The following is a 144179-nucleotide window of genomic DNA, read 5'->3' as shown; positions in this document are numbered from 1 at the left end:
AAATTGTCCGAAAAAAATTGAGTACGATTCGAATTTTTTCTAGATTTTTCGGTGTTTGTCCCCGATCCGATAAAATCGTGATTTTTTTAATAATAAATAAGCTACAATCGCGGATTCCAGTTCGGTCTGGCTTGTTACATTAAAATAGTCAAATAAATTTCGGCCTGTGGAGGCCCATTTATCAAAGTCCGAATTTATCTCAATATTTCTGATAACGTCTCCGACCAAATCTGCACTGGTTTTTTCCCCTTATTTATCAATACACCTTGCCGAAATATTTATGTGCAGGAAAAAACCCGAAGATTTTTTTCAGGTTTTTAGCATTCAGAGTTTAATAAATAACCCCATAGTGTTATCTCCAGAACTATGGCAACTGCCTGATTATCCATATGTTTTTCAACACAAAGTAAAAAAAAGGTGGAATGAAGGATCTTGGTCCCTGAAGGCCACTCTCATATACATGTACTTTGATGTCTATAAGTTTATCCTATACTGCCACACATTAGACCCATGAAAGTGTCATTGGCCCCGTAGTCTTAGGTATGTTTTCCACTCACACTATCACAGTGACACAGAAGGAACCATAGATCATGTAGTCTATCAGTGTCGCCACTAGATGACACAATGACACAGGGAGCAGGAGGTGCCAGATTAATCGTCTGTAATTCCAACACAACTGAACTGCACATGAAGGTTATTATGGACAGTTTCAGTTCAGCCCACAAGAGAATACCAGTGTTTTATAGACGTTGCATAGGGGAATATGTGTTTTAATGTTGTGTGAGTCTGCATAGTGCACCAGCCAATAATGTCCCTCACCTTGAGACTCAGTTTGCAGAAGAATGACGGATGTTATCAGGTGCTTCACTTGCTTTTGACCCCACTGAAATGATGCCAGCGATCTCATAAATGTGATGGGCAGTCTCTCTGCAGGTTACTTTGCACTCCTCTTTGGTTCCAAGTTAATGTGCTTCTGTAACTGGGCCAAAGTAGGATGGGGTGAACATCTTGAGCGTTTTAGGAGCCCCTTGTTATTGTCACAAAATACCAAAATAGACAAGGGTCTTGCTTTCAAAAAGGCAGTATTATTATATTGTGCTATCCTTATTGTTCTAACCCATCCCAAACTAGGAAAATAACAACATATTCATGAAAATAATATTGTGTTACAGACACCTAGCCCATGTGCTGTTGGCCTGCTGCAAAGGGACAATAGAAGGCCGTGCTGGACTGACATCTTCTAGCCAAATAAATGGCACATATTAGATAAATACTGTATCTGTAAGGTGCTTTATTAAAGATGGGAAAGGCTATATCAATGTCTAATGCTGATTTTCCATTTGGGCACTTTACAAGTGGTGTCACATTTGGAGGCCTATTAAAGGTCGAATTTTAGAGATTTTTGAAACAACAATTAAACTCTATTCCTCTAAAACTATAAATGCCTTGGAATTTCTTAAAGGAACAGTAGCACCAAAAAAAAAAAAAAAAAAGGAATAGGTAAGCATGGGGACTAGAGGGGGGTTGCTGCTGGGGTGGGGGAGCTATAGTGGGGGGACAGAGGGTGCTTTGTAGATGGAGGGCCCAGGGGGGGTGTGGGGACCTCTGAGCCCCCCAGTCCGATGCTGGGCAAATTAATTTTCCTAAAACTGTAACTGATACCTAATTGTCCTAGACATTCTTAATAACTAGAATATATATCTATATTGCTATTTTAAAGGACATGTAAACCCCCTGCACAAAAATGTAATCAGTGAACAGCCTCTTTGAAATCTTTAGATAACTGCGACTCTGGTTGTTAAAAGGCTTACAGTAAAGCTGCAGGGGACATGATTACACTTTACAAGTACATTAGAGAACATTATAGACAAATAGCAGGGGACCTTTTTACCCATAAAGTGGATCACCGTACCAGAGGCCCCCCTTTAGACTAGAAGAAAAGAACTTTCATTTGAAGCAACGTAGGGGGTTCTTCACAGTCAGGACAGTGAGGTTGTGGAATGCACTGCCGGGTGATGTTGTGATGGCTGATTCAGTTAATGCCTTTAAGAGTGGCTTGGATGATTTTTTGGCAGACATAATATCAAAGGTTATTGTGATACTAAGCTCTATAGTTAGTATAGGTATGGGTATATAGAATTTAATTAAAAGTAGGGAGGGGTGTGTGTATGGATGCTGGGTTTTCATTTGGAGGGGTTGAACTTGATGGACTTTGTCTTTTTTCAACCCAATTTAACTATGTAACTATCCCCTTAATCACTTAGAAATCCTTCTCCTCCTCAAACCCACTCTGCCCCTCCCTCAGGAATTTGCTTTGGCTGTTGGCTACTGAACATGCACAGTTCATCCCAGCTCAGATTACTAAACACACTTTCAAGTCTAATAACGTCATAGAAACTCTGCTCCAGCTGTCTGATTTTTTTCTCCTAACCACCTCTCCTGAGCTCAGCTTAACCATTGAAGTGCTCAACCCCAGCAGAACTTTTTCTCAAAGTATGTTGTGCCTGTGTAACCCTGCATTCTGAATTGCATGAACTTTACAGCATACATGTTACTGATGATGTCTCAAAGGGAAAATGGCTGCCGGGTGAACGCTGCTATTTGTTTTAGGAATATGTGACTGCACAGTACACATGATGTGGCATGGGTGGGGAAGATATGCCCAATTTATATACATGGTACGAAAATGAAGGTTTTACATGTCTTTTAAATATAAAAAATGTACTTTCCAGATACACACATCCACCTCTTTCCTGCTAATCGTCTAAAGAAGGAGAAAGAAGAAAGAGGCTGTACTGTTCTTTGGACACTGCTATGCTATACAATGTCCCTTGCCTATGGGAAGTGGCCCTGGAGACCCCCCAGTTCATTAACTGTCTGATTAGTGAAGTTATGTCCCTTGCATGCTCTGCACAGGGTGTGTGATTAGCTTGGTGCTGGGTAGGTCCCTGAGCATAGTGACACAATGGCAACACAATGTCACTCACCGTGACATTTAGGTCACCTACATGCCTTCTCTGTAGCCAGAGAGCACAGTGACTTAACCCCTGGGCTTCTGGCCAAGGGCAAGGGCAAGTTACTCAATAAATATATACAAGGGATTCTTATTAGTATTATTGCACAGATATACTGTATAAACAGGCAACATATTCAACTGTGCTGTACAATTGGAGGTTGTATACACCAAAGGCACATAATACATGCAAATACTGACGGAGACAGGAGGTAAAGAAGGATTCCCTCCTTAGAACTACAAAGGATGCACTAAATGTGTAACATTTGTATTCAGTCAAATCTATCTATCTATCTATCTATCTATCTATCTATCTATCTATCTATCGATAGATGATAGATAGATAGAGGTCTTTCGAGCTGACGCAAGGTCACTCATTCGGATTAGAAGAAAGGAGGTTCTTTATAAATATTCAGAAGGGGTTTTTCACAGTGAGAGCTGAGAAGATGTGGAATTCTCTCCATGAATCAGTCTAGATGGCTGAAACATTAGATAGCTTAAGAAGGGGGTGGATGGCTTTTTAGCAAGTGAGGGAATACAGGGTTATGCAAGATAGCTCATAGTACAAGCTGATCCAGGGACTAGTCTGTCTAATCTATCTATCTATCTATCTATCTATCTATCTATCTATCTATCTATCTATCTATCTATCTATCTATCATCTATCTATCTATCTATCTATCTATCTATCTATCTATCTATCTATCTATCTGTCTATCTATCTAAATGTATATAAAGACAGCAAATGATCTCACTAAAACTGGCCTAAAAGCTGCCCCTGTTCTACAAAATTTGTGCCCCAAAGCGTGGGCACCAAACTTAATAAAGTATGCACAGGAGTATGTGGAATTCTGACATATGATGCAGTCTCATGGTACCTAAATATTTATTATGTGCTCACAGCCTGAAACCAATTCAGTGCAATTTATATGCCAGACACCCTCTTGGCACAGACTTTGGAGCTGATTGCCACAGGCCACTCAAATGATGATGTAGGCAGGAAACATATGAAAGTGCAGAAGGCATGAATGCTTATTATTATGTAGAGAATACTGCCAAATCCATAGCCAGATACACAGTATTCTGCACCTAAATAATAAGTTACCTGTATCAGCAACATTAATATGGAACTCTAACTGATACTTACATCAGGGGTGTTTAACCTGCAGCCCTCCATCTTGAACTGCAACTCCCAGCATCTTACTGAAAGCCAGACATTAAACAGTTGAATATCTGTGATAAATTTTATTCCTCATATGGGGCCTATAGCTTTTCTCTTACCCTGCCACATTAAAGCCAGACCAACCGCACCATATCAAAACGGAGGAGACTGACATAGATAAGAGAGCCAGCCATAACCCAACCTGGCACTGCTAACATTGTTTTAAGAGCTACCCGATTATACTTCCATCAGAAATGGGCACATTAGTGTTTTATGTGAGGTATTTTAAGGGCAGATGTCCCCCTGCCCCCTGGGATTCTCCTCCTCTGCAAACACTCCAGGTGTGTTCTACTTGCCATCTGTCCACATTTATCATACTGCACTTTCTAGCACTAAAAGAAAAATCACTGTAGGCAGTGGGACATCAGTCAGCTACTAGAACAAGGCAAATCAAATGTCACCTCACTCAAGATTCTTGCAATATATTACTTGCCCTTTAACCCTACAATGTGGCGATTTGTTGTAAGTGTCTGTGTACAAGGACCCACACAGTATTTCATAGCAGACTGGAGCAACCTGTTGGGAGAAGTGGTTCAGTATCCACTAATGCTTCCCCCCACCACTAAATCTTATCTTACAATCATGTTTTATTTGTTAGTTTCTCAACCTAACATTTTTTTGTTGCTGCAAAAGCAATCACTCATGCTATGAGTCGCAGACTGATTTCCCTGAGTTGCAAAGCCTTGCAGCATGTCAGCTATTTTGAAAGTGTATCTGGTAAACAGTAATACTTAATTGTTTGCAGCAGGGAAAAAAACATTTATGTCTGCAAAAGCAGTGGGCAACTTTCATTTATCCCCACAGTGAATTGTGTCTAAAATCACTTTCATTAAAGGTACCCAGTGTCAGACTAGGGGGCCGGGGCCCACTGGGGCTGCTGCCAGATGACCCACACCAAACGTAAAGCTTCCTCTTGCCCTCCTCCCGCATCCTCCCCAGCCCCCGCACCTACCTTCTTTTCCGTTCAGCCAGCTTCCATGCAAGGACCAGGACTGGGCCGGCTGTATCCTGGTATCCTGGTTTCCCACTGGCCCTGTCCGACACTGAAGGTACATACGTCTAATTGCACGCTTTGAACGACTGTTTAGTTGCGTCCTCAGACAAAGAAGTGCATACACTCCTTCCAGATAGTGCCATGGCTTAAACCTAGACTCCAGTGCAGTGGCATGGCATAACTACCAGGGGAGCAGGGGGTGCAATTGCAGCAGGGTCCACTCCTCCTCGGGCCCACCGGAGAACGAGCGGCGCTAAGTAAACCGCGTGTGAATCGCATCAAGGGGTGAGGGGCCCTGGTGCACATCCTGTGCCCGGCCCCGGAAGCCGCAAGTTATGTTACTGCTCCAGTGCTGCTATGTACCAAATTCACTGGGGTTTTTTGTACAGGTACGGTATCCGTTCTACGGAAACCCATTATCCAGAAAGTTTCAAATTATGGAAAGACCTCCCATAGTCTCTATTTTTACCCAAATAAACCACATTTAAAAAAAATATTTTCTTTTTCTTGTTAAATGTAAAACAGTACCTTGTACCTGAACCCAACTTAGATATAATTTTTCTTATTGGAAGCAAAACCAGTCTATTGGGTTTATTTAATGTTTACATAATCTTCTAGTAGACTTAAGGTATGAAGATCCAAATTACGGAAAGATCCGTTAATTAAAAAACCCCAGGTCCCAAGAATTCTGGATAACAGGTCCCATACCAGTAATAACTAATAATAAAGATTCTAGGGAAAATATGTGCATATTCCACTTTTCCCTTACCTTTGTCTGGTTAGGGTTTACCGGTGGTTTCTTTTTCCGTATATACCACTGACCCTGTATGTAGTTTAGATCACATCCCACGTAGCAGTAGGTCAGACTAGAACACTGATGACAGTTAATAAAGTGACAGGCAGGAAATCTTTTACAGTCAGTAATTCAAAACAGAGCTGTTCTCAAACAGGGGGAAAATAAGGTTCCCAAATATAGAAAAAATAGTATTAGTTCTCCTTTAGGTGATTAAAGTTTAGACAAAGTCTACATCGGACTACCATTTAAAAAAACAGTCTTGGGGACCTGTGAAGGCTGTAGTATTCTGTATTATGCCCCATATTAATGCATATAACACACATAGGAGTAAACTATCCCATGTATTATTAATATCACTAATCACAGAAGTGAACAATGCATATTTGTTTTGCGGCTCAGCATGAGTGCAAATTAAGGGTTACATCTTCCACTTTAATAAAATATTTACGTCCTTGTAAAGACAAAGTCCTATATATGTCAAGTTGTGATGAAAAACCATATATCACTAAAAAAAAATCTCTCCAGAGATCAGTTGCTGAGACAAACACATCAAATCTACAGAAATTCCACAAAGTTAATGCATCCAGCCGAGAGCGTTTTGTTTTCATGATCTGCGAGAGGTGCCTAATGTGATGTTTGAACTGTATTTTTGTTAACTGCATTGAATTTTCCTTGATTGGCAAGCATTTTACTTAACCAAATTGATTTTATTTTTGTAACTGAATTGTATTTTCTTTAATCAAATGAAATTCTCTTTAAGTGAACAGAGTTCTCCTTGGTTTACATGTAGAGTTGCGACATTTTCCTAAAATTTTCACTGGCTGGTGGGGGGCAGGAACAAAAGGGGGCGGACCGTGATGTAAAAGGGGCATGTTTTCATGTAAAAGGGGGCATGGCCGAATCGCGGCGAAAGTCAGAAGGAGGACAAAAGTTACGTTTCCAGCGGATTGGGGGCGGCCATGGGGTTTTGTTAACGATATAACAAATTTACCGGTAGATTTGTAATACCGGCCAGGTGGCAACCCTACTTGCATGTAATTTCTTTAAATGAGCTAAATTTACAAACAAATTGTATTTTTCTTAATTCTGTAAGTGAACTGATTTTTCCCTTTCATTCACATTTTTTTCCTCAACTGCACTGCATATTTTATATTTTAGTTATATTTTCCAAAATTGAACATTTTTTTGTAACTGCTCCCCCGGTAGTTCCGCCACTGATTGTCTGTAACTGAACTGTATTTTCAAATACTTTGTATTTTTCTTAATTCTGTAAATTAACTATATTTTCCTTTCATTGGCATGTATTTTACTCAACTGCATTGAATATTTAATAACTGAGCTGTATTTTCCTTAACCAAATTGTATTTTCATTAATTGAACTAAAGTTTTGTTAACTGAACTACATTTTCCTTAATTGATGAGCATTTTACTAAACAAAACTGATGTTTTTTGTAACTAAACTGTATTTTCAGATTTTCAAATTAAAATATCTGCAATTGAACAGAGTTTTCCTTGGTTTGCATGTCATTTCTCTAAATGAACTGAATTGTCTGTAACTGAACTGTATTTTCAAACAAATTTTATTTTTCTTAATTCTTTCAGTGAACTGAATTTTCCTTTTATTGGTTCAATTTTACTTAACTAAATTGTATTTTCCTTAACTGAACTAAATTTCTGTAACTGAATGGAATTTTCCATGATTGGCATGTATTTTGTTATCCAAACTGATTTATTTGTAACTGAACGGTATTTTCCTGAATTGAATTTTCACTGACATTTATTCCATAAACAAACAGAACTTTCTGTAACTGGACTGTATTTTCCTTAATCAAACTGTATTTTCTTTAAATGAACTACATTTTCTGCAACTGAACTTCATAACCAAGCTGTATCTTCCTTGCATGAACTTTAATTTCCTTAAAGTTTAAACACTTTTTAGGGCTGGAACAATGCCAAAGAGATCTACAATATGGCATAATGAACAAAAAATGTACATATTGATGCCACATAACTGCTAAGAAAAAAAAATTAAACACAGTTATTTAGCCATCCACCCTAGGAAAAAGTAGATAAAAATAAAGCAATCAAATCCATTTCAATTGTATTAATGTTTGACATATGATTCTCTTTAACCCACACAACTCTGTTTAAGTTATTGTGGATGGATTCACTTGTCTTAGATCAATAGGTTTCGCTCTGAATTAAGCATCAGACACACTGATGAGCTCATTTCTAATTATACCCCTGCCACCTGCTTGTTTAGATCCCAGCCAGTGTCCCTGTAGTAGCCTCTTTATGACATGCTCCATTGCAACAATATAAGTCAACAATATAAGTCATGGTTTCATAACCTTTTCCTTCTGGGACCCATTTTAAGTCTGGGAGAATTTGTTTAGAATTAAGGGGAACCAAACGACCCTCTGTGAATATTTAACCCTGTCCCCTCCACTACATCAACTGGAGAGGGCAAACGTGAACAGTCCCCCTATTATTTAGTCTCCAAACGCTGTTTGACTTCCATCATGTTTGGCAATGGGCAGCATTGGGTGTTAGGGAAACATTTTGATTTGGGTGCATGTGTACTGTACCTTTTTATGACACTGGGGTACACAACCACGTTAGCTTTGTCTACTGCATTTAAATTCTCTATTGACATGAATGCAGAAGTCTAAATTTATGTGCCAGCCATGCCATAATAATGTCACAGATGGACCATTGATTGATGTTTTTTATTGCAGTGTGGGACTTCCTGGAAGCCATGGGGGTGTCACCAAGAAGGTTGTTGTGTAAATGATAGGAACTGTGGCCCTGTGGAGACAAGTTATTCGACTGGTCTGGAGTGTACTAACTTCTATATCAGGACAGGGACAGACAAGCTAGGGACTCTATGTAACCACCTGAATGAACTTTATAGGACAGGCTCAAGCTATCTTGGGTACTATGTTTCTAATTTTGTACAATATTGTGTACTCAATTGACTTTAAGTTATCAGGATTGGCTCAGACTGGGTCCCTATGGATCCTTATGTAGTGTGTGGTATCAGGCCAGGCTTAGACATTGAGGAACATAATGTAGGGTGCCAAAATGAGGCTAGATATTTGTTTAATACAGGGTGCCTTCTTAGCACAATTGATAGGTGGTCACAGCGCTATAAAAAGTGACCTTCCAGAGAGATATATACAAAACTGCGAACCAGTTCATGATTGCTAATATATACATATGTCTGAAGTATACAGCATTGTAACATGTATGCAATGTATGTTCCAGTGTACATTCATAATTAGATAGCATTTTTATGCATAGAATATGGTTGAGCTGGGTGAGTTGGGCACATTCTGTCCCCCTCCCATGTTTGATGTCACAATGATTAATAGCAGTCCAGCCGGGGGTCAATTAGTGAGGGTCAGGTGGCACCAGAGGGTTAGGCTCATCTCTTTATTGAGCACAATATTGTAGCACACACTGTCACCCCTCAGCATGATTTATGGCTGCCCAGCCTCACATTACACCTCCAGCACCTCACACCACCAAGGTCTATCGCTCTCAGCTGATTATACACACAGGCGTAGGGGAGAGTAAGCACTGAAAAGAAAGGCAAACAGAAGGGGCAGAAAGGGATTTTTGTTAGGAAAAGGAGAATAAGTGAGTGGAAGAGAGGGGTGATGAGTTCAGGAAAAATGGGAACAAAGGTGAGTGAGTGGAAAGTGTAGACTGCAGAATATGGACAAACATGTCAAGACTGATAAGGGGTATGGAAGTCTAAGTCAAGGCTAGAACAAGTAGAGGCTTAGTGGAAATTAAACCAATAAAAAGGGAATATGGTCAGTCAACTTTTAGTATGATGTAGAGAGTGATATTCTGAGGCAATTTGCAGTTGGTTTTCATTTTTTATTATGTTTGGTTGTTGAGTTATTTATCTTTGTATTCAGCAGATCTCTCATTTGCAGTTTCAGCAATCTGGTCGCTAGGATCCAAATTACCCTAGCAACCATGCACTGATTTGAATAAGAGACTGGACTATGAATAGGAGAGGGACTAAATGGAAAGATGAGTAATAAAAAGTAACAATAACTTTGTAGCCTTACAGAGCATTTGTTTTTAAGACCCCCATTTGAAACCTGAAAAGAGTTAGAAGAATAAAGACAAATAATTAAAAACCGATATTAAATAAAAAAATTAAGACCAATTGAAAGGTTGCACAGAATGATCAATTCTATAACATACTAAAAAATTTACTTAAAAAGTGAACCCCCCCACCCTCTTTAATATATTATACCAGAGACAAACAAGGGCTGGACCAGGCCTCCTACAGGGGACCAAAACATGTAACATCAAGGGCACACTTTCACAACAATTCAGTGCAGATAGTGTTTCAGGGTGAAAAGTAGGAAAGGATTAATGTGAATTTTCCACCAAGATATCATCTGCTACTCTTGGGGGCCAAGCCTACCATTGACAAAATGAACTAGGTCTTACAAGTAAAATTCTAAAGAATACTTTCCAAGACAGAGTCATAAAGACCCAGACAAGACCATAAAAATGTGGTTGTGACACTGAGGGGCAGATTCATTAAGGTTTGAATTGTAAATTCAAATTCGAATTTTCGAGTTGGATCTTTGATCAAAACTCACAAATTCGAGTTGGGAATAATCTAAAATTTGAATTTGAATTCGAGATTTATCAAACCTTGACCCTGGGAACAACTTAAATCCGATAGTACTCCACCTAAAACCTGCCAAGTTCAAGTAGAATTCAATATGGTCCAGTGGCCCATTTGAAGATGTTAATAGCCTTTCTGACATTCAAGTTTTTTTTGGAGAAAAAACTTGATTCAAGTTAAGTGAAATTCGATTCCAATTAAATTCAAGTTTTTGGGTTGGTAATATTTGTTCGAGTTTTAGAAGCTTGAGTTTTTTCTTAAATAAGATACAATTCGAGTTTCAAGGTCATTCGAGGTAAAAAAAAACTCTGTAACTCAACTTTTGAAAAATATTCCCCTGAGTCTAAGGGGCACATTTACCTAGGGTCGAATATCGAGGGTTGATTAACCCTCGATATTCGACCGTCGAAGTAAAATCCTTCGACTTCGAATATCGAAGTCAAAGGATTTACCGCCATTCCTACGATCGAACGATCTCAAGAAGGCTATTAACATTTCCAAATGGCTCAACGGACCTCTGCCATTGACTTGTACATGAACTCGCCCGGTTCATGAATTTTCGGGTCGGAACCATTCCGAATAAATGTTTCTATGGTCAAGGTGTGATAAATCTCACATTCGAATATGGGGATTAATATTTGAACGTGTGAATTTTGAAACTAGAAAATTCTAATTCTAATTTATTATTAGAGCCTTGATAAAGCTGCCTCTATCTAATATGTGCTCTTCATTTTGTAAATGATGGTACTTGGGGGCCAATTTACTAACCTCCGAAAATTCGCCAGCAACGGCTTCGCTCACAGCGCAACACTTCGCCAGGCATAGATTCGCCAGGACAAAGCTAATTCACTAAAATCCAAAGTTGCATCCAGGGCGGCGAACGCTGGACGAAGTTGCGCCAGCGTTACTGCGCCAAGCAAAGCGAAGCTAGCGTTGCCTAATTTGCGTTAGTCACTTCGCCCTTTAGTAAATTTGCCCCTTGGTTTCTATGTATTGCTATGAACTTTTGATTATAATTGATTTGTTTGGAAAACGAATTTATGGCCTGTAACTTGAAGAGACACTGTATATGAAGCTTAGGCATACTAGATTTCTATCATTTTCTGTATGTAGAGCAATAATGAGTAATGAGTAGCCATAAACAAAAAAACCTCTGACATGTAGTGGAAACAAAGGTCTGGGTTTCTTTGGCAGTGTATATACAAATCTTTCAATCAACCAGCAAAAGTCACAATTGCTAATAAGAGATATAATTGCAGGAAACCATGCAATCCGTTTATTTCTTTCAAATGACCAATGCATTGGTATAAAACTGTCAACTGCAACTGCCACAATGACCAGAAGTCAAAGATTCTGTTTAATAAGGATGCAACCCTTGCTGAGCAATAGGTTAGCCAGCTCACCAGATGCTGTTAAATTACAGCTGTCAGATAGCACGGGGATGCCCAACCTTTTACGTGTAGCGAGCTGATCATATGAGATTCCACATGATTATATTCAAATAGGGCTGTCATACAAAGTTGTTTATGAATCCTGTGGGCAGTCAGAGGGCCACAAATTTGCTTGGATGGACATGTCTGGCTATTGGGGGTCCAGATGGTTACCCCTTGAACTAGCAGAATATTATATACAATTATTACAATTTATAGTTTAGGATAACAGATTACCTAAATTCAAAATTTGTTGCCGAAAAATATTACGTTGTTTACGTTGGGCTACAATCAGCAGCATATCTCATGTTTCATCTTGTCAAAACTCAATTGAAGTTTATAGTGGATTCTATAGATAATCTGGGAGAGAAGTTCTTCTCATGCAAGTGAATAAAGCCTCTTGTGTATCACAAGGGATAATACATGGTCTCATACATTTCTGTATGCTAAGAACCCTTGTTTTCTGACTTCCATTGTATCTCCAAAGACAGGGGATCCCCATGGTATCACTAGTAACATTTGTTTTTGTTTTTTAAAGGAAATCTCAAATCTGTTTAGCACATTTGCCATTTCATCACCTTTCGTTCCCAGTACAAGGTATATAATTCAAATAGGGAAAGGTGCCAGTTCATATGTTTCTTAACATTCATCAGAGAATCTAAAATGTTGTGTTTATAACTAGCACTTAAAGGGGACCTGTCATCCAGACATAAAAAGCTGTATAATAAAAGTCCTTTGCAAAATAAACATGAAACCCTTATTCTTTTTTTTTATTAAAACATTCATCCCTATTATAAAGGTAATTAAATATCGCAACCTATATTAAAGGTAATTAAATATCGCAACTGTCAAACATATATTGCCTGCCCTGCCTCTATGTCTCAGGCATAGAGGCGGGGCAGGCAATTACTTTCACTTTCCATTCTGCACTTCCTAGATGTCTGTGTGCTTCTTGCATTCCCTTTCCCTCCTCATCATCTAATCATGGAGCCAGTGCATGGAAATGGGTTCCACGTTCTGGAGCATAAACAACATTTTGGGATACAAAGCTTTTCTTGACCAAAAAAGGCACCTGTCTCCTTGATAGGATTGTGAATTCCAAGCCTGAAGGAAACAAGATTTGAATAATAAATATAGTGTAAGTAAAGTTGATTTATCTTGACAAAACCAATGGAAAATAATTTAGATTTATTTAGTAGGGTTATAGGTCCCCTTTAAAATCTGTATAAACTTTACTTGGTGGGTAAAATGTGCATCTGCACATGTGTTATCCACAGAAAATATCTAATAAGTGTGCATGCTGTTATATACTGTGTGCATACTATATACTAGTGGGCAAGCTGTTATATACTACTTTCCTTAGCAGCTAATGAAGTGGAATATTAATTCTAATAAAAAGTGTGCCGTTAAAATGTATTACCCAGTAACATAGATAGGGCAGCTCCGCTGTAAGAAACTTCTCTCCATTGAAGCAAAAATTGGTAGTTACAAAAAAAGGTAATTTGGATGAAGTGACACACATGAAATACCCTATTTGTTCAAACAAATTACTGTCTGATAAATTCTGATGGGACCCTAATAATGAATGTTCTTCAGGAAAATATAGGTAAGCAGCTGCACACAAGCCTAGCATCACCGTGTGCAAGGCCATGTTTGGACTGGAGCAGAGTATAGGTTGCCATCATGGGAGGTGTGGAAATATATTCTCTGGGGTGATAAATTGTACTCCAGTATCTGGCTGTTTGGTGGTCAAGTCTGGGATTGGTGGATGCCAGGAGAACTCTGCAAGTCGGAATGGGTAATGCCTACTGTAAAATATAGGAATGCACTGAATCCACTATTTTGGATTCTGCAAAATCCCTGAATCCTTTGTGAAAGACTTGGCCAAATACCAAACCAAATCCGAACCCAAATTTGCATATGCAAATTAAAAGGAAAATGTGGAAAAAATGTTTTTACTTCCTTGTTTTGCTACAAAAAGTCATGTGATTTCCAATTAGTATTCATTGGCCAGGCACAAGGATTCGGCCGAATCCTGCTGAAAAAGGCTGTATCCCGGCCGAATCCCGAATCGAATCCCGGATTCGGTGCATCCCTAATAAAGTATGGATGTTTGGTGGGTGAAGAAATAATGATCTTGTTTTTCTTGCTCTGGACCAGAGGTTCCAGTTAAAGGGCATGTAAAGGCAAACAAATAAAATCCCATTTTTACTTTCTTTAATGAAAAAGAAACCTATCTCCAATATACTTTAATTAAAAAATGTGTAACGTTTTTATAAGAAAACAGACTGTATGCAGTGAAATTCTCCCTTCATTTACTGCTTTGGATAGGAATTGTCAGACGGTCCCTAACTGCTGAGCAGGGAAACAATCATACTTATGAACAGCAGGGGAAGCCCCCGCCTTACTTCCCAGCCATGCAGAACTCAAGCAGCTTTGTTTATGACGATCCCTAAGCAGCCCAGACCATACTGAGCATGTGCACAGTCTTAGTCTTGCAAAGATGTTTAACAAAGTTACAAGATGGTGACCCCCTGTAGCCAACTTTGAAAGCATAAATTATTTGTTTGATTAGGCTTGTGGTGCAGTAGCGTCATGTTTATATTTAGTATACAAAATACAGCATTTCTAGCCTTATTCTACTTAAGACTTTACATGCCCTTTAAGGCAAACTGGGACTTTTGAGTTTACGATGACTTGCTTAATTGTTTTGTTTCTAGATTGTAGCAGCAATTTGAGGGAGGTCATTTCTGCTGTGAAGCAAGGTGGCAAAAATCCACCCCGGCAATATTAAGAAATAACTTTACATTTTATTTTTTCAACTGGAATTACACCTCAAGTTGAGCTCATTACACCAGGGTTGCATTTCCTTTTCTACACTCTCAAGGTAAACAGGCAAGGAATAGGGGCCCCTTTTTGTCTGCCCTGACAGCACACTTATGCCTATATGAATAAAGCAAGGTCTTTATGGAATAGATGTTTGGCAGAGATGGGGTTGTAGACTTTATTTCTGTATTATTAAGCACAGTTTTGCCAATTTTTCAGATATCCCAGCTTTTAATGAAATCCATTGTGCCTACAACTAATTTCATCATTTTTCCATTTTCCTACTGAAATACCATCCTGTCCCTTTTATTGTTCATAACTTTAGATTGTATCAATAACCCAAGTTCAGTGCTTTGGGGTTATCATTGTGATCTCTGCTTGACAGTTCCCATTACTCCTTAAAGGAACAGTAACACCAAAAAATGAAAATGTTTTAAAGTAATGAAAATATCATGTAGTGTTGCCTTGCACTGGTAAAACTGGAGTGTTTGCTTCAGAAACACTACTATAGTTCATATAAACAAGCTGCTGTGTAGCAATGGCGGAAATTGAAAAAAGGCTATATGTCACAGGTTAAATAGATGATAACAGATAACACCATTATGTTATACAGAGCTTATCTGCTGTGTAACTTGAGGCTTTTCTCCTTTGAATGGCTGCCCCCATTGTTACATGGCAGCTTATTTATTCAAACAATAGTAGTGTTTCTGAAGCAAACACAGCAGTTTTACCAGTGCAGGGCAACACTACATTATATTTTTATTATTTTAAAACACTTTCATTTTTTTATGTTATTGTTCCTTTAAGTAATCTTTGGGTGCTTCACCCTACACAGTGTCTCTAGCAAACTAAAAATTTCTTATAATTGCCTCCTAAATCCTACTCTACTTTCTTTTCATTTCCCACCTTAACTACAGCCCCTTTGTAATTGATCGGTCTTGACTAACCACTGAGCAGTTTGTTTATGTGACTGCAACTGCAAGCGATCCCCTTCCTCTCCATATCGATCTTTGCTTGCCTCATATTCACATACATCTGTCAGTAACAGTTATTTCTTGAATGATACAGGACAGCAAGTCAGGTAGAGAGGGGGGAAGAAGGTAGTAGAAGGAACAGAGGTCATGTAAGAACAATCGGCTTGCAGGAAGGGAATTTTTTAGGACAGGCATGAAGATGTCATGGTGAATATTTGAACATACTTTTACATAGAGGTACTTTTATGTGTTTTGTGCTCTTCTGCTTGAATATTCTTACAGAGCGAGTGGCCACAGATTTGTTTGACCTTCTGAATGTCCTTATATTCTCATTGGTTATAGACTGGTCTTTGCCTTGCCCACTTCATAGATGATAAACCACAAACTTTTTTAAATAGGCCTTCCCACCCTAGTAAAAGCTTACGTAAAAATGTCCTTCCGTTGGGTGCACCTCCTGACATTTATTTAGCAAATGGCGGTCTAGCAAGCTGTATGTGGCAGCCCATTCCTTGGTTTCCTCAAGCCCTCCCCTCACCTGGTTTAAAAGAGTAGATGACATGGTGCAACACTGGCCACTAAGTTGTACTATGTGGCAATTGCCTAATGGTGGCCATACACGGGCAGATAAAGCTGCCGATATCGGTTGTTTGGACCGATTTGACAGCTTATCTGCCCGTGTATGGGGGCTTCCGACGGGTCTTCCCGATCGATATCTGGCCACGATATCGATCGGGAAGGTTGGAATTTTACCCGACCGACCCGTCGGAGCCGCTTGGCACATCGTAATTCGATCGTTCGGCCATACTGCCGAACATTCGAATTACCCCCGATATAGCCATGCAGTTTAGTGGCGTATCAGGGAAAGATCCGCTCGTTTGGCGATGTCGCCAAACGAGCAGATCTTTGAGTCTATGGCCACCTTAAGACTCACCTCAGTCATGTCTGTCTTGTGGCAGTGGCCAAATGGCTAAAAGGAAAACTATACCCCCCAAAATGAAAACTTAAGCAACAGATAGTTTATATCAAATTAAGTGGCATATGAAAGAATCTTACCAAACTGGAATATAAATTTATATGGAAAAACTGCGCTTTTACATCTCTTGCCTTGAACCCCCATTTCGTGCTGGTCTGTGTGCTGCCTCAGAGATCACCTGACCAGAAATGCTACAACTCGAACAGGAAGAAGTGTGGAAGCAAAAGACAGAATTCTGTCTGTTAATTGGCTCATGTGACCTAACATGTATGGTTTGTTGGTATGTTTGTGTGCACAGTGAATCCTACGATCCCAGGGGGTTGTCCTTATTTTTTAAAATGGCAATTTCCTATTTAGGATTATCCAATGGCACATACTACTAAAAAAGTATAATATTATGAAAATGATTTATTAACATGAGCAGAGTTTTACATATGAGCTGTTTTATGCAATTACTTTTTATAGAGACCTACATTGTTTGGGGGGGGGTATAGTTTTCCTTTAATGAAGAGTTTCATTACTTCTATAAGTCTGCACACAAGGGGAAAAGCCTTGAATGCTTGCCTGTCAACTGCATAGTTGCAGATGATTTCATAAAATGCATTGGGTACAGATTCAACCACACCAGAAGCCACGTGATGAAGACTTTGCTCAACATAAATACATACACCCCAATAAAATGCATGTTAGAAAAACGTACCAGAGGATCTAATGGTTGGTCTAATCAGTCCTTTCTTATTGCTGCCATAAGCCTGTATAATACCAATCAGCATCCTCTTCATCTAATTGTTGTGAGAGCCCTAGGTGGCAGGTTCTCCGGTGGGCCCTAGAAGACCCAGTTCACTACTTAAGTGTGGTGACTTCTGCTTCCCATGTGAACAGATAAAAATATGCCATGGAAATATCTAAAAAATATTCTGACTCTACAGTGTATCTGCTAGTTGGTTGAGTGTACTGAGAGTTAAAGTCACAACTGGAAGCAAGCAAGAATCTTGAATAAACCAAGGATAAATTACTACAGTGGTAGGCACCACGTGGAAGCAGTGTACTGTGTCTCAGAGGCACTAAGTGGTAAATAACAGGTCATTTTTTGCCAGAGAGGAACATTTTTATTTGGCAGTCCCAGTTCCCACTGACTACTGAAACTGGAGTCTTGCAGCAAACTGCAGCTGACTTGGTCCCAATGTAATAGTCCATAAGCCTGTTTCTTTTTTTCTTGGTAAAAAGGAAGCATCCTTCATTGTAAATGGGGCCTGCAGCACATCACACTGAAGAGCTGGGTAGCAGAATGGGGTTGTCTCACCTGGATAGCCTCATGTTTGTTCTTGGGCTGCAATGTTGTGGCAAAGGCTGGAATGTAAATGTGCCTGACAGACAGCAGGACATGTCATCGGCTCAGCTCCCCCTGGTCTAACATAACTGCTGACAAACAATAGGCAGACCCTGTCTATAGTGACTTTATACAGACCACCAGCCTTAGTGCAATCAGATTCACACACAGACACTACTAGAGAAGAACTAGTCAACTCACAATGTCACCCTGCTTTTCCTTTCATATGTCACGAGGAGAAACAAAAATGAATTTTCTTCTCTGTCACCCCATTGTACTTTATTAGGGCAATCATTTTCCACTCCTTCCACCCAACAGCAGTAGGAGCAGACAATCAATTGTCATCTCTGACCCTCTGCAGAATGAGAGGCAGGCATTCTTCACTTCTGTCGCCCTTCAGTGGGAGAGATTTTGCTTTTCTGTCACCCTGCTATCATACAAGGGCAGGCAAGGCATTTTACATGTCCGTTATCCTGCAATGCGGGGAGTAGACAAATATTTCTTTAGGTCACCCTGTTGTGGGAAGGGCAGACTGCATTTTATTTCACCCTGCAGTGGGAGTGGCAGACAGCGACCCTGTTACAAATGAGACCCAACTCAATGCTAAGAATACTTTTGGAATGGCAGACTGATCTGTTATGGGTGTGTCACTGTGGACAGAAATGAGTATTTTTCTGTGTCACTGTGCAAGAGAAATACATATTCCCCCTTTCTGTGTCACCGGATAACCTTCCATTATGAAGGTGAGTCACTTTATCACCCTGCAGTCATGATCTCTCTGTTGTCGTGCTGGTGCAAGGACGCCCCGAGTACATGTCACCCTGTGGTAGGACAGGCAGTGCCTGATCTTACTGTCCTTATGTCACCCTGTGAGGAGGAGGAGATGTGGGTCTGTCTGTGGAACTCGGTAGAAGAGCTCACGTGCCTCCCAGACCCTCCCTGTCTGTGTTATTGTGTCACCCTGAACTTGAACAGAATCTGCATGTCACCCTTCTCCTTGAGTTCACCTGTGCAAGGGCACTGGCTAGATTTATGGCCTGTCTCTTCATGAGAAGACACTCCCAGTGTGTGTGTGTGTCTGTGTATATATATATATATATATATATATATATATATATACACACACACACACATACATATATATATATATATATATATATATATATATATATATATATATATATATATATATATGTATATATTTTATTATTCTCCCTGGTAATGTTTTTGTGGGATGTTAGGGCCCCATGATGCTTACCAAATAGCAGACAAGTGTAGGAACTGCTGTAAATGCCCATTTTTCTTATACACAGCAAGCAGCTGTAACAAGGAGAGAGAAGGGGGAGCTAGTACCCCCACACAGGGCCTAATGTGTGCCAAGGTGCAGGGGGGCAATAACAAGATCCTCTCGCATTATTGTATCATTTAGACCGTGGAGCCTGGAGGCCCTGCGAGCGGCCATGTAATTACACACACACTGCTCTGATAATTAGGCCTGAGCGCTGGAGGATCCTCCAGCCAAAATGTGGGAAGTACAATAAGCGCAGAGCTCTCCTTGGAGACACACACACAGAATGAAGGATCTGCAGCTAAGCTCCCAAGCAATAAGCACTACCTCTGCCAGGACGCAGATCGATAACTCCCAAACCCTGCACTCCCAGGCTGCTTAACCCCTATAAGGACTCACACAGGGACCAACACTCTCCACGCTAGCGCAACAAAGGGATCATTTACTATGAACAGCACTGCTGCACTTTTTACTGTATCGCCACACACGCAGTATGTACAGAAACATGGAATTCTGGGTCAAGAATTCCTGAGATAAAACACGAAAAAAAAACCATGGCTATCACCACCCATTGGGTATTTTTTCTAAACAACATCGGCAAACTCTTAAATGACTAACTAGCTACAATAGCTAGTTTGGGTTTGCATCCCAAATATGGGCCAAAGTGACATCTTCATCTGTGTCCTATCAGCTAACATAGGTAACATTTGGCACAGTCCAGTAGCAACATAAAGCTAATAACTATTGTGACTGCATTGGGTTAAGTAATTGCAATTGATGATTGGTTGCTTTGGATAGCTGAGCTTGGATATATTTTAGGAAATCAGAGCCTTGTCATATACGTAGCACAAGACTGCTGAAACATGCAAAAAATGGGTGCACCAGGTCTGGCCCAACATATCATAGGAGTTATAGGTGCAAAGACTGGAAAATGGCCAATGAAAGTATGAAAGTTTGAGTTGAGCTGAAGTTACAAGTTCCCGTCCCATCATATTTAAGATTGTAATTGGCACTTTAGAAGTTACGCAGCCACCAGAATGTAATGTCTGCGGGGGCCTTTTAGGGTTAAGCTGGGACCCCAACGTGTGGGACTTCAAACAGAAGTGGTGAGAGGATCTGTCGCTCAGCTGCCTTGTTTATGGGCCCCATACACATGCTGTTTGATCTGAATCAGTCACATTTCGTGGTCTGAGAGCTCAGACTCCCTTGGCACCTCCAATCCTTTCACTCGTCAGTTCAGCAGGGTCTGATTGAATGGTGCCACTAACGAGGGGGGGGGGTTCCAGGGCAGACCCAGGGGCAAGGAAAACATTCCGGGTGGAAATGTAGAACTCTGAATGGATTCATTTGATGGGAGCAGCCATTCTCTAGGCCTCCTTATGCCTCCACATACTCAAATATGCTTCGGGCTAAATAATCTTGGAGCCTTGGACTCATGGAGGTTATTTTCCCTTAGCACCTACTGCTTTTAGCGCTGTACAGAATCCTGTAGCACCACGTGGCTCATCTAGCAGCAGATAAAGACATTTTATATGTGCGGGTACCTATTACTAGCAGAAATAAATATAGCTGGAATATGTGGCACAGTAACAAGGGGGAGAGAAGAAAAACTGCCTCAGGCGTATGAGTGCAACATCTTGGTATAGTGTATGAATATATTTCCTACGTGCCCAGCGATCCCTCCTCCATCTGACAACTGTGCAATGGGCCAGTTTGTGCTTAAATAAAGGCACGAGGCACGACAAGGCAGTCAATGGTGCCCCAGCTGATGCACAAGAGCTGAACTGTAAGGTTCCCTGTTCATATAGTAATGTGCGTAAAACAGACAGATTGGTTAGTGACATGTATATCTTTATTTATTTATTTCATCCAAGGTACATGGAAAAATTATTTAAACATGAAATAAAACTGTTCACAATAGTAGGGTACAGACTCACCCTAACTCCTCTTCCAATATCCTCCGGAGGGACTAATGAGGACCAGGTGTCATGCAGGAATCCTCAGCAGCAGCAAACAATATATGAGAAAAAGGATGGCACATCCTCTCTTGAAGTAAAAGTAACTGTTTATTCAACCATTAAAAATTTGTTAAGGTCGCTGGAGTGCATAAGACGCTTAATGCGTTCCCCTTAATCATAGGCTAGATTAATGGGGTGATCCCGAAAGGCGTTAGGCGTCTTATGCACTCTAGCGACCTTAACACCTTAACAAATTTTTAATGGATGGTTGAATAAACAGTTACTTTTACTTCAAGAGGCGATGTGCCATCCTTTTTCTCAAACATGGTTAAACCCAAGTAGGATTGTTTTGCTTCCAATAAGAATTAATTCTTTTTTAATTTTGTATCAAGTACAAGGTCCAATTTTTAAAGGAAATCATTTACAAAAGTGTGAATTATTTGGACAAAATGTAGTCCATGGGAGTTTTCTTCATGTTGGGTTTCTGGATAACGGATCCCATACTGTACAACTTTTCCTTATCCACAGCATGACTATTAGGATAGAGACAGAGGGGCAAATTCACTAAGCGCCGAAGCGCCGAACGCTAGCGTTACTTCGCTAGCGTTTGTCATTTTCGATACTGCGCAAATTCACTAACGAACGCTGGCGTAGTTTCGCTAGTGTTACTTCGCACCCTTAGCGAAGCAACGTAACTACGCAAATTCACTAACGCGCGCAGTGTACTGAACGCTAGCTTTTACGCTAGACTTCCTTCGCCACCTCAGACCTGGCGAAGCGCAATAGAGTAGATAGGGATTGTTTCAAAAAAAGTCAAAAATTTTTCTAAGTCCCAAAAAACGCTGGCGTGTTTTCTACATTATGGGTGATAGGCTGAAAAAGATCGAAAACATTTTTGGGGCTCCCCTCCTTCCCCCCAACATTTCCTGACTCATGGCAACTTACCTAGACAGTGGGCACATGTGTAGGGCAAAATAAAATTTTTCTTTGATGATTTGAAGGTTTTCTAGCCATTTGTAGTGCTGATACGTATTCCTCCATTGAAATTTGAATTTCGCGCCGTATGCAAATTAGCCTTCGCTAGCGTAACTTCGCTTTACTTAGCGAATCAACGCTAGCGCAACTTCGCAACCTTACGCTACCCCTGAGCGCAACTTCGGATTTTAGTGAATTTGCGAAGCGCTGGCGAAACTACGCCTGGCGAAGTGCGGCGAAGTGCGGCGAAGTTACGCCTGGCGCAACTACGAATCTTAGTGAATTTGCCCCAGAGAGAGAGAGAGGCTGCATTTTAGCATCTTGACTGATGTTGGCAGTGTTGACAATGTTTATGTTTTTACCCATAATTCCATGCATTCCATAATTCCAAGTATTGAATGTTAAAGGGGAAGTAAACCCCCAAAATAAAACATTGCTCAATGAAAGAAAAAAGTAATTCTAAGTCATCTTCTAATAATTTAGTATCAGTTTAAAAAAAAAAGATTTTGTTAATGGAAGGCATCAATATGCAGAATATTTCCCTCCATATAAGCGCAGCCGTACTTGTGGCGGACAATATTGAGTATTGTGTAGGATATTTCATTCTATGAAAACAGGTTCATTTCCCGTTAAAGGAGAAATCAACCCTAAACTTAAAAAAACCCAACCCCCTACCCTACATAGACCCCCCTCCCTCCTCCCCAGCCTTAGGGGCAGATTTATCAAGGGTCGAAGTGAATTTTAGAAGTAATGAAATTCGAAATTCTAAGTAATTTTTTGAATACTTCGACCATCTATTAGGATACTACGACTTCGAATTTACTTCAACTTCGATTCAAAGTAAAAATCGTTCGAATATTCGACCATTCAATAATCAAAGTACTGTCTCTTTAAAAAGACTTCGACTTCAATACTTCACCAACTTAAACCTGCCGAAGTGCTATGTTAGCCTATGGGGACCTTCCAGAGCAATTTTCTAAGTGTTTTGTATTCGAAGGAAAATCGTACGATACAATCGTTCGAATCGTACGATTCGAAGTATGATCGGAGCACGATCGTAGGATGAATAAAATCCTCCGAGTTCGAATTCGAATGTCGGAGGATTCTTTTTGATGGTCGAATTTCGAAGTATTTTCCACTTCGAAATTCGACCCTTGATAAATCTGCCCCTATGTGTTACCGCGGGCAAATGCCCCTAAAGTTTTATTTACCCCCTCGGTATAGATTCAGGCATCGGAGTTCACGGGCGCCATCTTGGGCGGTTCGGAAATCTTCAGAATGAGAAGATTGTAGGGTGTGAGGTAGGGGTTTTTCAACTTTAGGGTTGAATTCTCCTTTAAAGCATGCTGGGGAGTTGCTGTCGAGAGGGGATTTCCAATCTCCAGTTTAAATGGACCTGCAACCCGTGTGGCTTAGTCTGCTGAATTACATCTCCCAGCATTCCCTGGCTATGGGTTGTTTAGGCATAGGTGAAGACCCGATATTTGTTCATCTAGATTCTAAGTTCTTATGAGCAAGGCCTGGTGACAGTCACTTTCTGCATATTTCTGGTGTACTGTATGTGCATTCATTTGTATCTCCCATGTGCCTAATTATCTTTTATTTATAAAGCATTAGAATAATCAGCACAGGGGCATCAGGCATATTTAAGTTTAAAGAACAAAAACATGTCCAGCATGCAAAACGATGCCTTCATATACATGTTGGGATGGTTGGGACCCCATTAGTTCATGCCACAGGCTGAGAACCCCCCTGATCTGGCCTTGAGCCTCCCTTGGCTCTCTCCCTTGGACGAAGCTCTGGCTCAGAGCATTGGAAATGTGACTCTAAAGTGACAAACACACAGTGGGACATCAAAGCTCCTTGTGTGAGAAGCCGATGTGTTTGTGAGCGAGCAGCTCCCCAGAGGAGCCTTCTCTAATTGTATCACATCTCCAGTGCCTTTCAAAACAGTTTGCCGAAAACTAATCAGCGGAGGTAAAGTGCTTCCCGGGGGGCCTGTTTGACTATCCCCTGAAGCTGCATTATTCCTGTAACTTCTCACTGTAGTGTGGAAAGACTGTATTAACTCATTCACTGCCTCTTCAGCCTGCGGCACTCAGCGCACTGGCCCAAATGTGATAAGTGCTTGTCCAAGGGAATTCTGCTCTTTACAATGAACACCATAGGAAGCTGGATGTTGTGTTTGTGAGCACAGCTGGTCATACTGTAGGGCAGACACTTTAGCCCTTGCTACTCTGATGTCCTACTGACATATACAATGTGCCTACAGCTGCCTCCTGGTGTCATTAATCCCTGTATTGTGCTTAGGGGTAAGGGGAAAACATATTCCAAATGAGGGACATATTCAATTATGTACGTACATGTGGCTTTATGAAGTAAAGAAAAACACCGAAATACCTCTAAAAAAACAAATCAAGAAAAGATCTTCCAGTTGTAAAAAGACATCTTCCATTGACTTCTACATGATTTTGACGGGTTTCAGTGGGAGTATTTTCGGATTCGGAATTATCTCAGCCTTGTCACATGATAAATCCCAAAAAAGTTGTGCAACCCCCCCCCCGTCACTTTTTTTTATTTTTGGCGTCCAAAAGCCTGACCTGAAAAATTGTGGCTTAATAAATCGTCCTCTTGGAGTATTCATGAAAACATTTTACCCTGCAGCCAAGGTTTTTTTTAGATCAACTTGAGCTGATAAAAGCAGTTGAGTGGCGAAATGCTTTCAAATTAAGTTGCCTTAAACTTGTTACTACAGGTATGGGATCCGTTATCCGGAAAGCCATTACTTGACTTTCTGGATAATTGACTGGTTTTGCTTCCAATAAGGATGAATTATATCTTAGTTTGGATCAAGTACAAGCTACTGTTTTATTATTACAAAGAAAAAGGAATCATTTTTAAAAAATTTGGGTTATTTGGATAAAATGGAGTCTATGGGAGACGGCCTTTCAATAATTTGGATCTTTCTGGATAACGGGTTTTTAGATAACAGATCCCATAGCTGTATATGGAAAGTTTAGTTACTACAAACAGGGCCATGGGAAAGAAGTGAGAAAAACACAAGAATAATATCAATGTATAATTATAAATGCTAGTAATTCTGTATAGAGCATTTGTGGTTAAACCCCGGATGCTTTGTGCAGCCACATAGGCAAAGAATAAAAACTGGTTTCCATGGACAGAGGACAGATAATTACTTCACTTACATGGAAACAATGACACATTAGGTTGACATGGAAAATGGGTTTGTAACTAATAGCGCAGCACTTGTCAGAATGACGTTGGTTATTATCAGCTGGTTTGAGAGATGCTCTAGACTTATTATATGTCTTTGATCATAATAATAATACAAGACCCCTTCCAGCTCTCAGTAACGTATCAGATCTCATATCAGATTATCTGGCCCGAAATCGGCCGATGCGGCTGGAAATCGGCAGTGAGCGAGCTGCCGGGGGGCCCTGAGGGGGTGTGGGCCCTGGTCCATTGCACCCCCTGCTCCCCCAGTAGTTCCGCCACTGCCAGCTCTGTTGTAACTCATGTAGGGGTCTTCCATAAACATTGCATGTCAAATGAAGCATCTATGGGGTGGATTTACTAACGGGCGAAGTGGCCATCGCTAGTGAAAATTTGCAAGAAATCCAATCTTCAGGGACATTTCCAATTTACTAACAGATGTAGATAGGGTTGCCACCAGGGCCGCCATTAGAAATCATGGGGCTCCGTACAACAATATTGCCCACCCTGGTGCCCAAGCCCTGCCCCAGACCCCGCCCACTCCACATCACAGTTAAAAGAACACACAGACAAACATTGGTGCCAGGGCCCCCCTTTCACGTTAAAAAAATTGGGGCTCCCAAAAAATGTTTTTTAAAAAAACATTGGTGGCAGGGGCCTATAGAATATTAAAATAATACATTGGTGGCCAAGGGATTAAAAAACAACACAAATTGGTGTTCAGTAGAATTGAACTCATGGCTTCAGGACTTCGTGACTTTGGGTCTTTTCGCCGCTTCAGGACTTCAATTTCGCCAGTTTTCGGGAATTCGGGTCTTTCCGCCGCTTTGGGACTTCGGCTATTTTCGTGACTTCGGGTCTTTTCGCTGCTTCGGGACTTCGCCTACGGCTATTTCGAGGCTTCAGATCTTTTCACAGCTTCGGGAGTTTGGCTTTTCGGCACTTCTGCATTTCGGCTGTTCACCTGGCCGGAGGCTTCAGCACTCGCAAGGGGGGCCTGGCTCTTTCTAAACTGCAGCACTGCCAGGCCCCCCTTCATGTCTGGGCCTGGGACACTTGTCCCCCCTTGATGGCGGCCCTGATTGCCACCTGCCCAGTTCTGACCTGGACAGGTTTTTTGAAGGGCTGCCCGGGTCAAAACTGCCTGTCCGGTTATCCAAATTAGAAAAACTGGGCACAATTTCCTTTAATTAAAGTGGTGACTGGCCGACCGCTGCATCATAGACACACATCATAACCCCTGATGTCACGGCCCACGCCCGTTGTGTCACTGTCCCGCCCCTGCTGCATCACAACCCTGCCCCCTACCCAGATTCCACAGGGCAAAAAGGTGGCAAACCCTAGGCATAGAGGACCATTTGCTATCCGAAGACCCTGTTGCTAAGAAAGTTTTGTGCCCGTTCGCCAGGCAAATTTTCACTCAGGTAAACAATCGTTACTCCGGAAATTCACTAAAGTGCGAATTTTCCACTACCTTACCTAGGGTTGCTAGGGTTGCCATCTTTTCTGGAAAAAAATACCGGCCTTCCTATATTTCTGTAGATTTCTCTATAAATAACATTTGCGTCAAGCAACATTTTTACCGGCCAGGCCTGTAAAATACTGGCCAGATGGCAACCCTAACCATACCCCTTTCGCCAGAGTCATAAAAAAAAGATCAAAATGCTGGCATCTTTAGATTTTTAAAAGTGGGATATGTTTAAAAGTTCTACCGGCCGAACTCCGAATCCGAATCCTAATTTGCATATGCAAATTAGGGGTGGGAAGGGAAAACATTTTTTACTTCCTTGTTTTGTGACAATAAGTCATGAGATTTCCCTCCGCGCCCCTAATTTGCATATGCACATTAGGATCCGGATTCGGTTCGGCCGGGCAGAAGGATTCGAAGGAAGGAATCCCGAACCGAATCCTGGATTCGGTGCATCCCTAATTTGAAGCATATTCCACATTTGTTTTAGGGTGAGCTCATGTCTAGGGCATTAGAGGATCTCTTTTGTGTTTAATTTGCGTCCTTGGACATGAGTAATCAGTGGCCATTTCAAGCATTTGCACCAACATCACTAATAAAGACATCTATACGACCTATATGTACCCACCCTATTCAAATTTACCTAAGCGTAAGTGTATTAACAAAGTTTCGCTAGGCACAAAGGAATAGTAGTGAAAGGTTGCTGTGAAAAGCTCGCACCAGTTTTGCTGGCCGAGACGTAACTTTGCATTTTGATGAATTAGTGTATGTGCTGCGAATTAACGTCTGACGAAGTGGCGTGAAGTGTGGCGGAGCCTTCTGAGGCAAAAATTCTGAGGCAAAAATTTGCCCTTTAGGGAATTTCCCCCTATGTATCATAAGCCACTACGTAAGGTAAGCTAGGGCACCATGCACAAATTATTATTGTATGTTGTATAATTTTGTGTTACCTTGCCATGAGGATTATTCTCTATAAGCTCTCTCACAAGACCCATATGTGAAAACTGATAACAACCACAGTTTGCTCCATATAGAACTTTTTTCCTTTTTCTTCTTTATTGAGGTTAGTAACAGTATAGCAAGAGCAGCCCTCCTCCTTGCATCCATGAAGATACTAATTTTAACCAACAATCTGTGCAATAGAACCAAATATTTCCAATGAACAATTCACGCAGTGTATACAAAAGCATATATATCACATATACGTTATATCTTCTGTTTTGGGATTCAACTGGAAGATATTGCTTGAAACGGTTGTTTCAATTGATAAACAAATCGTACTTTGAAACAATTGTTTTACGATTAACTCGGTTGTATGGTAATGAAAAAAATCTACTGTAAATCGACATGTCTCTGGGCACATTAAGCCAAAGGTTTGCGCGCCACTCTAGATCTGGTGTAACCTGCTGAATTTAGGTGGAAATAATTTGTCTAGTAAAAAGTGGCATAAAACTAAGAATTTATTTCAGTTGCTGGTTTGGTAAAATGCCGTGCGCACTCGTCATCAATGTTGCAATGTAATTGTCATGTAACACTGCACCTTTTTTTCTAACACCATTTTATAAACATCCTTGTATGTGTCATAGGAGGAAAACAAAGCCGTCCATGTATGTGGTCTTTGAGCATATTGACAGACTAGGCATTAACAAGAGGCCAGCTACTGTGAAATATTTATAGAGCGTTGGAAGCAAGGGCTTTAAAGACCTGCAGGCAGATACCTAATTGTAAGAGTAACACAAGAAATCCTGATGCCCTCTGCGCTCACAATCAATCCATCACCCACAGTCCTAGCGTCTAGCTCCTAATAACCCGATTCCCTATACACACATCACACACGAGTGGATCGGGTAATTGCTCCATGGCATGCCGACTAATGCTTAGTGATAGGGCACTGCTTGTTTAATTGACCAGAAATGAGTGCACCAAATAAAATATATATATTCCATGAGATAAATGTGATAATCTACAGGTTGCTTTTATAGTTGGTTACTTAAGTTATGCCCTATACACAATATAATAATGTCTCACTTTTTATCCCCAACTCTGTGGCATATGTATAGGGATAAACACTTGGGTTTATGTGATGCCTTGCTGAGCTATATATTCATGCACACGCTCATTTTAGGATTTTTGTTCCGCTTTACTTATTCTAAGGTTCATGTGAGAACTGACATAGGCAGACCACACACTTTTCTGTACAAATCCATGTTCATACACAACAGGGTCACATCCACACAAGACATTTGCTATACCAAGCCCCTACCACACACACACACACACAATGCATGCTCTCATTTACCATGAATATTTCAGCAAACACTCTCAGATCGATACAGCCTCTCTCACACAATATTGATTTGGCCGCCTGGTCCTTATGCAGGTGATGAAATATTTGTGGAGTTTGGAGCAGAGTGTCCCATGACACCTCTACATGAGCTGCTCCCCCATCATTTCAAGGAGCTTATAGATATTATGGGCCATGTCATCACTCCAGTGCTACTGTGTAACCCTTCACCCGCTGGGGGGCTGCAGATATATAATTTCTCCCAGCAGTGACAGAATGGACGAAGCAGAAGAAACTTCCCACTCGCTGTTGGATAAATGAAAAAAGATCCATTGCAACAGTGTTGTGTGTGGCATAATGTGGCCCATTCATTCATACTAGGGTATAATCATCTAAACAGCCTTTGTTTTGCTTGATGGGTGGCCACAACCTTCCTCATACTACCAATAGCCCTCCTATTGTGATTTCCAAATTGAAGGTCTGTTTCTCCTGGGGGTGTTGTTGCAATGGTTGGGGGTCTCAGACTAAGGGCAGAGACACACGGGCAGATTCGGGGAGAATAGTCGCCCGGCGACAAATTTCCTCTTCTCCGGGCCAACTAATCTCCCCGAACTGCCTTCCCTTCCTTACCGCCGGCTAAAATGAAAATCGCTGGCGGGATGGCACTCTGAGTTCTTCGTTTTCCAAAGTCGCCCGAGGTTTAAAAAGAAGCGATCTGAGTGCCATCTCGCCGTCGATTTTCTTTCTAGCTGACGGGAAGGCAGGAAAGGCAGCTTGGGAGATTAGTAGCCCTGAAGAAGAGGAGATTTGTCGCCGGACGACTAATCTCCCTGAATCTGCCCGTGTGTCTCTTAATCTCCCCGAACTGCCTTCCCGCAGGCTAGAAAGAAAATCGCCGGCAGGATGGCACTCGGAGCTGATCATTTCCGAAGTGAGGCTACTTCAGGCGACTTCAGAAAATGAAGCGCTCCAAGTGCCATCCCACAGATGATTTTCATTCTAGCCGGTGGGAAGGCAGGGAAGGCAGTTCGGGGAGATTAGTCGCCCCAAAGAAGAGGAGATTTGTCGCTGGGCGACTAATCTCCCCGAATCTGCCCGTGTGTCTCTACAGAAGATTTGAAGAAAATTCCTATTTACACTGCTAGATACCCCTGAAAGCCTGAATTGAAGGCCAAAATGGATGAGGTTTTGAGTTATGACTAAGGGATAGTCATAAATATTATGAAATAATTCATTCCCCACAATGAAATCATAGAATTAATTCATTAGCTTGGACGGTTATCTACATCAGCTAATTTTCAAATTTTCAAGGTTGACCTTTAAAATATCTTTGATTTGCATATGAATAATATTTGTACCATTTGTACCATATTTCGTACACCCAAAATATAATCCCATACGTTTACAGGAAGAAGTGGAGGACAAAAGGATCAGGGTCATACTGGAATGTTGCTGCTTATTGAAGTCAGTGTTAATTTCACTGACTGGTTGAGGCAGGGGCCTGGGGGGTTTGCAGTGGGGGGCCAAGCCCAACACTGTGCTCGGTACAAGAGTTCTGCATCTTGTTGTTCCCCAGCTCCTTGATTTGATTGACTACAGATGGTGGGAGTTGTAGTTCAGCAATAGCAGGGTAGTTAGGGTTGAATGGCTGTGCTTTGTATTGTTTAGATTATGATTTATTGAATGCGACATGTCAGCATTTAATGTCTGTTTTGATCCATGTAATTAGACATGCAGCAGGGATACATTCTATATAAAATGATATTTAGTGGTCTGGTGGTTTTTTGGATGCCATTCAGGGTTTTATTTATTTTGTGGTCAGACACAAAATCAATTCTGTGCACATTATGACAGTAGTAGCACCACAGTCGCTTCATTTTGTTTTCTTTGGTTTTTAAGCCGACCATAACCAGGCAGTTCTGGTCACTTGGCAGGGCAGTGATTGTATAAGGGGGTTCGTATTGACCCATAGAAGAGGACCTCATCCACCAGCCAATTCAGTCCTCCCATGATGGAGTTTCCTAACTTTGCTCAATATGCTGTGGGTTTAGCTTTATAAATGGGTCAGAAAGCTCAACTTTAGAGTCCGGCAGAGTGTAGATACCTGTGGGATTGCCAAAATGCAGATAGGGTTTTTAGTAACGTGGCAGAGATTGATAATTCCTTGAGTTGGTTCCCTCTGATTGTAAAGGAATTCATCATGACTGGCTCTTCAACAACAGTTAACTTGTCCTCCATCTCAAAGCCTGCAGCCCGTGTTTTGCATCTTGTGTGCCATAGACTTAGAAAACAAAATATACCTTATAGCAGTGATCCACAACCATTAGTTTGTGAGCAACATGTTGCTTCCCAACCCCTTGCATGTTGCTCTCAATGTCCTCAAAGCAGCTGCTTATTTTTAAATTCCTGGCTTGTTTATATAAAAAACAGATGTACTGCCAAACAAAGCCTCCTGTAGGCTGCCAGTCCACATAGGGGCCACCAAATAGCCAATCACAGCCCTTACTTGCCACCACAAGGGATGTTTTCATGGTTGTGTTGCTCCCCAAAACTTTTTACTTTTGAATGTGGCTCTCTGGTGAAAAAGGTTGGGGACCCCTGCCTTATAGATAGGATTTTTATTAATTATTTTTAATATATGTTCAGTAAATCATATGGTCTTCAGTTATTCGGCACAGGGACCCTTGTTAATCTTCGTTGGTACTGTTCAGCTAGTAACTGGCCCTATAAAGCATATTAATGGCCTACACTCCATTGTGGGCTCCATAATAACGTCTTTGCTGACGTCACAATTTTATTTATACATACAGTAAAACAGCACTGGAGGGGGGATTAATTGTCATGATGCATGGAAAACCCTAACCATCACTTGATGGGTTGCTTTTAAAATGTTCATTATTGTTAAGAGATATCATTCTACTCGACACAATATGAAAATCTTTATGAGTTGTCTTCTTTAGATGGGGAGCCCAATGTTCCCCAGGGCCTTCACTTTTTCAGAAAGATAAGCAGCATTTTGCCCAAGGAAAGGGGACATTGAGACTCCTAGCTGGAGATCTCAGAGCCGATGGAACATAGGGTACAGGGATGAAGATCATTGGACGTGACAAGAAGGAATTTAAGCGATGAGATGTGGTTTGATCGGAAGCCAGGAGGGCCAGTTTAGAAGGGTGTGAAAAGGGGATTTTCTTGAAGAGAAGTTGATAATTTTGGCAGCCAAATTAAGGACAGATTGTAGAGGGGAAACATGAGCAGGGGAGGCCAGTATAGAGGGTGTTGCACTATTCCAGATGGGAGAGGATAAAACCTATGCCTGAAATTAATTAGCCCAGATGAATGAAAAAGAGAAAACAAATTGATCCATTTGAATGTTTTTATATTCCCACATAATCTGTCAGTTATAAGAAGTGAGATTCAATAAACAGGTGATGACTTACTTTAAACTCTGAATTCGTAGGCAGAGATGTGGGTCACTGAAAAAGGGGCAAATTGTATCAGGACTAACCAATTACTTTGGCCACAGTTTGCTGTAAAGAGAGGTGGTGATACCATTGAGAAGACTTAGGGTTGCCACTTCACGGGTATCTTACTGGCCTGGACGCTATACATGTTGTTTGATTCCAGTGCTATTAATAGGGAAAAAACATAAAATTCTAGGAAGGTATTATTTCCCAGAAAAGGTGGCAACCCTTGTTATACTGTGATACGGGAGAGCAGGTTGTTACAGTTTTACTAAATTAGCCCAGACAAAAGAGGTGCCTTTTGATTATATAAAAATGGTATAGAATGGAAGTAGATTGTTTATTTATTTATAAATTGGGGAAAAACTAAATCTTGACTATTGATAAATGTTCTCATTTGTATTTAAAGGGTTTGTTCACCTTTGAGTTAACTTTTAGTATGATGTAGATATTAATATTCTGAGACAATTTGCAGCTGGTCTTCATTTTTATTATTGTTTGTGGTCCAAATTCCCCTAGCAACCATACATTGGCTTGAATGAGAGACTGAATTTATTCGCCAGGCGCAAATTTGGGGCGAATTCCCGCGATTCGCTGCCGACTTAATAAATTCGCGAAACCACTGCGAAAATTCGCCAGCATCAAAAACGAGACACCGGCGCCATTTCGCAAATTTGTCGCCATTTTTCAGCGAATCGAAACACCGCAAATTCACCCATCACTATTGAGTATGGTAATAACAGGTAGCAAAAACAATAAATTTGTAATCTCACAGAGCATTTGTTTTTGATGGCGTCAGTTAACCCCAATTCCAAAAGTGGAAACTATATAAAATCAATAATGAAGACCAGCTGAAAAGCTGCTTAGAAATGGCCATTCTATAACATACTATAAAAGTTAACTTAAAGGTGAACTGCCACTTTCAATCTATTTAAAAACAAAGCTATTTCTAAAGAATAGAATGAAAGACAAATTATAAGGAGATGCAAACAATCCCGCCATCGTTTTATCTTGTTTATCTTGGGTGGTCCATAGAGATGTCGCGAACTGTTCGCCGGCGAACTTGTTCGCGCGAACATCGGGTGTTCGCGCGAACATCGGGTGTTCGCGCTCGCCGGAAGTTCGCGAACGTCGCGCGACGTTCGCCATTTTGGGTTCGCCATTGTTGGCGCTTTTTTTTGCCCTCTCACCCCAGACCAGCAGGTACATGGCAGCCAATCAGGAAGCTCTCCCCTGGACCACTCCCCTTCCCTATAAAAACCGAAGCCCTGCAGCGTTTTTTCACTCTGCCTGTGTGTGCTGAAGAGATAGTGTAGGGAGAGAGCTGCTGCCTGTTAGTGATTTCAGGGACAGTTGAAAGTTTGCTGGCTAGTAATCGTTTTGATACTGCTCTGTTATTGGAGGGACAGAAGTCTGCAGGGGTTTGAGGGACATTTAAGCTTAGGTAGCTTTGCTGGCTAGTAATCTACCTTCTACTGCAGTGCTCTGTATGTAGCTGCAGTGTGGGCAGCTGTCCTGCTTCTGATCTCATCTGCTGACTGCTGCAATAACAGTAGTCCTTGTAAGGACTGCTTTTATTTATTTTTTTGTTGTTTTACTACTACTACTACTACTACTATAAGAGCCCAGTGCTATTAGTCTAGCAGTGTTGGGGAGTGGGACTGGTGTGCTAATCTGCTGCTCCTAGTAGTTCAGCAGCACCAACTTTAATTTTTTTTTTAATATTCATTTTTTTTTATTTTACTTTTTTTATTTTACTACCGCTGTAGTAGTGTATAAGTTGACCTTTTAGGCATTATTTGCCCTGTAGGCATTATTTGCACACTGTTTTCTTCAACCCGCCATCTAGCTGTGTGACCTTGTTCACATTCTGTCTAAATATCCATAATATTACCGTCTCCAGAAAAAACACCGGAGTGACTTTTTTCAAGCAGCCATAATATATTTTACGTAATCCGTATCCACCGCTGTAGTAGTGTATACGTTGACCTTGTAGGCATTATTTGCACAGTGTTTTCTTCAACCCGCCATCTAGCTGTGTGAGCTTGTTCACATTTTGTCTAAATATTGATAATATTATCGTCTCTAGAAAAACCACTTGAGTTACTTTTTTCAAGCAGCATTCATATATTTTACGTAATCCGTATCCACCGCTGTAGTAGTGTATACGTTGACCTTGTAGGCATTATTTGCACACTGTTTTCTTCAACCCGCCATCTAGCTGTGTGACCTTGTTCACATTCTGTCTAAATATCCATAATATTACCGTCTCCAGAAAAAACACCGGAGTGACTTTTTCAAGCAGCCATAATATATTTTACGTAATCCGTATCCACCGCTGTAGTAGTGTATACGTTGACCTTGTAGGCATTGTTTGCCCAGTTTTTTGGCCGCAGCCACTGAAGCACAGAGGCCAGAAAAAATATGCCATATAAATGCTGAAAATAGTCATTTTTTGCCATACGTTGACTCAACGTATATGGCAAAAAATTACTATTTTCAGCATTTATATGGCATATTTTTTCTGGCAACTGTGCTTCAGTGGCTGCGACCAAAAAAACTGGGCAAACAATGCCTACAAGGTCAACGTATGGCAAAAAATGACTATTTTCAGCATTTATATGGCATATTTTTTCTGGCAACTGTGCTTCAGTGGCTGCGACCAAAAAGCTGGGCAAACAATGTCTACAAGGTCAACGTATGGTGAAAAATTACTATTTTCAGCATTTATATGGCATATTTTTTATGGCAACTGTGCTTCAGTGGCTGCGTCAAAAAAAACTGGGCAAACAATGCCTACAAGGTCAACGTATGGCAGTTGTTTAAAGAGAACAGTAGATTACTAGCCAGCAAAGCTACCTAAGCTAAAATGTCCCTCAAATCCCTGCAGACTTCTGTCCCTCCAATACAGAGCAGTATCAAGCAGATTACTAGCCAGCAAACTTACTATCATCTGTCCCTGAAATCACTAACAGCTCTCCCCCTACACTATCTCTTCCAAGCACACACAGGCAGATTTTCAGATACATTTTTGCCCTTGATCCCCCTCTGGCATGCCACTGTCCAGGTCGTTGCACCCTTTAAACAACTTTAAAATCATTTTTCTGGCCAGAAATGTCTTTTCTAGATGTTAAAGTTCGCCTTCCCATTGAAGTCTATGGGGTTCGCGAACCGTTCGCGAACCGCTCGCATTTTTGCGCAAGTTCGCGAATATGTTCGCGAACTTTTTTTCCGACGTTCGCTACATCCCTAGTGGTCCATAGGAATTTAATAAAAGTTTACCGTAGAGGGCAGAATTATCACAATTTGAAACCATTTTACAATTTTGCTCAGTGCATGTCGCATGTCGCAATTTTTTGGCAGACATTTTCCAGAAAGTTCCCATAGGTGCTGATGCAAAGCAACTCAAAACAAATCTGGAGAACTGTGGAATTTCCAGCAGTTAGGGTCATTTTGCTTATTTAGAGGAAAGCAGCAAAAAAATATTATCATTTACATATATTATTATTTCCTCCTATTTTCTCTCTATTTTCTATCTTTTTATGTATTTTTTAAGATGCCTTTTCCTTTCCAAACTGATTCCCTGACTAAACTGATGAAAAACATGCAAAAGTGGCTACGGAAAATGACATTTAGTAACAAATCATTTTTGTTTCATATTTTTGCATTTGAACAAACTTCTGTTAGTTGCTACATACTGGAAATAAATTTCACCTGTTTCCAAAACAACTGTTTTTTGAAAACTGAAAGAAAAATATAATTCTAAGCAACTTTCATTATACATTCATTTTTTCAGTGGTTTAAATATTACATGTAAATGTACAGTGAACTCTGGTTTACGTACCCCCATTGGATTTTATTCCCTTCATGTTTTAACTAACTCAGTGGGATTTTTTCCCAGATTTTAAGTAGGTTTTCCCCTATGTCATATAATAATTTTGTCCCGTTTTCTTAAAACCCCTCATTTTCCCCTGTAATTGTGACTTTTCTTGTATTGTTTTGTCGTTTGCCCTATTTTTAAAGAAAACCCAGATTTAACATCCCCCATTTTAATTTTTAAAAACGGCATATTAGGGGGTTGACTGTAATTGCTATTGAAAGCAGTGTTTGTTTATCCCTTTCTGTTGTCTGTATCTGACTTTGGAAACAATGTAGAAGAAATCTGGACTCTTTCAGGTCTGTCAATCAGGCTTCTGCTACATAATTTCAGGGATCAAAACCAGAAGTAGGAGACTATAAACAGCCAAAAAGATACTGCTTTCCACTGCAATAAGTTATATTAACTATACTGGAAAGTTACTATATATACTATATATATATACTATATATATTAGTCCAGAGAGTGTCTGCACTCTTTCTACTTGGTAAATAATTATTCAGCACACCATTGATTGAATAACAGTTCATGCTGATTCATTCTGGAAGAATATATATATATATATATATATATATATATATATATATATATATATATATATAATACAGAAAAGGCATGAGTAGCCTGTAAATTACTGTATATCTTATAAACGGTGAGTAGAGTTATTTTTGTCACACGACTCACTATAATTTGTGTATTATAATAAATAATGTACCCCTTGTTGGAAAATATAAGGGTATTAGAAGTAACCTTGGATTTCTATGACCTGTATAAAAGCACTTTATATGGTCATGGAACTCCTCTGTGACTTATAATATCCTTATACAATAGGGGGTACTTTATTCACTATATATATATATATATATATATATATATATATATATATATATATATATATATATATATATATATATACAGTATATATATATATATATATATATATATATATATATATATATTGTAGTATGATGTAGAGAGAGATATTCTGAGACAGTTTGTTTTAGACTTTTATTATTTGTGGTTTTTGAGTTATTTATCTTTCTCTTCAGCAGTAGGGATGAGTGAATTTGACATGTTTTGCCAAAAATTCACCGCCGGCGAAATGTTGCCGATGCCCATTAAAGTCTATGGGCGTCCAAAGAATTTTGTCTAGCGGCAAAATTGTTTGCGTCTTTTGATTTTAACACACAATGCCAAACAAGTCTATGGGCGTCATTTTTTCGGTGAAAAAATTCGCCCATCCCTATTCAGCAGCTCTCCAGTTTGCAGTTTCAGCAAGCTAGTAGCTAGGGTCCTAATTATCCTAGCAACCATGCATTGATTAATAAGGGAGTGGAATATGAGTAGGGATGGGCACTTTTGACCCATTTAGTTTTGCCAAAAATTTGCCACCGACGAAATGTCGCTGATGCCCAATAAAGTCTATGGGCATCAAAAATGTTTTGACGTGCGGCAAAATTTTTTTGCCACGTGCCTTTTTTTTATTGCTGCACAACGCCATACAAGTCTATGTCCGTCATTTCCACGGGGAAACAAGGCAAAAAAATTCGCCCATCCCTAAATATGAGCCTCATAGAGCATCTACAGAGTCAGAAGAAAAAAAAGGCAAATGAATCAAAAAATTATAAAAAAAAAAGAAGCCTGACTAAAAAGTTGGCCACACATACTAAAAGTTAATTTAAAGGTGAACCACCCCGTAAATTTATTTGAAGGAAAACAACTGTAATATGAATAGAAAGATGAGTGAAAAAGTTGCAATAACTATACATTTATAGCCTTACAGAGCGTTCCTTTTTAGATGGAGTCAGTGACCCTCTATTTGAAAACTGTTAAGAGTCAGAAGAAGAAGTCAAATAAAAAAACTATAAAAAATAAATAATGAAAACCAATTTAAAAGTTGCTTGGCCATTCTATAACATACTAAAAATTAAATTAAAGGTGAACCACTCCTTTAAAGGGCATGTAAAGGCAAAAAAAATAAAATCCCATTTTTACTTTCTTTAATGGAAAAAGAAACCTGTCTCCAATATACTTTAATTAAAAAATGTGTACCGTTTTTATAAGAAACCTGACTGTATGCAGTGAAATTCTCCCTTCATTTACTGCTGTGGATAGGAATTGTCAGACGGTCCCTAACTGCTGAGCAGGGAAACAATCATACTTATGAACAGCAGGGGGAGCCCCCACCTTACTTCACAGCCATGCAGAACTCAAGCAGCTTTGTTTATGATGATCCCTAAGCAGCCCAGACCACACTGAGCATGTGCACAGTCTTAGTCTTGCAAAGATGTTTAACAAAGTTACAAGATGGTGACCCCCTGTAGCCAACTTTGAAAGCATAAATTATTTGTTTGATTAGGCTTGTGGTACAGTGAGTTCACGTTTATATTTAGTATACAAAATACAGCATTTCTAGCCTTATTCTACTTAAGACTTTACATGCCCTTTAAGGCTAATAAAAGTGCTAACTTAATTATAATCAGGAACAAGGGGCTGTCTCATTATTACAGAGAAAACAAATTAAATCAATATGAAGTTTGACTCTATGGGAAATGGTAAGACATTTATCAGGGCTTTCTGTATATGGGGTTTCCAAATCTATCTCTATTTATATTTATATGCCCACAATACATACAGATGAAACTGATATTGTGATTTTGTCAGTGTCTGGCCTGTGTGTCCCTCTGGATTGGTGTTTGTGTGTTCAGTTCCCCTGTCTGTGCCTGGGTGCTGACAGACATCTTTGCCCATGTAATGGGATACGTCTTTGCTCAGAGGAGCTGTGATGAAGGCTCCACTAAGGATCTAAACAGGAGGGATGGGATGAAATGATATTGGGTCATGCATAAATAAATATACAGAACTCGCTATTTACATAGCCATGTCTATAAATATAGATGCATATGGATAGTTGCATATTTTTTCTGCAGGCATTTACCTCCTTTTGCATATGGATACTGACTCTGCATGTTAATATATTATGTTTTGCATTTGCATAGAAATCGCTCCGCAGAGGTGCTTAATGTGCTTAGGAAAGGAGAATTCCGGCACATGTTAGGGTCCATATTCTCAGGGGGGAATGCAAGCGACTCATTAGTTCTATCGCTGATGTTGAGCAAAATCTCCCATCGTTGTCCACCAGCCAAGGGTCACTGAAGATGATGGGAAGTAAAGAAGCAAATGCAGAAGCAATGGTCTCAGCTTGCATAAATTAAGTTGAACAAACAAATATCCACATATATATATATATATATATATATATATATATATATATATATATATATAGTGAATAAAGTACCCCCTCTTGTAAAATATAAGGATATTATAAGTTACCGAGGAGTTTCATGACCATATCAAAACACGGGGCCGAAGTCCGAGTTTTTTTTATACAGGTCATGGAACTCCGAGGTAACTTCTAATATCCTCATGTTTTGCAACTGGGGGTATTTATTTATTTTAATACACAAATTTCAGTGAGTCATGTGACAGAAATGACATCAATACTCACCGTTTATAACTGATGACATCAGAACTCACCGTTTATAAGGATATAATTTACAGGATATTCATGGCTCTTGTGTATTAAATCTATATAATACACAAAAGCCATGAATATCTTATAAATGATATCCTAATAAACGGATGTCATCAGTTATAAACGGTGAGCAGTGATGTAATTTCTGTCACAAGACTCACTGAAACTTGTGTATTATAATAAATAAAGTACCCCCAGTTGCAAAATATAAGGCCTCTTGATTTTATATGGTCATGAAACTCCTCCGTAACTCCTCGGTAACTTATAAAATATCGTTATAATTTACAAGAGGCGGTACTTTATTCAGTGTGTGTGTGTCTGAGTGTCTGTGTGTCTGTGTGTGTGCAGGTATGGGACCTGCTATTCAGAATGCTCGGAATCTGGGGTTTTCCGGATAAAGGATCTTTCTGTATTTTGGATCTTCATACCTGAAGTCTACTAGAAAATCATGTAAATATTAAATAAATATTAAATAAACCCAATAGAGAAAAAGGAAATCATTTTTAAAAATGTGTATTATTTGGATAAAAATTAAGTCTATGGGAGACCACCTTTCTGGATAACGGGTTTCTAGATAACTGATTCCATACCTGTGTGTGTGTGTGTATATATATATATATATATATATATATAATAAATCAGACCAGTAACACCGGGTTTTCTTATTCAAGACAACTATATTAAGAAGTGCATGTACAGCCGTTGTGACGTTTCGGGACCTTTCTCAAGGCCTGATGGGACTGAAACGTCACGTTGGCTGTACATGCACTTTTTAATATAGTTGTCTTGAATAAGAAAACCCGGTGTTGCTGGTCTGATTTATTGCATATAGAATGACTTAACATTGCACCTGGAGATATACACAAAGAAGCTGTGTGCTGCCCTATTGAAAGATATATATATATCTCAAGGATTGAGAAAGGTCCCCGTGTGGGTCTGAAACGTCGGATAAAGATGTATTTCACATGAAATGAGCACTTTTCTTCACTATATAAGAGTGAGTGCTGATCCTTCATCTACATATATTAACACTATTGATCGTGCACCACTGGCTCCATTGGTCTGAGTGCGGGCACTGTGGAAGTGGAACATTATTATTGGTTCAATATTTTGTTATGAGAAAAGCTCAAACTGCAGAATTAGATTTTGGCAGCACTATATTGTATTCTGCATGATTACAGGCCTTGTGTTGTGCTATTAGGATACACTCCCCAATGTAATATCCTCTGAGATCAGCAAGACACAGCTGTGGCAAAACAGCTACACATACTACATTGCGTGGAAGGATCAGATATATGTAGTGAATAGTGTTTCTGTACAGCTTCCCATTCTTTTGTTTTCAAAAATGAGGGTCACTGACCCTAGCTACCAAAAACAGTTGCTCTGTGAAGCTATAATTTTTATATTTATAGCTATTATTTTTATACTTACTTTTTATTTAGTCCCTTAACTGTTTATATTTCAGTCTCATTTATGCCCTTGCTTGGTTGCTAGGGTGAATTGTACCCTAGCAACCAGACAGCTGATGAAATTCCAAACTCGACAGTTTGGAGTATAGAAGTAATGAGCCAGGCCTTCAAAGCCAGGCCTTAGTTTATTCTGATGCAGAATGCACAGGTTTTTGTGCTAATGGGAATCTGAATTAATTACTCAATTTATCCTTGTATTGTGAATTTTATAATGTTATATTACATATATTGTGTACACAGAATACTTCTATTGGCAGTATGGCAGCACCCATCGAAATAACAATGCAGATATGGTTAAAGCATGTGTCCTGCACACACTATATGCTTTCCTATCTAAATACGAGTTAATACATGGACGTTACGCTGCAAAGCTTTAAATGTTTATTTATAAGATTCTGCCTGTCAGTTTGCGCTGTATCTTTAGGGAATCAATAACATTAAAAAAACATATTCATCTTTAGTAAAGTCTGACTAGGAACGTGATTTAGATTTGGAAAAAGGGAAATTCCACTTTATTTTTTACATGTGGAAAAAACATATGATTTGCGTTAGTGAATTCTCCCCCTTTTTACATAATATTTACATATCTGTTAAGAGAAATAAGGAAATATTCTTAAAATGGACAGACTAATTCCCAGGTGCCTCTGGCTTGTCTCTGTACAATACATTTGTGATGGGTTTGTGCTTATTCTGTGCTGGAAACTCATTGTTCTTGTGCTGAGTGAATGGAAGGAGATTTCTGCTGCTTGTTTTTAACATTCTTAAAGTTTTTCGGTAATACCATACACAGGATACCTTCCAAAACGGCTCCACCAGACGTAGGGCCCCATGGGTTCCGCTGTAGGGTCGGTGCCACCATGTTTGACCACATCACATTTTGTCAGAGCCTTCATCATGGCCAAGGAAGAACATTCAGCCATTGGTTCTGGGGCAAGAGGGGCTCCTTTCAGGAGCTGGGAGGAACAGTTTGGTCACGGGAAAGGGTGTGTGCAGTGGCCCTCTTATCTCAAAAGTTTCTCCTTTTGTAAGGGAACAACATTTATTACCCTTGATCTTTACAATGCTTAGCAAAATGAAAAGTACTGAGCACGTGTTCTGACTCCATAAATACCCTTCACACTTAATCTGGGCCATTCTTGAATGACATTTCTCTATAGGAAATGGTGAAAAAATATGGAATAAATCAAAATGTGTTTAGGCAAATATCTACCCAGGACCCAAGGAGAAGTAGAGACTGGTCTGGAGTTTGGAGATATTAAACCAGGCATGTCCAAAGTACGGCCTGTGGGCCAATTGCGGCCCATTTTCAAATTTACACTGGCCCGCAGCCTCCGTCATGAAATTAATAATAATGTGGCCCCCCAGCACAGTGCAATCAGGAATCGTGTAGCTGTAGCAGTAATATTTGGGCACAATAGTGAAATGATCTGCCACTTGGTCTATATTGCTGCCTGTGTGCTGAAGGTGTTAGACACGTACTGGCACGTAGTGGCGTGTCACTCTTGCATACTTTTTTAGGGTTGAAGGTGCAATAGACATACTGACGTGCCAGTACAGTGAACTAAAGATGTATGTGAGAGCGGTGCATCACTATGTGCCAGTATGTGTCTATTACTAACACCTTCAGCACACAGGCAGCAGTATAGACCAAGTGGCAGATCATTTCACTAATCATGTGCCCAAATATTACTGCTATGGCTATGCGATTTCTTGCTTACTTTCTTAACGCTGTGTACGCGTCCATCTCCAGGAGTGAATGGTCCTGATCACAAGTTAACTACCTCGGAATGGATGTCAGGCTGAATGGTCGGCCCTCACACATTTTCACCTCACCAAATCTGGCCCTCATTGCAAAAAGTTTGGACACCCCTGTATTAAACCAAATGACTACATTGTGTCCCTACAGTGTAATGCTGTGTCATGTTGAGAGACATTCGCCCTCTAGTTTATGAAGCAGGATCAGGCCGCGATGGCATAATATTGTGACATACTTTTTAGTTTGTAAGCTCTCTCATTTAGATTGTAAGCTCCTTTGGGCAGCACCCTCTTCTAGAATCAGTTATTGGTTACTTTGCATGTAATACTGTATGTTCAGTATACAAGCCCATTTATAATACAACACTGCAGAATCTGTTGCCACTTTATAAATACATGTAAATAATAATAATAATAATAATAATTATCATTCCCTCTACTGGTGCAATCTCTGCTATCTTTTCTAAAGGTGGGGCCGACATGGGTGGGGCTCTCCCCACCAATACAGTCGTGCCGGTGGAGACAGGGGGTACTGTTGTGTTGGTGGGGAGAGAGGGTCAGTTGTGCCAGGCCTGGTAAAATCATCCTCTGAATTTGAGCCCAGCCATGTTGTGAAGGACATGCAAGTTGCGTAAGTAAAGTATAAAGTTGCAGCAAAATTTACACAATGTACGCAACTTCCGCGAAAACTGGCTGGGAACTTATGAAATTTGCCTGTAACTGGCATATCAACCAGAAGATATTGTCAACAGAAGACAATGCATAGAAGTTTGACAGGGGCAAACTCTTCTGACCACCCATGAATTAAAAAGCTTAAAAAGGGATACTGTCATGGGAAAACATGTTTTTCCCTAAAACACTTCAGTTAATAGTGCTGTTCCTGCAGAATTCTGCACTGAAGTCTATTTCTCAAAAGAGCAAACAGATTTTTTTATTTTCAATTTTGAAATCTGACATGGGACTAGACATATTGTCAGTTTCCCAGCTGCCCCAGTCATGTGACTTGTGCCTGCACTTTAGTATGGAACTACTTTCTGGCAGGCTGTTATTTCTCCTACTTAATGTAACTGAATCAGTCTCAGTGGGACTTGGCTTTTACTATTGAATGATGTTCTTAGATCTTCCAGGTAGCTGTTAGGGAGCTTCCCATTGTTCTGTTGTTGAGGGGGGGAGGGGTGATATCACTTACAGTACAGCAGTAAAGAGTGACTGAAGTGTATCAGAGCACAAGTCACATGACTGGCGGCAGCTGGGAAACTGACAATATGTCTAGTCCCATGTCAGATTTCAAAATTGAATATAACAAAATCTGTTTGCTATTTTCAAAAATGGATTTCAGTGCAGAATTCTGCTGGGGCAGCACTATTAACTGATGCTTTTTGAAAAAAACATGTTTTCCCATGACAGTGTTCCTTTAAAGTACATTCCACTACCCCCAGTGCACTGACATACAGTATTCATTATTCATTAAAAATATTTATATGACCTATTTATTATAGCGTAACATCAGCTGTTTCTATTGCGATCTATTTAATGAATTATATGAGCCCCACAACAACAACATTGGGCCCCTACACGTATGCAATTTACATAACGTATGCAGAAACAAGGGTGTGGCCAAAAATATTGGTACTGAACATTTGTGTTACAGGGGAACCCATATAAATAACTGGTACGGGGCCCCAAAAACTTCTGATGGCAGCCCTGTCAAGGGTAAGAGTTTTATTTCAGTTTATACAGAGTTCATCAGCCAAGAATGCTACATGTCAGCTCTCATTGTTATTGCTGAATCATATATGTAGAAGGAAATATCTGGACACACAGCATGTTATATATTTATTATCTACTTAAATGGAAAAAGTACCATAGACACCACTAATAAGCATATACTTGTGTTAGGATCATATTTTGTCTTATTTCTGGAGAATAGAAAATCGTTGTGTCTCTTTCTATTCAACACAATAGACGTGAAGAGAAGTTTTATGTAGTAAGAGGCTTATCCTATATAAGCCTCAGGGTTAGAACACAGAATGTTTATGATGGCAGGAGATTGTTCCCCTAGATTTGGTTGCCGTTGGGGTCCGGGTTGTGTAAGAAAACAAATGTATCTGAAGCCACAGGATCCACCCTGCTCAATCAAACTGCTGGATACTCGCACTCCTCCACCTTGAGTTTTTGCCACATCAACATCACAGCGTGCGTACATGGGATTAGATTGCAAGCTCCACTGAAAGATATATAATAGCATAATAACTAAAGAATTATAATAATAATCAACTGGCCCTCGTGTATTTGCCAGATAAGCGTCATCTGTATATTAATGTAACGATGCAGTGCAGCAACTGGTACAGTATTTGCTCCAGGTGTAGTAACTCATAGCAACCAATACATCTCAGTCAAATAGTAGACCAGTAACTTGCTCATTCTTTGCTGTGGAATTTGTAGTGACAAACTACTGGTTGGCTGTTTAAAGCAAGTACTGATTGGTTGCTATGGGTTACTAGACAGATATTACACCTGTTATTACATTAACCCCATATGTAATAAAAGGCACTACATTTTCCAAGGAGTAGTAACCCATAGCAACCAATAGGATGTTTGCTTTTAAATAGATGATCAGTAAATGCTAATGTCTGATTGGCTGCTATGGGTTACTGCTCCTGGCAAACTTAGTGCCTTTTATTACATAACCCCTTAATGTCTTATCATTATTAAGTTAGCATCTGTGCGAGAGGTACCTTTTGTCTCCTCCTTCTACCTCTTCCACATAGTAGTTGATAGGGAGGGATTGTGGCAGCAGATGGGATAAATGTTGTTAAACTACAATTCCCAGCATCCCCCCAATAGCTTTTAGGTGACTTGTTAGAGTCTGGGAGTTGTAGTCCCAAACCACCTTTAGAATGGCCGGTTGCTCGTCTCTGGTTTAGAAGCACAAAACTTACATTACTTTCAGTGGCATAGCTAGAGTGCGCCGGGCCGCCCTACGAAAAAATCTTTAGAGGAGCCCGACGCATTCCGATCCCCATCCTCCCGCCCACTTCCTGTCCCACCTCTGCCCCGCCCATATCCCACCCAAACTCCATCCCACTCCCCCCCTTCTAGCTTCTCCCTTCCTCGCCGGTAAGAGAGAGTGGCTGGGGAGGAGGGTTTCTATTAGCTATAGAGGACGCAGACCCCAAAGTCTGGACCCCCCTGTTCCCACTGTAGGGTCTGCTTCCTCTATAGTTACCCCACTTATTACTTTCATGAATCAGAGCCCTGACTGAATGGCATGAACAAGACACTGTCCCCCATCTCTCTCTCTTTATTTAGTTAATTTGTTCCTACCTCTAAATACAATAAGTTACAAGTATATTCATTTAAATAATGTAAAACAAATTAAAACATTAGAAAATGTAAGTGTTTAAGTCGACACATCACAGCGAAGGAAGAGGATTATGCTCTCGGATAAAGAACGCAGAGTCTCCCTTGGCCAGTACCCTGTTTCGCTTCCATTGAAAAACTTTTTTTTTTCTTCTTGTTGGACAAAAGTAAAAGTCAGTATCAGAAAAGTTGGCTGAAAATAGAAACTGTTTCTTTTTTTCCTACAAAGGAGAGAAAATATCCAAAATATTCCATGGAATCGTCTGCTGAACTCTCAGCTCTGTACAGGTTTCCCGTCTGCTCCAAATTCTGTTGGAATTCCATGCCATGTTGTCTTCTCCTCACCGAGGACTGGTGACGTTTCAAGGACAGGAGCAAATATTAGTCTCCTTGCCGGCAGGTCCAACTTTAGCCACAACTTGACGTTTTTCTGTTGCACCTCACTGAAAAAAAATTGAGTCCATAGTTCTTTCACATGGGGGGCACCACCAAACCTGTCATAGCTGCAAGAAATACCATGAGATACAATGAGAATCACTGCAATATTTTCACTGACAAATATCCTAAACCATCTTCCTAGTAAACAGATTAAAGGGGTTGTTCACCTTGGAATTAATTTGTAGTATGATGTAGAGACTGATATTCTGAGACAATTTGCAATTGGTCTTCAATTTTTTTATTTGTGATTTTTTTTAGTTATTTCGCTTTTTATTCAGCAGCTCTCCAGTTTGCCGTTTTAGCAATCTGCTTGCTAGGGTTCAAATTACCTTAGCAACCATGCATTGATTTGAATAAGACACTGGAATATGGATAGGAGAGGTCTGAATACAAAGATAAGTAATAAAAAATAGCAATAACAATACATTTGTAGCGAGGCGGGGTCCACAACATTGGCAGGGGGGTCCAGGAGGCTAGCAATTGCACTCTCTGTGCTAGAAGTGCCACATTTCTGGTTTAAAAACCAGAAATTCAGCTCATAAAGTTACAGGAGCGGAATTTTGCTGTCCCTGGTAATTAGTGGGGTGCTGCCGCCTGAGGCCAGTTGACTTGTTGGCACAGTGCCCCTGCAGTGACCCCCATCTGAAATCAGAGTCAGAAGTCAGAAGAAGAAGGCAAAGTATTAAAACTATAAAAAAAAACAAAAAAGAAAACAGTTAAGACCAATTAAAGCATTTTTTAGAATTGACCGATAACCCCTTTAAATAAACAGAGTATATGAGGCGAAGAAGGCAATTGCCCTGGCATTGTACATGTAGGTTAATAAATGTGCAACATTAAGCCCCATCCGATTCCCAATGTGTTACAGGGCTTGTCCCCCATTCTAAGTTCATGGAGATCTATAGGAAAATGACTTGCTGCCCAGCACAATGTGAGCTTTCTAAGTCTGGGAACTGACATAAACGGCCTTATTCTGCCCCCCGGGCTGACACTTTCCCGTTCCGTAAATAAGATTAGGAGGAGGTGTTGAAGGATAATGTGGACGGAGCAGCGAAGGGAAATTTAAAAAAAACTCACGTGTGAACTGCAATATGAATAAGAGGCCTTGCTCGAGTGACAGCTACATTAACAGAGGACTAGCGAGTCTTGTCACTCACATCTCTCTTGATAAACACAGCTTTATGTGAGTACAGTTAGGAATGTTACATTGTGCCCTAAACTATGCATGCCTGTTACACTATCCCATGTTATGCATTCATACGCTGCCTGTGCTCTATCATGTGCTGCTTGTGCTCTAACATATGCTGCCTGTGCTCTAACACAGGCTGCTTTCCGGCCTGGCTCCTGGTTTCCCTTCTGCCCTGCAGAGTTGAGCTGGCAGTGAGGGGATAAGGCGAGCTCCCTGGGGTGTGAGGAAGACCTGACTGAGCCTAGTGCTGAAAGACTGGGCTTGAGAATGAAACTAGATCCCCAAATATTCCCAAACCCGTTCACTGCTCAGGTTACTGTCACAGAGTGTAACCTCTTCACTGCCGGGGGAAACCTGCTCTTACAAACACCGTCAGTCTGTTCATATTGCATGTATATATATACTGTATATATATTTGTATGTGTATATAGAAATATATATATAGAGAGAGAGATTAGTTTTTTTTTTACTAGAATCCAAAAATTTCGACTGAACTCCCATCCCCATTTTTACCTTATTAATCAATAAATTAACTCAAAAATCTGGTACGGGAGAAGACTCGATCAAAACGTGAAAAAAATTCCAATCATATTATTTTTTCCAGGTTTATTTCCTAAATTATTTGGATTATTGTACAAAACCTAGCACAGATCAGAATATCTTCCAATTGTAAATGGGACAGCTTACCATTGAGTTCTACATGAACTAAGCAATGGTGATGAGCCAAATTTTTCGGCAAGTTTCGGGGCCATACACTCTAATGGCTGAAAAAATTTGCAGTGCAATTTGTTGTGGGTCTGAAAAAAATTGTCCCCTGTAGACTACAATGCATTCGGCGAATGGGTTAGATTCACCCATCACTATTAGGCAGGTTTCAGATGGAGTACTTTTTTATTCATACTTTAAACAGCATCGGGGGTTTAATAATTCACGTAAAAATTTGCGTTTCTTTTTGGTGTTTTCCCCAACCAAAAAAATACAGACTTAAGTAAACCCCTTAAACTCCAAAATGCAATTCTTGCCAAATGCCTTGATTTAATATAAGCATTAACAACATATTACCTACAGTGAAACAGCAGGCACAGCTCAACAAATCAAAATCTCTTTTGCGCTCTATGGTATATACAGGGCCGGCCTTAGGCCAATTGGACCACTCTGGGGGGCCCCGCACCACAGGGCAGCACAGATAATATTTCCCTCAGCACATGATGCTGCCTGGCCTGCCCCCAACTTTGAGAGTCCAGCCCATCCCCAAATCCATAGGTCTAGCCTGCCCCCAACTCTCATTGGCCCAGCTTTCCTCCAACCTTGATAGGCCCTGCCTGCCCCCAATCCAACCAAGCCTGCTCCCAAGCTGAATCGGCCCAGCCCCAAACTAATTGGCCCAGTCCACTCTCCTATTTCCTCCCTCTCTCTCTTACCCTGTGTGCCCCTATTATGTTACCTTGTCTGCCCCTTTCCTTTCTATTTTGTGCCTGTATGCCCTTATTTTCCTAAATACTTGGTGTGTCAGTAGCCAGCAACACTTTGTCTAGGGGCCCCGCCAACATGGTCCCAATTGGGCCCCACATTTGATAGGACCAGCCCTGGGTATATACATAATAAACCGTGTGATGCCTCCACCTTGGAGTGGCCTAGAATTGGGATTTGCAACAGAACCCTACATGCTGTACAGCCATAGAGGTGGCAGAGATTACTCCATACATTGGGAGAAAGCACAGTGAAGCCAGGGCTCGACAGCACATTTTGGGCAAGGAAAGTAGTTAGAGAAGGGTGTAAAGAGTATTTGCTCCAATAATCAGTGTTGGACTGGCCCACCAGGATACCAGGAAAACTCCCGATGGGCCCAGGTGTCAAATGGGCCCTTTCGCTTCTAACATTTAGCCTATTTCATGGTCATTCCCTATTTCTTTTTGGGAAAAATGCGTAATAATGGAAGAATATAGTAAGTAGATGTAAAAGACTAGGAGATTAAAGAAGGTGAGTGATGAGAGGAGGAATAATAGTTTGGGCCCATAAAGTCAAAGGTTTTATAGTAAGCCCCAGGCATCCCAGTCCGACACTGTCAATAATTGTGGATAATAAGGGTATACTGTGCCCCCCAAGATGTTGTTGGACAGCAACTCTCAGCTCTAGGTGAAGGATAGCTCAACCAAAAACAGCAACAATCACTATGAGACCCAAACTTCTGTAATGGATAATCATGACACCAATGGAGTTTGCATGCCAGCATTTAATGAATTGTTTATGGGAAGAATGTTATGAGGGTAACGGAAAAAAAAAATCACTTCGGAATGAAAATGAAAAAGCACAATGTTCCCTTTCTCAAGGTGCCCTACCATAGCCTGAAACAGACGCTGCTACTTGGATTGCAAAGGAGATTAATAATCATCATTTCCCAAAGTCTGTGCAACCTTACAGCACAAATAAATAAGTATTATTTCTGAGCCGCTTGTTTACATGGTTATTATACACACACTCTCGAGCATATACAGTATGTTAAGGCAGTGTAGGTCCCTGTCTGCTCCAGCCATGCAGAACCCCTGAGCTCACGCTGGGCTCCCTGCTGACAATTCACAGTCATCTCTCTCTAATGACAGGTCTGGTTGTCCCTATGGAGGGTGGGGGCAATGGAGCTTCAATAGAGTCAGTGGGAGGCATAAGGGAGACAAAGGGGATTTTCCTCTCTCTCTAAATCCCACTTGACGTGGGGAGGCAGTATTTATATATTAGGTACACACGGCTCTATGCTCCACACATATTCTTCTTGTTAGCTGGGAATTCACAGTCAGCAGCTTCATGTGCTGCTCGGAAAGAAGGGAAAGTCCCATTTCAGTGAATATTAAAGGAACAGTTCAGTGTAACAAAAAAAAAAAATAGGCTGTGCAAAAATAAAAAAATGTTTCTAATATAGTTAGTTAGCCAAAAATGTAATAAGGCTGGAGTGAATGGATGTCTAAAATAACAGAACAGAACACTACTTCCTGCTTTTCAGCTCTCTAACTCTGAGTTAGTCAGTGACTATAAGGGGTCACATGGAACATAACTGTTCAGTGAGTTTGCAATTGATCCTCAGCATTCAGCTCAGATTCAAAAGCAACAGGTATGACCCATGTGCCCACCTCAAGTCTCTGGTAACCATCAGTGGAAACCAAGAGAACTGAAGTAGAGTTCTGGCTATTATGTCAGACATCCAGTCACTCCAGCCTTTATACATTACATATTTGGCTAACTAACTATATTAGAAACATTTTTTATTTTGCACAGCCTATCTATTTACCCAGTTTTTATTTTTAAACTGAACAATTCCTTTAAGCAAATATTAAACCTGTTCAACTACAACGCCATACAATATTGGTGTAGTTTAGCAACAGCTAGGGGCGAGGGCAATTTATCCAAATGAAAGTGTTTTAAAGTAATACCAATATAATACAGTGTTGCCCTGCACTGGTAAAGCTGCTGTGTTTGCTTCAGAAATACTACTATTGTTTATATAAATAAGCTGCTGTGTAGCAATGGGGACAGCCATTCAAATGAGAAAAGCTCAGGTTACACAGCAGATAGCAGATAAGCTCTGTAGAACATAATGGTGTTATCTGTTATCCACTATTTATCCTGTACCATATAGCCTTTTTCCAATTTCCCCCATTGCTACACAGCAGCTTGTTTATATGAACTATAGTAGTGTTTCTGAAGCAATCCTGTTCTGTTGGTCATTTTTTAAGTACATGAGACATTTCTAAGGGTAGAATAGGGCTGATAATTGTCTAATGCACCGTACCAACTTGCCCTCAAAAGATCTGTACCTTGCTTCAGCTCTCCAAGGTCTATCCTACAAGGAACATACATCTCAGGGCCTCACCTCGGAAACCATTTGAGTTGGAGCTGGAGCAGGCTGGCGATGGGGAACCCTGCGGTCGTATGACAGGGGCAAAGGCACTCTTCTGTTTAATGGACGGGAAGACAGTGGAGGAAAAAGGCAGAATAGATGAGCTTCCGGATGATCCCACAGGTGGGCTGGAGGGCATTACTGCAAAGTAAGAAAAGACACAGAGCTGGGTCGATACCAACATTATGGACCTGACAACAGGTATCCTTGTGAGGAGTACCTGACCCATTTATAACTTTGAACTTGAACAAAAAAACATTCATAGATACACTTTAAAGGGTTCAGGGGATCTGATGTAACTATCCCTTCCCTTTACTGCCAAACAACCACCAAACCCTCTAATTCTCAATACTACTACATTGTATATGTGCTGCCTGATGGACACATCTAGTCGACATGAGCTCAGTACAACATACTCACTGCCATAGGGGGAGGTGGTGGGGGAGCCGTTGATGAATCCCGGGGATCCAGGCACTCCAAGATTGGACATGGGGACATTGCTGTAGCCATTCATGCTGTTGCTGGGGGTGCTGTAATTAGACTGCTGTGGGGTGGAACTGCTGGAATATCCTCGTGGGGAGATACTGCTTGTGTTCCGGATGTAACCTGCATAGAAACCAAAACACTAAGTGTCACTTCTAGTACAGGAGGTCAGATGAAAATGCTGAAGATTGGGGGGTATAAAAGATAAGCAAGATAAAGAGATAGCAACTCTTCTTACCCTGACTATTAGCCTGTGACTCTGATATGCTGATGCCAAGCTGCCCCCCATACGAGTTAATTCCCATCATCCCACTGTGCACAGGTGAGCTGGAAAGTGTAGGAATTTGGTTGTGATTCCGAGGAACACTGTACAGAGCCTCCGCAATATCGGCTGCCCTCTTCAGAATAATGTCCTGTACAGAAGAGGAAAAAGTCTATGTAAGGAATCATTTATAGCAAATAATACACATTCACTGCCTCCAGTTATATTCGTAAAGTTTTATAGTGCGATGAAAATATACCTGATTATTGTGAGGGGCTCCGTATAACGACTCCACCAGATCTGCTGCCCGTTTCAATAGCATTTCCTAGGGAAGAGTAGACACCTGTTATTCTTCAAATAGACATGCAGACTACACATAGTTTGAAGAATATGAATCAATGAAGGGGACCCGGGAAAACAGTAGCAAGACTGTACGGAAGTGGTCCAGGTACCAGCCCATAAAAGTGTGTGCCTACTCTAAAGAACCGAAAGCAGTGATTCAGATCCATGGAGAGATTCAGGAGAAGATCTCACAACCACAAGTTAACTTTAAGGGGGTTGTTTGTCAAAATCCGATTCTTTTCTGATTTTTTAAAATGAAAAAGTCAGACCAAACTAGAATCCAGATGTGACCTTATTTATAATTAAAATAAGAACTGGAAGTAGCGATTCAGATCTATGGAGAGATTCAGGAGAAGAGCTCACAACCACAAGTTAATTTTAAGGTAGTTATTTGTCAAAATCCAATTGGTAAAAGATCACGATTTAATCGGATCCCAAAAAGCCAGAATTTATTTGCCTGAAAAGTCAGAAATAGTTGAATTTTTGGGCTATTCCAGCACAGACCACAGAAACTTTCAAATCACATAGGGACCTCTCCCATTAACTTATTTATAACCTTGGTAGGTCTGAGATGCCCGATTTTCGGATTCAGACTTTTTCCATCCTCGGGGTATAATAAATCTCAAAAAATTTGAGGTTTTTTTTTCCATTTGGATTTTACAGTAAAAGAGTTTTTGGCATTCAGACTTTAATAAATAACCCACTTAAAGTATTTACTGTATATGTTGCCTTATTATGCGCCAAGGGGGATTCTTCACCCAATGTTGGACCTTTATGAAGGCTTTAGTCTGAAATCGATTTGTATTACTGATTTGTAAATTTTGCACTTCAAGTTTTTATATAATACGGTTGCCTTATTTGTTCTTACCTTTGCCAACCGTTCTGGGTCTCCAGGATGTCTAGGAACTACTTTTTGCAGCCTCTGGAATCCATAATCAATTGTAGGCTCATTTAAAGCTGAAAGAAGAAAGACAAACTGAACTTTATGGCCATCTGCACATGGCAGCCAATTATCTATCAGCTGATAGATGATCAGTGTAGTGGTGTTAGTATGAATGGTTTTGCCTTTGCCATTTACTGGTCAGATAAAGGCAGATATATGGCTGCTTTTTGTATGCTTTAGAATGTAAGCTCTGCAGAATAAAACTGTAAGCTCAAACTCACAGAAGCCTCTGTGACACAACGGAGACAGCATTTGCATAGCCTGAATGGCAGCAAGACTGACATCTCTGCTTAAAGCCGACCCAGGTGCAAAATCTTCCAAATAAACACACAGTCTAAAGAGATTTCAGAACATATTGTAATCTTTGTTCCCTGTTTATCAAAGACACCCTTCCTCAAAATCAAATGAGCTGAGAAGGTCACATCCCTGCTGAAACTGCGTCTCTATTTACCTTTTTATTTAATAATTACAGGGGACATGAATTTTAATATAACAGCAGCAAGACATGAGGGAATTTAATAGAAAATGATAAGATTTGGGGAAGAAAAAAAAAAGTGACAACGGCTAAAGTTAGATTTTCTTCATCTCCCAGTGGGTATGTTTAAGAGGTTTAATAATACATGTTTCAGCTGCCATTGAGTCTCCAGACCCGATGGAAATGGTTCTGTGTGCATCCAGGGATTTGCTGGAAGCCGCTACGTGTTTATTACAATCTGCCTATCAGTCGCGCAGCTCACACCGTTTACACCTTGCAAATGGATGCAAAATATGTGTTTTTAATGGATATTTGAAAAACTAATAGCCAAGATCCTCTGAGCTTTCTCAACACCATTGAGACTCTGAATCCCACTTGTGCAGGACAATGGAGGAGCACCAAGGTGTATTGAGACTGCTTTGACTTTCACGTGGGACTAGTAGAGATTAACTCTCAGCAGCCCCAGGCAGTTCCATATTTATATATATATATATTTGTGTGTGTGTATATATATATATAATACACAAAAGCCATGAATATCCTGTAAATTATATCCTTATAAACGGTGAGTTCTGATGTCATCAGTTATAAACGGTGAGTTCTGATGTCATTTCTGTCACATGACTCATTGAAATTTGTGTATTATAATTAATAAAGTACCCCCAGTTGCAAAATATGAGGATATTATAAGTTACCTCGGAGTTCCATGACCTGTATAAAAACACTCGGCCTTCGGCCTCGTGTTTTTATATGGTCATGAAACTCCTCGGTAACTTATAATATCCTTATATTTTACAAGAGGGGGTACTTTATTCACTATATATATATATATATATATATATATATATATATATATATATATATATATATCTTCAAAAGTACCCACACTCCAAATTGTTGCAAATCAAATTATTTTTATTAGGCACATCTGTACATCTAATATTTCGGCCCACTCTCAAGCTCTTGAGAAAGGCCCTAAAGTTGGCCAAAACGTTGGATGTGAAGATGCACATAGTAAAAATAATTTGATTTGCAACAATTTCAAGTGGGGGGTCCTTCTAAAGATTATATACACTCTGGACCATTCATTTCTATCTGTTTACTGAGCCATCTAGACCAGTCTGTAAATCAGTATAACTCTCTCAGCTTACTTGTTTGCCTTTCTGATACTTCCCCTGCGCCTACCTGGGCGCCAACATGGCCCCATTAATATGTATCTACTTTGCAAGTCAATCATGGCAATTCCTCTGTGTGCTGCAGTCTTGATGAAATCGTCCCCAAACCTCATTATGGCTCCCCACTGTGCGGCACTCAGACTCACCTGTGTAAATAAACCTCCCTGGAGCTCCTTTGCAGAACTGTTTGGATTTGTATGACAGTGTCACCTCCACCACCCCGGGAATGTGCCTTGGAGGTGTCTGTACCCGAATTGCATGGGGGGTGATAAGCTGTAGAGCGAAAGAAAGAAGCAAAATGAAGAATATTTACCACCAGGGGGCAGAAGACAAGCTCAACAGGAAACGTCCCCTGGTGATCCTGCTACTTTATGATACAGAACTTAACTCACTGAAGAACAAGAGTGTTCCCCGGGGGCATTCAAGCCACCCCAGACATGCCACTCTCAGCATCTTCTTTGCTTGGGGGATCATAGCTCAGCTGCATGATCAATGTTTTTGGGTACACAGTTCTCTACAGCCCTGTACCCATTGCCTGTCTATGGAAGGGCTGTGCTCTGCCCTCAGCTCTACATTTAAATACATTCTACAAATTTCCTCTGACTGAGCCTTTGTCATATTTCTTCCACTTAGCATTAAAAGATGAACACATCTTGCTTTTCAGGGTATATTTCTCCTTTAATAGCAATATAACCATCTTCTGTGGTGATTTTATATATTTACTCTATATATGGAGAGGTGGCCAGGCCCAGACTAGCGATCTGTGATTTATGGCAAATTCAAGAGAGGCTGCTGTAAGATGCCATAGACAGTCACTATTTATTGGGCCTCTGGGGGGTTGTTTTGACCGATGTGTGCTTGAATTGCCAGGCCCTTTTTCTCGATTTGGTCCAGGAGGTGGCTTACATCATTATTAGGACTACAGGGAGTCCTGAGTTAAATACACCTGACCTGACTTACATATGACTCTCACATACAAACTGGGGCTGTTACAGTAACATATTGTGGTTTACTTGACTTTTATTAGAATTTAGTCTTAATAAACCACCTGCCCCAATCCCCTTTGGCGTGTGTCTACTGCAGGAACACAGAAAAGTAAAAATAAATACTATGTTACGACAAACATCTGTCTAAGTTGCATTTAATAAGTAAATGTACATGTTTCAACTTACATGCAAATTCAACTTAAAGGAAAACCAAACCCCCAAAACGAATACTTGAGCAACAGATAGCTTATATCAAATTAAGCGGCATATTACAGAATCTTATTAAACTGGAATATAATATATATTTATCTTGATTTAGTCCAGGAGGTGACCCAGAGCATTGCCTGAACTATTGCTGCCCTCTGGCTTTCCCTGGACATTTTCATATACATAGCAATGAACTCACCTCGCTCCATACCAGCATTGTCCCAAACACCACTTGTAGGCCATCAAAGAAATTGTCCCCGATGATTATAACCATGGCCCCTCCTGTTGTCCAGCCTTCACTTGGACTGATGGCTTTGATGCACGGAGTAGCTGGAGATACACAAAGATGAGTAAAATTAGCTAAGATTGTCCTGTATCACTGTATCTCCTATTCGGGCATCCCTCCTCCTTTAAGTATCCCAGTATATAACTGTATTAGGGTGCAATTAGAGCTGCCGCATTCTGTTCAACCATCCATGCAACACTGACGGACCTAAAGCAAACTGAATATCAAATTAAAAACTGGGCATTTATAAAGCCTTCTTAACCTGCATTGACTTCACAAATCAACATCACGACCAGCAGTTATGTAGACCTACACTGTTTTATAGCAGTTTACATAGAATGCCAACAGCCAAGGCAAGCAATATGGCAGCTCCACTTGTGTATACATAAAGTAACATTCAGAGAGAAAAGTTCTCAGATTAAATTCTTAGAAACCCTACTCTCCTTAACAGAAATGTGTAAGGCTGCAAATATCTCTTGTGTGCTGCGGTGTATTACAGAAGATCAGGGTGTGGAGGGACCACTGGGGGAACCTATAGATTTTAATGATATTTTTCTTGGCTGGGGTAGAATTCCATCAGAACCTGGAGTGCTTCCATTAGGAAAAGAAGAAAGTCACTTTTCTTGACAGATAAAATGTATCCGGGCTATCGGGGAGTTCAGTTCAGCAGAGGTGGCACTTTTATTGCCTGCGATACTTTAAATGCCACACATGCCATGTTTAATTATTGTCATACAGGTAAAGAAACATTCCATTTCCGACTCCTAAGGATGGAGTAAATTATACAGGAGAAGTGTGATGACAAAGTGTGGCAAACTCAGGGATTATTTTATGCTGTACATTTGTACAGAATGGGCAAAAAGACTTACGCCATCCATTAACAGTGCTCCAAATTTAAAGGGGAAGCTCACCTTCACATCAGCTTTTAGTATGTGATAGTGATGTCAGGAAAGGGGGCAGGGCAGACCTATAAATAGATGTAGCCGGAACAGGAAGAGGGGGGGGGAAGAGCTCAACCCAAACCCGCAGAAGGTGTGCCTGCGAGTATTCTAAGGAGCTTTCCAATTGGTCTTTGTTATTTATTTTACATGTTTTTTTAATCATTTGCCTTTTTATCCTGGCTTCTTCTAAACATGCAGGTAAAAATGCTGTTTTATAATTTTGGGTAATTGACCGGGGCGTAACTACAGAGGAAGCAGACCCTGCAACTGAGGCCCTAATTAATGAGCAATTCCAACATATATTTGTAAAAAAAAGAACAACCTCTGGATATGGGCCTAAAATTAATTTGCTGTGGTGCCCAGTAACATCTAGTTACACCAGTGGTAATTGACACTGGAAATGAAACCAAATACTGCAAGGCTTCAGTTTTAAGGCAGCCATAGACTTTAAAATACTTGTTTGAGCATATCTTCACCCAACCTGGCCACCAGGGCAGTAAGCCAGTTTAAGATGATCCGATTCAATACACAATAATAATGATGGAGGCACCGGGAACCCACATCAACTTGCTGACATGGTCCTCAACCAACAGGGCTTTTCTAAGCAGCCTGACAGATACAGTATCTGTGTGGTTATCTGGAACAGCAACAGCTTTTAGTGGCCTGTGTGTTCTTATTTTTTATTGCATATTTTTGTTATAAGGCCCTTCCTTTATTTCCACTTTGATTTCAAGACTGCTCCCTGTTTTTCTAGGGTAACTGACCCCTAACAACGAGAATGGTTTAAATTCCAAAATTTAAATAATGCAAAAACCACAGAAAATAAAGATGAAAGTCATGGTAGGAGACTGAGACAGCTCACTAATAATGGATATAAGGGAGACAAAATGGCAAAAATTATGAAAAAATTTAATTTTGAGTAAGTTTTTATGATCATGAAAAAGTAAAAAATAATTGAGTCTTCATTAAAGGGCATTCTAGGTGCGATCAGGCTCTGCGTCAGACTCCAGAATTCTAGGCCCCAGGACTTTATGTTCCATCAGGAACCATAACCTGATTCAATCTATCACCGTGTTCAGCCCTGACAGGGTCAGAAGTGCTGCATATCTCAGGCAAGCTTCCAGAAAGCCAACAGCCAGTCAATCACTTCCAATCAGTTCAACTCAAAGCCGGCCTCTGTCCGAGTCCACCGCCCTGGGATTTAAATCCACCGTTTGACCGGCCCGCCGGGGCTGGGAAATTAACACCATATTAAATTCCTAACTGATTCAGTCATTTGCTTACAGTTCATCAATTACTCTCTCATTTAAACACAACACATGTTGCGAACGATGCAACGTTGGATAAGTAACCAGTGTCGGACTGGGACAACAGGGGCCCACGAAAAAACGTTAGACCAGGGGCCCACTATCAGTACTATTATTCTTCTTCTCCTCACTCAACCTCTATTCTTCTAGTCTCTTTTCTTTACATACTATAATATGTTATTCCATCTATTTAGCCTTGTTGTCCTCATAGAAATAGGTAATGGCAATAAAATAGTCCAAATGTTAGCAACATGAGGGCCCACTGACACCTGGGCCCGCTGGGAGTTTTCTTGGTATCCCAGTGGGCCAGTCCGACACTGTTAGTAAAAAAAAAAAATCCAAACTAATTGGAAATAAGGAGACCATGGAAATGCTGCTTTGAAGGGCCCACTTAGAAAACCTGGAAGTGATTTGAGATGTTGTAGACTGCTTGCCAGTGTCTTCAACTTGTGGCTCTTCAGCTGTTGCTGAACTATAAACGACAACTTAAGAATTTGGTGGGGATACTGGAAATTGTAGTTCACCATCAGCTGGAGGACCATAAGTTGGACATTGCTGAATGGTTCCTTCCTAAAATGCCCATTCGTACCACACATCTAATATCCCTGTAACCCAGTTTCAACAGTCTGATCCCATTAAACGCTCAAGTATTTGAAGGATTAGAGAGGGAGAGCTCCGTACCGTACTCCAGACTAGGGTCAGTACCTTCGCTGGGGTCCAGCCGCCTCGCCCTTCTCCCGTGCTTGGAGTTGTTGTGGACGAACATGTTATCAGACACAGCTAGTACATGTCCATCTACATTCACTGTGGTGGAGAGGACGACCTGAGAAAGCAAACACAATGTTACTGCAATATTGGAAAAAAAATCCTCCACCTAAATAAAAAAGTGCCAACATATTCTGATGCACTGTACAATAATTGGGAGGTATAGAATGAAGCAAACAGAAACAAAAGGTAAAGAGAGCTGCCAAAAAGAGCTAACAATCTAAAAGCAGGGGTTTTCCCCCTCCATACAGTTCTCATGTGGATTGTTCATGTTCAGAGCTTAAAGGTCATGTGAACTAACAATAAGATTTTCCAATGGAAGAAAATGTAATTCTCAATAATTTGAAATATTTTGGATATATCAACATTAAATGTAAATGCATTTGGAATCAGTGAATGTCTGTCCCTTTCTGCACTGCTGGTTCTGTCTCTTGAACAAACGTAGAATAGAATAAACCTTGCATGCTTTTTCACTGGCTTTTTTTTTTCAGCTGGCTTCTGTAACACAGAAGACAGAACCACCAGAATCGAAAGGGACAAACAGATAATTATATTATTATAGTTTGCAAATTTGCAGTAGAGTACATTGAAAAGTTGCATACCATTTTTTGCATGTATTTGGATTTTAAGTTTAATATATCCTTTAATAGTTATTAATATGAAGATAACATAATTACTTTTCAAATCACTGGAAAGTACTATACCTACCTTTAAGATAAGGAAAAGAATACCTATTATGATTGACCGTAAGTCAGAGCTGGGCCAGGGCATATGGGAGATGTGTCCCCCCAAGACCCCCTGAGCAAAACCATATGCTTGCTAACCTCAGAGACATATGCATAATTTTATTCCCACAACCCAATCTGTCTCCCTTGTGTTGTCAATAAGCATACGTGGAAAGGCGAACACTGAAATGTCTTCCCTGCACTCACAGTTCTGTAATCAGCTGCTACTTTGTTTCAAAAGTCAGAAGCACCAGTGCAGACAATAGCTTATATTGCTTTCCATAGTGACAACATTTATAAAACTTTAAAGCTCAGTAGCGGAACTATCGAGGGTGCGATTGCACCAGGGACCGCACCCCCTCAGGGCCCATTGGCAGTTCACTTGCACGTAAATCCAGATCTCTTCTGGAGGGGAGCAAGGGGCTCATGTGCAAGACACTGTGTAGTTACGTTACTGTTAAAGTTATTGAAAATGTGTTAATAATGTATATTGGAAAGTTGCTTAAAACACAGCTTTTTTCCTTTTATTTAATTTTTTTTGGGGGGGGGATTCCCCATTTCAGTCTTTAAAGGGGAAACAATCAAACAACGAAAAAATAATTGACACCAACATTACCATTTCCCCCTCTGCCTGTATAAGTTTTCATAGTCATTTAGTGGTTAAGTGGTTAAGAGACAATAAAGGAAAAGCTAAATGGCAGGTTATAAAGCTGACACTTGCTGCATTGTACAAAATGAACAATAACAAAAGACACGGCTGTTTAAAAATTCATTCATCTTCACTTTGCTGGCTATTGGCACTGATTTCCCAACAGAGTCACTATCCGGGATTTTATTTTTATCACTCAGTAGATTTTTAATGCCTGGATTCTAACATTCAGCCCATTTCTGTGCTGCTGAATCAGCTCAGAGCCGACAGTTGCAGCAGCTGACTCCGGGCCCCTCATGTCTCCTCTATGACTGTCAGCTCTAGTTATAGGGGAGATTCATGTTAGCACAGGTCCTTTACCATATTCTCTCATGTCCTGGTAATAAGGAGGGTGTAAGTAGGATAAGTGGGTGCAGCAGTTACATCATTCTTAGGCCCCTGACACACAGGGCATTTTATACTTCTCTCCACCTATGACTGCTTCTTATACTATTGAATGAACGACTTTCTATTGGATGCACAGGGTCTGTCAACACCCCGCGTACATTAATTTGGGCTCTTGTCATTCACAAATATTTGGAATGGTCACAGAAAGAGAGGGGCATTCTGTTGCCCTGTTATCCACTGGAGGGCAGTGGAGTCCAAAACGTCCCATATGCCATAAGCCTTATAGTGTGACAAAGATGGTAACAATAGAGCTGATTTATCAATAGGACACTGCTGTTCTAGAACTGTTGCTATTGGGGCAATAGCACACAGCAATTTCCCTGCAGTAAGTTGCATGTAAAACCCCATTTACGTATAAGTACAGGTAGGGGACCTGTTATCCAGAATGCCGCCCCCTGGGATCCTATGAGTCACGGTGCACACAAACAAACCATACATGTTAGGTCACATTAGCCAATTAACAGAGTCCACACTTCTTCCTGTTACAGTCAGAGCTGCAGTATTTCTGGTCAGGTGATCTCTGAGGCAGCACACAGACCATCACAAAATGGTGGCTCAATGTAAAAAATGTAAAAGGGCAATATTTGCTTAAATATATATTCCAGTCGGTAAGATTCTTTAATAAGCTACTTAATTCTTACTTAATAAGTATTCATTTTGGGGGTGTAGTTTTCCTTTAAGCATTAAAGAAACCCAATAGGATTGTTTTGCCTCCAATAAATTAATTTATCATTATTTATTATGATTAAGTCATTATATCTCAGTTGGAGGCCGAGTACAAGGTCCTGTTTTATTACTACAGAAAAAAGGGAAATTATTTTTATACAATTCTGAATTATTAGATAAAATGAAATCTGTGGGAGTGGGTGTATCTGTTGTAAATAGAGTAAAAAGAGTGTTGGGTGCCTCTTTACTAAGCACAGGGTAGTGGGTTTGTATTTATTAATGAGGAGCTGTGGGGGAGTATGATTTAAATATGCAGCAGAATGTAATGAATAAGAGTCAGTGGGTGTTTATGTATTAAATATGGAGTGAGTGTCTGTATCAAATAAAAGCAGTGGGTGTATGGGAATGAAATAGTGAGTAACTGCATGTTTATTTGTGTTGTAACCATGTTTTAGTGCTTTCTCTCATTTCTCCTCCACCTCCCTCACCTTGTAGACTCCAGCCCTGTAAATTAAGGCAGTGGGTCTTGAGGGTCAGACACAGGGCCCCGGCTCAGTAACATTACACAAGGGACCCCTGACCTTGGGAAATCTTTACATCTTATCTAAACAGATCAGGGTCAAGGGTTTTTTCCACTTTAACTATTACCATGTTTAAATGTGCCTGAGGTGTCAGGGCATCCCAAAGAGGTGATAGCTAAGCACCGACATAAAACTCTAATTGTAACAACAGATTTTCTCTTGTTTTTGTATTTTATTGTTATTTCGTTATTAGGGCTTTTGTATGGATGAATGGCTGGCTTGGATAAACAGCTACCCGGAGTCCGCGCCGAATTTCACTTCAAATTTGATGCCCGCGTTAAAGTCAAGAAGCGCTTGAATAAAGCTGGTATGCAACAGTTTTGACAGTTTTGAGTTTATTTGCCGGAATCTACACGCTGAAATATGTTGAGAATTCGCGCCTGGCGAATTTATTCGCGCCTGGTAGCATTATATTGAGGGGAAGAATCTTAATATATTAATTGGACAAATAGGGAAATGATAAAATAAATGTCTAATGACCCTTGCAATACGCTGCGCTATATGTGGCTGAAATTATACTGGATTGGGTTTTGGGCATAACTGGGGGTGACCAGAGCAGGGGGCTAAATTGACCCTGTTTCTTATTTTTAAAATGTTGTTGGAATTATAACCAGGAGTTATGGTATGCCATCAGCAGAAGAGGTTGGTGCATATATTTGAAATAAATCAAATAAACACAGAATCAAATGTAAAACTCACCTGGAACCGTCTCATATCCCTGGGATTCCCTGCAGTCTTCAGACAGTTTTGGTTACACTTCAGAAAGAACTTAAGGAAGAACCTGCAGGAAGAGAATAAAGTGTTAGGTGCAGAATGTGATGTCGTGTCCACTACTCACATCAGCCATCTCGGCTACACAGTGAGTAAAAGTGTCCGCTACTCACATCAGCCATCTCGGCTACACAGTGAGTAATAGTGTCCGCTACTCACATCAGCCATCTCGGCTACACAGTGAGTAATAGTGTCCGCTACTCACATCAGCCATCTCGGCTACACAGTGAGTAATAGTGCAAGAATCAAGCATTTTGCAATTGTTTTTTAAAGGCATATTCGCTTAATACTTTTTACATCTTTACAATTATTTGCACTCCTATAATAAAACAGAAACAGTTGCAGGTCTCCTTGTGTCTGGGTCATACAGGAGGGAGGGAGCTGGTGCTTGAAACACTACTGAGCCCCCATGTTACTGGCTGCCAGGGTTCAGTTTTTAATCTGGTACAAAGAAGTGCAATTTTGCAGATGGATAAAGCCACTGGGGGGCACTGCAGCAAGATCGCTCATGTTACCTCCACTGAGCAAGACGTTATTTTATGTTTATTAATGCTTCCATCAAGCAATAAAGTCAGTGGCACAAATGCATTGGTTAAACGTGTAGTCAGTACATATCAGCATACGCTAAATTTGCTAATGAAACTCCCTTGTCATGTATAGTCTACTACTATATACATATATCACAGTCCAGGGCTATAACTGATTTGGTGCCTTTTAGTCCTAAACAACACTATAATGACAACTGGACTTTTTATTATAACATATAACTGTCTAGACTGTAAGCTCTTATACACAGTCACCCCTCTTGCCTCTTTGGATATCAGAAATGTGTACGGACACTTATTTCTTAACAAATTATTAGACCTTGACAGTGCTATTACAATAAATGCACTGTAAGAATATTGTATGTATTATGTAGCCAGGCTGTTTTGTACAAATAGAAATACACACAGAAAGATATAGATATTTATCCTGTATATATATACAGTATGTGCTGTTTTATGCACACACAAGCTGTGTGTAGGGGGAATTGGGGGAAAGGGGGGCTGCATTAGGAAGCTGTGTGGGTCAGAGCTTTGTGTTCCTGCAGTAAGTTTGGGTCCCAGGTGAGTCAGTCGGTTCCTCTTGTTACTATGACAACCACATTTACTGCAGTCCCAAAATCCCAGCACAGCTCACACGTACAGGCCAGAATTAAAGGCAGAGAGACATACACTTTTTCATATTGGAAACGTACACAACTCAGTACAGCAAAAACACATGCCGCTGTATAAAACCGCTGCTACACAAGCAGCAGACAAAGCAGTGTATATATATATATATATATATATATATATATATATATATATATATATATATATATATATATATATATATATATATATATATTTTGTACACCCCACACATACACAAATATATGTACAAGCAATACAGAAACAGTGCGACAGAAACACAAACAATAAAATGATGAAAATGTGCTAGTTAAAAAAATGCACACACTGTGTTACACAAAAAAACCTTGTAACGCAAGAATGGAGAGCAGGGTCCTCTGTGCCCTATGTATCAGTCACTATTTGTAGGTACATAAACACATACTGTAAATATTAATAGAGGTATACAGGCTTTTTAGGGATGTCGAAAAAATATAGCCCCCCCCCAAGTTGTTCACTGATGGAGTGCTATATACTGTGCTAAGGAAATAATTATAAATGTCCTAAACCAGGCACTCTTATTTTGCCCTTTTTATCTTTCTAATGGAAATATTCCATTATTCTATTAATATTCTCAGACCATTTCCAGACCTTTGTCACTCAAGGAAGACCTAATAATCCTCTGCTAGTGATGGGCGAATTTTTCCTATTTCGCCGCGAATCTCCAGCAAAATTTGCGAAACGGGCGAAAAATTTGCTAAACCCGGATTTTGACTCCGGTGGCAATTCTAAATTTTTGCGGCAAAAACCAGCAATTATCACCTGGCGAATAAATTTGCCCCATCAATATCCTCTACCAAGAAACTAGCAAGGGACACGAGCAAGCGGCTAGGGCCATGTTCACTGTCTGGCCTAGTGAGAATGGCATGCCTTGGCGAAGACCAAACAACGCCACTTAATGACCCTATAAATATTACTTTAAAACTATATCAAGCACAGTTAACCAGCCAGTATGTTTTTGGAGTGTCAGAGGAAAACGGGGTACCTGGGGGTAAAACATTTAAGCACATGTAAATGTTTTACACTAATCCAGTATTTTTGTACTAGTAAATAAATATTAATTACCTTTTAATAATATTGGATAACTTTGAGCAGAAGCAATCATTTTCTGCTGACACAGAATTTGCAGACATTGTTGGATCAAGCTGCTCAGTACTGCACATGCAGAATATTGATATTTAGAAGGTCATTATTAGGTCAACCATTTTCATTTCAACCATTACTATCCAAACGGAGACCTGTAAGACAATCCCAACACTCTCTGCTTGGCTACAATAATAATTCAGAAAGTGGCAGATGTATTTTGCTCCTCTCATGCACTTATTTGTACCGATTAAGAGCTGGAGCAAAAAATATCTAGGGGGTATGTGTTGTGAGGTATGCACCTAGATTTGCAACTAAATAACTTTTTTGCACATTTCTTATACAGCAGTGGCTCCCAAGCTGTAGGGACTGGTGAAAGAAGGGAATGAGTCTGAAGTCCACTTAGGGTGGAATTTGGGGAGAATTTCCTCATAATATACATATACAGCTTTAAGGTTCATAAGGGTGAGATTTTACATATTTGCTATCTTGGACTCCTGAATATTCCTGGGCGTATGTCTAAATAATGTTTACAGCATTGTTTTCCTGTATTTGTAAAACTAATTTGCACTAAGATGGACCTGACCCTTATGGGGGGTTGAACTTAAAGAAAAAGTTGTTCAAGATGTAGTGCAGAGGCTTTTTTGGCTACTGGGGAGTACAGAGATGCCACCAGGCTCCTAACCAATAGTCAATGTGTATCTATGAAACAGGTCATCTTCCTCAAGATTTGGGGGTACTCTAGAAACATTTTGGCATGATGCCCATTAACCTCCATATATAATTTAAATGCAAGTTATACAGTAAATGAAAGTGTGTTGGGGGTTTCCTTAATTGAGAAGATTCCGGGGATTTTCATAGATAAATTGTCTTATTCCAAGTAGTGTCATTCTGTGGCTACTCAAGCAAATAAAGTTCTGTCTTGCATAAAAAGAACAGTGGGGCTCATTTATTAACGCAGCGCAGCGCTAAAAAGAGCGCAGTGGCCAGACATTTGCCCAGCGCATGCGAGTATTTAATAATGTAGCGCACGATACCTTAACAGTGCGATTTGTGCGCTAATGTAGACACAAGACAGGTGCGACGTGTGAAACTGCGTATCAGCTGTCGCAGTGCTTATAATAAATTGTGCGCACAGGAAGATACCGCAAAGGTAAGGATTAGTTGTGCTCATGTATGAATGCGCTGCTTTAATTAGTTGCGTCACATATTGCGCATATTGCGTTCACTTAGACGCATCTGCATTTGTTTCTGTGCTAATATTTGTTTGGTTGCAAAGGTGTTTAGCCTACCTGATACCCTTAAAGGAACCTTGGTCAATATAAACATGTTGGGTGGAAGGCGTGGTTAATATGCACTTTACAAGGGTTGTTCATCTTGAATATACTAGCGCAGCTGGGCAGGAATGCGCATTTTGAAGAGCGTTACTATTACGCCACGAAGAGGCAGGCGTAAAAATTGTGGTGCTGTTGCCCGGGTGCAGTTTTGCACATATACAGACGCAAATCTGCGACGGCCGCAGTGCAAGCGCATTGTAGCCACGCCCACAGCCACGCCCCTAACAACCACGGCATCGTTTGCGACATAAATGCCCAATCTTTTGCGCAATGCGCATAAACAAAACCATCGCAAAAGCTCTGTGTTATGCGCAATATCACGCAAATATATTAGCGATCACGCTTGTGATGGCGCAGACAACCTTTTGCGTCCACTTATGCGCTGCGCTGCTTTAATAAATGAGCCCCAGCGACTCAAGGGATGAAAACATAATTATGCCTCTATATGTCCCTAGTAAGGCCTCATCTGGAGTGTGCAGTGCAGTTTTGGGCTTCAGTTCTTAAGAGCGATATACAGGAGCTGAAGAGAGTGCAGAAACGTGCAACTAAACTAGTAATAGGGTTGGAGGCAGGTCCAGACTGGGATTCATACAATAGGCCCTGGCCCTGGCATTTCAAGTACACAGAGGCCCAAACAGCTCCCACAGGCCCAGTAAATAGTGACTGTCTATGGCAGGGATCCCCAACCTTTTGAACCCATGAGCAAGGAGTTAAAGGAGTTGAGGAGCAACATTAGCATGAAAAATGTTCTTGTGGTGCCAAATAAGTGCTGTGATTGGCCATTTGGTAGCCCCTATGTGCATTTTCAACCTACATTGAGACTCTGTTTGGCAGTGCACCTGGTTTTAATGCAGCCAAAACTTGCCTCCATGCCAGAAATTCAAAAATAAGCTCCTGCTTTGAGGCCACTGGGAGCAACATCCAAGGGGTTTGGAGAGCAACATGTTGCTCACGAGCTACTGGTTGGGGATCACTGGTCTATGGCATCTTACAGCAGCCCCTCTGGCATTTGCCAAAACCGACAGATTGCAAGTCCGGGCCTGAATGGAGGATTAAACAATGAGGGTAGACTGTTAAGGTTGGGTTGTCTTCTCTGGAACAAAAAGTCTGTGAGGGGGACATGATTACACATTACATTAGAGGGCATTATATACAGATAGTTGGGATTTTTTCCCCTTAAGGGCTATTCCACACGGGGAGATAGCCACGCGTTTGCGGTCGCGGCGACAAAGCGCCGCGCCAGTCGCCGCGACCGGCGCAGGCGACAGTTTTGTATGGGCGCCTATGTAAAAACGCCTGTGCTAACCACACAAGGCGATGTGCTTTTCAACAGTCGCCTGAAAAAGCCTGGCGAGGCATTTTCAGGCGACTGTTGAAAAGCGCATCGCCTCGTGTGGTTAGCACAGGCGTTTTTACATAGGCGCCCATACAAAACTGTCGCCTGCGCCGGTCGCGGCGACTGGCGCGGCGCTTTGTCGCCGCGACCGCAAACGCGTGGCTATCTCCCCGTGTGGACTAGCCCTAAAAAGGATCATCACACCAGAGTTCACCCCTAGATTAGAGAAACTGAGCTTTCATTTGAAGCAGCGTAAGTGGCGCTTCATAGTGAGGACAATGAGGTTATAGAATGCCATGACAGGTGACATTGTGGTGGCTGATTCTGTTAATGCCTTTAAGAGTGGCTTGAATGGTTTCTTGGACAAGCATAATATCCAAGGCTACTGTGATATTAAAATCTTAAATTAGTATAGATATTTATCTAAGAGTATGGAGGAATCTGTGTTTGCGTATATATGCATTGGAGTTCATTTGGAGGGGTTGATCTTGATGGACTATGGTCTTTTTTTTTTTTAACCCAGCTTAACTATGTAATTATATGCCAGTGGGACTGACAGTGAGCAGCTAAACTGAAGCCTGGGTGGTACTGGTGGGACTTCTGCTCTCAGTGTCTGTGTTTCTATGAGCCAGGCTCAAGGCTTGGAAATCTTTTTATTTTTTCATAACCCTCCAATGTTTGTTAGGATCATTAAACTAAAACTGACTTTTCACCTGCTCCCATACCATATGCAGCTGCAAATTTTTAAATTAAACTATGAAACCATGCATATATTTACATATATTTCAGCATACCCTCTCCATTTAACATGCAAATGTACTCCAATGTTTCAGAACACCTTCTGTCGCTAATTAATTTGCTGAATTATAATTAGACTAATCCTGCATAATTAATAAGCGCAGACTTCTTTTTTAATGTGTTAGAGGCTCTGTAAGACTCTGCACGGCTTTCTATAAACTGCTAAATAAGTGTTGGGAAACGCAGTAAATAAACACTCTGAGGAGGGGAGTCGGGGAAGGCTTGGCACACATGAGTACTGGGGGGTTTAAGCAAGTAAGGCACTTAATGTGTGTTTGGGATGCATAACTGGCTGCGAATTTACAGAAGATACGGTGCGGGGAACACAGAAGGTTACAATCCAGAACGCAGTACAGAGTTCGTAGGAAATGGGTGGAAAGGATTAGCATGCCGTATGTAGCATTAGGACGTGTAATTCTATTAAAGTCGGAGGGGTATATCAAAGCCTTGAGAGTGAGCCTAGAGCACCCAAGCACTGATAATGCCGACTAGAGTCAGTTTCATCCCAGGTGCCGGCAGCAGCCGATTGATCCTGTGAAACAATTAAGTTCTATTAGTGCTGAATCCGCTTGGTTATGGATAAAGGGGGCTTTCCAAGTAGTAAGGGCTTTGTGCCAGGGACTGCTGTACGGATGTGCCCAGGAATGGAGCATGGCATTGCTCTTGCCCACTTATGCATATATGAAAGCAGAAACAGCTGGCACCACAAGCAGGCATCCATAGGGACTATAAGTGGCCACTACTGCCTGCTTATACAGCAGTAATTGGGGCAAAGTTTACCCTTAGTTCATTAAAGCGTAGCAGCCAATCAGCAGCTAGCGCTTAATGATCTAGTGAGGTTAGAGAATCAGAGCAAACATTTGATCTAAAAATAGATTAGCCTATTAATTCACAAAATGTTACATTTCTATACAAAATTCACATCACCCCACAAAAACAATTCGTTTTCTTGAGTACATTAGAACACTAAGCAGCAACAGATTATAAGAACAGCAAAGCACGAGGTGCCTAAAAACATCAGTTCTATTCTCTTGCATGCTTAAAGGGTCTTGTTTAAGCTGTGCCACAATATGCAGTACTTATAATAACTGCAATTTTGGATGTTGAATTCTTTAGAGGTCAAGAACCTTTTTTTACAGAGAAATCTACATGGAGTGGTGAACTGGCCATCCCATCCAGTGGCAATTGTATTGACCATCATTTAGCTCTGTTTGGGCAACATTTACCATTTCAAGGAGAAAGAGATGTGGTAAAGCCCAATATTCAGAAGGTGAAGTAGAAAAGGGTATTAATGAGAGACTGATGGAGAAGAAGACCAAGCCATAAATGAAGGAAAACTGCAGTTAAAAAAAATCCTATAAATACTTAATACTCAGAGTAGAAGTTCACAAAATGTTGGACTTCCACCCTTGGGGGGGCCGCCGCCTGAAGCAGTGGCTGGGGGCTCCATTTGAGAGAGATTTTCTGAGAATACTAATCTGACTTTCCTTATTCCCCTGGAAATCCTGCTTATTGTTGATTTAGATGTTCTTGGAATTCTAGAATGGCCGATACAGCAATGTGTTAAGGGGGCCCATAATCAAATAATGAAGCTCAGAGGGGGAGCAGGACCCCAAAAAAAAAGTCTGAGAAAAAAATGCAAGATTATCTCAAGCCACGGTTTGTCAAGACATTCCAATATTGTCCAGAATTTGCACTGCTCCCTAGCCATGATTTATCTCAACTGCTTTGTGCTACTCCTCACCTCACACCCCCCAAAGCTCACACAATCCCACTTCCACAAGGCACATTTTGGAAATGATATCACCTCCCTGTACAGCTGTTCTATATCCTCCTGTATCATATAGCTTTTAATTAACTGGCCCGAGTGTGGACACAGCTGCCTCAATATTCCTGGCTATGGATGTACAAAAGATACGGCAGAAAAGCATGTGGCTCTAACAGGCCTTCCTGGGGCTTAATGTTTGTCTACAGTCACAGCAAAGAATTGTTGTCCTGGACTTTGTACATCTTCATTAAACTAAAGGAACACAATCATACCCTATAAAGCCATAATGTAAGTATTTTCATTGATAGAAAGATGTACTCATGTTTGCCTAGAACATTTTTTCCCTGCATATGTCAATTATCAACATAACGAAGAGATAGCCGAGTCCTGAAGGCATGTATTGGCATGGAACTCTTCCCTGGGGCTTGACTATTTGTCATAAATTATGAAGGATCCTTCAAACGCACACAGAACTGCATTTATGTATATGTGTGGGATCGGCCCAGAGGAAATTCTCCATAAAGAGCAAAAGAACAGCGCCATCGTTTGGTCATGCAAAGTAGATGCTCAGTCTAAACCATGACTGGGTTCCTGATGCTACAGGAGCTATAATTTCCTCCATTTCCATTTTAACGTCCATGAGCCCAACAACTGGAGGGGTGATGGTTACCTCTGAGTGCAGTTTCTGATTTTACATCACCCCTTGGTATTTTTAAGTATGTATGTGTGTCTATTGTGGCAATTCAGTAAGTGTCTCTGTCTAAACTATCCTATCCGTATACATGATCTCAGTATCTGAATGGCATGTATGTTGATCACGGTAATTGGAAGTGTAACTTCTTTTCTCCCAATAATATATTGACTGTTGCCGCCGTCCTGAGAGCCAAAATGCTTAAGATCATCAGGAATAAATCACTAAACTCGTCTCTGTGTGAACAAGGAGGGGGGGGAATCCCCAAATCAAATTTGTCTGCGGCCTAACTGCGCCGAGTTGTTGCTTCCAATTTAATGCAACTCAATAGAGTCTGACGCTGGCGAGCATCGCTTAATAAGCTGTGATGGATGGTGGAGCGGGGATGTGCTCTTCCCGTCGGTGTTAGAAGCCGCACTGAGCAGCCAGAGGGAATCTCACTTCATGCATCCCCTAACTGACATCCGTGTCTCAGGGGGAGGCTGCCATCTTTAATTCATGGCACTCTCCCCCCGTGGGCAACACAAACATACAACATCCCATCAATTTACAGAACCAGATTTGTGGTTCCAAAAAATCAATGAGCTGATTATTAATTCTGCCCCCCTCCAGTTCTTTGCTTTTTATACAGAGGTGTTGAGATATACAGAAGAAAGCCCAGGGGCAACTGACTCAAGGCCATATTCAACTTCTGTGTTTGCTTGACTCAATACAATAGAGTTGGACTTATAGATGTGGGCGATATACTGTATATATTGTCCCACACAACAATTTCAAACAAATCATCTAATCTGTCCATTAAATAATATTTCAACTGTTATTTATCTGTCCCCCACATACATTTCTAAAATACTTTAATGTCTTCACTATTGATGAGTAGTGATGGGCGAATTTATTCGCCAGGCGCGAATTTGCGGCGAATTTGCGCGATTCGCCGCCAGCGAATAAATTCACGAAACTCCCGCGAGACGCCGGCGCCGTTTCGTGAATTTTTCGCCGTTTCGCGAAATTCGCGAATTTTTCGGCGAAGCGGCGCAAATTCGCCCATCACTATTGATGAGCGAATTTTTTCACCAGCCAGGGATTTGTGGCGAAATTCCGCTGAATTTTTTTTATTCAACTACAGGAAAAATTTGCCACAACAAAAAATCCACTATGTCAAAAAAGGAGGCGGGTGCATCAAAAAAGGCACGGCTTGTTCTCTAGCATCCAATAGTCTTGTTATTAGCAATACCCAGTAACAAACTGGGCTCAGTGCTGCTCGACACAGACTTCCAAATCCTGAGATCAGACATAACTTTCATTGTAATGGGGATGATAAATTCGTCTGTGCCCTTCAGAAGGATGGATCATGGAAGGGGGCTAGAAAGAAGCAGGTACTTGTGTATGGAAAAAAATCGATTTAACTTGCTCTCCAACCCATTGGATGTTGCTCTCAGGGGCTTCAAAACAGTTGCTTATTTTTGAATTCCAAGCGAAAAAGCAAGTTTTAATTGCATAAAAACTAAGTATAGTGCCAAGTAGAGCCTCTTGTAGGCTGCCACTCCACATAGGGGATATCAAATAGCCAATCATAGCCCTTATTTGGCACCCCAGTGGACTTTTTCATGCTTGTGTTAACTGTGATTGGGGGGTAATGGTCCATCAAAATAATTTTTAGTTTTAAGAGGAACTTTTGCCTTTCTTTATCAGCACCGCGTTTTCCATAGGCGCCATGAGTGCCACAAGGGTTGTGGACTGATGCCTGAAGTCTCATAAATATTATACGAAGGATCTTCTAGAATTGCCCCTTAATGTAATGTATACTACAGGCACACTGTAACTCTGCCAATGACATAAAGCCTACCCACCAGGCAGGATCATAATATGAGAAATGCTTTCTGGAGTTGCCTAATGTAAACATTTCATGGGGGGGGAGGTCACTCTCACCTCCCAGGAGACCCCCTTGTTTACATAGGCATCCCCCAGGATGTGCACGAACAAGCGGAGCAGATGTCTGGGGAGGAGGGGGGGACGCAACTGATTTGTAATGGGGGGGAGGAAACGTAGCTGTGAATTTGGAAGACAACAATAAGGATGCTCATGGCTGTGCGCGTGGGTCTGTCACACCTTCATTGTCCCACTGTCAGAGGGTGGGGACGGGTGTCAGCAGCATTGTTTTTAGAGACATGCACTCCTGCCTTTTTCTCTGTGTTTGCTGGGGGCGTTGGGCATTGGATAGATTACTCTCTGCCCTGCAGGATCTGTGCCTTTAACTCTAGCCACCTGCAATGGGCCGCAGGCACTAGGCTATGGATATTGTAGGGTCCTGTGGAGGATACATCATCTTTACTCAGTAGGGGAATGAGGTGAAGCAATACACTTGGCAGCTCCAGTGCCAGGGATTCCTTCCCTGTTTAACAAATTTCCCATCTCTTTATTAACGATGATTGATGTTTGTATTCCTCATTATTTTCTCCCAAGTTCGTAGAGAAAAGCATCTTGTTTGACGTGGGGCCTCAAGCGTGAAACCCTTGGCCACTCGTCAATTAAAATTATAGTCGCTGCTTTATCTTATTGCGCTATTTTAAGTGCAGCCTTATCATTATTATTATACAGTTACAGTGCTACCATATTCAGCCGAGGTCTACAATAGCCTACAACATTGCATTAAACTGCTACTCTCGGCTTAACAAAATCATTCTACTATTGTGGGGTATTATTTCATTGGGAGTCTAGAGATAATATTTTGTGTTACTTTCTCCCTGTATTTTATGTGTTACAGGAGAAGAAGAAGCACTTGTACCCCCTTTAACTTAAGTGAAGGATTGTGTATAACAGGGGGTATAGCAAGGGGATATGTGACAGGTGATGGGCAGGTAAAGCTTTCCCAGGATGGACTCAGGCAGATGGAAACTCACAGCTTGTCTTAAATATTCATTTCCTCCTTTACCTCTGCGTTGGCTCAAAAATTCCCCAGATCCAAGACGTGTTTCCCTGCAGAGCAAAGGATTTTACTTGGGAAAAGTTCCATTAGAAAAACAGAAAGGTGTTAGCTGTTTTCCATTCCACATACAACTAATGTACTGCATCATATACATTACAGGAAAATATTCTGCACATCTCTACACATGTCAGACTGGGGTGCCAAGGACTCAAAGTGAAAATTTTAGTCCACGGGTCCATTCTCCAAAATGATTTTCCTCCTTTATTCATTCACCTACTAATTTTCTCTAGTTTTTTTGTTTTCCCACAATAAATAGGGGATGACTATGATAAACAGGCATACCAGGTCAAATGATGGGAGACCAGGAGGGCCCACTGACACTTGGTCCCACCAGGAGTCTTCCTGGTACTCTGGTGGGCCAGTCCAAAACTGATTTCTATCAAAGCAAGTTGCTATAGACCAGGGCTGTCCAACTGGATGTGGCCCTTCAAGAGATTATTATGGTTGGTGGACTACTCATTGACCTCTTGAATAACATCACCATTTTATTATAATTTGGCTCACTATAAGGAAACAGTTGCCCAATGATGTGACATAAAGCTTGTAGTCTTTTAGGCAGTAAAAAGTGAGGCACAATCCCACTATTTACATTTCACATATAGGAGGCAAGTAGCTCAACTTTGAAACACTGGTGGGGACTCCAGGAAAACAAATTTGGCCTGGAAGGTATCTAATAAATGGAATTATGGGTGACCTTCAACTGGACATACACAGGAGGAGTTGGGAAGGTCACAGAACAATTCTGCTACTCAGTTGTTGCCGATTTTTGTCTGGCACATAATTTTTGTACTGCCCAGCCTAAAGTAGAAGAGAGCTCCTTGGGTAAAAGTGTCCCAACAAGGACTTGTGCATTTGTGGCACAGCTGCAAAACTCCCTTATCAGGAGAACAAAATCCTTTCCTCATACTGCGATGTGACTCAAAGAACCAGGACAGTGCTTGTTTCGATGCAGCGCATGGTGCACAGTACAGTAAATCTGTCCCTTGTGTGCGGAGAGAGTTTAGTGCCACCTCTGGGTGTCCCTAAAGAGCCCTGTAATGACTGCACTGGAGTCACTCAAGTAGCCTGGGTCCTACAGTCATCTAACGTGCAGAGAAACCCACACCGAATCCCACTTAAATCTCCCTCCTGCGCTTCCTCTCTGCAGGGCGATATTTTGTTTCATTTACACTGAACAATCATCAGCAGAGAGCTTTCCAATGCACCAGCGCACCTCATTAAATAAACTAGTGTAAAACATGCCAATTAATATATTAATGTGCAGAAAGGAGCAAGGAGGGTGGAAAGCAGAACCCCCCCCCCCTCCAAAAATCCCATGTGAGAGGCAGCTAGCTACAGACCAATCCAGCAGAGACTCGTTTAGAAATTACCCACAATGCCTCTCCAAAGTGTGTTTCTGATACCAGAATGCACAGGGGGGCTTTAAATAATGGATTGCAACAGGAATCATTAAAAACAAAAACGCAATAATTTTTTTTTTTTTTTGCTGTGGATTTTTCTTTTCCTAAGGCGAGGATAAAAACCTGGGGATACAGAAAGTATGTGTTTTCTGACACACTTGGTATTCCTATTTGTCTTAACCCTTCCCTCCCCACAACGATCATTTATACATGACAAATTGGTACAAATAACCAAAAAAAAAGGCTGAGTGTTTGTTTGCTGAGTGCCCTACTCAGCCTACACATGTATTACTAGTATTAGCTTTTACTTTCTCTGTTGGGTATCTAGCTAAAGCACAAAGTCACTTATCGGATATTGCATTACTCAATAAGAATAAAGTCCCTGAAAGTGAGAGAATGCTCTCAATGGAGCGGTTTCAGAACTACAATTCCCAGAATCCTTCATAGGATGCAGTGAGTTGTGTTTGAGGAACAAAGGGAGGATCAAGGATGGCCTTCCCTGAACTGTAATACCATTCCCCTTGTTGCATGATCATTGATGGTTGGGAGACAAGAGTAAAAGGGTTTATTTCTCTGCTCTGAATCCTTGGAAGTAAAAAAGTAGTCCTTTCCTAGGCTATTTTCCCAGTGTACGGCCCCCCCATCACTTTAACACATCTGGGTTCCTTCCTTTAGCTTTTCAGTAACCTGATCTAAGCTTATCATTGACACTTTGCCTAAGCCTGAATTCCAGTCCTGTGCCAAAACCTGGCTTCCTGTGGGTGGTTACTATTAAGACCCCTCTGCCCCCTTCCCCCAGCATGTGCTGATGCCATTCTGCCCCCAACCCCCAGACGGGTCCCATAATTCTATGTTTCCCATGTTTTAGTTATTCATGTTCTGCTAACATGCTTTCCCCCATTGTTTTCCCCTTGAGTATGATAGAGTTCCCCTACCTGTATTCCACATCAAGTTATATTGGCCCAATAATATTATATTAGCATCTATTTTCAATAAAAGTTTTAAATGGAACTTTTAAAACAACAGGAGAAGCTTAAGGCAAAATGGGCTTTCTCTTGTTGGGATACCACATGCCCAGCAGTGAACTCTTGTAAAAATGTTTGCATATTTTTGTTTTTGTTTCCCTTTAACGCCAGTTACTTTTGGGGAAGGTTGTTTTTTTTGTCTCCTCTATTCAAACAGATGTGAAGGCCAAATGACTCCAGCTGAGCTGGAATGTGCATGGGCTGTTGCAGTGGATTCCAGTCCTTGAGGACCACCAGCAGTGCAGTCCTCTTCTGAGTTCAGGTAGATAAATCAGAGGATACAAAAATGCTGGCGCCTTCTCTGTGTTGGCGCCTTCTCTGTGTTCCCTTTGGGTTTATGTTTAACATCTGTACTATTACTAGTCCTTCAACTGGTGCTGAAAGCCACTGAGCTATTGACTACCTGTCCATAACTGGTGAAGTTCAATATAGATTGTGCACAAATCTTGTCTTTAAAGACTTTGCACTCTTGCGCCATCCTTGATTGTTTCCTTTACCTATGGTTCACCATTGAGACCATTGGTTTTTGCCACCTGCCAATAAAAGCTGTACCTTTCAACTAAACCTAGATCTTATTAACGCTGCCTACAACATGATGTATCACATGCAGTGCCAATATATATTATGCCATTTTATGTATAGTGCAGTAGGACATAATTTACACATAATACACACCTAGATACACAAAATTCCATTCCAAATGTTTTCCTTTCCTTGGGATATCATAAATAAATGATCAGTGGGCTATAAAACACAACCACGGAGGGTGTTGATTAGATTCCATCTTCAGTCTAGTTTTACCCTTGCTGGGGTTCAGATTCTTCTCCTTACAAACTAGTTTCTGGCTTTGAATACTACTTTTTGGAGCTCTCTTTTAACTGAGATTTAATCAGCACCTAGGGTGTATTTACTATTTCTTAAAACTATGACTGCATCCTGAAACCTGGTCACAGGTTGGACGTTCAACGGGCATTGGCTATAGGTTGGACCTTCAACTGGGGCTTGAACTGAAAAAGTTTACAAACATAGGGTAAAAACTGAACATTTTGGAGCAGAACATAAGGCTGCAATGTGTTTGATACAGGTCATGGAGTTGACTTCTAATATCCTCATATACATTAAAGTAGGGAAGTACTTATAATCATGAGCATATATTTAAGGTTATTAGTGTCATTTGTGTTTTATAAGCATATTCAAATAATAGGCTCTGCTATGCACGTGTGTAGAACTATGAATGTCCACATTATGTAGTCTCTGGCTTCTTCAGTTCATATACTGTATGTTTAGGCTGAGCTGATGTACTTCATTCAACATGAGGAATCCAGCTTTTTCATGGGAAAATTACATTTGAGTCATTTTGTCATAAATTGTGATCCCCCCCCCCCAAATGTTTGGCAGTAAAAGTGAAATGAGATGAAACCATTTTGGAAAAGCGGAAGGTCAGAGCTGTTCTCCCAGAGCCGACAGATGAGAGGTGAAGGATTGGGAAACTAAAGTCTTTCCAAGCTGTTCTCCAGCCCTTGCAAAGTGATGATCTAACATTAGAATGACACAGGAAGTGTGTCACAAAACAGATGTTCTCCCACCGCAGATGGTAGGAGCACAAATCCCCTGCACTGCAAAACAGGGAGGAAGATGCTAAAGAGACTGTACCACAGAGATGAATATTTTAGAGAAGGTCGGGAGGTCATCCCTAAATACGGAAGAATACAAGCAAGTGCTAGCTTTAGAGACTTGAGTAGAAGGAAGATACACAAACAAATGCACTAGGTGCTCTGATGAGCAAAAACCAAGGCTGAGAATCTCATCGGTTGCCAATTCTTTGTTTCTAATGGTGGTGCATAAATGTTATCAGAGGGTTGCCTGAATGTTTGAAGAAGACTTTCTGCAGACCCAACCAAGGGCCCTCGGCTAATTAAGAAAGAAGCAGGTGCACAAAAAATTCTAATTTAGGCAATTGTTTGTAATTAATAATGTTTACTTCTAGCGTCTTATCTGAGGCGGCTGCCCAAACCTCTGGAGTGATAGCAACTATTAACTCCAGCTCCCACTGTAATAATTAGTGGGGGGCTCTAAGAGCGTGGGGGTAGAAAGAAAGGGGAGGAGGGGAATTAAGAAAGAAGAGAAAATGCCAAGATTAAGGAGATGTGAAAGAACAGATTTAGAGGAATTTGACTTGTGGCAAAGCTTGAATCAGAAGCGAGAAGTGCCTTGTGCTCATCTACCACTGTTCAAAATCCTTATGTATTGTGGTGATATTCTCTGCATCCCACAGATTTCTTTTATATGCTTGATAGGAAAAAAGAATAGCCTTTGTGTCCCATGACCTTGTTGGGTGAGACTTGTATCCCATGCCTCCATCATGTTTGTTTATCCTTTGTGTTCCATACTTCCATCTTGTTGGGTGAGTCCTTGTGCCCTACGCTTCTATCTTGTTAGGTGACCCTTTGAGTCCCATGCCTACATCGTGTTTGGCGAACCCAAATGCTTCCGCTACCGATGCTTCCATCTTGAGTGTCTATGGCTCTCATCTTGTTGGGAGTACCCTTGTGTCCCATAACTCCATCTCAGTTTTTGAGCCTTTGTGTCCAGTACGAATATATATTTTGGGTATACCCTTCTGCCCCATGCTTCCATGTTGCTGGGAAACCCTTGTTTGTCCATGCCTCCAACTTATTCATTTTGTTTTAGTTTATGATGGAAGAATTGTGGGCTGGGTGCAACTGACCCATCCTATTTGACCGTTTCTATGTACACTTGTGGCTGCTTGTGTCCTCAGTTGAAGCTTGATAAGAACTACTGTATTAATGGCCAGTATCTTTATAAATGTCTTGTCTGTGTCACCCTTTTCTGTATGGACTATCCTGTATTATACAGCAGCCCATAGCAAGCATATTGGTACCAGCTAAAAATACCATAGGATAATTATTCTAGCATCCAAACCATCAGCAGGAAAACTAGTTATGAAAATACAGAGACTTGAATATCTTTTAACCACCCATATTTTCTACATAATGGCTTGTTACAGATGCAGGTACTTTGTACATTATACACATCTGCTATGTGCGTAGAGCATTTAATCTAATATATGCACGTTCCTAACAGTCCTCCTCAGAGAGCTGCCTGTAAATGCAAAGTACAGACTTCAAGAGCTACACACTCAAAAATATCCACACTCTTCTTACACACAACTGCCAACAGTTGGCTTGGATTAATTGTACATGCAGTGCTTGAGCCTGCAAAACAACACACTCAGCATCTAAACTGGTATCTAAACAGATATTTTATAGCTGTGCAGGCTTCATGTGACTGCCAACAGTTGGTTGTACATATAACTCATCAACCAGGAAACATACAAAGTGTCGGTTTATATAAATGACGGCTATATCAATGACAGATCATAGTATAAGTGCCGCCACCAGTTGGCTGTACATGCAATATTTCTGTGTAAAGGCCAGGACCTGTAATATGTATCCTTAAAAGCCTGATTACCGATGTCACCATTTATAATTGGTGCTTAGTGATGTCATATAAATGCGTGCATAAAAGATGATGTCATTTTAAACACAGGCAAAATAATCTGTTGCAAAAGCAAATCTGATTGACCCACAGGGGTCACAACAACCACAGATTTAATGTTGCTGATCAAAACAGTTTGGCCCAATCCTTTATTGTGTGGGAGAAAGACCTTCGCCAGTTATTCTCCTGCTCATTTCATGTTCAGGAGCAGCAGCACACACACATATCCAATGTGGGACGTGAAGCAGTAACTGTGCAAGGCTTGCTGGGTAGTTTCCTTGCTCATTTTGAGGTCCGCAGGGATTCCCGGTTTTCCACACTCAGCAGAGCTGAGGTCAGAGGGTCAAAACAAAGAGATCCCCTTAGGATAGAAGGAGCCTACTTTCCACAACTAACAGCTTTCCTCCTACACTAACTGGGGCTGCACGTAGCTCTACATACTGAAATAGGTCCATCTATGGTTACCCAGCCATCCCCCTTGCTTTAAACCTGGCTGATATATGCACTCATGTTGTATCCACCGCATTCCCCATCTCATTACTGTAACTGCTGCCTACAGCTCATTTAATGTTCTCACATGTGATAATTGCAGGAGGCACACTGTGATAGATATTACATCCCTTATCCACTTACGGAATCCATATCCTTAAAGCGCCGTGATGTCATTATTCTATAGATAACACAGTTGGCAGAAGCATCGTATTAGGGGCATTATATTAGGGACATTTAAAAAACAAACAAAAACACACTTGCGTGCTATTTCTGGGGTGCTGCTCGTTGTAAGATACAGGACGATGAAGCAGCCACATCACATTTCAACTGTACGCAAGTTAATTGCTTTCCTTTGCATTTTAAATGAGTCGTTTGATATAGGCATAGCAACGCCAATTAAGCTCAAATCTAAACCATATGGATCAGATACACTAGGGATATCAAATTTACTTCATCCAAGTCCCACCCCATACAACAGATTTAGTCAACAGATCTGTACTCGACTACATTTATTTCTCACACTGGGAGCTAGTTATTCAGCTTAGAGAAAGCAGCCCTGCCAGTTTGATCAACAGTCTTTTAAGGGCTTTGTTTATTATTATATCTTTATATAATGCTGACATATTCCGTAGAGCTTTACTTATTTTATACAACGTTCTCATAAGCCCCTGCACTAGTGGAACTTAAATTATATGATACCATATTCACAACATATAGCTGCGGTACCACCAAGTAAAATGCCACTTATTTCATCTGATGTCCCTGGCAGCCTTAGTATCTGTCCCTGATACCTGCCATTTTTACTAGGCCAGATGTCCATTAAAGGGTTTTTTTTTATTTAAATTAACTTTTAGTAAGATGTAGAGAGTCATATTCTGAGATAATTTGCAATAGGTTTTCATTTTGCATTATTTATGATTTTTTAATTATTTAGCTTTTAATTCAGCAGCCGTCCAGTTCGTAGTTTCAGCCATCTGGTTGCTAGGGTCCAAATTACCTTAGCAACCAAGCACTGATTTTAAAAAGAGACTGGACTATGAATAGGAGAGGCCTGTATAGAAAGTAGAGTAATTAAAAGTAGAAACAACAATATATTTGTAGCCTTACATAGCATTTGATTTTAGATTTGAAAGCTGGAAAGAGTCAGCAGAAGAAGGGAAATAATTCAAAAACTATAAAAAATAAATAATGAAGATCAATTAAAAAATTGATCAGAACTGGCCATTCTATAACAGTGAACTTAAAGGTGAACCACCCTTTTAAATCTATTTAATATCCCCAGCTCTTAAAATGCACAATGGGTGTATTAGTGATGCCCATAGAGGTGCAGTTTAAAGCAAAGGTACAAAAACTACTGCAAACAAAATAACTCCAAGTGGCACTGAATAAACTGTATTCTGCTACCTACTCCCGGTTACTCCAAAAAAAAATTACTATTCTTCCATTAGTTTGTTCATCTACGTAGAACAAAAATAAAAAATGTTGCCAATATTAATATTTAGCATTGTAGCATGTTTCTATTTTTATGTTACAAAACAAAGCATGGCATTGCTCTGCGAGTGTGATCATTGGAAATTTTTAATTTCATTAGAAAATCTCTTTATTTATTTTTATTTTTTATTTTTATTGTACTATTGGGACATTTTTAAGTGTGTATGTTGGTTCTTACTACAAAATGAGCTGCAGGCCAGCAGTTATCCTTAGAGGGCTACAATTCAGCAACTTGTCTGCCCTCTTAATGAAGGTCCATCTTTCTCGCTGGGTCCTAGTCTCATTTAAGATAAGAGTGGGACTTACTGGAAAGCCCTTTCTATTTATTGATGACAGGTCACTCAGAATTGGTCCATTCAATATTTAACAACTATGTGATTCTGCCTTTCCTGTTGATGTTTTTTTATTCCTGCAACTTCTCAGGTCAACAGTCTCCCGATGGGCTCAAGCTCACCCCCCCCTCAAATTATACACATTTACTAGGAACAGGCATAGACCAAATGAATTTCAGAGACGGGCCATAAACATCCAGTTAAATACTTCTATAAACCTCCACTCTGGGGACCCCTGGGGCTAACCAACAAACAAATGGGTCAGCAAGGTCAATATTAGGGTCACTGTACATTGGTACCTTCATAAGTCAATTTTCCTCAGTCGACCTCCAACACCTACTTAATGGACAGATGACACCTAACAGCCCCTTCTGAAAACAGAAATATATACTGAGGCTTCCTGAGGTCCTTCTCTGGGGACAAATGTCAGTTTCTCCTAATGACAGCTCAATGAGAGGCCACAGCACAAGGGCACCATAGACTCTATATAACAGTGAAGGTAAAGCAAAGCCCTTTTGTCTCACTTTAATTAGCCAAAAAATTGCCTTCCTGTAGGTTCATGATGTGTAAGGTAAATACATTTTATCCAGACAAAACAACCCCTTGCATTTTTAGAGATTCTTATCCATATAGAGCACCCGCCAACAAATGACAATCCAGAAGCAATAGCCTGATAATGTTCTTGAGAGTATATATCCCTAATCGAGAAGGTCTCTCCAGGCTTACAGGCCTACATAATGAGTTGCGCTCTCCCCCACGCCATAGCTGAAGTTTTATTACAATATCCAACATGAATTTTCCAGCCCTGCACATTGTGGGATCGCTGAAGCACTTTCCATTGTTTTTAATCAGGGCATCACTGAGATCCTCTGTGTCTCATTAATGAACAGAACTCTCCTATCCCACATGGATTCAGTACATTAGACCAAATCCTTGCCTGAACATTATAGAGTTTCATGCCAAAAAAGTCACACGTCTTCTGCCTCAGCCCAGCACAAAACGCATGTTAAGCCCCCCTCGTCAGTTTTTAGGGGTGTTTCTTCATTTAAGAACAAATATAAATTGACAGTCAACAAACTGTATTCTTCATGACTTTGACTGTGTTTAAAGCAAAACACAAGCCAAAGCCAGATAACAGGTTCCGCCTGCAGTCAAGTGTCACCATACTGCTGCTTATCTATGATCTGAGGGAAGCAGATAATATCTTAGGAAAAATCACAATAATGCATGAAGGAACAAACGATCTCAATGAAAGCTTAGTTGAAAGGGCATTTATACACAATTTCTCCAAATGCTGCATCCTAACTAAACGGCATGAATGAAACACTGCTGCAAATGAGCCTTCAGCGTTCTGTAATCGACCCTCACAAGCCTCTCTCCACTGGAGGAAGTAAATGGAAGGGAAGCAGGAGATTTACAGCATATGTTAAGTGCAGATAATGATACTAAATATGTTATTGGCCATGTAAAGGTTAACTCGGAAATAATTCACGTTCCTAATGTAGCACAATACATTTCAAGTGGGTAATAAACAGCTGTAGCATCACTGCGAATATGATGGATATTTCCAGCGACGGGTGCACAGCTGATGTTATAATGAAAAGTCAGATACTAAGAACATACATTATATCATACAGATTTGTACACATCTGTGGCACTTGCCAAGGCACTAGAATAATCCCACCCTGATCATCTGCAATCAGGAAGGAACCCAAATGTTTTATAAAACCCAGCATTGTACAAGCTTGTCCTGATAATCTAAACTCAGGATATTCCCAGCATTATATAACCCCCTGATAATCTATACTCAGGAGATCACCCAACACTACAGAACACTTAATCTCTCCTTGGACTTGCTATAATAATCTGGATTTAGAATATTCCCAGCATTATATGAGAACCCCTGAACAAAGAATCTAGACTCAGGAGACCCTACCACTGCATAGCAACCCAGCGTAGTTTAGAAATGTCAACAAATTCCTCTACACATCCGCACAAATCCTGTGCTGGTCACACCCAAAAGTGACCTGTGCACTGGAATAGACCCTGTGTACCCACATTTTCTGCTGGAAGTCTCTGTGCTGGCAGTAATGGGGCTGGATGGCATGGAACTGGAAGTGATGTCATTAACCAGCTGAATAAACTGGGAACTCAATCTTTTATTTTTTATGGTCTTCTATTTTTATGGTCTTCTATTTTTAATGGTTTATGGTCAACAAAAACCTATCTGACTCCCTCTATGGGTTACCCACCATGATGCAGGGCTCTAGCACAAGTGCTTTAAGGCACTGCCTACTGAGTTACGTAAAGAAGAAGGAAAGGCTGTATTTACTTGGGGGTGCCAAAAGTTAGGCACCCCCAAGTGATTATGTATACATACCTGACACACCAGGCCGGTGCTCCTATCAGCAGAAAACTGCACCGGTCCGGGGTTATCAAGCCCCACGGAGCGATCCTCTTCCTGCTTATTCTTTCTCCGCGCTTCCTACTTATTTGGGGGTGCCTGACTTTTGGCACCCCCAAGTAAATAGGCCTTTCCTTCTCCTTTAAAGGCATCAGTGTCATTGCCCTAATGGACAGAAACTGAGAACTGCCTAAGCTTTTCAGTACTGAGAGCTCTCAGTTTAACATAGAAACATAGAAGGCTTCATGTAAGGTGCAAGCTGCCATGTATTTTGCACTTTGCCCCTTGTTCCCAACATTTAGAAGTCCTAAATGGGGTGCAAACACCTGCACTTTCCCGATGCATTCTGCAGCTTTGTATTTATGAGGGTTGGCTGGATTGCTGTAGCACTGAGAAATAGGTTGATGCTTTATAAATATGTGTTAACAATATACAGCAGGATTTGGCCATTTGGTCAGTTGTGGGGTGCCTTAAGACTGATCAGTCAGATAACCTCACTGGCCACTGAATGGCCACCTTTAGCCTGCTGTGATAATTTGAGCTAGTGCTATTAGTTTGCAATCAATATCCCTATGTTACTCGGAAACCCAGCACCAACATGAGCAACACCCCCCATGTGTCACTTTGGCCTTCATTAATCATAAAGCGAGAAAACATACTCCGGGCATCACTCCAAACCCTTGGGTGCTCTATAAAAGCTTTTCTACTAAGAACAGATTTTTGGTGAAGCCTTTAAAGGGAATCTGTCGTCATTTTAATAATTTTGGAGAGGCTTTATAAGCTATATTGGGAGTGTTTTCACCTCTAGATAAATCCAATGTCTCAGTAAAGCCGCACGTGTGCCCCGTTAGTAATGGGTTATAAATCAGTCTTGTTTAAGTTTGGTTTTCTTGTGATAAAATATACATTGGTAATAAAAAAACTGGCTGGCCTGTATGTGCAACTTTAAACAATGTATTTGCCTTGTCCTATAGCCTGCAACCCGCCATAGGCCTGAAACACTTGTATCTGCATCAGATAACCTGTATTTCTATGGGAAACATGGAGCTGAATTCAGGGTCAGAGTATCAAAGGATTTGCCAGTGGCCCAGGGACTAGTGAGTCCTAGTTCTGAATTCCTATCTGCCCATCCTTAATTACAACATGGGCCTATAAAAAAACCAATTTGGAATTAACTATATATTTTTGCTGTGAGGACCCAGGTTATTAAGTTGTATGGTGGGCCCTAAGACTAGGAGACCCATTCTGACACTGGCTGGATTTAGTTAATGAAGGCAGAATGTTCTGTCAAAGCCACTCGAGAAGCAGATCCCATGCATAACACTGCAGTCAGGTTTTGACATGAGTACATAATCAGTTGCAGGTCTTTCTCATGGGACTTCCAGTCTACTGCCCTCCAGCTGTTTTTGAGTCCCCACATGGTTTTAGTTAGGGGTGGATTTGGGGTATGACAGAGAGGGCCCTTAAATGAAGCTGCTGTTGCAATTAAACAGCCAATTGAGGTTCTCCCCATCTTCTGACTCCTCTCTAATTCTGGCCCTTGTAGGCAAGCTGGAGGCCTCCAATGGGTTCATGCAGAGCCTATCAGAGTAGGTAAATATACAGAAAGATCCAATGTCTTTATAATATACTTTCTACATGCCCCACCAAACAGTCCACATTCCACGAATGGCTGGTTAGGTTCAATATTTGTCGCCTGCGACATCCAGGGAGGGTGTAAAGCCACATAAATCACATACGGTCCTGTTCCTGACTGTGACCAGATTGCTGGAACGTTGTCACTGCATTCCGTCTGCATATTTAAACAATTAGGCTGCAACATATCACATGAGCAGAGGAAGGTAACGTGATATATCACACTCTGCTTGGACGGAGATGATGCTCAGTGCTATGGAAGAACTCAGAAAACACTGAGAAGTTGTGTATATCACGAATTTATTCGGCAGGCGCGTATTCGCAGGAAATTTGCGCGATTCGCCCCCGGCGAATAAATTCGTCAAAAACGACTATTTTTCCGCCGTTTCGCGAATTTTTCGGCAAAACGGCGGAAATTCGCCCATCACTACTCTCCAGTTCCATCAGAAATGTCAATCTCCCCAAATATCTACAACTTCTAAGATCTCCACCCGGCTTGCCACTATTGGATCTGGGTCAAATAAGTTGAGTCCATCACTTAACATGCAAAAGGGTAAAAAAAAAATTTCATAGGAGGCAATGTTAAAAATCTGGAACTCATGCTCGTGACTCCAGTTAGTTTATAGCTACAACTGCATTTTAGCATCAGCAAAGATATTGTAGATAAAAATCCGCTGTCGGTTTTTTCTGCAATATTCTTACATCTTTGCAAATTAAGCCAAGCAACAACGGAATAGCCATAATGATGAAATGAATGGATACCTTACAGTTGCAAATCTGATGATATGCATATATCTTTGATATTTAAGCCTGTTTCTGAAGAATAGACTAAAGCAACTGATATTCTCATTCAGCCTATGTTCTGTACAGAAAGACATTCCCTTGTGCTATTCTGTCTTTGTAAAAGGAAGAAACTCTATTTTCAAATAAACCAATAGTTCCAATTAAATTCTTAAACAAATTGAGAATCTGAGATTGCAAATTACTTTTGTATTGGCATCAGTAGCTTGGATGCATCAAACACTGTTAAATATATTGTAAATATGCAATCACACAAGTCTGCGATTGTTGGGAAAATGATAAACAAAGCTATTTACCTTCACTAGAAAGTAATTATTGAAAATATCCTGTATATTTCCCAGATTGACCTGAGATGTAAATGCAGCTCTATCTCAACTTATAACATTTATAGACACAGTTAATTCATGTGTAATTAGAAATACATGGAAACAAAGTTCCTAGATTATTTGATGCCTCCTGCGTGCGGAATGCGTGAGGAGCAGGGCTGTGTAACTATGTGTATGCACTGAACCTGGATGTGTTTTTGGAGGCTGTGGGTTGTGTCAATGAGAAAAGCAGATGTCCCAGGAATCTGGCGGAAGCTTCAGACAAGGAAAGGCCTCCCAAGGCAAGAGCGGAATATTTACCATGAGATCGTCTGGGTGGCAGGGGACTTTTTAAACCCTGTGACAAGGCTTTCAGGAAACAGTTCTCTGACAATGGTTTTTATTACTTTTAAACAATATTGGTTTTTCTCATTTTTATTGGATATTCAAAATTTCAATTAGAATAAAAGGCTGAACCCATCCTACTCCTCAGCTCTGTGTATTGGGCTTGTGTTGACCATAAATCAAAAGACTCTTGACCAAGACTATACCAGCATGTTACTAATAGCACATCACATATAACTTAGAGCAGAAAAAAAATATATATACCTCCCAAAGTTCAAGGTAGGCTCCTCCCTTGTAAGAGGGTTTGGTCTTTGGGCTTGTATGTTGCTGGATTGAAATAGAACCCAAAATGTCTGTGAAGGTTGCATTCATCCAGAACATGGCCTATCTAGTAGAAGCAAATCTAGAGCAACTGGACTTGCTGAGTAATCGTTATAGACGTTTCACTACTCATCCGAGCAGCCTCTTCCTTGGCATATAAATTCTTCCTATAATTATTGGATTATTGAAAGAGTTTATATGCAGAGGAAGAGGCTGCTCAGGTGATTAGTGAAATGCCTTCATTGATTACTCATTAAGTACAGTTGCTCTAGTCTACATGTATTTTTACTAAAGGCCCCAATTAAAATGTTGGGTGGTATACCTACAGTATACAAGAAATGAGGGACCTCATAGTTTCCATCTTTAAATCAAACAAGTGGCCAAGTAATGAGCCAAAATATAGCCATAAGCAGTAGACATCATTTTTGTACCTGTCAATGATGACTGGATCTGATGGGGTCTCATTCCGATTCCCGCAGCTCTTCTTTTCACAGCAGCGACTGAAGAACAGATGAGGAGGGAGAGAGTGAGAAAGGTTTGGGTGAATGCTGGGGTATTGGTTAGTATCAATGTGCAACAGCTTGAGTTGCAACAACTAGAGATGGTTTACACACAAATCTTGTAACTAAAAATCCATCGGTACTAGGGGCCCAACTAGTGCTAGAACACTCTGAAGCAAGTGTTATGTCCAATAGAGACCATGTGCCTCTGAGAGAAACATCTGCACCTATAAGAAACATATATATCTCTGGGAGAGATGTAGGGCCTCTAGGAGAAAAATACATGTCTGTAAGAAACCTATTGTTAATCAACTGCTGCTCCTCATGCCTGGAGTTCTGAAGCAGGAGGAGCAGTGACTGATATACAACAGGTCCATGGTTCAAAACCATGGAGATCCTGACAATGTCACTGGGAGAAACATATGTGCCCCTAAGAGAGAAGTGGTGCCTCTGGGAGAGATGTAGAAGTTCTAGTAGAAACATACATGGCTTTAGGAAAGATATATGTGCATCTGAGAAATATATAAGTGCCCCTAAGATACCTCTGGGAGAAATGTATGTTCCTCTAGAAGAGAGTAGTAGTAGCTCTAGTAGAGACATACATGTCTTTAGTAGAGATGTATGTGCCTCTGGGGGAGATGTAGTAGTTCTAGTAGATATGTACATGGCATTATGAGAGATGTATGTGCCTCTGGCAAGATTTGTGTCCCTAAGAGAGAAGTACCATGCCTCTGGGGGAGATGTATTTGCCTCTAGGAGAGATGTAGTAGCTCTAGTAGAGACATATATGCCTTTAGTAGAGATGCATGTTCTTCTGGAAAGACACAAGTTCCCCTAAGAGAAAAGTATGTGCCCTTGGGAGAGATGTAGTAGTTCTAGTAGATATGTACATGGCTTTATGAGAGATGTATGTGCCTCTGGAAAGATACAAGTGTCCCTAAGAGAGAAGTAAATGCCTCTGGGAGAAATGTATGTTCCTCTCAAAGGACATTAGTGCCCCTAAGAGAAAAGTATTTTGCCTCTGGGAGAGATGTAGTAGCTGTAGTAGAGAGCCTTTAGTAGAGATGCATGTGCATCTGGAAGGACATTAGGGCCCCTAAGAGAAAAGTATGTGCCTCTGGGAGAGATGTAGTAGCTCTAGTAGAGACGTAGATTGCTTTAGGGCAGATGCATGTTTCTAGCAGAGGGGCATGCGCCCCTAAGAGAGAAGTACGTGCCTCAGAGTGAGATGTATTTGCCCCTGGGAAGAGACATATGGAAGAGAGCATCTGTAGGCAGCTAAAAGGGGCTCAAAACCATTACCCTGCTTAGAGCCTGTTTAGGTCTTCCATCTCTGTCAACACCAATTGCAAGGCCACAGCTTGGACATGAATGATGCAACTAATTAAGAACATCTATCATTTATTACGCAGATTAATAAGTATAATAATTATTATATTATCCTTAATTTATATAGCATAGGCATATTTTACACATTGCTTTACAGAATATGTTCCATCAATCACATCAATCTCTGCTCTAATGGAGTTTGTGGTCTAATATCCCTCATCTATGGACAGATTGAAATGCACACACTTGCGCACACACACACAAAACCCCTTTGTATGACGTCATCATTAGGATAAAATACAGTGCGTCATTTATATATATATATACACAGTGAAAACTGAATATAAACTATATATATACAATACAGATATATATATATATATATATATATATATATATATATATATATATATATATATATATATATATATAGGACATACTGTATTTCATCCTAATGATGGGGTTTTGGCATCACTCTGTGTATTTAAACCTTGGGGGGGTACTTTCTGTTTACTATGTCTTAACAAAGGTCCAAAACGGGACCGAAATGTTGACAATAAATCTTTTCTGATTTTTCACCGCATAATGAAGTCCTGGACAGTCTCTATAGGTAGCATCTTTCTCTCTCTCTCTCTCTCTCTCTCTCTCTCTCTCTCTCTCTCTCTCTCTATTCTATTCTCTATTTATTTATATGCTGTATGTATATATATATATATATATATATATATATATATATATATATATATACTGTATAGTATATATATATACACTCGTCAGTGGAAACAGTATGGTGGCTCCTTTCATATAAATTAGTAGATAGAATCAGATGTATACTGCTTCCTCTGTGCATATTAATTCTTTCATACATACACTGTCTAGGCAGACGTAGAAAGATTAAAATGAACCTAAACCTTTAAGCAGTGGTTATTTTGCCTTTAAAAGTGCTATAAAAAAGGCTGCGCATTATGTACAGAATAAACTCAATTTTTCTTTTCAGTTTCATGTACTTTTGCAAATGGTCCAATAAAATATTAATAAGTGAGAAGGGCCCAGATGCCCCTTGACTGAAGCATTGCTCTGCATACACAGACATACCCTGCTCCGCAGTCGCACATTACACACACACACACACACACACTGTGCTGGAGGGCTGGATTGCCGACAGTCTTTGTGTTGCATTCTGCTCCTGCTGATTGCATAACAAAAGTGTGTAAATTCCCACCATCTGTCTGAGCAGGGGCAGGGTGACCAGCAGCCTTGTGCAGTGTCCCAGCTGTGAGCTACGCCGGCCTGTCACATTCCCATTCTTATTAACCAGCTGTAAGGGCCGGGATTGCCCCCATTAGTCTGCTTCACATTAAAATGTCCTATTACCCTCACGTACAGGAGCACTGAGATAACTGCTGCTTGGGGGATAACAACTAGGATCCTTTTTCAGGGTAATTGGCATAGATTGCATAGGAGGAGCAGCCAACATTTCCTGATTCTGGGAGAAGGACATGTCCATGAAATCTGCCCTCCTCAACTACCTGCTCGTGCCTTCCTAACATACAACATATATTATTCATCCAATTTATTTATAAAGTGCCACCTGCAATTCTGCACAAGGGCAGTGACCAAGTAACACAACGAAAGGCCAGTCTGGTGGGATTTTGTGTTCCTCGCCACAAGGGCTTACACTTTAAATCTATAAATTCAGGAAAACATTTACATTCCGAAAGATCCACCAAAGATTATCTTATAAATTAGGGATGCACCGAATGCACTATTTGGGATTCGGTCGTGTCCCGAATCCTTTTTATAAAGGATTCGGCCAAATAGAGAACCAGATCCCAATTTGCATATGCAAATTAGGGTCAGGTAGGGAAAAATGGGCAAAAAAAAATTTACGTCCTTGATTCTTGATTTCGCTTCCCACCCTATTCAGATTTGGTTTGGCCAGGCACAAGGATTCAGCCAAATCCGAATCCTGGCCAAGTACAGAACCAAATCCTCTTTTCGGTGCATCCCTACTATAAATATTCAGGAACATATGATGACAGTAAAGTTGTTGCAGAGAGAGAGAGAGACTTTTTTCATCAAGATCTTGCTCTGTTAGCAGAGAAAGCTTCCAGCATCTGTTATTCTATTGGGTAACTGGGAAACTACATCTCCCAGTATCCCTCACCAGCCAGGGGCATAACTAGAACTTACTGGACACCAAAGCAAAATTCATTATAGGTTCCCCCTAAACCCTGGAAATATGACATTTGAGTTTTATTGAATTTGCTTATCAGTCAGTGCCCCATCTGGCCCCCTATACCTGTAAGGCCCCCCAGCAGGGGTAGGATCTGTTTCCACTAAGGTGACCCTACAGAGGCAGGTTACAAAGAACCAACCAAAGGTATTTTTCAGCACTCAGTATAGAGAGGCTGAACGACAATGAGTATATGTGTTACTGGTTCAGCAGAAACACTCTGTTCCTTTAAAAGTCAGACACAACTTCTATAACACTATTTCTTTGTGCATCCTCCCTTGCCTGCCTATTGTAGACTTTTCGACACGTTCGGGGGCAACTTTCAGGTTTCTAGAACTTGAGATGGAAAAAAAAGTGTCACAATTCCCTGATCTAGGCTGGGCGCCGAGGCACAAGTCACTAATTGGGTGCAGTAACTAATTAGCCTTTTGTTCCAGGGCTAAGTCAGTTAAGTAGTGAGCAAAATGGCAGCTTAATATAGAAAGGGAGCAGCTATTAACTCTAACCTGAAAGCTTTGTTTTTCTAATTTGTAGGGTAGGATGGGGAAATGAGCTGCTAAATCTAGAGGCCTGCACCATGATGCCAAAGTGGGTGGCCGGCACACAGAGAATGTGATAAAGCATGGATAGGACCGCAGAAAGAGTAGTGTATACATTGAGAAATTCCCCAGCAAAGGTTGTTAGGGGGCTTTCGAGCAAGGCTTGTGCAGCCTGTGACTGCCCAATGGGTCTAAAGGGCTGTGTATGGCCACCTTTAGCTACAATCCAGGAATTGTTTTGCTGTAGGTCAAAACCCAAAAAATGCACTGTTTAGGGTGGGTCACCATGATCCCTCTGATTACAGTACATTTTCATCCAATGATGAAATGTTCATTTGATTTTTGGTTCATAATTTTTGATTTGCAAAGCTAATGTGGCTCGCCTGAGAAAAAGACTGAGAAACACTGTAATGAGCCAACTGTTCCTCTGCTTTGCACCCTGTACCCCTTTATCCTTAAATATAAATGATGTATTTTCCCTACTAAGCATAGAGGCACATTTACCTATCCAGCCTGCAGTATGTAGCATGGGAGCGTGTGACTCTGTAGTGCAGGGTATAAATAAGGAATTCTCTGCGTCTCCAACTTTTTGACAAATTCTATACTGAGCGACGGCGTGGTGATGATCCCTAGTGGGAAGAGTGTGAAACTGTGCCTTTCATTTATTTAACTGAGTTAAACCTGGCAAATTATTTTAATTTCCCTGTGGTTGGATCTCACGCTCATAACGGAACTGCTAATGGATTTCTTACTCTGCAAGATAACATTATATATGACCAGAGACGGGGGGCTGGCAATCTTCAGCCTTCAGGGAATCTGATTCCACTCTCAACCTGTCTTGTTTTCATGCAAAGTGGACACAAAATGGCTGCTAACGAAGAAATGGCATGTTCGAGAGATCACGCGTTTCGCACACACTTACCACTGAGTATATTTACATATAGGTTATTAAGGCAAATAGTAAAAATTTCAAAAGTCGCATACATTTGAATATTCCTTTTGAAATGATATAACTAAGAACAGTTAGAGTTATCTGGGGGTTACTTATTATGGGAGGTCTTAGGGTTATCGGGATGATTTATTATGGGAGACGTTGGGACTCTATGGGGTCCTTATAAGAATTTCAGTGGCCTTAAGGCTCCTCATAGGCTTCACAGGCATCCTCATTTTAATAACACAGATACAATATAAATGAATAGATGTCATTTTTTATTTCATCACAAAACAAGTCAATCTTTACTCAAATTAGGTCAGGCCAATTCAACCCTTCAGCCATAGTGCCAACAATCTGATCAGCAGAGGGACCAGTGTAATGCACTTATTGAGGAACAATCTAAGGATCAAAGTGGTCCTTAACCAACCATGGTTTCCACCGCAACTATATTTGAATGGGCCTGTTTGTTTTGGTTTTATATGTTGGATCAATTGGGTCAGTAAAAGCCAAACTGCCACATTCTATATGGCAGTGTCGTGCACACAGTCTGTTATAATGAGGAGGGGATGAGGTGCACCCTTACCTGCACATGACCTCGTGTGTAAGCAGCACCCTGCACATCTCCGGGTTCTTGTTCTGTCCTTCATAAGCTATTGGCTAGAGAAGCAAAGAGAACAATGAGTATGATCCAATGTCCTGACCCTTCCAAAGCATCTACATCCTGCTCCTTATACTGGTTTCAGTTTAGCCCCAAAATTTCACATCCATAGCCAATCAGCTATTGCAGAGCTGCCATCAGAAATCGTGGGCACTTAGTACTACTTAGCAGGGCTTTCACAACCCAAGGAGCTTTAGTTATTTGTTAAGTGCCCTTGTGTGCTCCCTGGGCGTTGGCCCCATCAAATTAATAGAATGGGGGGCCGCCTAAAGTTAATGTGAAAAACAAAATTCCACCTTGCCCACGCCCCCTGTCCACTGCATTCCCAAGGAAACCCCACCCCCATCACGTTCCACAAATTGTGACTTCAGAGGCAACATACTTAGGCAGTGGTTGGTACATATCACTGCTGAGTTTATAAAAAAGGATCTTGAACTTTTTAATGTGCCCCTGGCTACAAACCCACAAGGCAGTGAGAAGTCAATAACAACTGCTTTGCTATGTGGTGGATCACATGACAACGCCCATGGTACTACTGTTGATCCAGAAGAAGGCAGAAGAAAGGAGACACCTGTGTATATGGGTCACTGACTCCATACCAATGTTACCATGGGGGGGGGTAACATGGGCTTACCTGCTTTGTCACAGAGTCGATAAGCCTTACGTAGAAATCCTGCTCAGTCCGAACACCTGGGGAAAGACCAATCTGCAGTCAGTTGAGGGGACTGAGGTTGGGTAATGGGGACCATTCCCCTACAATCCCACCAAGGCCTGTTATATAAAATGTGCCATTCACTATCATATGCTTCAGGTGTAACTGGCTACATGAAATGGACTGTATAAATAAAGCCTCAGAACCCTTGTCAGGGGTGATGCTCCCTCATATTCTGCCTTGCCCTAGCAGTGCAGTAATTGTAGGGGCGCAGCAGGGGACACGAAGCTGGATGAGGACTCACCATTGCTGTACAGGAGCTGCAGTTTGTAGTGTGTCCCATTATTGGTTTTCTCTGTGCTGAACTCCTAAAGGATAGAAACAGAAACAGTTTATCAGGGTTCAAGTGCTTCATCAGCTAATATAGATATTCTCTTATGTCCATTATCATGGCTGCAAATGCTCGCTCACCTTTTCATTCTCCACAAAGTCCACAAAGGCCGTGCGCTCAATCTCTATCGGTTGCCCCTGTCGGTCATACAGGGCCAGCACGAAATGGAAGAAGTTGGATTTCCGCAGGTTGGGTGGAGGCTGCTTCTCAAAGTGAGCCCGGGACACTGCCACCCCACTGCAAGAGAAAGAAACAGCATGTGCTGTATGAGAATTGGCACTGCAAAGTTCCCTCCCCACTGCAGGAGATACCACCATGTACTGTTATAAACATCACAGTGTTGTTTCTTTTTGCCCTCTCTGTTTCTCTCCCCACTATGAAGTGCACAGGGCTCTGTTAATATGCATGTGCTGTACTTATTCCCAATGCAAAACACAATATCCCCCACTATTTACACTGCTGTGCAATGCCCTGTAGTGGTGAGCGAATTTATCCGCCAGCCATGGATTCGCAGTGAAATTCTGAATTTCAGCATGTGCAAAACTTTCCACAAAACTGCGGAACGCACATTAGGGCTCATTTATCAACACTGGGCAAATTTGCCCATGGACAGTTACCTATAGCAACCAATCAGTGATTAGCTTTTTAAAGCCAGCTGCAAGTAGAACAATGAATGCAGTAATTTGATTGGTTGCCATGGGTTACTGCCCATGGGCAAATTTGCCCAGTGTTGATAAATGACCGCATTGACTTTTAACGATTTGGACAAAAAAGTCACCATAAGAAAAAACGCCCATTGACTTTAATGCATTATGACAAAAGTCCGCGATAAGAAAGAAACGCCCATTGAATTTAATGCACTAAGACCAAACAAAAGTCGCCATAAGAAAAAACGCCCATTGACTGTAATGCATAAGGACAAAACAAGTCACCATAAGAAAAAACACCCATTGACTTGAATGGATTTGAAGTGAGAAAAATTGTCGTGTGTAAAAACGCCCATTGACTTCAATGTGTTTGGTGAAATGTTTCTCAGTTTTGCACATTTTTCGTCTAAACGAAATGGGACAGATTCGTTCATCACTAATGCCCTGTCCTACTGGCCAATGCACAAGGTGCTTCTAAGTAGGCAAGTACTGCAGAATGCTCTGCTTCTCAACCACTACAAATATTACAATTGTTGTATGCACTGCCTTGTGCTTCCCCCTACTGCAAAAGATAAAATGATATGCACTGTACAGTGTTCTGCCTCACTGGTTCCCCATCACACATACACTGTTATATTCCCTGCACAATGCATTCTACATCTCCCACAATAAACCCAGTAACGTTACTGTACTGACTGCATGAGTGCAAGAGATAAAAGCCAATACTCAATGCTCCCCACAGTCTACAAGACCACTACACTTCTCCCACACCACAAGCATTAATGGAAATGTTATTTAATATAAATGTAACCTTTGCATCTCCCATACAGCAGATCTGCACCACTACATTCACTTCACAGTACAGGAATGGCATCTGTTATCTGGAAACCTGTTATCCAGAAAGCTTTGAATTACGGGATGGCCATCTCCCATAGACTCCAATTTAATGAATTAAGATTAATTTTTTAAAAATTATTTTCTTTGTATTTGTACTAATAAAACAGTACCTCTAGCCCTTGATTCCAACTAAGATACAGTATGGAATCCGTTATCCAGAAACTCGTTATACAGAAAGTTAGACTCATAATAATCAAATAATCAAAATTTTAAAAAATGATTTGCATTTACGATGTGATAATAAAACTGATACAATCTAACATATTATTAATCCTTATTGTAAGCAAAACCAGCCTGTTGGGTTTATTTAATGCTTGCATAATTTTCTAGTAGACTTAAAGTATGGAGAAATCCAGTATCCGGAAAACCCCAGGTCCAGAGCATTCTTGATAGCAGGTCCCATACCTGCATAATGAATATATTGTTGGCAAACAACCCTGTTGGGTTTAATCAATGTAACGAGAGAGAAGATAGATAGATAGATAGATAGATAGATAGATAGATAGATAGATAGATAGATAGATGATAGATAGATAGATAGATAGATAGATAGATAGATAGATAGATAGATAGATAGACATATGATAGATGATAGATAGAGAGATAGATAGATAGATAGATAGATAGATAGATAGATAGATAGATAGATAGATAGATAGATAGATAGATAGATAGATAGATAGATAGATTATAGATAGATGATAGATAGATAGATAGATAGATAGATAGATAGATAGATAGATAGATAGATAGATAGATAGATAGATGATAGATAGATGATAGATAGATAGATAGATAGATAGATAGATAGATAGATAGATAGATAGATAGATAGATTAGATAGATGATAGACAGACATACTGTATGATAGATAGACAGATGACACAGAGAGAGATCGATAGATTAAATTAGTTTATATGTATCACTAGATATACGTAATTAATCTCACCACTGTTTTCCTACCCTGACATTTTAAGATCTCTAATACATCTGGAACATCTTCAAGAAATATAAATATATATGGAAAATTGGTCTGTTTTAATACACAGTGAGGCAGATATTACACTGCCGAGTATCCCGCATCTTGCACTCTCAGCAGATACACTTTAATTTCCTCTGTACAATATCACACCCATGAGATAAAATGTACTGTTATATACACTGTGCATTATCAAAGTCTCATCTTGCAGCAGGATTTTCACTATAATGTTGTACAGGTATGGGACCTGTTATCCAGAATGCTCTGGACCTGGGGGGTTTTCCGGATAACAGATTCTATAATATCTTAAGTTTACTAAAAATCATTTAAACATTAATTAAACCCAATAGGCTGGTTTTAATACCAAGAAGGATTAATTATGTCGTTTGCATCAAGTACAAGGTAAATGTTTTACTATTACAGAGAAATAGGAAATCATTTTTAAAAATGTGGATTATTTGGATAAAATAGAGTCTATGTGAGATGGCATTTCCATAATTCTGAGCTTCATGGATAACTAGTTTCTGGACAATGGATCCCTTACCTGTACAGTATGTATAGTGCTTAGCCCTCCTGCCCCATATAATATATTCATACATCTCCTGTACATATAGTCTTTATTTCAACTTTATACTTATTTATACTTATTTATTCTTAGCACATTACAGAAACATTTATGATGCCTAGCAAAATAAGCTGTAATATGCTAAGTACAATATAAGAGTCCCCCTCCTTTTCCCTTACTGTCAGACATAAAATGATTTAAAGGCAAAGTTCACATTAAAGCGAACATTTATTATTGTTTGGACAGAAGTAAACCATGTAAACACATGCATTTTGTTTTATGTTGGTGCATGTTTCCCTTACTGATATCATTGTTTTCTGTCTACAAAGCTGGACTGTTATTATTTTATTACTGATGTTTCATATTGTTTCCTCTTCTCTTCTCCATTCTGTTATTCCAACTCTACACGGCGGCTACAGGCACTGACCACTGCAGCCAGATAGTAGTTTCGATACGACACCCTACGGGCCCTAAACAAACTAGTTTAATAATTCCACAACCACTAAATAAAAATTGCACTGGTTTTAGATCCCACTTAAGGTATGGCAGATTTCCCCTTGAAATTTTCTATCAACAAATATTGTTTGCAGCTTTGTGACTGAGTGAGATAAAATACCGTAATGTTACTGATTCCCCCGGTGTAAGAGAATCTTTGCTTTATGCCTCAAATATGCACCTCCCTGCATGATATTCAATACTTTTATATACACAGCAAAGAATACAATCCACAAGGATTCCATCATTGCAAGAGTTACAGTTACAGCCAAATACACAATATAAATAATATAAAATATACATAATGATACAATTTATACAATGCATTTACCCCCTGCTACTACGCACCTACGAACACTGCGCTACAAGCTGCACTAAATACAGTTAATTTTCCACTATCTAACATGGCTAAATAAACACAGGCAGTCATTTACCCAAATTCATGGGATTCTACCAAATGGTTTTATGCACCACAAGAAAGCAAAATATTCTACTTGGCCCTTACTTTACTAGACACTGTACTAGGTGAAGGAAAATACTGTTACCTACACCAGACTTCAATGTTTTATACCGCCTCCTTACTTTCTTTAATGAAATAGTTAAAAAGTATATAAGGAATCACTCAATTATTTAAATTTTTTGCCCGAGAAAGTCGGATTTTCTGGTGAAAACCCCATAGACCTCGATAACTTCAATTTAAGATAGGGGCTTCTCCCATTGACTTATACAGGACCTCAGCAAGTCTGAGACGGCAGGTTTTCAAATTCTGGCTTTTTGCAGCATCGGAGAACAATAAATCTCAAATTCAAGTTTATTTTCCTCTATGAATTCGAGTTTTCTGGTGAAAAAAACTAAAATTTTACCATTCAGACCTTAATAAATAACCCCCCCTAAGTGTTTGCTGAGCGCAAAACATGTAAGGCTATCTCCATGTGTTCCTAAATCAGCTGCAACTTGATTTTATATGTCTTTTTAGGAGACTGCTGTTTGAGTGCCTGCTCTGAATCTATACAGCTGAAATGGTAGCACACAGCCTGGGCACCTAATATACACCACTGCCTGACACACACTGCAACTATACACACTGTAACACTATACATACTGCACTGACGCTATTCTGCAATCAAACTTGTGAATATATATTCAAAGGTTTGATATATACAGTGTATATATATATATATATATATATATATATATATATATATATGTGTATATATATATATATATATATATATATATATATATATATATATATATATATGTGTGTGTGTGTATATATATATATATATATATATACAGACACACACACACACTGGGAGTGTCTTCTCAGGAAGAGACAGGCCATAAATCTAGCCAGTGCCCTTGCACAGGTGAACTCAAGTTAAACACAGTTAAAAAGGAAAATTTATTGTCAATGTTTCGGTCCTGTTCTGGACCTTTCTCAAGACATTTCCTTTTTGAAATGTCTTGAGAAAGGTCCAGAAAGGACCGAAACGTTGACAATAAATTTTCCTTTTTAACTGCATTATGAAGTCCTGGAGTGCGTCAATTTTGGGAAACTATTATCTATATGTGACAGCACCCAGGCATGAAGAGAACACTCTATTGGAGTGCACCACAGCTGGAACTATTATATATATATATATATATATATATATATATATATATATATATATATATATATATATATATATATATATATATATATATACTATACTACCACCATATTGCAAGGATACAGGCAGTAATGCTCTCTACTGAACTTACAGTACCAGCATAGATACACATTAACAATAAAACTATTTCCACACTATTTAAAGATAAAGCTACTACAATACTCCTGTACATTACACTAGCAATACTCTAAACAATGTATAAACTAACTGGCTTCTACACAACAAGGATACAGGTGCTGTAATACTCATGTGCCTTACAGTAGCAATATTCTACTTCTACATGGCATGGATGTGGGTAGTGTGATACTCTGTACAGCGCTCTATCAGTACTCTGCAAGGATCTCTGTAAACTAGTCATATATATAAGTATAGGGGAACTTGTACATTAATATTCTGCACACAACCCTACTGTCGCTTGTATAGATACCTATAAGCTTTAATACAAACTGGAATGTGGAGTTTAGAGACAGTCGTACCCTCTGTGCTCCTGTACCCACAATCACTCTGGAATAGTTTAATATGTGCCGCCACTGAACAATACTCCTGAACTGCTGTAATAAATACCTACCCTTTGTACAGCAATGATAACTACCCTAACAGTGACACCTAACCAGTGTTTAATCATGTTCTTGTCCCAAATCCTCCCTATAACCATATCCCAAACTACAGGGCCTGGTGAGTTACTTTACAAACAGATGCTGATATCAACCCCTGTGTGCTATACAAGCACTGCTATACTCGCAGGAACTATACAGCAAGTTATTCACAACTGCTCATAGTTCTATGAATTATACAGCCACAGTACTGTTAGTCTGGTTTACACCAGGTGTACTCTCATACTCCCCCATAAATGTATTTTACACTGTATAGTTATATAATCCCTACAGATAAACTTATGTTTATATAAACTCTGCCAGGTTAGTTGTCACTCTACTTTACAGTTGTAGTATCTAAACTTGCAGGACACTTAACCAAGTCATATCCTTATATTGCATTATATGTACCAAAGCACACACATCACTCCTTTAAACTATACAGCCAGTGTACCAAATGACTAGTATTTACTGTCTTGTAAACTATACAGTCACTGTACCAAGGCATCCATAAAAACCTTATATTAGCAATACACTCAGTGCAGCAAGTGACAGATGCAGACCCTTATACAAACTTTAGAGGCACTGTAGGAAGGCAACCTATTCCCCCTTCTTATATGCCCTGTACATACACTCTGTACCAAAAATTGGGTACCTCAAAATATATCTACACCCCTGTACCAAAATGCTTATGCCTAGTGTTTCTAAAGAGTAGCTGCATCAGTCTGTTTGATACTGGCTCACCAGCCAAATCAGGTTTCTTTACAGATATCTCCTTGGGCTTATGATGGCCGTTTATTTGTAGCCCATACACAGCCACTGCCCCGGGATCTGAGTCGGAGCCTCTGGAGCCTGTGCGTCCCTGCGCTCAATGCGCGTTTGTCGGCGCTGCGCTTCCATTGCGGAATCTCCATTTTTTTTTTTAGTTTTTTTATAGGCGCACATGACAAATTGTTCAGTCGCAAATGCATTTAAAGTTTTTGAGCCACAAGTCATGTTCCTATACCATGTGACCCTTCAGGGCAAATAGACCTACCCCCAAGCCATACTCTGGGTGGCCTACTGTTTCCTAATGACAATAATAACTGCTAAAGGTGCCAAGCGCGCACAGCTGGAGATTTATAGCTTCGAAAAAGCAGCAACGTGAAATAAATTGTGCGATCCGCCGAAACGTTGTACAAACAGTCTGCTCGTTCCATCCTCTTATAACATGGAAGCACTCTATGCAACTAATCCATTATATACCCAGCGCGTTCGACTTTATGTCTATTTGTATTTGCAGTAGACCCGTCAGAAGAAGTGTAAAGCCTCATCATAGGTAAGTCTCGTATTTAAGCTTTTAGCTACAATAAGCAGCGATGTAACAGGTCCCTTTATTCGAGGAATATTCGTCTATTTGTGGCATACAGAGGGCACGTGGGTGCAGAGATGTATTTATTCTCACACATTTATTTGGTGTGTGTGTGAGTTTGGTTTGGCACACAGGGGATACAATACAATTCATTACAGAATACAGATAATATATATATAAAATTGTTTCAAGTGCGGGCACTGTAACCAAACGATCGAGATATAAGAAATAATGAAAGAGAGAGACGAAAGGAAAGATTGAAAAAAGAAAGAAAGAAAGAAAGATAAAGAGAGGGAGAGAAAGAAAGAAAGAAAGAAAGAAAGAAAGAAAGAAAGAAAGAAAGAAAGAAAGAAAGAGAAAATGAATGAAAGAAAGAGAGACAGAGAGAGAAATAATGAAAGAAAGAGAGACAGAGAGAGAAAAAAAGAAATGAAAGAAAGAAAGAGAGAGAGAGAGCGAGAGAGATAGAAAGTGAGAGAAAGGGAGAGAGAGAGAGAGAGAGAGAGAGAGAGAGAGAGAGAGAAAGAAAGAAAGAAAGAAAGAAAGAAAGAAAGAAAGATTAACAGTAAATAGAGACTGCTATACACAAATCTGTATATATAGCTGCACCAAAACCATTTGACATTTTCTTTAAAGTTTTTTTTGGTGAACAAGCAGCAGAATCATTAACTTCTCTATCTGGAAATAGCGCAGAATCCAGTGTCCCGAGCGATACTATAGTCCAACATGGGGAGAGACTGAGGGTAAAACTGACCTATGGAAACTTATTATCAGCAGCTCCAAACTGTAAATAAACTCACTCAATTCCACCAATTTGGAACTTTCCCCTCAAGCTGAACCCATGGCAGATCCAGAGTCTTCCGAGAGAGTAGAAAAGGTAGATCATTCTGGTTAACCTTTGGAAATGTGGAAATACCCCAAATTCACACTTGTAATTCCCGGGAAATCATTAAGTTTTAATAGTGAGGTTTTACACTGAGGCACATCAGGTAAAAATAGCTTTGTACGAACCCAAAATTAAAAATGACTAAGATGAATTAAAAGTGAAGATGCGTTTCATACATTTATATCTCAAGTTACATCCCTCGTATATAGTATATATATATAGTATACAAGTGAGAATATCAAGGTAATCTCTATATAGATCTATAAATATATATATATACACTCAGTTATTTATAGGAAGATTTGGCACTATATATATATACATAAATATTATTAAATATTAAATATAATTGCTTAGAGGAGTCTGTGCGGCACAGACAGTCCTGTATGTTCAGGTCACATAATATATGTGTAAGGTATATATTAATAGTGACACATATATGAGAATAATGATATAGGAGGAGAGGGAAGCAGTTAGGCGCCTATAATGGGGTGTCTGTATGTCGGAGAGTCTGCACGTAGAGCAGCAGGAGAATAAGGAGACAGACTATGTGGGCGCTATAATGTCCGTGTAGGGGGCGGCGGTGGGGGGCACTGCCAGAACCTTCTGAATTTCGGCCACTCTTTGCTGCTGTTTCTCCTACTAATGGTGGGAAGCCCAGGTCATTGCCGTTCCCCTTATGGACGTACTCTCTTTGCCCTGTGTATCACCCAATGATCTCATGCAACTCATACATTGCAACTCATACTCCAAGTGCCGGCAATACAATATCAATTTATTCCGACACACACAGATTGAGGGCAGTAACACAAGCACACAGCATTTCTACATACACACACAGAATACTAGGCACATATAGACAGAGTAGGTGCAGAAGAAGACACACACATACATATATACACACCTGTATATACACACACACAGACAAATACTTATATATATATAAGCTCAGGCACAAATGACAGAGTGCAAGCTCTGAGGCTCAGGCTATAAGCCGAGGGTTATTGCAGGCACTGTTGTGCTGGTACCGGTCACAGTGACATTTATTGGATGGGGGTAAAAGTCACTGGCAGTAAAGTCGCGGCACATATCGCATGCAGAGCAGTATTAGTAGTAGAGCCGGCAGCCAGAGAAGTTGGGGCGCAGGCCATGCGGAGATCCAGGCGCTACACTGGGTACAGTGCGGGGTCATTTGCGCTTAGCACTACATCAGGGCACTGAGACTGGCGCAGGCTGACCCTCTATTCTCCCCTACTGGGCTTCTGGGCTTGGATAGACACATTAGAAAGTTGATCACTAGGGCCCCTAAGCTGGGCAAGCTTCTTACCTCTGAGCTGCCACCTTGGCATCCACTACTCCAACATTCCTAACCCAGGACCGGATTGGATCCATTCCAACTCCCAGCGCTTTGTCTCTCAAGGCAGTTCCTGCTCTTCCCAAAGTCTCCTGGACCCCAAACATTGAGCGCTGGCTCACAAATTCTGGGGAGGTTCCACTAGCCTCCAAATACAGTCCCTGTGCCCCTCCTGTGCCACCTGCTCCTCAACAACAGGCTGAGCCAGGACCATGTAACTCTCTGCTTGCACTGAAGCAGCTTCTGCAAAGGAACATGAATGAGCCCCCCGGGGAGGAGGGGTCTGCTGTGCATCGGGCTTCTGATTGGTCGGCTGCCTGTCCAAGTCTCTACCCACAGGCTGAAGGTTTAACTCTCAATGCCCCAGGCAGCATCAGCATCACCTTGTAGTGAAAACATTAAGCAGCCTGTGTTTGTTTGCATTTGTCCCAATCAGTGTCCTGTTCAGGGATTCAGGAGTCATTTTCCTATAGGGCTCTAGCCTTATACATATACTCACTGCTGGGAATTAGGAATTCTTTGTGTCACCCCCCCAACACACCTATTTGGCACCCAAAAAGTTAATTTCATGCTCACTATAATACAATAAAAATAGTGTGTTCAATTGCAAGCTCTTCTGCCCAGGGGACATGTTCTTTATATATTCATGTATAGGTTGTTATGGTGCTCCAGTCTGTTCTCATTACTTCAAACAATTGCAGGGTTTTCCATAATGTCTCACTAGAGTATCAGAGGGGCCCCATGTCAGATGGACCCCCCAGCTGTTGTTGAACTACATGTTTTTATATGACAATAGCTGGAGTATTGATGTTTTACATCTGATATATGTTTAATATTTCCACTCCTTAGACTGCGGGTCCCAGCCCTCCTGCATTGCTAGGGCCCACCTTCTTTAGTAACTGCGTCCATGTGCAAGAGGTTATTGAAGCATTATATAAATAACAGTGTTTCCATATACAATAGAGACCAGTACAATCCTAATCACCAGCAGCCACTGACCCATGACCTACTCTTTAGACCCCAAACCTGCATTTTACTCACTACTCGACCTGGAACTACATTACCCACAATCCAACCTGTGACCTGACCAATATAAGTGGCACTAGCTAAGGGCGTGAAACAGGCTGGAAGAGAGGTGCCAATTACCCCCATTGCACTGCAGATGTAAAACTCCAGCTAAGGATAAACTACAAGTCTCAGAATCCCCTGACTGTGAAATTATAGGAACTATTAGGAATATTAGGAACAGTAACACAACTTCAGCAGGAAAGCAGCAGAGTGGGCATCCCTGGTACACACTATTATAATAGGAAATACAAAGCACACTTTATTGTACATAATTCAGTTACCTATCCCATGAATTGTTACCTGTATAAAAATGTTTGATCTCTACCTGTAGATACTGGCTACATTTTCTCTTTAAAAGTGTGTATATATAGTATGTACAGCACTGAGTATAATGCACAGCTGGGTTCTCCCTGACTCTCCAGCTGTCACTTAATTCATTAATTCAGTGGTATTGGCCAGATTGCTAACCAGGAAATATATGGCACAATTAGCATGCAGCTTCATGTTCAGGCATGATTTCCTTTGTGTTTGGTTCATTTTACTAGGTCTGCCCATTTCACAATAACACCATATTTAATCATAAATAATACCCCATAGTTATTCAAGTAAGATTACAGGCACTTCAAGTTTCCTTGGGGATCAGTCACTGTGGGAATGGCCCTAGCATAATGGTTCCCAACCTGTGGGCTGACCCCCTCCAAGGAAGACTGAAGCATTACTCTACTACTACTATAGACTCTTTCCTTAGTATACCTGCTATCCCACAGCCACACTCCCTTCCCAGAGACTATTATCCCACTGCTACTATAGGCACATCTCTCCCTACTATACCTGCTATCCCAGAGTCCCTTTCCAGAGACTATTATACCCACTGCTACTATAGGCACCATCTCTCCCAACTATACCTGCTATCCCACAGCCACACTTCCTTCCCAGAGACTATTATCCAACTGCTACTATAGGCACATCTCTCCCTACTATACCTGCTATCCCACAGTCCCTTCCCAGAGACTATTATCCCCACTGCTACTATAGGCATCATCTCTCCCTACTATACCTGCTATCCCACAGTCACACTCCCTTCCCAGAGACTATTATCCCACTGCTACTATAGGCACCATCTCTCCCTACTATACCTGCTATCCCACAGCCACAGTCCCTTCCCAGAGACTATTATCCCACTGTTACTATAGACACCATCTCTCCCTACTATACCTGCTATCCCACAGTCCCTTCCCAGAGACTATTATCCCCACTGCTACTATAGGCACCATCTCTCCCAACTATACCTGCTATCCCACAGCCACACTTCCTTCCCAGAGACTATTATCCAACTGCTACTATAGACACATCTCTCCCTACTATACCTGCTATCCCACAGTCCCTTCCCAGAGACTATTATCCCCACTGCTACTATAGGCATCATCTCTCCCTACTATACCTGCTATCCCACAGTCACACTCCCTTCCCAGAGACTATTATCCCACTGCTACTATAGGCACCATCTCTCCCTACTATACCTGCTATCCCACAGCCACAGTCCCTTCCCAGAGACTATTATCCCACTGTTACTATAGACACCATCTCTCCCTACTATACCTGCTATCCCACAGTCCCTTCCCAGAGACTATTATCCCCACTGCTACTATAGGCACCATCTCTCCCAACTATACCTGCTATCCCACAGCCACACTTCCTTCCCAGAGACTATTATCCAACTGCTACTATAGACACATCTCTCCCTACTATACCTGCTATCCCACAGTCCCTTCCCAGAGACTATTATCCCCACTGCTACTATAGGCATCATCTCTCCCTACTATACCTGCTATCCCACAGTCACACTCCCTTCCCAGAGACTATTATCCCACAGCTACTATAGGCACCATCTCTCCCTACTATACCTGCTATCCCACAGCCGCAGTCCCTTTCCAGAGACTATTATCCCACTGTTACTATAGGCACCATCTCTCCCTACTATACCTGCTATCCCACAGTCCCTGCCCAGAGACTATTATCCCACTGCTAATATAGGCACCAGTGCACAGATTTCGTACAGTTGTGACAAATGCATTGTTAATTATCCATTTAACATGCAGCTTTTAATTGTTGCTGCTTTTAAAAGGCCATTGTACAACCCTATTCATAAGTGAAAAATGTTACTTCACCACAGCTTATCCTTTTGTTAGGGCTGCGCACAAAAATGTCATTATGGATCTTAAAACCACATAGTAGATGTGTCCATGCACAATACATGAACTCTTAGCTGGGCTAATATTTCCAGGGTTTGTGGAAACATGTAATATATATGTATGTAACCAATTAGACAAACTCTTAATTTCCCAAATGTACAGTAGATTTAATTGAGTCTCTGCTTTTTGGAGGAAGTATAAATGTGAATGTGATGGATGATACTTATGGTGAAGGGGATGGAGAGAGTGGAATTTTCTCTAATCTCTGCACTTGATCTGCTCACTAACAATATAATAGAGAATTATCACACCTCCCCTTCCAAAGTGGGTCTGGGTCATTTTAATGAGATCTCTTTATAATCCATGTATCCATAGCTATGTCTATCTCTCCCTCTCTTATATATATATATATATATATATATAGTGAATAAAGTACCCCCTCTTGTAAAATATAAGGATATTATTAGTTACCGAGGAGTTTCATGACCATATAAAAACACGAGGCCGAAGGCCGAGTGTTTTTATACAGGTCATGGAACTCCGAGGTAACTTCTAATATCCTCATATTTTACAACTGGGGGTACTTTATTTATTATAATACACAAATTTTAGTGAGTCATGTGACAGAAATGACATCACTACTCACCGTTTATAACTGATGACATCACTACTCACCGTTTATAAGGATATAATTTACAGGATATTCATGGCTTTTGTGTATTATATATATATATATATATATATATATATATATATATATATATATATATATATATATATATATATATATATATATATATATATCATGTATTATATGATATATATATATATATATATATATATATCATGTAACTATATTTCTATTATATCTCATAATGTATGCAGTTGAGTCCTCTTCCTGGTCCCTCATCTTTTTCTTGGGCCTTTGTATAGATCTGTCCCAAAATCTATAACCTCGGCTTCCGAGCAGATTTCAAGACAATTAATGCAAATCTGCTGTGAGACACCATCTGCCATTAGAGGAATCAGCTGGCCCCTTTAACCCCTTCTCTGTGTGCAACACCCATTCTCTTTGTGACACCGGGTGTCTGTCTTTAAGCTTGCCTTTCCCCTGACAGCCCTCCCCTGAAAGGGGTTAATCTCCCGGTAACCTAACCCTTAAAAGCCTCGGGGCAAAAGCAAAACAGAAATTTAGAGGGCAAAGGGGACATTTATTAGAGTCTCTTGACTTTTAACACAAGAAAAATACTTTGTAAACAATATTTACCTTGTTTGTCTCAATTGGCAGCAGAGCCTGCGGCCCCTATAAGCAGAGCAGCGCAATAGAGAAGCAGGTCCAGCATCAACAGCCTTCAGGGGGAAAGGATAAATGCTAATATACTGTTCTGCTACTCCTACATCTATATAGCAGGGTGACGGTTCTAACAATGGTTTACGTATCTGTAATGTCACACTGAGCAGATCAGACTTTTCCAGAGAAATGGCCATTCACTTTATTGGTAACGAGTCCCTGACACTTCCATTAAGGTAAATAGAACATGGCAAGAACAGTATGCAGTGCTCATTGGCATTTTTCTGCTGGTAGAGGATCTGTTCAGAGTGACATTAGCCTAAATTTGTAGATGGATGGGCAAAGAATGGAGGTTTGAGCCCACCAAAATACCATACATCAGAATTATTAGAACTCGTGGGCTAAACTCCATGAGAGATTTTGATCAGATTTTGTAGTTCAGATTTTATCTGGTTTTGCCATGAACTGCATGCAACTCCATGCAACTGCACACAACAGCACGAGAATTGTAGGAGTCTACGAAATCTGATCCCCCAATTTTCTAGAAAGTAAAGTCGGATCAGATAAAATTGGATGGTGTCGTTTGTTCTTGCATCAACATCCGATATTCAATGTATTTTAATGGGGGGAAAAAGTTGGTCAGACACCATCAGATTTTATCTTGTCGGATGCAGCATAAAGTGTTTGCATCGAACAGTTGTATTGCATCGGATGGAAAATTGTCCATGTCCGCAGAAGGGGGCAAGAGGGGGCAGTTGCCCCACCCTGACTTCTCCAGTTTGTTCCAAGAAATTGTTTGCAAATCTAATTCCCAACAACACAAAACATTTTTATACTTCCCACCCCATGGCAAGTCTTAATTATGTTATCTCCTGCATTGTCATGAATAGGTTCATCTTCAGTGGGATGCTCTGAATCCGCTATTTGGGATTGCCCGAATTCCTGAATCCTTGATGAAAGATTCGGCCATATACCTAACCAAATCCGAATCCTAATTTGCATATGAATATGTTTGCAAATTAGGGGCAGCAAAGGAAAAAGTGGAAAAAAATCTTCTTTTGTGATGAAAAGTCACGTGATTTCCCAACCCGTCCCTAATTTACATATGCAAATTAGGATTCAGATTTGGTTCGGCCAGGCACAAGGATTTAGCCGAATCAGAATCCTGCTGAAAAAGGCAGAATCCTGAACTGAATCCTGGATTTGGTGCATCCCTTGATGCTACCCTATGTGATATTGGCTTACTTGCCCCCCGCTGGAAAGTTTTCTGCAAACACCCATGTACACATCAGATGTTTGCATCAGTCCTATTATATTTTGACCCCCGTGACTACATCTGACTCGGATGCGTTTTTGCCGATCCAACACCATCCGACAAAAGCACTCCTGTTGTATAGCCCTAAATGAACTAATTCTGGTGCCAAATGCTATAGGAAATGATTAGATTCTCTGGATGTTCTCATCATCCTTGTTTCCACCTGAATTCTCCTATTACTCCAGGGTAACTGGATCCGCTGGTACTAGCTGCTCTAAATGAATGTGATACCCGGCCTGACAGACTTATTCTTACTTAGCCTTACTTATAGCATCTGTCTGGCAGCTCCAGATACTACACTCCTGCTGCACCCACAATCCATCCTCAGTGTCCTGTATAGTCCCCGGCCTGATCACTCAGCTGTAAATTCCCCCTCTCTAAGTTATCCCTGCTTAAACTGGCTCCAAAATCACTGGCAGAACAACAGGATATATAGTAGAGAGCCATATGTCACAGAATCCAGGAATACAATACACAGACAAAAGAATGTATTGCATTAAGGCTAAGGTCGGACGGTTGACTTTCTCCACTCTTCCTGCAATGATTTCATAGGGAAAAAAAGAACATTTATATACGTATGCTTAAAAATGGGGCTTATTGATGTGATAAATGAAAAATTGCAGCCTAGTGATGTGACCACTGAAAGTTGCGTATTTTAAAAAGTAAACAATGGTAGAAGTCATCATGGAGTTTTGTGGGCAGTGTATATATATATATATATATATATATATATATTTTTTTTTTTTTTTTTTTAGTGCAACAGCTGTAGCTGTAGGCTTGGCACAAACCTACTGCAATAGCATTAAAATGAAGAAGAATGCTGTGCCCCTATGGGAGACAGCAGATTCAGTCAAATTTGGGTACAGGCTGTAGGTGGGTAGGAGCAGGCTGGCTCACCTGGCACAGCACAGGAATGTTAAAAGGGGAAGCAGAAACTGAGCAATAATATAAATGAATGCAAAATAAAAAATAGCGTACAGGGCCCATTAACTTCTATTGTCCTACTGCATTCTGGTGATACTTTCTGCCTGCTGCCACAAGTGGTGTAACTAAACATAACTGGGTCTCTTGCTTTTTCTGGACCCCCAAACCATGGCGAAGTTAACCTGTTTCTCAGCCATATAGAGGAAAACCCAATTAGCAGAGCACCCATAAGGACCTCGGTATGGTAGAACAGCTGTCTGTAAGGGTGAACAAATAGAGGCATGGGCCCTGGGTCCCACTTATATTGGGATCTGGCAGAGCAGCAAGTACACAGAATGGAGGAACAGTGGGTATATTGGATGGACACAGCAGGGCAAGAAGGTTACAGTAACTGTCATTGCTGCTCAGCCTTAAGCTCTTCAATTTATAAAGAGGTTAGAGGTTTAAGGGAGTTGGAGATTTATATATATTTATTTATTAATCCTTAATAACGGTCGAAACGTTGAATGCAGCATAAAGTAAAATAAAGACAAAGCAAATCTGGAGTGCTGGTTCCTCTTCTTGATTATATACACATCTATTAACCGTGCACCCAGGAAGCAAGGAGTAAAGGTGGCCATACACGGAGAGATCCTCCCGTTTGGTGATCGGGGAAGCCCGTTGGGGGGGCCCGTACACGGGCCAATAAGCTGCCGACTCGGTCTGTCGGCAGCTTTTATCGGTCCGTGAATGGCCACCTTTAGACATTTTACAGGCAGACACCTGATCATTTACAGGCAGAACCATGGCAAAATATCCATCTGGTTAGTATTTTAAACCTCTTTATTTCACAAATAATAACATTCATAGAGGGAAAAAAACTGTTTTTGGGAACATCAGGACTTCATTTTGATGTAAAATCCAGGAAAACATTACTTAAAATCAGGGAAATGCACCCATTGAAATGCATTATAAATTGCTGGGACCGCAAATAAAAAATGTAAAATGCGGGAAAACTTAAAATCAGGATACTTAAAAATCGAGGTTTCACTGTATGTATATAGCATTAATTAAATGTTCCCTACAAAGTCTGTTTTGCCTTCTAAAGTTGACTTTGTACATGTACCCCAAGCAGCTGCTGGGTCTGCTGTCTCTTTTGTTATAGATGAATTCCCCCCTCCCAAGCTGACCCTGCAGATGCACAACTAGAGCAACTCCCTGCTTTCTAAGTAACCAGTCACACGTGTGACAGTCTGCCCCTGCTGGACACTCCTGATAGTGCAGACTGACTGCGCAGCTTGTAGTTTTCCAGTGCCTGGAAATTCTTTCTGATTGGGGTGCTTGCACTGAGAGCCCCCTGCTGGGTAACTCATGTCAGTGTGGCCTGGTCCTCCCATTTCCTCCCATACTCCAGAAACATACAGGCAGGTCAATTGGATATAACTGACCCTAGTGTGTGTTATTGTGATAAGAGACCTTAGATTTTATGTTCCACTGGGGCACTGACTAATGGCAATGGTTTGTAATCTTTGTAAAGAGCCACAGAATATGTCAGTGCTGAATAAATAAATAAAATAAATGCATCCAATAAAAGGAAGCTTTTGGCTTGTATGAAGTGAAACCCCTGCACCCGCTGTCTCGTTTAACCCATTGTGCTGCCAAGTCTATTGCCACAGTGGGTTAAAAACTCTGCTCCATCTCCCAGGAGAGTCTAATAAAGTGCCAAGCGCTGAGATCATCCCCAGGGCCCCCCTGCCGCTGTACACAAGAAATAACAGGCAGATTTATTCCTATCTCCCAGCACTCTGTATCATGTTATCTCCTTTCATCTCTATATCTGATGCTCTTCACACAATTATATCTCTCTAATTCCCTTGTCTTTTCATTGCCTGTCAGTCCCAAATTACCACCCACCAAAGTCTTTCTCCTCTCTTCCTACTTCTACCCCCCAGGCTTTTTCTCCCCCACCCCCAGAAAGAAAATGAGTGTCACAGCCACTTTATGAATGAAATTTCCCATTATTGGACCAAACCATGTGTTACAGTGAAAGAAATATTGAGCCAGTTATAAGGGGTGATATGAGATCACATCTGTCCCCCAAATCATTATACTGTCCACCTCTGCTCTGCGTGTTTCTGCCCCTCCCTCCTACCCCCCATATGGCTATTGTCCTATTGCGACTCAATAAAATGCCTTTTAACTGCTGGAGAGCTTCTGTGTCCACAACATGACAGGGATGTTCTACGTATAGAAATAAATCCCTCAGCATCCCCAGGCAGGTTCTGGGAGCTGTACAATAACAACTAAACAAGAGCAAGGAGAGAATATCATCTCCCAAGTCACAGCAAGTGTGTCGTTTGCAAACGAAAGATGTTGCAGATGCTCCGATGTGTCATTGAGCTTAGAGGATGAAATGGTGGCATCAGGGAAGTGTATAATTAGCCAGGCAATGCAAAACAACATGGCAGCTCCCACCCATGTTCATGAATGAAAAATTGCACACAGTGGTGCACACTGCCCCTTTTAGGTCTCAAAATTGTTCTTGCACATGAATTCTGGTCATCCTATGCAAAGTGTTATTTCTGCAGAGCAGTAATCCCCAACCTGTGTCTCTTGAGCAAAATGTTCACCAATCCTTTGGATGTTGCTCCCGCAGAGGCTTTTTTTTGTTATTTATTATTGGGGCAAATTTTAGTTACATTAAAGGAGAAGGAAAGGTAATTTTTTAAACCTATGTTTAAATGTTGCTTGGGTGCTCCCCTCCTGAACCGCATTACTTTCGCTGCCCAATTCGTTCTCCTTCACTCACACCGTCCCGTTGAAGTTTCTTTTCTAAACTTTGCGGCCGCCATGTTAGCAGAGTGCGCGTCACGTCCTGTGTATTCCTGTCTGAACTGCGCATGCATTGAATTTAGTCAAACGATGACGTTGCCTTGTACCTCTTGACCTCAGTATCGCTGCTCGAATGGGGGAAGAAAAGGATATTGTACGCATGCGCAGGGCTTGCCAAATTTTTACTGCGCATCTGCGAACCCTATTAGAACAGATTTGGACGGATTTTCTTTTCTATGCACCTTACAAAGATTTTGACAACTGTCTTGGATTACAGAAAGAGGGGAAAATGTATAGAGCAAGGAATCCTGTTAGTATCTCTCCATTTTGTGGGCAATCTATACAACTTTATTTGTATTTTACCTTTCCTTCTCCTTTAAAATCAGGTACAGCCAAACAGAGTCTCCTATAGGCTGCCAGTCCACATAGGGGCTACCAATATCCAATCACAGCCCTTGTTTGGCACTCCCAGGAACTTTTTTCATGCTTGTTTTGCTCTTTTACATTTGAATGTGGCTCATGTGTAACAAAATTGGGGACCCCTGCTCTAGACAAACAATAGGATACTTGTTGTCCCCTCCTCCTGGGCTACTAATAAATGTAGTAAGCGACACCCAAAATTATCCCTTGTGCCATAAACCTTAAGGGTTCAAGCACACAGGCAGATTCAGGGGGATTTACTGCCTTCCCCCTGCCTGCTATAATAAGAAAACGCCAGCGCTAATGCACTCGCTGCGCTTCGATTTCCGAAGTTTTCCTCGTGAGGCAACTTCGGGTGTTTGAACCCTTAGGGTCAGTCCACACGAGCAGATTGGGGGAGATTAGTCGCCCGAAGTTTCCTCATGAGGCAACTTCGGGCGACTTTGAAAAGCGAAGCGCTGTGTGTGAATTGCCGCAGGGGATTTTCATTTTAGCTGGCGGAGGGCAGGGGGAAGGCAGTTCGGGGGGGCTGACGCCTCGATGGGGTGACTAATCTCCCTGAATCTGCTCATGTGGACTGACCCTTAGGTCCAGAGTTAGCAATGCATTCTTCTCAACCTGCTCAGGACTCCGAAGAGGACTATTTTTGCAAGAGGGCCTGGTTCTAGAGCTCTGTCTGACCCTTTGGTAACCGGAAAGCATCTAATATGGTTCCCTTGATATCCATAGAGGGGGAAAGATCTGAAATCTGTACTGAAACGCAGGTGAGAAACCATGGAGGTGAGATTTCCTTACTTTATTTCATTTCACTGAATTTCCCATATAGCTCGGACAATTTGTTACATTTTTATGAGTTTCTCAGTCATCTTGCCAAAAACAAATTCTTCCGCCTCCCGTAGGAAATATTGGTTTTCTCCATTTCTGGAGCAGAGAAAACATTTTGTACAAATTTTGGTTGCAATATAGAATAGTCGTATTCTTTAAGAAATAAGCCAAAATAATCCAATGTGGTTGAAGCAGAAAAACTTTGCCAATTGCATATTTTCTGTCATCTTACAGTTTACAGTATATAGTTGCTCTATACAAATAACAAGATATTTTAAGGATTTATAGAAATAATAAAAATATGAAATTTCACAAAAAAAAAAAAATCATCCATTTTCTGTTGGCAAGTAGGGCCCCTGTGCTAGTGTTGTAAATGTTTCTAAAACAATCCAAAGTGGTGGAAGTGAAAAAAAAAATATCAGTCTGTACGAATATTAAAACTTTGGCAAAAAAAAAAATCTATTCTACTTTTCTATTGTGTAATAAGTAGGGCCGTTGTGTTTATTAGGAATGTTTCCAAAGTAATCCAAAGGGGTTTAAGTAGAAAAGCTTTGCCAATTCGATTTTTCTGTGATTTTTAGGCTCTATAGGTATATTAATAAAAGAACATTTGACCAAAAAATTGGAAATTATTCTGACCATTGACATGTAGGGTCCCTGTGTGGATCTTTTGAATGTTTCCTAAACAAGACAAAGTGGTTGAAGGCGAACAGCATTGCAAATTAGACCTTTTCTGTGATTTCTTTTTTTTAATCTTTACATTTGTTTAAAAAAATATTTGACAAAAAAAATTAAGTTTGCCTATTCTGACTGTTGATAATTAGGGTCCCTGTGTTGATCAGATAAATGTTTCCAAAAAAATTTTGGTTGAAGGAGAAAAGCTTTGCATTTTAGACATTTTCTGTGATTTTTAGGATCTTTACATATATTAAAAAACAGGACATTTGACTAAAAATGTAAATTTGCCTATACTGACTGTTGATAATTAGGATCCCTGTGTTGATCTTATAAATGTTTCCAAAACAATTAAAAGTGGTTGAAGGAGAAAAGCTTTGCATTTTAGATGTTTTTTTGTGATTTTTAGGATCTTTACATGTATTATAACCAGGAAATTTGACAATAAATTGGAAATCTGCTTATTCTGACTGTTGCTAAATAGGTCCCTGTGTTAGTTGGTGTAAAAAAGCTTTAAAAATCTTAATGGAATATGAAAAATAAGAAACTTGGCAAATAATCCTGTTTATTGACATATACTGACATTCAATGTGATTTCAATCATTTAGGATTTGTATGAAATGTAATAAGAAGGGCCCCCATGCTGATTATGAATGTTTGAAGTAAAAAAACAAAAGGTGAAAATTTAAGGTTGCCACTTTTTTTTTGTTGTTGCAAAAACAGGCATGGGGCGGACCAGTAACATATAGAGCGGGCCTGTGACTTTGGGGACAGGCTGGTGATTTCCGGGGCGGAGCAGGTGGCATGGAGAAGAGGTTGGGTGACATCAGGGGCGGGTCTAATGACGTGGCGATCAGCCATTGGCTGATTGCCATGTCATTCACTTTAATGTCCTATCTGGATTTCCAAATTAGAAAATGTTAGGAACTTTACACCCGGGCAGCCCTTCCAAAAACCGGGCTGTCCGGATGAAATCTATTCTGGTAATTAGGGGCCGTGCATAATTTATCTTATGAATGTTTACAAAACTACCCAATTTGCTTGTAGAAGAAAATCTCTATAATTTAGAGCTTTTCTGTGATTGCTATTTTCAGGATTTGGAGACAAAAATAACACCAGTTTCCCCTACTGTGTCGGTTCATAAGCAGGGCACATTGATGCAGTTGTTGGAATGATGTGGGATTCTCAGCAGTGTGATTATTGTGTAAATCTCACCCGTTTGTTAGTGAGTCGCTTTCTTTCCCGGCCCTCAGGCTCCAAACATATTATTGTTCCCATATAGAATACGCACAAGTTCACACTGCACTATACACACAGATCAACACGGGTCATATCTTCAAGTGCACGCAGCTTTTCATCGATTTCTCCAGGGATGTCACCGCACTGCTGTATTTCCATAGACTGGATCTCAGGCTAAGGATGCCTGGTTTGGTCCCATATTGATCCGTCTGAAAATTTCATAAGCAGCCTCAGAAATCCATACTTCTAGAAAGGAATCCTTAGAGAAACAAGGACGCAGATTTTCTCATCTGATAATGAATGCAGAATTCTGTGCGTTTCTGGTTTGTGCATTCATTTGATGCTAATTTATACACTCATTGGCTTTATAGATAGATTTCTCCTTATAAAAAACACACACACATTGAGGCTTATGCATTGCTTCATGCTGACCATTTTTCTAGATTTTGTGAGAATGAAAAATGGATCAGACCAATTTCTGGAAATCCATTTGTGGGAAAATGGTTTGATTAAGTTTGCAGTGGTCCAAATGGTCTTTACAACTTTTTCCCACATCACTGGTCATAGGCTTAAAGGGAACACTACCCTTTTCTAATGAGTATCTGCTTCAAGGTTTTTCTGCCACCTACTCAGTCTTACTAACCAAGCTCCCCAGAATATGTCCCCTTTCACCATACCTGCGGGAAAAATGCAGTGCAACACATTAGAGTTGGCAGAAGCCATCTTTGGTTGTGTCTCATTTGGTGCACAATTAGCCAACCTAATTGAGTAGTGATGAGCGAATCTGTCCCAATTTGCTTAGCCGAAAAATTAACTAAACTCCCAGAAAAAATGCAAAAATTTAAGTTAATGGGCGGCAAAATAATTTTGATGCGCGACACTTTTTACATGCACAACTCTTTTGTTGCAGCTAATTTTTCCGTGGTGAATTTTTGCAGCAGTTTTGTGAAAAAATTTGCAAGTGACGAAGTGACAGAACATTTCCTTACAGTACAGACAGACACATCACGGTATAAGACTCAAGAAGCTCCTTGCCTTGGTAAGAAGCATGAGTTTTTTTGGTTGTTTTTGGTTTAAGACCCATTTCCAACTAGAACAAGCATCAGGGTGGCACAGGTGAAAGTCCTCTTAGGGTCCCTAATGCAGTGGAGAGCTCAGACTGATACAACTTGGAGGGATGGGTGAGTTTTGGGTGGATTGTGGGTGTGGCCAAATATTCTACTCTGATGAACAATTTTTATGTAACTGAGGACTCATTCTACTTTGTTGGCAGGGTTTACCACCGAAGGGGCCCATAGAAGCAGTAGGTTAAAAACACGCCCCTGGGAAGTGGGGCCCCATTATTTTTGATGGTAGCTGAGGTCCCAACATCTTGTCGCACCAACCTGAGTTCATATTAAAGTTACAAATATATGAAAACTTTAAACAAAAGCCCCAATAATTCTAGGAATACCCAGGCAGTAGTTTTTCAGGGGGCCACGAAAAATTGTGTAAAATCAGGGAAATGCCTTATAAATTATATATTGGTGGGACCACACAAAATAGTGTAAAGTGAGGGGGAAACTTAAAATCAGGCTATGAAAAATAGAGGTTTCACTGTAGTCACTGACGTCTCCTGTATAGGTGCAATGGTTTGGGTCTGTGAATGGAGTGCTGGTGGCAGAGCTTTGTCTGCCATTTGAGGGGCCTACTTTGTCATGCTTGTGAGAAGCAGGTGCATCTCAGAGATGGGGTCAGTGTCGGACTGGGATGCCAGGAGCCCACCAGAAAACCTTAGACTGGGGCCACAAGAAAACCTTAGACTGTAGGCCCACTATTCAAACTATGATTCTTCCTCTCCTCACTCAGCCTCTTTATAATCCTAGTCTTTTATATCTACTTAATGTACTCTATTCTTCCATTATTAGGGCTCTTTTTTCCCATAAAGAAATAGGGAATGACCATGTAATAGGCCAAATGGTTAGAAGCAAGAAGGCCACTAACCCCTGGACCCACTGTGAGTTTTCCTGGTATCCCAGTGGGCCAGTTCGACAATGGATGGGGTTAAGTATTGTGTTACATGTTCTTTTGTCCCTACAGGTTCATATATGAGCCCAGGTTTATTTTAAAGTATTAATTAAGTGAGTTTTGCCCTCCTCTCCACCACATAACATTAAAATCATGATGTTTGGATGCCTGAGGATAAACAGAGCACGTTTTAGTAGTACCAGTCATACAAGGTCATACAATTTCTACTGAGTCAGGGTTTGTTTTTTTTATCACACCTAGATTTTTGAGGAGTCTCGTGTTATACACATGAAGTCCTGTCCAGTGATGCCAGTGTTTATGTGTTTGTGAATTAACTCTGCTGGGAGAAGCCATTTTTACAAATTTCTTAGGGAAGGGTGGATGTGCAGGGGGAGGTGGGCAGAGAGGCTGTAGGGCCACCTCACTGTCCTCTGTAAATTTTATCCTGCACGAACCACCTCTGGAAGATCAACTGAGCCTGTTCACAAGCAAGATATTGCTTAAGACATGACATCTCGGGAAGAGAGAACAAATTGTCCTTCCATCAGTGAGGTCAGTCGTTTCTCCAAAAAAAGAATAAAAATATTTCAAAACTTTGGCTGACCTCGGGGTGGAGGAAATGTGGAGGGTCTGCATGGAAGAGATGCTACAAATTCAGATGAAACTGAACAAAAATGAAAGTTCTCCCCATATCCAGTACTCCATGAATGTGCAGCTGTGGATTTATTTGGGAAATCAGGAGGCATTCTGCCCAAATAACTTACTAAACTGGAATTGAAGGGCAGCCATAAATGTTAAAGGGAAAGTGGAAAGTATATTTTCCATCTTTAGCTTCTACTCTGGTTGAGGTTCATTAGACAATAACCCTTATCTCTTACATTAGAGACATCACTGACACAATAAGGAGACTTGATTCCATTTATGGAAGTCACAACATTTTTATTACTTTAATGTAGAAAGATGATATGCAGTACAGTATATCATGTAAAGAGGCTGTAGAAGCTAGAGCACCACAAAGAAGCATTGTGCTGATTTAATATATCAGTAATTAAAACAGAATTGTGTGTGTTTCAATCCCTTTGGAACGAGACATATGGAGGCATTGATTGGAGTGGTCAGTTTGCAATGGATTTGCCTGAATGAGTTCTTCTTATTAAGTATTTATGAAGAGCTGGTATATTTCAGAGAGCTGAAGGGCTACCATATCCCTCCTTCCTGCAGAATTGTTCCATATAATGGAGTATTGTCTCTTGGCTTCATGGTATTTTTCTATAGGTGATCATGCCCAGACTAAGATTTAGATTACTCATTGTCATTATTCATTATATCGTGGTCTAAACAGCCCCACAAAGGATCAATAATAAGCTGAAGGTCTATGGAAGTGTACAGCATCCCTTCTTGCATTTAGCAGAATATTCAGACTTGCCCATCTTACTCTAAAGGAAAGCCATAGGGCCAAAAATATAAAAGTAAAAACAATGTTTTTTGACACATCTCCATTGGGCTTACCCGTTTTGTGCCCAATAGGCCAGCACATGAGAACCTTATTAACTTTACCAATAAATGTTGTTTTTACTTTTATATTTTTGGCGCTGTGGATTCCCTTGAGTGCCGAATGGCCCAGCTTTATCTATCTGCATAATATCAGGGTCTGGGTCTGGTGCACCTGGACCACTGATTCCACTTTGTGAGTTATCCACATTGGTTGTCTGTAGCCGGGGCCGCCATCAGAAATAATGGAGCCTCATACAACAAAAGTTTCACCCACCACCACAGGCCCCACTCGAGACCCCACACACCATAAAACCACACCAGAGGAAAAAGCCACACAAGCATGGGCACTAAAACATGAATGCTAAAAACCCATTGCTGGCCAGGGTCCCTCTACAAGTTAAAAAATAGCAATTGGTGGTTAGGGGGCCCCCATACAAAACTGTACTGGTGGCCAGGGCTGCCCCCTTACAAGTTAAAAAAAAACATTTGTGGCCAGGGTCACCCCTACAAGTTAAAAAAAAAATTGATGTGGTCAGAGGTCCCCTATAAAAATTAAAAAATCTTAATTGATGGCCAAGGTTGCCCCTACAAGTTAAAAAAAACAATTGGTGGTCAGGGGCCCCCCATAAAAGTTTAAAAAAAACATCACTGATACGTCGTCTCACTGTGTATTCGTATACTGCTGAGATGACAATAAAGTTTACTTTGACTTTTGATTGGTGGTCAGGGCCCTGATACAAGTTTAAAAAAAACTCACTGGTGGCCGGTGTCCCCCTACAAGGTAAAGAAAACATTGGTGGCCAGGGCCCCCCCCCTTACAAGTTTAAAATACCATTGGTGGTCAGGTGCCCCATAGAAAATTTAAAACAGAAAAACGTTAGTGGCCAGGGTCCCCCTTATAAGTTTAAAAAGCTATTGGTGGTCAGGGGCCCCATGGAAATTTTTTAAAAAAAACATTGTTGGCCAGGGGCCCATAGAGGATTAAAACAAAACATTTGTGGCCAGGGGTGTAATAAAAAAAAAACAAACAAAAAGCATTGGTGTTCAGTGGAACTAACCTTAGTTTCTTCTTCCTTGTCCTCTACGATGGTAGCTTCTTCGGTTTTCTTTGCTTCGGCTTTTGCTCCTTTCGTTGCTTCAGGTCTTTTCATGGATTAGTCACTGTTCATGGCTTGAGGTCTTTGGATCTTCGGCTTCTGTTCTGGTGATGTCTTGCATAACTCTAAGGTACACCTTATACCTTATAATGACCTTATACTGTATGTTTTGTTGGACCAAACAGCACTGTATGTGTGAATTGTCGGGCTCAGTGTTGGCTGGGGTACTGGGGGCCCACCGGAGAATTTTACTCCATACTTTCTCCTTTCCACTGCTACCACACACTCCAAATGCCAAAACCACAGGGATTTCTCTTGGGGGGTTGATGTGACCCTAATTCGGTTTTAAGAGAATCATGTATTGGGCAAGCAGTGGAACAAGTGGTGAACCATTGACCACATAATCAAACATGGCCAACTCATGTCACTAGTGGGGCTCATTTATAAACACTGGGCAAAATTGCTCCTGGGCAGTAACCCACGTCAACCAATCAGCTGCAAATTTGCCTAGTGTTTATAAATGACTCCCATTCTGTGCTTTACCAGGTACTTTTAAAACGACACACATTCCTTTTAAACTGAGTTTGCATGAAATAGACAATGATAGTCATTTGTGCTTGATATCTTACAATCCATTTTATACCAGTCTCTAGCCATATTTCACTGTAATGGGAATTAATGTAAAACCTCATGTTTTAGCCTCATGGATTTCTCAGTGTCAAGTGTCTGGCCAGAATACCCAGCACCTTCTTATATCATAAAATGGGTGAAACCTGATGAAATGAGATGAAATCTGCTTTCAGTATGTTTTATGACTAAGCGAGCCGTTCCCAGATCTCTTAATTTATGTTGCTGGTCATTGTTCCAATTTCAAACATTTAATGTAAAACATTCTGGAAAAAAAAAAGAATAAACGGAAAATGGAAAGGAACTGACCCAAAAAATTCAGTTCTGTTTGATGTATAATACTTGACAAGGCAAGACGGTACACAACCGCTGCATATAGAGTGCCCTCCGTAATGTTTGAATGCTACAAGATAATGATCCCAAACATACTGCAAGGCAACACAGGCATTTCTCAAAGCTAAAAAATTGAAAATTCTTGAATGACCAAGCCAGTCACCTGATTCAAATCCAATTGAGCTTGCCTTCCATATGCTGAAGAAGAAACTTAAAGGGACAAGCCCCTGAAACAAACAGGAGTTGAAGGTGGCTGCAGGAGAGGCTTGGTAGAGCATCACCAGAGAAGATACTCAGAACTAAGTGATGCCTATGAATTGTAGTCTTCAAGCAGTCATTGCATAAGAGGGATATGCAACAAAGTACTAAACATGACTTCTTTAATATACCTACCATTACATTGTCCCAAACATTATGGTGCCCTGAAATGAGGGGAACTATGTATAGTGAAATGTGCACTTTAATCACTCCAGGGGTAAATCAAAGAAAATGTGTCTTTGTCCCAAACATTATAAAAGCACTGTGTATGGCAACTCATAATTCTGCGATCATTGCAATAAAGTGACACCTCTACACTAATGGCAGCTTTTTGACTCACATAAAGTTCCTACTAGGTCACAAGGACCTGGCAATTTTGCCATAGCTCTCTGTTCTCAATGTTCTCCACTTCTATTGTGCTTATTAGGAGATGGGACACAGAGAAAAGATTCTATGTAAAGCAACATAAGCAACTACAATTGGGTGTTATTATCTCTTAATTTCATTGTGATCGCCTACTACTCATTAGTGTTGGGCAATCTGACCCATTTCACTTGACCAAAAAATCATGAAACAAGAAAAATTTGCCAAAAGCATTGAAGTCTATGGGCGACAACATTTTTTTTGTAAATTGTTTTCACTCATTGGAGTCAATGGCTGTCTTTTTTTGCAGCGAAATCTGGTGAAATATTTCGCTCATCACTATAACACACATAAAAAACACAGGTCTACTCTGCATGATATCTCTATGCATGGAGAGGCATGTGAAAAGCTGTAGTTGTACCTAAGGAAATATCCATCTACTGATGGCCTTGTGTGTTGGGCTGAGTCGATTCCAACATATAGTGTAGGTGGTGGGGGTATATGATGAGTGAACCTAAACTTGTCAGAGTGATAAGGATGTCTGGCCCATGTCACCTTAATGGGTTACAAATGATTCCATGGAGCTGCCTTTAAGATCAGACTCACCAGCCGAGACATAAAGCATCATTCAGTGTCAGCTTTATCTGCACAGTGGGCACATGGCAGGACTGTTTATAGAGGGGGGCTGATTCAAACATTAACCCTATGTGTTAGGCCAGAGGGGTCCCGCTTGCCATCAATTTCCAGCACTTTCCCTGGAAGAATGTATTGTAATTAATCTTGTGATCGGGCCCCTTCCTAATTAGAGGCATCTGGTGGTGCTGTATGGGGGAGCTCCTCAAGCACATGCCTGTTCTTCTGTACTGTAAATGATTCACTGTGGGAGTGTGTTAGGTCAGGCCCTTTGTGTTACATTTACAGGGTGGTAAAATATAAGCTCAAATTCTCTGTTCCACCAGAGTTGAAGGGGTAATAACAAATAATTGTAATTTTCAGTAATATATTGGCCAGTCATCTATAAAACACATACAATTGGATAGCATGTAACTGCATATAAGACTCACACATTTGTTCTTTTTATTGCCATTTTTATACATGCATGGGACCTGTTACCCAGAATGCTGGCACCAGTAACGGAACTAGGTGCCAACAGAGTTTTATAGACTTGGGAACATATGATATGAGAAAGTACGGGCATAAGAAGGGGTTATGGATGGGAGAGCATAGAGATATTGATCCACATCACAGAAAAACACTGCTCTTATAGCCAATCGGGTGGTTCTGCCTCAGGGTCAGGGTACTCGTAACCAACACTCACGGGGGAATCTGAACACACAGAATTTTATTCTCTCTTGCTACCCTCTATGGAACACTTTCTTATCTTCTCTTTGGAGCTGGCATCACATGGAGATTGATGCAGTTAAAAAGGTAGAATTATTTAAAGAAAGCACATCCCAATATGTAGCCTCATGAATTTCCTTGGGGCTTAGTCCTCAGAACACCCAATCCAGTGATACCTGGAACTAGTTAGACTAGAAAGTGGGGCCTGAACTACAAAGTAAGGAACAAAAAAGTGAAAGATCTGAAATGGGTTATTATCTACCTGATGCTATCCTTGGTTCAAACTAGTTTAGCAAGGATTGTGAAGACTATCTCTCTGTAGGCTAGTTGTATTATATGCTGACCAGTTACCCAAACCACCTATCTGGCAACGAACACAGCATGTATCAGTTCTTGTACATCATCACAAATGCTTTCAGGAACTCAGGAACTCAGGAACTCTCAGGAGCCAGCAATGATGTCACAGTGCTACAGGGATAAAAGGTTCATCTATGAAATGCTGAACCTGCCTAGCAAATCTCAGTGAGACATGTATCTGAGGTAAACTAGAGAACATCTGCGTGCAATGTGTGCATGTCTGCAACTTCATTCACACTGTAGTTGTGACCCATAAAAGAATGGAATATGGTGGGTGAAACAAATTGCTTTGATATGTAAATCCAGAGGGATTAACACACTGCAAACAACTTGGTATATGGGTTTTCAACTAGTATGGGGGGACCTGGCCAAAATAATAATGTCCACACTAGTTACAGCCATGGTCTGGTGGGTCAGTCATATCTACTCTGGGCTCACCACCTTCCATCCCAATTTTAATGTCTCTCAGATCTGGGCAGATCTCACCAACCAGGCACATGTTTGCCACCCAAAAGGCTGAACAAATTAGGTTGAAGCAGGCATTTGACCCTGAATCATATATGAGGCCTGTTCAGTAGTGATGGGTGAATCTGTGCAAAACGCTTGGGCGTCAAAATAATTTTGACGCACGTAAATTTTGATGCAAGCACCAATTTTTATACGCGCGACTATTTTAATTTTTTGCCAGTGAATTGACGCTGCTGTTTCACGAATTAATTAGCTTGCATCGAAACACGAAATTTGCCACGAATTTGCATCTGGCGAATTTATTCTCCCATCACTACTGTTCAGTCCCATCAGAAGAGGGCCACATACCTAGCCTAGTTATTGATCAGGATTGGCATCACTTTGCCCCATACTTGGGCCACTATGCTGTGAGCTCATGAATGCAGCAGCCAGTGTTGTCCCATGAAGGCCAATTTTAGTCAACCTGCAGTGATCAGAGCAGCAAAATATCATTGGTACAATTCTGATGGATCAAAATGGAAAAACCAGACAGCCAGTGACTGCTGAAGGGCTTCATTGGCAATCCCAGAATTAAATGAGGTTCCTCAAGGTTTATGATTGTGTGGCCATAAAGCAAACTAACAAAATGGGCACAGTTTGGCTGTCGATCTGCATGAAACTTTGGATTGTGAAAGCACCAACCAGTGTAGTGCCCATGTACCTTACCATCCCAAGGACATTCCATTCTATCCTGGCAATGGAAAGAAATAACAATTCTGGACTTACAATAATGTCTTTGGGCACAGGTAACTCAGCTTTGAAAAGTGCACCCTGGCACTAGATGAAATAAGATCTTATCATTAGACAGAGGGAGCAATCAGGATGTGTTGACTTTAAAGAGACTGGAAGTATATACAGAAGCCATGTTGAGATGTGACTATAAGCTGCTGATTGTTTGTGTCTTAACCCCTTCATCCCCAGGCCTGCACATACCTCACCGCATCAAGACTGTAACCGTGGATCTGTACAGTAGAGAAAGGGTTACTTCCTTATCTGGAGCCGGTTAAGAACAACAGAAGTAGCTAAGTGATGATGGGAGCTCTCAGAGCCAAGCCAGCAGGGCACAATATCCTGGGATAACAAGGAGCTTAACAGATAAGAGGGATTCCCCAGCAGCCCAGCTCACAGGGGGATTGTCAGGGTACCAGTCACTTAAAGTAATGGCTGAATAACATCTGATTCCAATTTACCTATCAGCAAGGCTAAGTGACTCCAGTATCCCAGCTTGGACAGGACAAGGAAACCAGAGATAAGATAAAATTTTTGTATACATTCAAGGCAATTTATTTTATTTTTCATTGAACACTTTTTCTCCTTCTGAGTAGAAGCAGCACACTGTGCTAATGCTCTTGGTTTAATAGAGAAATATTAACTCCAATAATTTAACTGGAGATAGAAATAGATAGATATAATGTCCCTAATTTTGTATAATGAATCGTAACACGTGGCAACTCTAGTACACTCAGTATCATGGAATCCCATCTTATGGGTATGTATACTTTATAAATGCATGCTGACTTTCTAATTGTCAAGGGGCATCCATTGAAGGGTACCATTTACTCAATTATTTATCACAGCTTGGGGATGTTGGGGTACGCTAACTAGCAAGCTACTCCCCTAGCAAGTAACTAGTCCTCTGTTATGTTTGCCCTCTAACACATTAACATGGGCATGTTAACACTTTTGCTCATTAACATTGCTTTGGATGGTTTAAACGCATTTCCATCATTTTGTCAGAGAAACCATAGAGTATTAGCAGGGTAGGGTTAAATAATTCACACATTAATCCCATTTACCATTTTGATTTCAAAAATACTTAATATGAAAATGAGCCAAAGGCAAATTAAAGGGATACTGTCATGGGAAAATGTTTGGTTTTTTTCCAAAAAGCATCAGTTAATAGTGCTGCTCCAGCAGAATTCTGCACTGAAGAGCAAACATATTTTTTATATTTAATTTAGAAATCTTACATGGGGCTAGACATATTGTCAGTTTCCCAGCTGACCCCAGTCTTGTGACTTGTGCTCTGATAAACTTAATCACTCTTTACTGCTGTACTGCAAGTTGGAGTGATACCCCCCCAGCAGCCTGACAACAGAACAATGGGAAGTTATGGAGATAACAGCTCCCTAACACAAGATAACAGCTGCCTGGTAGATTTAAGAACAGCACTCAATAGTAAAAATCCATTCAGTTACATTGAGTTGGAGAAACAACAGCCTGCCAAAAAGCAGTTCCATCCTAAAGTGCTGGCTCTTTCTGAACTTACATGAACAGGCAAAATGACCTGAGATGGCTGCCTACACACCAATATTACAACGAAGTATTGGGTCCACTTTTATTTAACTTGTTTATTAATGACTTAGGGGAGGGTATTGTAAGTAAGGTATCAGCCCAATAAATTCCATCCAGGATGTGGCATCCTTGTAACAGGATCTTGACGAACTGGAAATCTGGGCAGCTAAGTGGCAAATGAGATTCAATGTTGATAAATGTAAAGCCATGCACCTGTGATGTAAAAATATCCAAGCCACTTATACCCTTAATGGGACTGCACTAGGCAAATCCATTATGGAAAAGGACCTTGGAGTCCTTGTAGATGATAAACTTGGCTGTAGCAAGCAATGCCAGTCAGCAGCATCAAAGGCAAATAAGGTATTGAGCTGTATTAAAAGGGGCATTTATTCAAGGCATGAGGGGCTCATTCTTCCTCTGTATAGAGCACTGGTAAGACCCCATCTAGAATATGCTGTACGGTTTTGGTCTCCATCAATGAAACAGGACATTATTGTATTTGAGAAGGTCCAGAGAAGGGCTGTTCACGCTGGAGAAAAGGGCATGTCAAGGCAAAAAAAATAAAATCCCATTTCTACTTTCTTTAATGAAAAAGAAACCAATCTCCAATATACTTTAATTAAAAAATGTGTACCGTTTTTATAAGAAACCAGACTGTATGCAGTGAAATTCTCCCTTCATTTATTGCTGTGGATAGGAATTGTCAGATGGTCCCTAACTGCTAAGCAGGGAAACAATCATACTTATGAACAGCAGGGGGAGCCCCCGCCTTACTTCCCAGCCATGCAGAACTCAAGCAGCTTTGTTTATGACGATCCCTAAGCAGCCCAGACCACACTGAGCATGTGCACAGTCTTAGTCTTGCAAAGATGTTTAACAAAGTTACAAGATGGTGACCCCCTGTAGCCAACTTTGAAAGCATAAATTATTTGTTTGATTAGGCTTGTGGTGCAGTAAGTTCATGTTTATATTTAGTATACAAAATACAGCATTTCTAGCCTCATTCTACATTTAGACTTTACATGCCCTTTAAGGGGTGATATGATAACTATGTATAAATATATAAGGGGATCATATAATAATCTCCCTAATGCTTTATTTACCAGTAGGTCTTTCCAGCTGACACAAGGTCACCCATTCCGATTTGAAGAAACGAGTTTCTGCTTAAATATTCGGAAGGGTTTTTTTTACAGTGAGAGCTGTGAAGATGTGGAATTCTCTCACTGAATCAGTTGTACAGGCTGATACATTAGATAGCTTTAAGAAGGGGTTGGATGGTGTTTAGCAAGTGAGGGAATACAGGGTTATCCCGGCGGGATACTGATCCTCATCGTGAGGCCACGATTATCTCGGAACGATCGTACGAATTGACCATCAACTAAAAAGACCAATTTGCCAGGAAAACAAAGGGGAGCTGCCTGCTTGGCCCTGCAAACATAGCTAGATTGCACTGGGACCAACAAAGGTTTTTTAACCTGGCCAATCAATTTCCTGACAGATGTTGGCCGAAAAATCGTAAGATGTTCGATCGTTCGAATCCCACTAACCGCACGATAATTTCGAAGGATCGGTCTGACTTCGATAAAATCGGTCGTTCGGCAAGAAGAATCGTTGCGTCTATGAGGAGCTTAAGGCTACAAATGTATTGTTATTGCTACTTTTTATTATTCAATTTTCTATTCAGGCCTCTCCTATTCATATCCCAGTCAATTATTCAAATGGGTTCAGGGTTGGTAGGGTAATTGGGACCATAACAACAAGACTGCTAAAATTCCAAACTGGAGAGCTGCTAAATCAAAAGCTAAATAATTTAAAATAATAAAAAATGAAAACCAATTGCAAATTGTCTCAGAATATCTTTCTCCTTCTGCCCCATTTTAAAAAATGCAGAATGTATTTGGCTCCAGTGCTGCCCCTGGCCAGTAAGTGTATGTGCAGTACAGTCTGCCCATGTGCCCAAGATTCCTCCTTAACCCCCCTATGTCCAAAAGTGTCTCTCCGGGTAACTGATTTTCTGTATACGTAAACACCCGAGTGCCACTCCCTCTAACACTACCACACTAGGCAGTTAATACAAATACAGCCCTGATTTCCAGGGATGTGAAAGAGTCAAAGTCAAGGCTGAATTCGATCCGAATTCTGTATTTATATCACCTGATCTGACCTGAATGCATTCTTTTCCAGAATATAAATATGCCAGGAACTGTTAAAACAGGCCAAAATTGTTGAATGTGTGTTTTTTTAGCACCTTTTTAACACCTTGCTAGTCTTCAGCATCAATCTGTATCACACATAGCTAGTTATGGATAAGGGTAGTTTTCTTTTAGCAAGAGCAGGAGGACAGGTTTGGGCAGGAGGTATTGTCAGGAGACAGATCCAGAGAATGTTTCTGATCTTACTGTAACATTCATCATCCTGTATTATCTGTGAGGTGGTTCAACTTAATAGTATAATCTGATTTCTCAGTTCGCACCTTTAGTTGCTCAGGGATCTCCTTTAATCTCTTGCCACTAGGGAGCAGTTGTACAGCTTACTCGCTGGCTTGTAGTTCTTGCCACTACCATATTCTGATGGTTTCATTGCCCTGCGTGCTAGGATTAACCCTTACTTTCTGCAAGTGGGAAGAACTAAGGGTCTCAGAGCAACATTAAAGGAACAGTAACACCAAAAAATGAAAGTGTTTTAAAGGAATTACAATATAATGTACTGTTCCCTACACTGGTAAAAATGGGGTCTTTGCTTCAGAAACATTACTATAATTTATATAAACAAGCTGCTGTGTAGCCATGGGGGCAGCCATTGCAGGATACACAGTAGATAACATATATGTTCTGAGGAATCTCATTGTATACTACAGATCTTCTCTTTTATCTGCTGTGTATCCTATGCCTTTTCTCGTTTTTTTCAGTTTGAAATGGCTGCCCCCATGACTACACAGCAGCTTGTTTATATAAACGATAGTAGTGTTTCCGAAGCAAACATGCCAGTTGTACCAGTGCAACAGAACATTATATTTTCATTACTGTAAAACAATTTAGTTTTTTCGGTGTTACTGTTCCTTTAGCGTTTTATCAAATGGACATGGGCCTAAACTACACTCTAGTGGGCAGGACCCAAAGTCCTATAGTCAAGGCTGCCATTACATAAGTTAATGAATAGAAACATGCAAGTATACAGGGCACCATTTGCCTGTTGTTTAATTAATATTTATAAAAAAATAAAGGAATGATGACACTGAAACATTTACATGCTAATAATGAAAAATATTGTCCAAAGGGAAACCCACCAGCACACCCTGGCCTCTCAGGAAAGATTGGTCCGGTGCCCAATAAGAGGGATCGGCACCCTGAACATTTTTTGTCTGTCAAATTGTATGTTAATTACTACTCATTAAGGTGGGTTTAAATGTTCACCAGTTGTGTGGTTTGCTTGTCTGATGAAGGGGCATGCCCCTGAAACGTTACTTTGCAATAAACATACAGGGCTTGTCCCGCTTGCATGGACTCTGGCACACTATTCATTGATTTTAGATTGTAAGCTCTTTTGGACAGGGCACTCTAAATCTTTGTATTGATTACTGGTCGCTTTGTATAAACACATTTATTTTACAGTGCTGTGGAATATGTTGGTGCTCTAAAAATGCATTTTATTATTATTTTTAATAATAATATTAATAATGATAATAATAATAATAATAATAATAATAAATGTGGCTCTCTTTCAGTTGCATGGTACACTGGTTGTGAGCAGTAGTGATAGTAGTCATAACAATTAGCAGCCTGCAGAACTCTTAAGCCTATCTGTATGTTTCAGTTCAGATAAAACAATATAGTTAATATATATTTTATATTTATATATATATATATATAATATATATATATATATATATATATATATATATATATATATATAGTGCAAATTACACTGACCTACTTTAATATTTATACTATATATTAATATATACCTACATTTATATAATGTGCAGTTATAGTGATACCTTGTGATATTTCTGCACTGGATCAGACTAGCTCTGTGGGTGAACTCTCTTCCCATCAGTGCCATCCATACCTGGAATCTTGTTTCTAAGCAATACAAATGTGTGATGCCCCCTAGGGATTTAGTAAAGAGAGCAGGGAGGGGAAAAAAAAGCAGGAAGGAGAATGTAATTCCAAGAGAACATCATTTAACGGCATGGAATTTCATGCAGACGTTGTCCTTATAATGCAGAAAGCGTTCCTTCCCTGTGACTAATGATATCTAGCATGAGAGCATTTTTAATGATAACCAACATCCATTTGTTGGGTGGGCGGGTGAATTTTTTGCTGTATGTAATATACTGGTTTCTCAGCACTTTCATGGGCTGAATCATCATGAAAGAGGAGTTTGTTGCCCCTCTGTGTGTTCATATGACTTTTTAGGGAAAGGCGAAGTAGTGCATGGGCTATGGCACAGAAAGTGTAAAAGGGGTTGTTTGCCTTTGAGTTAACTTTTCGTATGATGTAGAAAATAATATTGAGGTGTTTATACAAATTGCCTGCGGGTGTCACTGTGCACAGGACTTGTATTGTGCATACACAGGACTTTCTGTACAGCTTGAGAGTGTTAGAGTTTAAAGTTACTGTTGTGTAATGCCTGCATGAGCCTGCTAATAAAGCACTGTTATACTCTACTCATCCTCAGCTACCCAAAACATAACAAATATTCGGAGTAATTTGCATTTGCTTTTCATTTTTTGTTATTTGTCGTTTCTGAGTTATTTAGCTTTTTTATTCAGCAGCTCTTCAGCAATCTGGTCTGCCAAATAACCAGAAACCATGCATTGATTTGAATAAGAGACTGGAATATGAATAGGAGAGGCCTGAATAGAAAGAGGAATAATAAAAATTAGCAATAACAATACATTTGTAGCCTTACAGTGCATTTGTTTTTAGAGGGGGTCCCATTTGAAAGCTGGAAAAAATCAGAAAAAGAAGGCAAATAATTTAAAAATGATAAAAAAAATAAATAAATAATGATGACAAATTGAAAAGTTCCTTACCCATTTTATAACATACTAAAAGTTTCCTTCAAGGCTAACCACCCATTTAAGATTAAAATGCAGAGGATTGCTGCTGATGGATTATTATTTATAGGAACAGTAACACCAAAAATAGTGTTGCCCTACACTAGTAAAACTGGTATGTTTGCTTCAGAAACACTACTATAGTTTATATAAAGAAAGAGGAAGAGAAAAAGTTAACCCTTGAGATTGCACCACCCCATCCAGGAGCCTTGAAACCTACGGAACAAGGTTAAAACTTAACTTTTACTACTAATTAATTAAAAAAGATTTAAAACTAAGTTAGACACAGGGAGACAATGAACCCTGATTAGGTAAAGCGAAATTTGCCACCCCTGGGTCAAATGCAACGCTAATGTATAGAGTCTGCAGTGAGCCACTCCAGTCTATACTGAGTAACTACAATGGCGTGGTGTGGAACACAACTGCGATATACATTAGCGTTGCATTTGACCCAGGGTTGGCAAATTTTGCTTTACCTAATCAGGGTTCATTGTCTCCCTGTGTCTAACTTGGTTTTAAATGCTTCTCTGGACCAATCTTTTTTAATTAATTAGTAGTAAAAGTTAAGTTTTAACCTTGTTCCGTGGGTTTCAAGGCTCCTGGATGGAGTGGTGCAGTCTCAAGGGTTAACTTTTTCTCTTCCTCTTTCTCAATGCTCATCTCATTAACCCTGCACACCATCCGCTGGATCTCTCAATTGATGGGTGGTGCTCCCTTATCTTGTTTGTGATCATATAGTTTACATAAACAAGCTGCTGTGTAGCAATGGCAGAGATTGAAAAAAGGCTATATGGCACAGAAAACACCATTATGTTCTACAGAGCTTATCTGCTGTGTAACCTGAGACTTTTCTCCTTTGAATGGCTGCCCCCATTGCTACACAGCAGCTTTTTTATATAAACAATAGTAGTGTTTGTGACACAAACACAGTAGTTTTACCAGTGCAGGGCAACACTGCATTATATTTTTATTACTTTAAAACACTTTTATTTTTTGATGTTACTGTTCCGTTAAGGCAAGTACTGCCAATATCACTCAGAGGGTGAATAATGGCCAAAACAGGGCTTCTAGGTGACAACAACTGCCTGTCGAGGTCTCGTCATGGCAAGACATACTGATGATAACGGAAAGATACCTGTTTAGCGTTTCCACTGACTGAAGAAGAAGGCATTTTATGGCTCTTGATTCAGGCAGTTCTAGAATTCGGTAGTTACCTATGGAATTAACTAGTAGACTACCAAACTTCATGTTTTTCCACCCTGCACACTTCTAAAACTACGCATGCCTACACTATGTCAGGCAGCAAGGACAGGGCAAGGTGTAGATCACAACCAGGCCCCAGACACAAGTGCTAAGCGCTCCCCTAGTGAATAATCACTTTAGTGCATAGAAAACAAAGTGGAGTTTTTGCTTGCAATGATGTTATTGTTCCAGGCAGAATGTCAGGGCCCTAGACACAGTGACGTTTGCAGCTGTAGGTAGGAAGAGTGAGAGAGGGTAGGTAAAGTAGGTGCAAGCCCTTCAGCTAATATAAAACTCACAGCCAAGTAATGGGGTCTTGCAAAGGTTGTTCTGTGCCACCCATACTTCATCCATACAAATCAACAAACATAAGGCTGTGTGATGTATTCTGTAGCATGGAAAGCTCTGCCTCTCATGTGCCAACACCTTGTGAAAAATAGCTGTTGTACATAGAACAATATACATTTTTTCCATGTAAGAAGTTTGTGTTTCTAACTATTGGCAATGGGCCTAGGGCCAGGGGGGCTGAGCTCACTGTGCAGAAATAAATCTGCCAGTTGGAAGCCTGTGATTATGGCATCCACAGCATGGATCAACAGATGGGTCCTACAGGTTTAAGGAACCCCACCCTAGCTCTGTATACCTGGAGCACCCAGCCCCTCCTGTAGCAATGCATGATTGGGCTGTACCCACAGGAGAGCACAGGTGGCTTGATCAATGGCACAGGTGGAACCACCCGAGCGACATTAATTCTTCCACCTCCTGTCAGTGTTTTCCTGAGCACAAGCGGCACGGGAATGTGAGAGAAGGTTGAGAAACCACTATCATAGTTGGTAGTAAAACTACCAGTAAGCAATTGAGTCTAAAATAACAAATGTTTATGTTTTATTCAGAATTTGAAACTGGAATTATGTCATGGTATAATTTATTATTCCACTTTGAGTCCAATTTATAGCTTGGCCTGGCCCTGACCATGATATAGAAAATTTGTACAGATATGGGATCCCTTATCCAGAAAGCTCCAAATTAAGGGAAGGTCATCTGCCATAGAATCCATTTCATCAATTTAATCCAAATTTTTAAAAAATAATTTCCTTTTTCTCTGTAATAATAAACTAGTACCTTGTACTTTATTCTAACTAAGATATAATTAATCCTCATTCAGGGCCAAGGTGAGAACCAGAACAAGGGTCGGTATAAACCACCTCCTGTAACTTTAAAAGCCAAATTTCCATTTTTAAATTGGATATCCGGCTCTGCTAATGCAGAAAGCGCTATAGTGATCATTGCACTAGTGATGCAGCCCCCTATAACCTGCTCCCATGCTAAAATGTTAAGAGCAGTGTACTAACGAGAACAGCATTAGGGCTGCTGCTTTAAGCAACAGCAGCCCCAGAATCATCCCTGTCCTCATTGGAAGCAAAACCAGTCTAATGGGTTTATTTAATGTTTAAGTGATTTTTTAGTAGACTTAAAGGAGAACTATTGTGGAAATAAAAATGTAATATAAGCTTCATCATACTGAAATATGAAACTTTCTAAATACAATCTCAATTAAATATTCTGCATTATTTCTGAAATAATCAAAATGATTTTCACTATCCCTCTCCCCGCATCAGTTTCTCTTCCTTCTCTCTTCATGCAGGAGTTGGGTGTCATATATTAAGTGACAGTTAGATCCAATATATCTTAGAGGGAGGGCTTCCTTCCTAGCAGATGAATTAGAGCTCACTCAAATAACTGATTCCAGTACAAACAAAATCTAACAAAATAACTGCCTTTTGCGCAAATCCTGCATGTAGAGAGACATGATGTCTGGTGATTTTAATAGCGTGAGCTCTAATACATCTTCTAGGCAAAAGGAGACCCCTATAAGATATATTGGAATATCTGACACCCAACTCCTGCAAGAAGACAGAATGAGCAGAAACAGATGCTGAGAGAGGGATAGTGAAGATAAACTTGATTATTTCAGAAACTGTACAACATTTTTAATTGATTGTATTTAGAAAGTTTCTTATTTCAAAAGCTTATATTAAATTTTCATTTTCGCGATAGTTTAAGTTATTATGATCCAAATTACAGAAAGATCATTATTCCAGGTTCTCAGCATTCTGGATTACAGGTCCCATATCTGTATCTATTTGTAATCCAAGGGGATCTTTCCTTCATTGTATGACGTGGGCCAAGACTGGTAAGGATTAAGAAGAACGGCTTGGGTCAATACAGAAGAGATTATTGATGTGCAAAGGGTCCAGAGATAGTGAGATCAATATGACATAGGGAATACCTTAGTTGAAGAGCAAGGCTGGCCATACTTTGAGTTCTTTAGAGATATATACAGTACCGGTCAATATCATAATATTCTATGGGGATTTTCTCATTCAAAGGGTTTCAGAACTTCCAAATTAAAGGAAAGGGTTTATTTATTATTTTTTTCCTACTGTGTTGGAGTAGTGGGTGGGCGTCTGCGTTGCCTACTAATGTTTTATTGGAAGATGTTACAGAACTTCATGAGATTTTTAATGCCCATTGTACATGCAGTGCCCCATGCCCCAAAAAATTGCCCTCCAGACACAGTACTACCTATTAGAACCATTTCAATCTACTACTATATGTGATTTTATGTGATTCTTTTTTTACAAAAAATCCCAGGGTTCAGGCATGAATGGGATCCACCTGTCACTGTGTACACAAGTAGAATTTCAGCCATAAAGCCACAGTTATGGGCAGATCCCATTCATTTCTATTACTACACGAAGGGGGCGGTGTAGCTCTTAACTGGCATAATCCGAAAAATGCTGGCTGAGAAAACATTGTGTGTGACATTAAGCTGGCCATACATGTGGAGATATGATCGGCCCAACAATTATCGTACCATGGCGAACAGTCGTTTAGTCAGTCAGACAGGAAAGAAAAATTCTGTTGCTTAACGATAATATCTTTGCATGTATAGGTATGGGATCCATTATCTGGAAACCCGTTAATCACAGCAGGGCTGTCTCCAATAGACTTCATTGTATCCAAATTTTGAAAAATGATTTCCCTTTTCTCTGTAATAATAAAACAGTACCTTGTACTTGATCCAAACTAAGATATAATTAATCCTTATTGGAAGCAAAACCAGTTTATTTAATGTTTACATGATTTTCTAGCAGACATAAGGTACGAAGATCCAAATTATGGAAAGATCCGTTATCGGAAAGCCTCAGGTCTCGAGCATTCTGGATAACAGATCTCATAGCTGTATTGCAATATCCTGTCACTGTCTGGAACATAACTTTCGTAAGATTGCTGTCTATCAATTATTAAGTAGAACATCATCTGATTTGTTATTTTTCCTACTTTAATCCTACAGCCTCAATCTGAATGTTCAAAATCCGAACATACGCTGTATGATAAATAAAATCTCAACGTGTATGGCCAGTTTTAGTCTTAAAGGAGGGTTTACTTACCAGGCTCAGCATGCAAAGGGGTTTTTTGGATGCAAGTCACCATGTTTTATTCTTCCAATTCAGTTTTTACGTAGAATTCTAGTGTCATTGTGGCCATGAGCAGATTTGTACTCAATGAACTTTTGGACAATATATCAAAAATTTTCTGAACTGGGTGCAATTAGCAGCTTGCGTTTTCAAAATGTAGACTGCATTACTTCCTAGCATCTCAAAAATGGCATTATTGTCTGGTCTGCGGGGTGGAAGTCACCTATTGATTGATGCTGCTGTAGAACCAACAGCATTTGGGACCTCCACACCCCCCCCCTCCATCACTTACATGGCCCCCCACCCTAGCTGCAAATCACCTTCACTTCCCATCCTACCAGAGCGTACCTGCTCTTTGGAGGGTTGTCCGGGAGTAGGGTTGCCACCTGGCCAGTATTTTACTGGCCTGGCCGGTAAAAATGATGCTTTACCCCAATGTTATTAATAGGGAAAAAATCAAAATATACTGGAAGGCCTGTATTTTTTTCCAATCCTATCCAGGAGTGCAATGGCTGTGGGGAGTTGGTCTGGGCAGGCGATCACACCAGGTTTTTTTTCTGGTGTTCTGCCAGCCAAGTCCAACTCATATGCAAGGTCGGACTGGAGCATTGGGGGCCCACCATGTTCCAAACTCCCGTGGCCTCAGCTCGCATGCACAAACTTCGGCATGCGGCATGCACCACACATCATTGCTTGCTTTGGGGGGCCAACTGATTGGGGGAGCAAGCGTGGGGCCATGAGGACTGGGGCCCACCAGATTTTTACCCGGTGTCCCGCCAGCCCAGTCCAACCCTGGGCACATGGGATTTAGAAGAGGCAAGATGTAATCATTGTGCTCAGTGCAACTATGTGGCGGTGCAAGTAGTGGTCACAATAATGAAAACCGTCAATCAGAGCACCCCATTGTAGTGATTTCAGTGTGATTGTAGTTGCAGACATTAAATACCCTTTTATTCATTTGCCCGTTTTATTTTGCCTTCTCCGACATGGTCAGTGACCATGGCAATCAGTTAGCAGATTAATTACAAGGGTGGATTTTTATTGTTTACCAATTATTCTGTTTATTTTCAAATCCTACAATTTAAAGCGAACCTGTCAACCAGACATAAAAAGCTGTTTAATCAAAGTCCTTTTCAAATTAAACATGAAATCCAAATTATTTTTTTTTATTAAAGCATAAAGCATTCATAGCTGTTGTAAACTCGTTTAAAAATCTCAGCTTTCAATTAAATATTGCCTGCCCCTCCTCTAAGCCTTAGGCATAGAGGCGGGGCAGACAATTACTTTCACTTTCCATTCAGCACTTACTAGATGTCACTGCTCTCCCCACATTCCCCCTCTCTCTTTGCCATTTAATTGTGTAGCCAGTTCATGGGGATGGACATCGGGTCCCCCATTCTGGTGCACAAGATTCTGAGATGATGCAAGGCTTGTCTTAATAACAGTGTCCACAAAATGGCTCCTGCCTGCTTGCTATAATTATAAATTCCCAAACCAAGGAAACAAGATTCAAATAATTGATATAGTATAATTAAAGTTTATTCAGCTTGACTAACGTAATAAATGAAATTCGGGTCCCCTTTAACACACTGCAAAGTTTGTGACTTTACAAAGGGTAAGTGCCTCTCTTAGTATCAGGATGGGGAGCTGTAGTTCAACACCATCCGGATATGATATGATCGCTGTCTCATATATCATAACAGTCAATGTTACAGTATATTCCAGAACTCTTCCCTCTCTTCTGCAAAATAATGAAGCACAACATTACATTCCTGAACTTGGATAAAGTAGTTGGCAGCAGTGTATATATTATATTTGTATACATAAGAAACATATTGATAGGAGACATCTGAATATGAAACCCATGTCTGCAGGGATACCGGTTCCCAGAGCAACAGCATATTGAGGGTGCCAGACATCTGAAACAGGTTGGCATGCATATGTGGAATAAGAATGCATGCTACGTCTGCCACTTAAAGGGAAACAAAAGATAAATACAAGCTGTGCCTATGTATAAAGTTATTAATAATATATATATAAATATATATATATGATATATATATATATATATATATATATATATATATATATATATATATATATATCATATTGATGATTTAGTTTTCTGGCAACTGCTACAATCAATTTGCCTTTCAAATGCATCCTTATGGGAAATTTGTGGCTTCTCAGTTATGACTGAACCATTCCCCAGATCTTCCACCAGGACACAGGAGGGTTACAGTTCAGCAGCAGATGGAAAAAACCTACATTCTTCTTAAAGATGGTCACGCTCTGTGTGATCCAATGTACCTGTGTCCCCCTCGTCGTAACTGATCATCTCGATCAATCAAGGATGATTATAAAATCAGATGGATTGTGATATGCTGCAAAACCTGTGCAGATCTGGGCTTTTCTGATATTTCATTAGACAGTGGAAGACATTTTCCTTTCCTCCCCTAACATCCTGGCCAGGAGGGGGTAAACTAATATAAAAATACACATTAAATATGTTTCACTCTCTCTGATACATACAGAAATTCATTCCACCCCTAAAAATATTACTGACTTCATTCTCAAAAGACATACTGTAACTTATATTTATTCAGAAAAACGTGGATAAAAGTGTAGCTAAGTATAAAAGGGGTAGTTGACCTTTAAATTAACTTCTAGTATGATGTAGAGAGTGATATTCTGAGACAATTTGTAATTAGTTTTTATTTTTTATTATTTGTTTTTATTCAGCAGCTCTCCAGTTTGCAATTTCAGCAGTCTAATTGCTAGGGTCCAAATGACTCTAGCAACCCTGCACTGACTTGAATAACACACTGGAATATGAATAGGAGTGGCCTATTGAGTAAGAAAAAAACTGGGGTAATTGACCCAATTTGAAAGCTGGAAAAAAGTCAGAAGAAGAAGGCAAATAAACTATAAAAAATAAAAATAAAACAATGAAGGCCATTTAAAAAATTAACTTACTAAACTAAAAGTTAATTTAAAGGTGATGCAGACAGTGATGTTCTTAGACAGTTTCCAAGTGGGCAATGATTTTTGAATTATTATGGGGTTATGTAATTAAAGGCACTAAGTTTGCCCGGGGCAGTAACTTATAGCAACCAATCAGCAGGAAGAATTTCCTGGTCATGTGTTTAAATGCAAACATCTTATTGGTTGCTACTGGTTACTGCTCCTGGGCAAACTTAGTGCCTTATATTACATGTGGGGGAAAGTCTTTTAGTTCAGCAGCTCTACAGTTTCTGCTGCTATTTGGTTGCTAAGGTCCAATTTACCCTAGTAACCAGGCTGTGGTTAGAGAGATCTGGATATGAACAGGAAAGGGCTTGAATAGCTATAAAAAGTAACAATAAAACTGTAGCCTTACTGAGCAAAAAAGGTATGACTGCTGGATTCACTACACCCCATTTGAATGCTGCAAAGAGGCAAAAGAAGAAGAAGGCAAATAACACAAAAACTATTAAAAATTTTAAGAAAAAGACATTCTGTAATATAATAAAAATTAACTTAAAGGGATCCTGTCATCGGAAAACATGTTTTTTTCAAAACGCATCAGTTAATAGTGCTACTCCAGCAGAATTCTGCACTGAAATCCATTTCTCAAAAGAGCAAACAGATTTTTTTATATTCAATTTTGAAATCTGACATGGGGCTAGACATTTTGTCAATTTCCCAGTTGCCCCCAGTCATGTGACTTGTGCCTGCACTTTAGGAGAGAAATGCTTTCTGGCAGGCTGCTGTTTTTCCTTCTCAATGTAACTGAATGTGTCTCAGTGGGACATGTATTTTTACTATTGAGTGCTGTGCTTAGATCTACCAGGCAGCTGTTCTCTTGTGTTAGGGAGCTGTTATCTGGTTACCTTCCCATTGTTCTTTTGTTTGGCGTTGGGGGGAAAGGGATGGGGGTGATATCACTCCAACTTGCAGTACAGCAGTAAAGAGTGATTGAAGTTTATCAGAGTACAAGTCACATGATTTCAAAATTGAATATAAAAAAATCTGTTTGCTCTTTTGAGAAATTGATTTCAGTGCAGAATTCTGCTGGAGCAGCACTATTAACTACATAGTAACATAGTAACATAGTAACATAGTAAGTAAGGTTGAAAAAGGACACATGTCCATCGAGTTCAACCTTTTTTTTTTTTTTTTTATTAACTACCTATCTGCCAGTCGATCCAGAGGAAGGCAAAAAACCCATCTGAAGCCTCTCCAATTTGCCTTAGAGGGGGAAAAATTCCTTCCTGACTCCAAAATGGCAATCGGACTAGTCCCTGGATCAACTTGGACTTTGAGCTATTTCCCATAACCCTGTATTCCCTTACTTGCTAAAAAGCCATCCAACCCCTTCTTAAAGCTATCTAATGTATCAGCCTGTACAACTGATTCAGGGAGAGAATTCCACATCTTCACAGCTCTCACTGTAAAAACCCCCTTCCGAATATTTAAGCGGAACCTCTTTTCTTCTAATCGGAATGGGTGACCTCGTGTCAGCTGGAAAGACCTACTGGTAAATAAAGCATTAGAGAGATTATTATATGATCCCCTTATATATTTATACATAGTCATCA

General features: G+C 40.5%; 1 protein-coding gene across 4 annotated transcripts; it reads right to left on the bottom strand.

Moving 5' to 3' along the window:
• Positions 1-46812: 46812 nt before the first annotated feature.
• On the bottom strand, positions 46813-106611 carry ebf2.S (EBF transcription factor 2 S homeolog). 4 transcript variants are annotated; one of them, XM_018254033.2, is made up of 16 exons: positions 106348-106611; positions 97012-97168; positions 96845-96908; positions 96523-96578; positions 95814-95887; positions 90124-90192; positions 64341-64422; positions 60490-60631; positions 57474-57604; positions 56228-56354; positions 54357-54445; positions 53406-53471; positions 53123-53297; positions 52822-53007; positions 52319-52542; positions 46813-47388 (listed from the first exon to the last, which is right to left on the bottom strand). In XM_018254033.2, exons 1-15 carry the CDS (start codon positions 106479-106481, stop codon positions 52340-52342), a joined length of 1755 nt encoding a protein of 584 aa, XP_018109522.1. In that variant the 5' UTR covers positions 106482-106611; the 3' UTR covers positions 46813-47388; positions 52319-52339.
• Between the last annotated feature and the right edge of the window lie 37568 nt (positions 106612-144179).

This window comes from Xenopus laevis, chromosome 3S (genome assembly GCF_017654675.1).
Source record: "Xenopus laevis strain J_2021 chromosome 3S, Xenopus_laevis_v10.1, whole genome shotgun sequence".
Classification (NCBI taxonomy): Eukaryota; Metazoa; Chordata; class Amphibia; order Anura; family Pipidae; genus Xenopus; species Xenopus laevis.
Note: the sequence above shows the minus strand (reverse complement) of the source record. Positions and strands in the feature narration are given on the sequence as shown.

Excerpts from the sequence above, each read along its gene's own strand:
- ebf2.S (XM_018254033.2), bottom strand. The coding sequence starts at position 106,481 with ATGTTTGGGGTCCAGGAGACTTTGGGAAGAGCAGGAACTGCCTTGAGA. Across the intron at positions 60,632-64,340 it reads GGGATATGAGACGGTTCCAG|GTCGTCCTCTCCACCACAGT; the intron begins GTGAGTTTTACA and ends TTGCTTTCTCAG. Across the intron at positions 54,446-56,227 it reads AGGGAGGTTTATTTACACAG|CTTTAAATGAGCCTACAATT; the intron begins GTGAGTCTGAGT and ends TTCTTCTTTCAG.